Source organism: Actinia tenebrosa, unplaced genomic scaffold, assembly GCF_029948245.1.
Source record: "Actinia tenebrosa isolate PJP-AT-01 unplaced genomic scaffold, QUT_ActTen_1.0 utg5005__unscaffolded, whole genome shotgun sequence".
Classification (NCBI taxonomy): Eukaryota; Metazoa; Cnidaria; class Anthozoa; order Actiniaria; family Actiniidae; genus Actinia; species Actinia tenebrosa.
The window spans coordinates 106-144,284 of NW_028292614.1; the positions used below are offsets into that span (position 1 = coordinate 106).

The following is a 144,179-nucleotide window of genomic DNA, read 5'->3' on the forward strand; positions in this document are numbered from 1 at the left end:
TGAAGGTAATCGACGATTGGTTTTCCGATACCTAGTTTACAATGTGTGAATCTAAATAAAAGTAATCAGGAAAAGTCCTAGGCGGGGATGCAACGGCTAAATGAAATATAAATTGAGAATTGCTTTGGGTGGCCCGTTGTTAAGGGTCAATTAGATTCTAAAGGGGCTGCCTGGTCTAAGCGGAAGACTGCGCGATAACAAAGACGACGATGGACGCTAATAAAATCGGGGCGCTGAGCGGTCGGGACGCGGGTGGAGAGCTGCGGGAATAAAAACATCTCTAGCTAATAAAGAAAACACACTGAAAGCATACCGTTTTACAAGGGTGTTTAATTTGATGCATAGGAGTGGCGAAACAAAGTTAAAACTGAGAGTGCTCAGAAAATTAAGTCTCAATGCACATGCATGAAGCTAGGTTGATGCCATTCTCACCTTCTTCATTTTAAGTGCTGCTGTTTGAAGCTGATGATGGCTGGTTCTTTCTTCTTCGAGTTCAGCACGAACTTGCTTCAAAATATCGTCATAACTGTTTTTAATCTCGTCCAGTTTTTCTTTCTGTTTCTCTCGTTCTTTATCGACCGCTTCACGTTCTCTTTGAAGTGCGCTTCGGATCTGAAATACAAAAGAGAGAATATATTATTAGTCGCTCTGAGGTTGATGAAAAAACTGGGTCGAGTTTGCATAACGGTGCATTCTGGGAATATTTTAGGGGACGAATTCTAGACGCCATCCTGGAAATTTCTCTTACAACAGTCCCACGATGCAGTGCAATGTCAATTCAACCCAGTTTTCCCCCCCCCTCCCCCCCCCCAAAACAATGATTTAAGGGACGACTCTTAAAACGCATGCAGTCATGCCCTCTTAGCTTCACTTCTGAGATCGAAAAACAAAAGAAGAAATGAGAATAGCAAAACAAGCAGCTCCTGGTGATTCGAGGCTAATCCCACACAACCTGGAGTTTTAAAAGTCGTCAACTGCTGGATAGAACGAACTTCGCGTGACTGAGAAAACATGCCCTGTTGCTGTAGTCGACACGAGTATCCACATTTGTCCGTATCCAAACTAGTGAAACTGAACCAATCTCGTACCTAGAGCTCCTCGGTTTCGTTCCTTTCCGGATGAAGCTTTGGCTAATAGACTCTTCCAGAGTCTCTCGCTCGTCCGTTCCGTCTCCACGCTTAGAGACTGTAACGGTACAATGACCGAAAGGACTTATGGGTCCCGAAAACTTGGACCCAGCGTGCTTTGGGAACCAAAATACTTGTCCACAGTCTCTCTCGTTTTCGCCGCCATCTTGAAAATATTGAAAGGAGAGAGACTGTGGACAAGTATTTTGGTTCCCATAGCACGCTGGGTCCAAGTTTTCGGGACCCATAAGTCCTTTCGGTCATTGTACGAGCGGAACGGACGAGCGAGAGACTCTGGAAGAGTCTAGCTTTGCTAACAGCCGTTTTTTCCCCTCGATTTTCATTGGTCCAAATAGCCGTGCATGCCCGAACATCTCAAGTTATAAAAGCTAAAAGCTGCTTCCTTATTGGAAGTACCTGTCACATGTTCAGAACATTTTAGGTTTAGAACACTTCACGCATACAGACGGCTGACTAAATCTTCTTGTTTCCTAGGGCTCAGTTCTGCATATAATTTCAAAATGGCGGATTAGAATGCACGAGTTTGATCTTTGATCAACACTGTTGCTGTTTCAGTTTAATCTATTTTTGAAGATTTTAAAACGTCTCTGAGCTTAAATTTTTGTATTTTGAAATCAAAAACTCATAGAACGTCAGTTCCGTAATAAACTATGTGACCACGCCGAAGTACCAGACAGCTCGATATGTATCACAGGTGATTTCAACCTCAACTCTACCAACGTCCTATCACCTACACTCTTTAAACGGTTTGACTCAAATTGTTAAAGTGCTAACAAGGGGAAAACTCTTGACTGGTTAAACTCGCCAAGCGGTCAGCTTTCGGCCCAGCGCAAGAGAAGCAGTGTTAAACGTCCCATGCAAGCCCAACCAGGGGACCCTAATCAGGCGAAACACTAGGGATAGCTGTCTACGTGTATTTGGGCAATAGATAATTTAACTTTTCTCAGCTCCAACTTTTGAGAAAAAGTTTCAGATATTTCCTAGCCCTCTGTCTGATACCTTGGACAGATTTCTGCCCCTATAAGATCAACACGTATGTATAGCTTCGACTAGCAATAGACGACACCCCAGTTCAAAAAGTGCATTGCCGCACAAAACAGTTAAAATTGTGGGGCAACGAAGTTACAAAGTCAGTTGCAATATGCAAAAAAATCATGCTATAACACGACTGAAAGTGAAAAAATCTAAGATGGGCAAATGGGAAAGGGAAAAAAGTACCATCAACTGATAGATGACCAGAAGATTGTCAACATCGAGTCACTGCGCCAAAAGATTAATCAGTTACGGATGTTAATATGTTACGGATATCATTGTATCAGATATTCCTGAGGATTTACTTGTAAACCAAACATGAGGCCTAAGGATCCACTCGGTCAAGGTTAGGATGCCAAATATTATACTCAATGTATTCGAACACGCATCTCTCCTCATTAAGATGTACCATACATTATTACGTGAGGGATATCTTCCACCGATGCTCAAATGTGCTGTCGTTGATGATAGACTGTGAACAGTCCCTCTTTTCCCTCAAAATTCAGTCGAGTTCGGGTTTTTCCGGTGTTGGACGCACGCTGGGAGAAGAAAAGTAGCGTGCCGCTTCAAAGTCTCCCCCACTCCCCGCGCGTGCAATACCGGAAAAAACCGACTCGACTGAGTCTGGAGGGAAAAGAGGGACTGTTCACCAGCTATGATACCAGCTAGCCTACACTTTTTCCATACAAATCCTTATAAAATATTCGATTTTACATTTAATGCAATTTCATCTGCTATACTCCGCATTTTGAGCCCTAATAAAATATAAAAATATGAACGCGACGTTTCGACGTTATTACCATGCTTATTTCGTACCTGTTCTTGAGCTTCGGTCCTTAGTTTTTCACCCAGAAGTCTCGTTGCGTCTTCTTGTTGTCTGACCAGATCACGTAACATTTGAATCTCATCCTCCTTATTCTATTTTTTTTTACAAAGAATCAATGAGAACACATGATCATTTGAAAACATGCTATTGGTTGGTTGGTTGGTCGATGGTCCAAGATATTACCATTGGAATCGTTTTAGTTTACTTCATAGAAATGAGAAATTGAGAGAGAAAGTTACAAACAAATTACAATAAATGGGATTCTAATTTAGCAGTGTCTCAAATTGACTACCTCTTGCAACTTGTTCGATTCTTCTAGCTGGTTATGGATCTTATCCTGTAGTCTACGAGTTTCTTGTATCTTTTCGTCATAGCTCTGGGGGGAGAAACATTATTTCTGGTAAAAACTCTTTAAAGAGTTAAATTCACTCATTCTTTTACAAATTCTCTGTGAACCTTTATCCCATCTGAATAAAAACTGTTGTTTAACCATGCGTAACCTCGTCTTGAAACGCTATAATGCGAAGCCGCGCGGGGAAAATATCTTGTTCCGGCCAATATGGATGCTGTGTATAAATGTCCATGATATCGATCCTTTTGCAAAATCAGTCTTTGCATGTCATACTGTGTAAACTTTAGTTCGCGGAAATAAAATAAATGAACCTATGAAGACAAGATAAATTGTCATACTCACTTGTTCTAAAGTCCGGTTTGAAGCAGAAAGATTTGCTTCACGTTGTCTCAGTGAATCCACCTGAGCACAAAAGAAAGCAATAAGTAAGCAAGCGGCTATAGAAATTCTTTTTGAAACACGTTTTGAACATTGAACTGTTTGGAGGCAATTATGTATAGATCATGAACTAAACAACTGACAAGATTTCACCTTCATCAGATTTAGCATGGAAAGCGGTTTTCAAATGAGTGTGGAACGTTAGGTTACTCAGACTTATATGGTACGGCATACGTAACATTGGAATGACAATCTATAAGATTAAAAGGGTTTATCAATCATTATAATCACCTCTGCTTTCAGTGCCTTTGCATAGTTTTCCAGTTTACTGTTTTCTTCTTTCAAACTAATCTCGTTGTCATACGCTTTCTGCTTTTCATCTATTAACTTGGTTTTCAAAAGATCAACTTCTTGTTCCTTTTCTCGTAAAGTGGTTTCTAGCTGCGAAATACGAAATTCTCCGTCCTAAAAAGCAAGAAAAATATCTTAGAGTTAAAGACTAATATAGCCCAAAAATAAATTGCCAAAATAAAGAGTTCCAAAAATAGGGAATGTTCATTTAAGGCCCAGCTTAGAACATGGTGCTTTGCGCGCCTTTTAGCGCCTGGCAGCCAATTTACATATATGAAAAATCGTAAGTTTATCGTATAAGTTTTTTAATTTCATCTGTTTCCATCTGGCATTTCAAGCTTTTTCCATCGGTTATAACGCTTTCTTATTAGTCCTTAAACATCGATGAGCAAATTTGTATGGTTATTTTGTGAATTTCACTACTCTTTTTAGTGAAAAAACTAGCTGAAATCAGGACAGACTATGAATGAATCCTTCGCGAGGAAGGCCACGACTTTCCAGTTCAGCCAAACTCATAAGGTTGAGATCATGTGTTATTTGACTTGTGGAATCAACGAAAAGCTTCTCTTGGCTTCGACAATGCAAAAAATAGTGACTTTGCCGAGTTTCTTCTTCATTTCCCGTCAGAACAGACGTGTCGATCTGTACTGTTCAATGTAAACAAAACAAAAATAAAAAAGCGCGCAAAGCACCACGGTCTAAGCTGGGCCTTTAAACATTGCGAAAATGGCGAGCGCGTTCCGAAAGAACAGTTTCGTAGAAATCAAAGATATTTTCGAACATGCGCAGAACGTTTTTAAGATTTTTTCATTAGGACAAAGGTAGACTGATTCCATAAGTCGTAGTTTTGTTCGTTTGGATGCGAATATATTTTACCACAGGAACCCCAGTTAATTTAATTTGTTCACCTGAATTCTTCTTAGAAGACCATCCATCTCTCTTTTTGTTTTTTCTTGTATTTTTTCCAACTGCCCTTCGTTTTCCTATGAACAAAATCAAAGCAAGTTTATTAACACTAGGGCCCGGTTAAATGCAGCCTGGTTAGCGCAATTAGGCGGACAAATCCTTATCCAGTGGATAAGTTGATGCTGTTATCCAATAAATTTATCCATTGGATAAGATAGCGCTATCCAGGCTTCGTACAACCGGGACCAGGCGCTTAGTCCGGACTACTCACTTTAGGGACACTTGTCTTTTTATTTACTTGTTGCGCATTGATTATCGAAAGTCTACCTCCGCTCTAATCGTGGTACGAGCCCTGGACCCACTATCTATATTTCGTTTTTGTTGAGTTGATTCTCTTCTTTCTTGATTCGAGGAACACTCCAGTTTCGAATTCTCTTTGTTCAGTCTTAGTCTAGTTTGTACATTATGATATTCAGCTATTCAACTAAAACCCGTGGCATTTTAATCAACTCGTATTGTTCCATAGTACGTACATTCCTTACTATACAATGGACCTTAATAAAACAAAACAATACATTTGTACACAATCGAGGCTAAGACTGAGCAAAGGCGAACACGAAATGGTAGTATTTTTTTCCGCTTTTCCTCCCTCCACAAAAATCAACTTTTAAATTTTAGTACAAAAGTGACGAAGAGAAGCCAATATCAGATTTTGATTTTCATTATGAACAAACTCTACCGACATAAGCTGCCGAGTCCAGGAATCGAACCCTACACCCCAGAGGTGAGAGGCAAGTGTACTATCGCTAAACCAACCTTTAACTCCACCATACAAGCAAATATTATAAGAAAGAGCAAATGCAGTTACCCTTGTTAGACGAGTCTTGACAGCCTCGATCTCTCTTTCCTGGATTTCTTTTGATTCGTCTTGAAATTTCTGTATCGTGTGGATTCGTTCGTAGTGCGAGGAGCGGGCGTTTTCACGTTCTTCCTCAAGTTGCTAAGAAAAACAAAAACAGTAAAGTACATCTCGAACGTTAAAAACTAGGAACCTAGGGAACGGTCATTATTCATCGCGTCGGGTGGGATGGGGAGGGTTCCGAGGATTTCAGGGAGATCACATGTTTTTCAGACAAATAGGACAACACAAAGACTAGTAGCAACCGCCTACTATTGTCAACTTTAATAGCGCGATGTGTATACTCACTTTTCTTAATCTCTGAATATTTTCCTCTAAAGATCGCTGTCCGTCGCGAAACTGTTCCTGTAACATTCCAATCTTTTCCTGGTGGAGTTTGTTTTCGTTTTCAAGAGTTGATTCTGACTGTTCAAGCTTGGTTTTGAGTGTTTCTAACTCTCGTTGCAGTTTATTGTTGTCTAAAGACAACTCTAGTACTTTCCTTTCATTTTTTCTGTCTACTTTGAAAGTCTAAGAAAGAACAGAAAAGAACATAAAAGAACAAAAATTACTGAACAAGAAAAAGAAATTTGTTCTACCTGATAATTAAATTAAATTTTATCGAAAAATAATACTATTTAAGTGCTACTTGGACGAAAGTCTTTCGAAATTTAATTCACCAAAAACTTCACTGTAGTAATCTTTAAGGATTTCCCCTGATATTTTGATGGGAAGTACTTTTTACGGAGTCTGGTGTAATGCAACTCAACATTAAACATCACTTCGTATATTTCTATTCTATTCCTATGAAGCCCAAAGGTCGGCTGACATTACTCGTGAATAGAATTGTTTTTTTTGTCTCATCTTCCGTTATGAATATGAAACGTCCACCTTCAGCTGAGACTCTAGTTTCAATAGCACCTTAATTATGTGGAATTCACTACCATTAGAAATTAAGAAAGGTTCTACAATTGGCACTTTAAAAAAAACTTTTTATTATTGTGTTTGATCCCGATCGTGTAAGAACCTTCCTTCCGCAAACTATTTGTTCTAAATGTAGATCAACCAGTTCTAAACGCGCGGACAGATGGTGTAACATTGCACACAACATTGCACGCAACAAATTTGGATCGGGGTGACACACCTCGCAACGAAATCATGCAACATCGCTTGTGTCAGCCTGCTATGTTAAGATATTTGGTCAGCATTTATAAATTTGGTGCAAGCTGATTGGCTGGGAATTTCAAAATGTTGCACGCGATGTTGCAGCCATGTTCATATGATGAAATTCGTTGCGCGCAATGTTGCAAGAGTAGAGCGCGATTCAACTTCAGATTTGTTGAATGCAATGTTGCGTGCAACAAATTTCAGGAGTAGACAAACTTTGCAACAGTCGTGTTGCGCGCAATGTTGCACCGTGTGCCCGTACCTTAAGTTTTCCATTAGAACTGATTATTTGTCTATCGTCTTCCTATATTTATACACCTCTATTTCAAAAAACGTTGTCATTGCCAAAGGAAATAGGCGATAGGTCATTCCGAGACGGTCCAAAACAGCTGAAACAGCTGTCCACGGTTTCTAGTTGAGCTGGCTCATTTTTTACGCGACTTGAAGTTGTGAAAGGCCCATTGGCCCTCTTCTTCAGTCGTTTCATTCGAGGCTCGTAATTTACCTTTTATTACGCATGTTTTTATACGAGTTTATTTACAATTTTTAATTTATTTCAAACCTTTTATTTTGTCAATATTTATTAGCGTTTATCTCGAAAACAAATTCGGTGACCCCCGTCTTTTATTTCATATCTCTTACTCCAATATTATCAAGTATCGGCATGCCAAATTACATAAAATTGACATTACAACTTCATTTGCCCGCGAACGTTCTTTTAAGAGTCATATAGATGTATTCCACAACTAATATCAGCAATGCTACTAAGGGGAGGGAGTGAGAACATAATTTTTCTCTTCCGCAAATAACAAAAAGATAGAAGATTTACTGTGCGTATACTCCAACCGGGACCACTTTGATAAACTAGCGACATTTAGGTCAAATATTTTTTAACCAGCCAATCAGATAGCCCATTGATATAATAAGAGCGTGAGAACATGATAATCTGATTGGCTAACGCTGTTTTCAGTTCAATCTCTGTCTAGTTTACTATTATCTGATTGGTCAGTTTTATTAAAGTGGTCCCGGTTATAATGTGTTCTCACAGTAAGATAGCAAGAGCGCTTGCGAAGGCGCGTCCGTGCTTTTCGGTTACGAATCGGCAAGAAATCGTAAGAAATCTGACGAAAACAGTATTTAGATATCTTTTTGTATTTTTCTAGAAAAGTATGTACTTGAGATGAAATGAATTTAAATGAATGAGATTAAAGAATTTCAAATTTTCGAGCAGCAATGGGAAGGAAATTACTCGCCTAAAATTCGACATACCTCGTTTGCTTCTTGCTGTTGTTTGATTAAAATATTTTCCATTTCTTTGATGTCTTGTCGGGCTGAGTCTCGCTCGACTTCTAGATCCATTAATTCTGACCTGAACAAAAGTAGGAAAAATGAGTAGCCATCATTGTGACCTTGAGTAAACTTGACATTATAAATGTATTATCTGCAGAAAAATCTACAGATAACTTTACCTTTATCATGTCACGTTCTCGGCCAACAAGAACGAGATAGTGCTGAGTAAGATGAAGGTTTATATACTGAATCAGTTTATTTAATTTAAGAGGAAATTTTTTTCAATAACGAGCAATAATAGCAAAAAGCGCCAAAAACTAGACCTTCGTATGAGTTTTGATCCCCATTTTCGTTTTGGGTTAACACTCAAAACCTTTTTTTAACAGTTAGAAACTGATGTACTATGATAAAATGCTTGTTTGAAGGGGTATTTTCAATTGTACAAAGATGTTATGTTGCAATTGTGTTAGAATGTAGCTTTGTCAGGCTTTTTTATAGAAAACGTATGGGAAATAAGCAAATATAGGCATAAACCTTATTTTCGATTCAAATTTTTGCTTTGGGTTAACACTTTGATTCCACTTTCATCGGTCATCTCCACTTCCAAACAAGTGAAACTTTCTGAATAACAAGATTTTAGCCTTATACAACAGCCTTTCTTCAAGAAAATAGTTTTTGGCGCTCACCGCTTGAATACGGAAAGAATTCTCTCCTAACATAAAAAAATTATTTTCAACATCCATTTGAGAGAATTTGTTCAAGTGTTGAAAATTTGTAAGAGCAAGTGTTCACACACTTGCATTCTTAAGACAAAGCAAATGTCGTTAATGACAAGACAAACTTTAATTAAATTTGCTTGTTCATTTAACGCTGACCAAGTTCCTAAATATTTTGTTTGCTATAGTTAATAGTATTTTGCCTGCAACCTAAGAACTTTGCTATTAATTCAAGCGCTTTTCATGCAATATAGGAAGGAAAATCATTAAGGATTTAATTATTAAGAAAATTCTAAAAACAAAAAATGAATTAGTAAAGTGGTAGAAACTCTAGCCCTAAATCTTTTGCTTGCTTTTTTGCTCAAATTCAAAAGCTTTTCATGCAAAAAGAAAGAGCCTCATTAAGAATTTAAGAATTAAAGAAAATATTAAAACAAAAAAAACCAAAAAAAAAAAAAACCAATAAGATATGATTTTTTAAAAAAATTATAAGGAAAAGCCTGAAAAAAAGTCATCCGTTTTGGGTCGAAACAAAACAAAAAACTTATATTTTTACAGACAAACAAAAACCAAACTTCATAATTCAAATTCGTTAGTGCACTGAATTTCAAATACGTTTAATTACTGAGTTTACTTTCAAAATTGCACATTAAGCCTGAATTAAATGACTAGTTTTTCTTGTTTTTGCCGATTTTTAAAATTTTTTGCCCAAGATTGTCAGCATCTATCAGTAGTCATTTTCGTAAGATTCCTAGAAATCAGTTATTTTAAAAACCATTACCATTTGAATAATTTTCATAAGTGAATTTTCATAAGTGAATTATGTAAATTATCGGAAAGACTATCTACAGGAGTTCTGCCACAACTACTTATAAAAGAAAGTGTCTTCCAAGCTAGCGTGAGATAACTGTAGCTTATTGAGACTACGTTGTTAAATTGAGGACTAGGTCCACCGAAGAAAAACTAGTAATACTTAAAACAAACACGTTTGACTAAAGAAACTTATTTTTGGGAAAGAAGAGCAGAACAGAACAGAACCATGGCTGACCTTAACAACACTTCACTTCAACTTCGACATTTCTTCAACTCTACATCAAGATTCGAGGAATATTCTTTCTCGATGTCGTTAAGTAGTATAGGGAATGGGGGTTCTAGCGCAGTGACCACACGAGGATTTCCCGTTTAAAGTCACTAACCCGTGTTTGCGTAGCCCTCATTCCCTATGAGACCCCCAGGATTACCCGTGGGGGTAACAGCGCACTCGAAATGTTACTTTACGCCAGGATTACCCGTGAGGGCAACAGCGCACTCGAAATATGTTACTTTACGCCAGGATTACCCGTATAGGGAATGGGGGTTCCAGCGCAATCTCAACACGGGGTAAGACCCGCGTCAAAAATCCACCTACGGACGACCCCCACTCCAAGTGTGGTTGAGGGCAACAGCGCACTTAAATATGTTAGTCTATATATGGAGTGCGAAGAATGTAAGAAGTTCGTTAACGACTTTTGCATAATTTGTCTAAGACCCAAAGTTATCGTACCTAAGCCCAAGGGTTTCTGGTGTTGTGGTAAGAAAATGCAAATAGAAGACGACACGTCAGCACAGTGTTACGAATGTGGTAAGAATATTCGTAATGCCGTACCAAATGCTACCAGAGAGCAGTATTACGCCAATGGAGGTCGTAAGAAAACGCCATATAAGAGAATAAAATACTTCAGGGACTGGATGAGTCATATCCAAGGTTTACATCCGGTATATTTAGACAACGAAGTAAAGAAGAAAATCATAGACCATTTAGAAGAGCCAACCCCACAAAGTCTACGGAAAACGTTGAAAAAATTAAAACTAGGGAAATATTACAAAGCTATTCCTTATCTTTTGTCTGAAATTACCGGTAAGTCTATTCCCGAGGTTTCTGATATGACAAAAGCCGAGTGGATGTTTTGTCGGCTGAATAAGGATATTCCTTATTACCCTGACGTAATTTACGAAATATTTTACAAAATAGACCCCAACCACCCCCTATTGGGATGGATTCCGAGAAGATGATTTTACACAAGTTTTTTCACATTTGTGTAATATTTTGTGAAAACGATGCAGGCTGTGTAATATTTTGTGAAAACGATGCAGGCTGCGTAATATTTTGTGTAATATTTTGTGAAACTAATTTGCATATAAACCAGACAGCCGGCGTTCAATATGTAAATAGAATCCTGTTTTGCTTTTTTCAAAGCAGATGTTTACTGAGCAAGCTTTCTTTGAAGCTCTTCTTTTGCCTCCTGGTAGATCTTTTTGCGAGATTCCTCGGAAAGATCTTTTACGACTGTTTTTTTGTTCCTTATGTCCGACTTTAGTTTCTCGTATTTGTCTTCTTCGGTCAGAATAAGCGAGAATTCTACGTCGTCTATCTTTCTGTCACGCAAAGCCTTTGAGACAAGGTCGGTAATAGTATTTACTTTAGCCCTAGACAGAGCTATTGTCGTGTCATGCTTGGATATTTTCGTGGATAGCTTTTTCATAATACCCGTAGCAACAGCCGAGATAATACCACAGGCTGCCCCAACGCCGGCCAAAGGAACTCCAACGATTATTCCCGGCCCAGTAAGCGAAGTAGCAACGCCGGAGCCCGTTAACACAACAGATATAGACCCCAAAGTTATCGAAATCTTATGTAGCGTACTCCGGGCTCTGACGTACTTTTTTCGGACTTTTTCGTAGTGTTTTGCCTGCCCTTCCAAGTAAGCCAAGATTAAGTTTGCTTTGTTGAGCCTAAAGTTTTCACCGTTTAGTTCGTTAGGTGTAGTATAGGGAACATCTGGGTACAACTTAGGTGCTGATGGTATAACATCCATTATATATACGAATGTACGACGCTTTTGGGAATGATATACAGGAGCAGCCACATCACGACAACCGGGATTACTGGAATTGGAGAGCATTTAGGAAGATGTTTCCGCATGCAGACCCTAGTAAGTTCGAAAGAAGGCCCGATGGTATTTACTATAACGGCTCTAGGATGTACAGCAATGCGGACTTGGAGCCAAAGCATCCTAAGATTTTACAACCAAAACCCGAGCATAAAGAAAGGCAACCTAATTTTCCAGAGAATCTATTGCCGGCAACCCAGAATTACCCATTTTACGACAACAAAGGTGGAGCGGATGACTTTGCTAAGATGGTTACCTCCTTAGAAATCCCCGTGGGTCCTACGACTTTCAAGACAAAGGTCAGAGACATCTTTAGAGAAACTGCCATGAAACATACCTCAGGGAAAGAATCCAGAGAATGGTTATCAGGTCCCAACATGCGGTATTGGCCGCAGCAGTTAAACTTTGCTGTCTGGGCTGCTACTAAAGGATGTGGTATAGCCTCGGATATGTTCCATATTCCTTTCCTGCGATTTCATGTTGCTTTTACTATTCGTAGGATATTGTTTGAGTTAGGAGCGCCGCTTCCTAGTGACACTATCTTTAACCCGAAGGATAACAAATATGACAAAGTCGCATGGGAGCGATTAAGGAATGAGTTTAAGCTTACCAACCCCGATTTTCGTAACAAAGAGGGTACCGCCCATGGTTTAGGAGAGACTTACACCTATGCTTCGTATGTTGGTGCCAGCATAGAAACGCCGGGCATGGGGTATCCTAGCTCTTACGAATTCTCGGACTTAGGAGGCAGCGGAACGAAGGGTAATTTAATTTACTACATAGAAAGCAAAGAAAAGTATCCTTGGGCGCCTTTCTTTGCCGCAAAGGGCATTGGACTGAAAAACCTAGCAAGGATTAATCGAAGCATCGAAGCCTTTGTTTACTGCATTCTAGGGGCCCAGGTTAGCACTCGCAGCCCCATCGTAGATGCCTCCGGTGCGTCGCAGGAAACGCAACAAGTATTCCTTGTCCTCTTCGAAAGCGCTGTTATCGAGAATGAGATCTCTAAGTCGGTGCAGAGATATCAACTTGCAGTGCAGCAGTCTAAAGTGCGACTGGATTACGCTTTGTCGCCTGGTTGTTGGTTGATGCCAAGTAATTTGGTTATCAACGCCGATTCCGTCGTGGGATACAACAACAAGCTGCAGCGAGCAACCAAGGACATGAAGTTTGGGGTGAACGACGTGAACTCTGACACTCTTAGAAGCATCCCCCATTTCGTGGAGAAGCCTAAGAAGGAGCACGTAGAAAAGCCCGCACCAAAGAACGTAAAGAAGAAAGTTTTGCCTGCGATACCTGAGGAATATGACCATGACTTATTAAAAGCCGGCTTAGCCGCCGCGGGTGTTGGTCTGAGCTATTATATATGGCGATGAACAACCCCTACGTAGCTGGAGTAGATTGTGTCTATACGACTTACGCAGGCGAGAAAAAATACACCCAGGCATCTTGGGTTGATGTCACGGGCATGTCCGTGAATTTGAACTACTCGGGAAAGAAGTTAATCCTTTGTAGTATTTGCATTGGCACGAGTAGTCACGCCAACGTCGGCTTTAGGTTCCTGGATGAGAATGGCATACTGCAGCCTATGCGCGCGAAGACGAACAACAGGGAGCCTGCGCATTTCTCCGTAGAGCCCAACCCCGGCAGCGCCGAAAATCTATCGGTTTGGACTTTCCACATGGTCGCCGATTGCCATGGGAAGGTAAAGCTGCAAATGCGCGTAGATGACACCGGGAGCGTTTGCATAAATAGCATAGAAAATCAGAGAGATACGGTTTATAATCACAAGACCATTAGCACTCTTACGGTGCTTTAGTCTCTAGAAGGGAATTTATTCCCTGTAATATATGAACCCACACGCGAAGGAAGATTGGTTTCTACATTTTTTGGAGGAGAAGGACTACTTAGAACAGCATTGGCATGACACCGGGTTGTGGGTGAAGGTTGGGGGCCTGGGATTGATCATGTGTACCATTAGCATTTCGACGGGGTATTCGTGTAATGTCGGGTTTAGGATCGTTGATGAGAATGACCGCCCATTACTACCCTACAGAAAAAAAGATAATAATAGGAACCCAGTTCATTTCTCGTCGGAACCCCCACCGCCGACTGTAGAAGACTTAACGCCGGTAACTTTTCACATGATAGCCAATTGTCAATATGCGAAGCTTCAGGTTCTTCCCAACGACGTTGCCTACCTTCGGATAAATGCCGCCCCGGCAAAAAATCCTCCAACGGATGCTACTTGGAATCATAAGCCCATTAGCACCATGACTGCCATACCGCTAGTTCCGCATTATCAAGGCGGTGCGAATACTATCTTTACTTATCCCCAGTCGAGAACACCCCGTGCACCCGACGACGATTATAAGCCGCCAGTAATACACAAGGACAAGATTAAGCCTTCATCTTCTTCAAAAGGACCACGCCGATAGCGACGACTAATATCCAAATGTTATTCCCCACAAACTTTAGCAGTTCTCCGCCGGCCCTAAGTGCCAAGGAAACGACCGAACCCAGCAGCCCAGGAAGACCGGCTGCCATCTTTTTTCCCAAGTCCGTTAGTCCATTGCCTAATTTCTTTACGCCCGCGCCTGTAGCCTTAAGGGAGCTAAGGATGACTCCTACTACGGTACTAATAGCAACCGCAAATGCCAGTGGAACGCCATACTTCAAAAGGGCTCTTTTTACCTTTTCCTTGGTGGTAAGCCCCAGCTCCTTTTCCAGCTTTTCCTTTTCCACCCGCAACTCCGCAAGGCGTACCTCTAGATCTTCCATTTCCTTTTGAGCAGCCTCCTTTTCTTCATCAGGGCGTTCTTGATCTTCGATTATTTCCCGCTGTCGTTCTATTTCATACTCCAAGTCTTTGATGGCTTGATCTCTCTGTTGAATTTGATCTGTTTTGGCATTGATTTCAGACATTAACATTCGCCTTTCTACCAAGGAGTCAGACATTTCAGCCAGCAGGTTTTCCTTTTTTATGTCCAACGCCTGCTGGGTGAGATCAAGATCCTTTTGTAATTTATTCCTTTCACGTCGAATCTCATTCCTTTGATCTACCAGATCCCTTATGTCTTGCTCTTTGAATTCGACCTCCCTTCTATGCGCGTCGGCAAGCCGCTGGTTTTGCTTCATGTATTCCTCCTTCCTTTCTTCCAACGTTTCCCGCAGCGCTTCCGCTGAGGCGCCTGAGCCTTTAGCCTCCTCCAAGTCCCTTTGTGCTTTATCCCTTTCGCGCAAAGCTTTATCCAACTGGTTTCTCATTTCTACCATTCTTTCGTTACCGAACTTTTTTTCGGTATCGACAATTAGCTGAGTTTGCTTTGCGTATTCTTCCTCCCTTTCTTTTAACGTTTTTTGCAGTTCGATAGCGCGTTTTTCTAGCGCGACCTTTTCGTTCAGGGTCTCCAGCCGCTCTAAAGCGCTCCGGGTAGCCACTTGGAAGCCTTTTAATCTTGAGACGTCACCCCTAACGTCACCATTCTCATCAAAGAGGGGTTGTGGTTTCGTCCAGCGGTCTTTGTCAGGAAATCTCAGGTCTTGAACGCTTATGAGGACTTTGTTTCCGCGTTCTGTGAGCCTTACGTCGTCAGCATCGAAACGGGAATAACGCTGCGTTAGCTCTTGCATTGCCCACTCTACGGTTTCCCGCGCGGCTGCTTCCGGCTCGCCCATGTTTTGAAGCTCTATGTGCTCACGCGGAAACGTGTACTCGCGTGCTTTGGGATGTCTTAGGGCCTTTGCAATCCTATCCCTTAGGGAATCGTCGACTTGTTGGGTGGGAAGCAGCGGTTCTTCATCACCGTCGTTAATGTCGGCCTGACCTTCCTCAGTGGTGGGATCGAAGTCGGGGTCTGTTCCTTCTACTTCCATTATATATGATAAGCTCAAAGTTAAATCCCAACGTATTACCTAAGCAGGTTGGCGGGCTGAAAGCAGAACGCACCTTTCACCGGGTCACATTCACACCTTCTAGCGCAAAGCCAGGAGAAACCTTGTACGTGGGCGTGCCCCGCCTAACGGATAACCTAGTCTTAGTTCCTGGCACCTTGGCGTTAAGGTTCGACCTAGCGGTGCAGTCAAGCCCCACAGATGAAAGGATTATCGTTAACAACGTGGGTCGCAACATCGTTTCTAAGATGAGAATCAAGTTTGCTGGGGAATCGCTATTAGATTTGAATAGGTACGATCTGTATACCACGTACAAAGACTTATGGTTAACGGCATTTGACCGCGCGCAAAGGATAGAACAAGGAATTGGTAGTGTCATTCTACGTAAGGTACGCACACCTACGAAAACGCAACCTACTGACGGCAGCGGAGAAACCGCAGTGGCAGACGCAAAGCGAATAAAGACCGCCTATGGTAGCAAGTATGTCATACCGCTGGACTTTGAAGTGATTACGAATCACGGTGTGTATTACCCAAGACAGTTATCCGAGCTACAGTTTGAAGTAACTTTAGCAGATGCTAATAACATCATTGGTGGGCTAAGCACTGCACTTACCACAACAACCCCATACTCTATTACCAACTTAGAGCTACAGTACGAAACGGTGTACAGCGAAGAGCTGGCCCGTAGCGCTGGCATGGAATATAGCGCCGGAAAGGCATTCTTATACGACCACGTAGTGATGTATAAGACGTTCAGCTTCCTGGATAAGACGGATGAGGTTATCAACCAAAGCATTAACCTCCCCCGAAGAAGTCTTACGGGGCTAATGCTGGTGTTTGCCAAACCCTACGAGGCCGGTAAGCGCGACTCCGAAGCCTTTCACAACCCCAACATTACTAACGTCGGCGTGAATATCAACGGAGTCCCAAACAAGGTCTACTCCCAGGGGATAAAGCCCGCAGACGTGTACAGAGAGGCCATGCGCAAGTTTGGCGACCAAATTAGCCCCGAGGAATTCTTTAAGGATAAGTATGCGCTGTGGATTGACATGCGCACCATTAACGACGAAGACCTACATGGCCAGGGTTTACGTCTAGTAAATACGCAGGATGGCATAACATTGGAGATCAAGCGCACCAAGAATGCCTCCGCGGGCGACGGTGATAAAATAAACTGCTACGTCTTCGTCGTGTCTGACGCGCAACTGAGCGTAGAAATGAATCAGCTAAAGAGCGTTGCGTATTAGTGTTAAAATATTCCTTACGTATAATATGCTTCGCGTATTTGAAAACAACGACACCAAACTGCAATGCATAATGCAAGGCGAAACTTTGTACTTCAAAGCAAAGGAGGTGGCTTTGGCGTTGGGCTATGAGCGCCCTAGAGGTGCGATTAGGGCACACGTATCTGAGAAATACCAGAAAAAATGGGTTGATCTACAAGGGGCTGCGAATCACCGCTCCTTTACTACGCAACCAAATGCCGTGTTTATATCCGAACCTGGTTTGTACGAACTGATATTTAGCTCCAAACTACCCAAAGCTGTGGAGTTTCGTGATTGGGTCTTTGAGGAAGTCCTACCCGTGCTAAGGAAAACGGGTAAATATGCAATAGAAAGGCGGTTTGGCGGCCCAAACAAGTTAGTATTCAAGATCGAAAATGAAGCCGACCTACACGCGAAGGTCGTCGACTACACACGTAGGTTTTACCCCGATTTCATCATAGCGCCGGGTCTTGGCGAACTTCAAGATTCAGACAGCAAGCGAATAACCTGCTGGCGAAAAGGCTACCAAGCCGGTCAACCCGACCTTTTAATCCTAAATGCGCATAAGAAATACCGCGGGTTGTGTATTGAGTTGAAAACCCCAAAAGGAAACGGCGTCTTATCCGCGAAGCAATCTAAGAAAATCTCACAGCTTGACGTAAATGGTTACCTAACGATGGTTAGCAACGATTACGACATTATCTGCCGTGCCCTGATGGATTACGCGGATGGTATTCGTATTCCCTGTAAGGGCTGTGTAAAGCGGTTTAAGTCCTACGCCACTTTGAAAACGCACCTAAAGATATTCCATAGGTATAATGAAGCTCAGCTTGACTCACTGGCGTGATCTTGTCCACGGTAAAGCATACGAAATAAAAAATTACGTCGTCTTCGAAGACATCGACCGTTTACGGTTAGTCCTCAAAGACTTAGAAGGCAAGGAATATTCCCTTTGGGCGCCGGATTGCGTGCGGTACGTAATTCAGGGCGAGGAATTCACCCACTTACGCAGCTATGGTAAGGTAAATGGCCGATGGAAGTTTGACATTGAAAGAAGAGTTACTCCATCTCCTCTTTGTAGTTAAGCGCGTCTGCTAAAGTCCGCTGCGCTTTAGGATCCGCGGAGCACCAATGCCCCACAAAGGATCCTTCGGAGAATACCCTGTCGCAATGAAGGCAGGTGTATTTTTTACGCGGCTTACGAGGGGTAATGCAGTCGGCAGGTAGTTCGCAAGTAATACAGTCCATATATTGAAAGGGTAATTAGAATGCCTCCCAGAAAGGCAGCTGCGTAGGCTAGCATATACCTTTAAAAGGGGTCCTTATTTTTATTTATTATTATTAAATATCCTTAATTCATTATTATCGAATATTCTTAATAATAATAAATAAAAATAAGAATGGGATTTGAGACTCTTTGCACAAACCCTATCTTACTATCTTAGGTCCTTTCTAACTTCTACGGGCTTTCCTTGCGGCCTCATTGCCGGCATGCCAAGCTTCGAAGCGATCTAAGTACTCTTCAAAACCGCCTTGGCCTTCATACAAACACTGCCAAATATGCTGGTCACTTCTTTGACAGCCGCAGCGCTCACAAGTTGCCTCCCAATATTCTCTATCCTCCCACCTTACGCCTTCGACGCAGTCAAACTCCGCAAAGCGCTGGTCAATTTCCTTCTTCCGGCGCGTTAACTTCCTTTGGGTTTCCTGCGGACAACATCGTGCAGCAACGCTGCCGTGCTCCTCGCAAGCCACGCTCAGCAGGTCGTAATTACCGCGGCATCGATGTCGGTGCCATTCATCGTTCTTATCCTCCTCGCATCGCTCACATACGTTCTTTAGACAAACGCGGTTATCCACGTGGTAATCCAACATTTGCGCGCTGCTAAAGAGTCGATTACACTCCTCACAACGTCTTTCGCGTGCCTTCTTAGCGCACACCTTCTTTTCCAGGTGGTATTTTAACATTTGCTTGCTGCTGAACTCCTTGTTACACCGCTCACACTCCATATATAATAAGGATTTAATAACCCTTATATGGGATACCGCATAAAGTCCTTAATGGACTCTTTTGCCCCGGATACTATTTCAAAGAGTGTCTCAGAATGTTGACAATAAGGTTAAATCTTTGTTAAGGATGCCTGGAAACTATTTCAAAGAGTGTCTCAGAATGTTGACGTTTAGGTTAAATCTTTGTTAAGACGTGCCCTTCAAAGGGGTTCTTATTTTTATTTATTATTATTAAATATCCTTAATTATTCTTAATAATAATAAATATAAATAAAAATGGGATTTGAGACTCTTTGCACAAACCCTACTTTACTATTTTAAGCCGCCTACTAACCATTACGGGCTTTCCATATATACTTAACAAAGATTTAACCGTATTGTAAACATTCTAAGACACTTTTTAAATAGTTTCCAGGCATCCTTAACAAAGATTTAACCTTATTGTTAACATTCTGAGGCATTTTTTGGAATAGCTTATGGGCGACTTAACAAAGATTTAACCTAAACGTCAACATTCTACAGGGGATATCGCATGAAGTCCTTAACGGACTCCTTAGCCCACGTTGCCATCGTTATCAGCGCACCAAACCTTTCTGCGCGCTTCAGACCGCACATTTCATCGTACAACTCCTGCACGCGCTCTTTTAACCGGTCTATCTCCTCCCTTTGCATTTCTATGGTGTCTCTTTTATCTTTTGCGTCGCCGGCAATCCTTCTTACTGCTTCCACTGGCTCCATCGTATATATAATGGATCCGAACCATATTCCTTGTAACGCTCTGATCGTAGGACCCACCGGCTGCGGTAAAACGCAGTTCGTGGTAGAGCAGCTATTAGGACCCTTTAGATACCGCTTCGACTACATCGTACTACTTTGCCCCACCTACGTGAATAACCGCACCTGGACGGGCATAGGAGTGAAAGATGACGACTTCTTTGTAGATATCTTAGATCCTAACGAGTTATCCAGCCATCTTAAGTTCTGGCACAAGCAATTCCCTAAAGATACACAGACTTTACTCATACTGGATGACATTGCCTGCGGGGACGACGTAAAAAAGCGCACCTCCGAATTAGTGAAGCTCGCCTTTAGCGGCAGACACGACAATATCAGCGTTTGGTTGCTTTCCCAGCAGCTTACCAGTGTCTCTAAACCCTTCAGGGAAAACATAGGTTCACTTGTCGTATTTTATACTCCGAGCAAGTCAGACCTGGAAACCATCTTAAGCGACTACGGCGGTGAGATATCCAAGGAACAGTTACACGAATACATGCGGCACCTAAAAACGCACCAACATTCCAAGATGATCTTCTCTTTGAGGTTTCCCTACACGGTTGGAATCTATGATTCCTAATGTATATGGACATTGAGCAGCTCTTAGATGAAGTCCCCGCGCAGTTAGATGAAAGTAACCTCAAGGAACAACTCAACATCCTTGTGTCTTCGGGGAAGTGCAAAGAAATGATAGGCAAGGAACTTACCCATGAGCAGGTTAATAAGTTGCCAGAAGAGGAAGTCAAGAAGTTCCATAAGAGGTACGAGGCTGCCCTTGCAAGTAAGACCACGGACGCCGTAGCAGACTCCGCTATCCGACTTGCGACTAAATTGCTTGGACTTGCGCTGCCCATAGACGACGTGGAGCAACTGCGGAAGGACATAAGCGAGGACTATGTCATCGCCCAAGAACTTAAGATAACCTGCGGCTGGGTGTCTTTGAAGTGCGGTAAGTTAATGGCAGTCGCCTCTGCGGCACTTCACGTAGCTCAGCATGTCGACTTGAAGGAGGTACTAGGTTCCTTCGGAACATCTTGGAAGGACTTCAAGAAGGATAGAGAAGTCGAAAAGGTCTTCCAGGCGGCACTTGCTGAGGTACCTGATCAAGTCGCCTCAAGTACCTAGTCAAGTCGTCCTTAAGTACTTAGTCAGGTCATTCGTAAGTACTTAGTCAAGTCACCGTAAGTACTTAGTCAAATCATTCGTAAGTACTTAGTCAGGTCATTATTAAGTCGTTCTCAAGTCGTAACCAAGTTACTTGTCAAGTCCTTCAAGTCCCTTAATATAAGATGAGTGGCACCGAAGAACAACCAGAAAAGGCTCCCGTAGAAGATACCAAGATTACCAAGGCTAAATCTCCAGGCAGAGTCGCTGCCGGTAAGAAGCTCGCGGAGATGAATAAAAAGAACAAAGCCAAAAAAGAAGAAAAGGTGGAGGAAAGAGAAGAGGAATCCTTTATTAATCCTAGGTACGTCATCGGCGCGTTAGGAGTTGCTATAGCAGCAGGCAGCCTTTACTTACAATGGCGGGCTACGAAAAAGGTAGAACCACCAACATATCACGCGCCCGTGCACGCACCTGTGGAACCGGCTGTTAGAAAAAGTAAGATCCCTGAAATGGAGTAGATTTATCACCACGTGCCGTGGCGACCTAGATTTTCCTTCTCGCTCTGTAATATAATGTCAACCGCGTTATTGAAAACTGTTGAAGAAGCAGCTATTATTACTTCCATCGTTGCGGGTATTGGTTGGGTAGGTAAGAAAGTGCTCAAAGAAGACTTTACTGAAGACCCAAGCAAGAGCTTCGCTAACTTTGCCAAGATGACCGCTGCCGTAGGCGGGGCTATCATGGTAAAGGATTACCTACGGAAGGAAAAGTACCTGCCAACGACATAACTCGTGAAAATCTCTGTGATTTTCTAATATATAATGGCTAGCGCGGTCGTAGGTGGAATTGTTGCAGCTTTAGCATTCACTGGAGCTAATTATGGTGGTCAGTATTTGGATAGATTAGTTAGAGGTGATCGCAGCGGAGATTTAGCCGCTGAGAGGAAAAGGCATGATTTAGCGCTGGAGAAATATCAGCGGGACGTGGCGGCTTGGAATGAAAAAAGACAAGCTTACAGGGATTGGTTGGACAAGAACTACCAAGACAAAATGCAGGCAGACAAGAACTTCGAAAATACAGACTACGCCTTTAAACTTTATGCACAGGCACACCCCGCGGCATTAACGGGGTTAAGAAAGCCTCAGTTTAAGAATTACTATCAGCCTTCTAAGAAACAAAAAGATAGTGAGTTGGTCTTCGTAGGAGTCGCAGGGCTGGCAGGAGGCGTAGCTTTGGCGTATTTAGTCTAAGTCAGCAAGCGTAGCTTGCTTCTAGAAGGGGACTTGTCCCCTGTAATATATGATCGTCTTTTTGGAAAGCGACAAGAATAACTTTACCACTTATCTGAATCCCCCCATCCGCGCGGAAAGGGTTCGGTTGGTTAGTTGCTCTTTGTACAATTCTTGGTATAACCTGATTAGGGGCATAGTCACTGAGCATACAGGAGGATCTAACTATCAAGCCGTATTGCTGCCCGATGGACATTACACACCAATCACACTGGCCAAGGAATTAGCAAAACACGGTTATACTCTCACCACAGGATTGCCGCACGAAATGACCCTCAAACATAATATGTCAAATTATTCAATGACTTTTGGAAAGTCTGACCCATTGGGATCTTTATTATGTGCCTCGGGCAAAACAATTACCGACACAGCCATACCCGTGAAATGGAAAGTCGCATCCTCTTACGAAGTCTATTGCGATTTAGTCCATAGTTACAACAATGGAGAAAAGTCTTCTCTTATGTCCAAGTTTCTGCCCAAAGGTAATCCATTTGACCTGGTAGAATACACCCCCATTTCTTTGAGCTATGACTTGTCCAATTTGGTAGAAAGCATAAACATCACCATTAAGGTGGACGGAAAGACGGTGGATTTCAACGGACGTAAGATCAATCTCGTTTTGGAATTCATATAATGGGCCGCGTAGAGGACAAACTCAAAAGGATTTACTATGGACCTGAGGGCTATTGGAAAGGAGCGTCAGCTATCAAGAAACTCGCGACCGCGGCCAGGGTATCAGAAGAAACGGCTAAGAACTGGCTAAGAAAACAAACCATCTGGCAGGTTTATCTTCCCGTGCCTAAGTACATTCCCAGGCCCAGCTTTACCGTAAATACCCCTAATGAAGTTCATCAGGCGGATTTGCTTTTCTTACCGCACGACAAGGTGAGAAAAAAGACCTATAGGTACGCTTTGACCGTAGTTGATATCGCAAGCAGATACAAGGACGCCGAACCCATAACCAGCAAGGATTCTGGGGAAGTCGCAGAAGCCCTAGGTAGGATTTATAAGCGCGTCTTGAAATGGCCTAAGCTGCTGCAAGTGGATGCGGGAACGGAGTTCATGGGCGTGGTTACCAAAACCCTGAAAGACCACGACACTAAAATTAGAAGAGCCGAAGCAGAGTACCACAGGGGTCAGAGCATCGTCGAAAGATTCAATAAGACCCTGGCTGAGCGTCTCTTTGGGTACCAGTATTGGAAAGAGCTGGAAGATCCCTCCAAACGCAACAGGGAATGGACTCAGAGGCTCCCCCAGGTCGTCGCGGCTTTGAACAACGAGGCGGCCAGGGCTACGGGAATAAAACCCAAGGATGCCATAAAAAAGAAACACGTGGAACACAAGTCCTACGTCAGAAGTTCGAGGGCGGTCTTCCCCCATGAAAAAAAATTAGGTAATATCACAGTCCGATATCTCTACGGACCGGGTGAATTAGAAGGAGGATCCAAAAGAGCTACGGATCCTAATTGGTCTTTGGAAACTTACCAGATCCGAAGCGTAATAGCTAAGAAGGGTCAGCCCATCTTGTATTATCTTCACGATGGCCCCACACGTGGGTTCGTCATGGAAGAACTGCTTATCGTGTGATGTCCGAATGCTATCGTATGCACTCCGTCATCACACATCCATCGCTTACCGTCAAATGCAGACAGTGACACCTTCTCCTGCGTGACGTTATGTATCTGATGACCATAGCTGCGCAGGCTGTTCATCTTATGCCGCTGTTCCTTGCGTGTTCGTAATACGTTGAGGTAGGACTCGTGCGTAATGTCCTTCTTAACCACGTACTTTTTTACGCCTTTAGCTTTCTTTTCTACGCCGTCTAACTTTAGCACGCTGTACATCTTTGGTTTCAGACCCACGTACTCTACTATGGGTTTTCCTAACATTTCGTCTTTCATCTTCCCAATTACCTTCTTATTCTTCGCAGAGTAAAGGAAGTGCTCCTTCGGGTAACCGCTGGTGTCGTACTCGTCTATATCGGGGAGGCAGTCTTTGTAAACGTCTTCCGTTTGCACTTCTAGAATTAGGGAGTCGGTGTCTGTGTACAGGAGGCGACAGCGGTCTCCGTACTTTGGCTTAAGCTTATCGTAGTAGAACTCATACATAAGCAGCTTCGATAGATCCAGCACCGTAAAGCCTGTGTAAACGGGCTTGTTTAGTAAGAGGTTTACCCTTTTCATGTGAATCACGTAGAAGTTCAGCATTTCTACGTATCTAACGAAGCCTGGCTGTGACACGTATGCTTCTGCTTCCTCTTTGGTGCTGACTATTTTTACGCTTACGCGCTTGCGGATGTTCTCCATTGTCTTTCCGAACACGCTGTTGTTCATCAGTTTGAAGAGGTTTTTCTCGAAGTCATTTTTCGCTGCGGTACGCTTTTGCGTGTTAAAGTCAATGTAGGGGCGCATCCAGGGTTCCTGCGTGAATTTTAGGACTCTGTGGATCTTCTCTACGCGCATTCCGTGTCGCACGTAGAACTGCAGGTTGCGGTAATGTACCACATACTTCTTCTTATCCATCAGGTTCATAGTTAGTTTCCTGTACGGTTTGTAACCAGGGCACATTTGCTTTTGCAGCGGACTTAGCTGCTTAAATGGTATCTCTATCGCTTCTGGTGCTAAGGGGAACTCATTGTGTTCGTCGTGCAGGCGCTCTGGGTACTCCAGATCCACTTCTAAGACGTAACCCTTGTCTTCCTCCTTTCCTACCTGCATGTAGAAGTCTATCGGCTTCACTGGATCCCATTCGAAGTCTCTCACAGGTAGGTACTGTGACATTGCCCAACCATAAAGGTTATTCGCATCCAGGTAGTAAATGTATGTGGTTGGTTTCTCTGGGTCGTGCTCTACTAAGGGGTTGTTTGCGCGGGCGTAACGTCGGCTGGGTCCGCATACGCCGCCACGAATACCGTCTTCCATAAACCGATACATGTCGTACTCCGTTAGGAGATCCAACTGCGCATTTGTCTTCTTTAACAAAGCACTCCAGCTGAGCCCAGGAGCCGTGTAGAAATTAGCGGGATCCAATCCGTAATATTCTATAGCCATCTTTCTGAAGCTTTGGAAAACATCTGCAAGCAGCACTACGTCAGACCTTAGGTAGATGTCGTGGTAGTCCCCCATGTTCTCACAGGAGTACTTTTCCCACACGTCTAACGCATGCTGGTACTCCTCATCCTTTATACCGGACTCGTTTAGGGTGCTGTAGAAGCGATCTTTGGGTGGTAGGGACTCTTTGAATCGATCCCAGGAATCCATGTATTCATATGGGTAGACTCCTTTCCTTTCCGCGCCATATTGACTGGAAATGGGAAAGTTGGTGTTATACTTTACGAGGTTTGCTAAGGAGTCCGCCATAAACTGCTGCGAATCTAAGAACTTTAGCTTACCCACAGTTACGGACATGTAGCGCTCTTTGTTGTTGGGTATGCATTTGACGTCGGAGCCGTCTGTTCCTTGTAGTAGCAAATGGGAGTCGTAACCGCGGAGGTTGTGAAAGAACACCGGAATCTCCATGTCTGGATTTACTTTGAAGTTTATATTGCATTTCCAATGAGCCGCTCCTCTGTATTTACCCGTGATGTGGCAGTGATCCCTAACCTTATCCACATAGAAATCCTCAACAAATGCTTTGTGGCAGTGAATGCAGTGCGTGGAGGGCTTTCCCGGCTTCTCACCTTTCTTAGCATACTTCCCGCATTTAAAATGAGCTTCTCCTAGATACTTTCCATCTTCATCCCACGCTTTCTTGGCTCGTCTTCCAAACTGAAGAAGCGTATGTTGACAAATGTGGCATTTTTTTGCCTTGTTAAAAGCCTCCTGGTTCTCTTTGGTAAATTCCATCTTCTTTGGACGTCTTAATTGTTCTCTAATCTCCCCCTCCTCTTCTCGCAATGCTTCTAGAAACTCATTAGCTGCGTTCTTACCTCGGTAAATCACAGGAGGGTTTGCTTTACCGTCTGATCTGACTACTATGTAACCAAAGGAGCAGATCTCGTGTAATCCTACCTTATTCGTGGCACCACGTTTCTGCTCTTCCTTAGTTATCAACGCTTCGAAGTCTGCATATATCACGTAAGGCACTTGCATCTGCTTTTGATGGTCTGCGTATGAAAGCTCTTTGTTGGTGGGTATCTGGATCCGTTGCGCCACTTCTTCGACTCCGCGGCAGATCTCATCGTGTTTCTTTAGGGCTTTAACGCTGGTAAAGGATAACAAACAACAGTCGCAGAAGTATTTCTTGCCTTTGTGCTTAGTATGTCTGTAGAATAGTCTGCTAATGTGTTTAACCCATGAGTAGTGTCCGCCGTGGTAGAATAAATGTACGCGCTCTCCTTTACTTTTTGACAGAACTAACGGTACTATCGTCTGCTCTCTGACTCCGTAAACGTTAATTGCTAGATCGTTTATTTCCTCAAATATGGGGATGTCTATCAACTGCATGGGAAATTCCACACCATCCCACTCTAAATCATCTGTGGGATACTTACTTGTCCTACAGGGATCCTTCTCTGCTGGATACAGTGCAGACCTGATTGCCCACATAAAGCATCGATTGTCTTCATTCTTCACGTTTACAATAGCCTTCTTCCTTTCTACCCACGTTGGTAGCGGTACGTAACTCCCCCCTCGTATGGGTACGTACCTGGCTATACTTATCTCTATTCCTTCAACCTCCTCTACTGTCCAACCCGATCCTTCTTTCGTGTAGTTAGACAGCGACTCCATTATTGCTTCTAAGGCTTCACTGAGTGACCTATCCAGATTCGTGGATTCTAATATCACTAACGACTTTGATCGCAACATTGCTGTCGTCATTACCTCGTCTTTTGACAAACTTACTTCTGCCATTATGCTCGCTTTCAGGGCTCCTAATTCTTCTATACCTTTTCGGAGAGTCCTTTTAACCTTCCTTTCTGACTGACGCCAAAACTGTCTAACGTCAATCTCACCGTTACCGGGTATTGACACCGTGCTGAAGTTGCTTTGGGATTCCATCTATATAATAGGAAATATTTTATACCTAATACCAAGCACTTTTTAGGTCGTCGTAGTCGTACTCACAGTCCTGACAATGCCAAAACAATTTAACCTTAGTCTCAAACTTCTTACCACATCCACAATCATAACTGCTCATACACTTCGTCTTCATTTTCAAATGCTTTTTCAAATCCGCTTCTTTCTTAAAAGTTCTCTTACATTCTTCGCACTCCATATATAGACTAACATATTTAAGTGCGCTGTTGCCCTCAACCACACTTGGAGTGGGGGTCGTCCGTAGGTGGATTTTTGACGCGGGTCTTACCCCGTGTTGAGATTGCGCTGGAACCCCCATTCCCTATACGGGTAATCCTGGCGTAAAGTAACATATTTCGAGTGCGCTGTTGCCCTCACGGGTAATCCTGGCGTAAAGTAACATATTTCGAGTGCGCTGTTACCCCCACGGGTAATCCTGGGGGTCTCATAGGGAATGAGGGCTACGCAAACACGGGTTAGTGACTTTAAACGGGAAATCCTCGTGTGGTCACTGCGCTAGAACCCCCATTCCCTATACTACTCGTTACAACCTCTCACTAGAATAACCTGTGGGATTCTCCTCTGGTTTATCGTGTTGTCAGGCGTCTTTGGTAATGGTGTAGTTATCAGTGTTCTTCGACGAGAGTTGAAGCAAAACATGACCATCACTTATCTATTGATCACACATCTGTGTGTTGCAGACATCTTTGGCTGTGTTTTAGACATGCCTTTAATTCTTGCCCAGTTTGTCTTCAACGTCCAGGGCAAAATACTCCACGTAATAAGTGATATAAACTTTGTGGTCTGCTCAGCAATCAGTCTTCTTAACTGTCTGATAATCAATCTGATGTGTCTGAGTCGAAGAGACGCGTTCAATATACTCAGCGATCCTGTACTAACAGTCCCAAAGCTGAATATCATTTTGCCCGTCATTTGGACGGTTTGCGTTAGTGTCAGCGTATCAATGGGAACAGCAGCCTTACTATTCGGTCGTAAACAATGGTACCTTCAATCCCATACAGACGTTAGGAACGTAGGAAATTCTATCATCGACATCGGATCTGGGATTATTAGCGTCTTCTGTGTACTCGGCACCTTTTTAAATATGATCACATCCTTCTGTTTAGCGTTGAGAAAAATCAAGGCTCACAATGCCATGCTACAGCGAAGCATGATCCAATCTAGACTAGACTTAGAACGTAAAATGAACCTTTCTGCTTTGATCTTAACTTCAGCATTTCTTGTTAGCTGGATGCCCTGGTTGATAGTACGATCGCTTCATTTAGTGACTGCAGATGTACAAAGTGATATAGCAGCAATAGTAACAGCCATCATTGGTATTAATCACTGTATTAATCCACTGGTTTATGCTGGGACGATTTCAGAGTTGCGTAGAGAGATAGGAAAGTTTCTAAAGAATTCCTTCAAATATCCGTGCAGTTGCTGGAGAAGGGTTGTCCGGCAGACTCGGAGAACAAGTGTCGTTTCAAGCAAAAGAATGCATCCAGAAAGCACACTACACGAACTCAGCAATGTGACAACAACCAAGACGACCAAGACATTAAAATAGTTATTACAGAAACGCATTGTTAACCGTGTTACGTGACACTGTTTAAGCGCTATTCGTTGCCTTGCTTGATATAGCTATTCCTTCACCTGCTTAAGTTACTTCACTTGCTTCAGTTCCTTTACTTGCATCAGATACTTCACTTGCATCAAAAGCACTAGGTGCTCTTGTATAAATTTCAATATTAAGTCGTTTCTAACAAAATGATTTATTAACAGATAAATTTAGATAAAATTACGAGCTCAAAACAGGTCGTAAATGAACTATTTTCCACGACATTACTGAAATGTTTTGAAATGTTCGGCTTGATATTAATTCCGATTTCAGTAAAAACATGCTTTTTCGAAAGTTCCATCTTTTCAAAAAAGGTTTCCCCAATGAATTGTTTGCGTCCGCCAATTAGCGGTTCAAGATGAAAGGCAGCGCGCTGAGAGAACTCTATAGTCGAGCCACCTTAAGGCCTGGCTGAACGAGGGAACATGTTTCCAGAAATATGTTTACCGCGCCCAAGTTTCCTCGATGTTTCCCAGTTTAGCCACATGCGAAACATTGCTGCGTGCAACAAATTTTGCTTCCAAGACGCAAAAAATGTTTTTGCAGTGCGGCAGAAACATTTCATGTTTCCAAGACGCATGGAAACATTGTTTCCCGATGTTTCCTGACAGTTTTACCACCTTAGGAAACATTTAGGGAAACGTGTTTCTGGAAATAAGTTTGTTCGTTTAGCCAGGGCCTAAGACTAGCTTGATAAAACAGGAATTTTAATATACCGTAATTTGATTATCATTAATTCTAGTGTACTTTATTTTCACATGAATATCTTTAATCTTATTCTTAATAATAGAATTATAAAATTTTGAAGAGCTTGATCCATTTCGAAAACTTCGGACTTTTCGAATAATTAAAGACAGTTTATGAAGCGATATAAATAATAATGCAGATAAATGCTGATAAACACGCACAAGTCTTCAAGAGTTTGTTTTCATGGAACGTATTTTGGCAAAAATTGGTAATGTTTTATTTGCCTATTTTAAAGAAATCTATAAAAAGAAGTCCATTTTTCTGCAGTAAGTTTATAACAACTTTGAGATGTGAGACATTTTGCCTTTCCTCAGTCTTAGAACCTTCGAGAAGCTATTAGATTATATATATTTTGAATTTAGCGTAGACAATAATTTTTCTCTGTAGCAAACCACTGCCATTATTTGCGACCTGTCCCTCCTTCAGTTTCCCACACCGATTTCTTTCGGCATATTCTGGATTTTCTCCCTCCCTCTGTAAGGTCCAGCCCATTGGTCGAATATGTGGCACAAGCTGCATGAAACTTTGCCTATACTGTATCATACCCTGTTGATTCACCTACAAAGCACTTTGTGTTGTCAAGCAAAAACAAGTCAGGCAATTTTTAAGGAACATTGCCTAGTATAACACCACGCTTCATACCTGGTTTTCGTTACTTGTTGTCGGTACTGCTCGACCAGGTTTTCTGAGGTTTTGATATCCGCTCTTGTTCTTTTTAACTTATCATCGAGTACTTGTACTTCTTCAAGAGCAACCTGAAACGAGCCATCAGTTACGCCTCGTTGTTTTATACCTGATAAAACACTCCTACTCGTTTTTTAAATACTACTAAGTCACTATCACTACACTATTTAAGTCTGGTGTATAGTCTTCTGGTAGAGCAAATGGTCGTATAACAAAGCGACCACTTTTTATGTAAGTTTGTTCGAAGGGTGGTCGTCTGGTGCAAGGAAAGGTCATATAGTTATTTCAAAAACGTTTGTCACCTGAATAACCACAAAGCTGAGACCAGCAAGGATCAATGAGTAAATAAATTCAACATATTTCAAATACTAGATGTCTATTGATAGACTTGAGATCTTTTACAGTTACAATTTTATCTCCTGCTTTATCCACAAGCTTCAGTTCTTATCAAAAGCTTTACTTGTTTAATATGAAATAGGGTTTACAATGATCCTCAGCGTCCTCAACTTTGTAGATTTTGGTGACTTTAACAAATTGACATCAGTTTTTTCGGTGTCTCTCCTCTTATTGACGATAAATTGCATCATCACATTGTTAAGATAGTGTGTCCGCATACTACTAATGACGCAATTTATCGTCAATAAGCTAGAGGACAGACACATAAAAACTGATGTCTGTTGAATGATAGAACGAATGGTCGTATAATAGAGGTGACTACTACAGGTGAAAGTATGAAAGATGATCGCATGATAGAACGAATGGTCGTATGATAGAGGTGACTACTACAGGTGAAAGTATGAAGGAGGATCACATGATAGAACGAATGGTCGTATAATAGAGGCGACTACTACAGGTGAACGTATGAAGGATGATCGCATAATAGAACGAATGGTCGTATGACACAGGTGACTGCTACAGGTGGACGTATGAAGGATGATCACATGATAGAACGAATGGTCGTATAATAGAGGCGACTACTACAGGTGGACGTATGAAGGATGATCACATGATAGAACGAATGGTCGTATAATAGAGGCGACTACTACAGGTGAAAGTAGGAAGGATGATCGCACGATAGAACGAATGGTCGTATGATAGAGGTGACATAATGAACAGAGGTCCAAGGTCGTTTTATTACAGGTGCTTAATTAATAATATTACAAACCTTCTTCCTTACTAAGGCTTTATCGACTTCATTTTGAATCTCAAGTAACGTCTTGGAACTTTTATTTAGTTGATCCTCTGTTTCATGTAGCTGGTAATAAAACAAAGCAATTAGCATTTAAAACACGGGCTACCTGTGCTTGAGATCCGAAAAGACCGTTTTCACGATTCCAGAACAGGAGCATATTATGAGAATTATCATACATTTCTATGAACTTTTTTTTGATAAGAATTCATAAAATTGATTATTTTCTCTTTAAATATAAAACTGGCTTCTGAATTTTGATTAATTTGCGTTTTTCAGTTTTGTGGCCCATCAAGATTGGATGCGCACGCAACCTTGCGTACTTTTTAAGCAATAGTCAATTCTTAGCGTGCGTAAATCTATTTATGGTGCACTGGGTAGTTGGGAGAGCATTATGGTAGCGTGAGAGTTGCACGAGGCGGAGCTGTGACAGAGCAGTGACCGAGAAGTCATAGTGATCTTTGTTGGAGCTTGGCTTCATCACAATCTGAACATTTTGAACCGTATATTTTTTTTTAAAAAGAGTCAAAAGAATGCATCAGTAGCTTTACTTGGACTCCAGTAACAATCATGGTATTTTGCTGGACTGCTGTGGTGACTTGTACGGAGGATTGAGCAAGAAAAACGCTGGCCGATGAAAGGGCGAATATTATAGTGAGCCAAACTTGAGCTCAAAAAAAATAAATGTGCTATGAGCTTTTTATGGAAAGAAAATCAATAGTTATATTTTACCTAAAAATGTACAGAAAGGTAAACCAGCTAGTAGTCTTTTTAGGTTTATCAGAATGCTCGCACTTTTCACAGAATTTTCACCAATTTGGCGTCACAAGCGTTCTCCATACAAGTGCTCCAAACATTTTTTCTTTATAGATACAGAGCCAATCAGAGCGCGCGTTATATCTTAGTTATGTTATAAGTTGATGTTTACGGCCTGTCAATCAAGGCTTTTCCACGACATTCCATATGCGACGGCAAATTGTACGATTCCGTGCGCGAAAAGCACTACATAACAGTTTAAGAAACCAAACAAACGAGCAAGCAATATTATATGAAAATGAAGCAGAAGGAAAGAATTGGAAAGATGTAGCTCAAACTACCTTCTTTTCCATGTACAACTTTTTTTGGATATCAGAACTGTCAACCTATGAAAAAAAAACATGTTATCGGTCTTGTTTGAGGAATACCCGACGGTTGCGTTTAGCAGGGTCCTTGCGAAGGAGGATTTCCCACTTTTCCCACTCCAATTCAAGCCCCAAACAATATCGATGTCAACCTCCATATCATTTCCTTGTATACAACCATTCGGCTGCCTTGATAAGGCACTAGCCTTTTCTCTGGGCCTTTGGTTCGACTCCCGGTAGACTTTGCATCACTTGGGATTAGCGTTTGTTAGGTTTCTCCCTTGATTTAAGTGATTTTCTTGGGTTCTCTACTTTTTCTCCCTCCGCAAAACCGATGCCCTGATATAGATCAGACCAAGCTGAGGCTGCTTTAGGTTCAATCACTGAGTTAGCTGTGACTTTCACCAACCCTAATTGTTTCAAGGTATCGATTAAAAGTCTGAAGATTTTAATTGCGGAAATTGAGAGAAATTGTTGTTGCGAGAGATGACACATGCTTAAATTTCCTCTTGCGCCCACAATGAAATGGGAAAGGATTTCGAAAATATTACATCGTCTGCGCAAAACAAAATTTGTAAAACAAGCATTGACAGCTGAATACACCTACCTTGCTACTGATTCCAGATGACACATCTCTCTGCGCATTTTTGTGCGGAGTTGACGTGTAAAATCCATCCCATTGTGGCTCGCCCTCCACCTCGTTCAGTCTTCTCTGACCACTTTCAGAATATCGCTCAATTTTGTACCTTGATATTTAAATATTCATATTTAGAAGCCACATTCAAAGATTGGGATACCTGTGGTAGATTTTCAAGTTGGTGAAGCATGCACTCTGACCGCAATGCTTTACTATGTATTACGAAATACGAGTGATTTGCAAAGACATCAACGACCAACTAGACTTGCTCCAAGTGTCGCTCGCTAGTTGTTGTTTTTTTCACTGCAAACTCGGATTCAAATAGCGCACTTTCGATTGCGACAGTGTCCAAGGGGAATGGCGCGAAGAAAACGAAGAGGCGGGCGACACTTTTAAAACTCGGCACCTCATTAATATTCGCGGTGACGTACATTGATTTCAATAATACTGGCTTCACCCGATCCGTATTAATTAAATAAACGCCGTAGTTTGTTGTCTTATTTTTTTCTAGTTCCCTTTTATTGCCTTCCCTCCTATCATTTACTCTCTTTCCACGTCTTTTTATTGCCCATTGAATATTATCTTTGTTTATCTTTCCTTTCCTTTTCACTCGAATTAATTTGACATCTCCCGGCAATTCAAGATACAGTACTGCTTACCCGTTTGGAGCTTTTTCTGTTGAATAAGCTTGTCCACCGGGTTGGTCTGAAACACAAACACAAAATTTTCCATAACCCGTCCGTATCCGTGTTCGTCAATCAAAAAATACTAACTCAGTCTGTTTGAAATTTAATTGACGGGAACCAAAAGCCCAGAAGTCTCAAACTAGTTTATCTAGTTGTCTGGGTCACGTAATTTCAAATAACCTCTCAATACAAGAATTACATTGCTCGGCGTATAGCAAACTGCTTTACCTTCTCTTTTGTGTACATCAGCTAGGCGCTGTTTCTGCTGCACTCTTTGACATCCACTGAACAGATTTGGTTCATTTTCTCTGTAAAAATCCGAAGACCTGCAAGGTGATTGCTGTTTATATCTCTCATCGGTAACATCGCCATCATCATCGTCATCATCATAATCCATTGCTGCTCTCAAAGCACTAGTCTCTCTTACGAACCCATCATAACTAGCACTCTTGTCGTCATACCTCGCTTCTTGCTTTAATGTTGGACTGTAATTCTCTTCGTGTGCTTTCATGGGTGATCGTCGCTTGATCACATGTGGGGAATTATCGAACGAAGTACTTTCGTCTGTAGCAAAGGAGACTTTCGTTTTTCGTGGGAGGTTTTTCTTCATCTCTTCTGGTGTCTGTTGTAAGCTACCAGTGTTCATAGACGAAGTAGCACTTCCTTTACTACTAGCATTGCTGATGTTTCTTTTTTCATCTATTTGGCTTTCGCCTCTTGAAGCTTAAATAAAGATATATTTTTAAAAAGATTTAAATGTTATTCATACATTGAAAAAAAAGTATTGAAAATGATGTAATATTAAACATACACAAAACATTTTATAAGAGAGGTGTAGACCTAATTCATAATGGTGCAATGCTTTCCCTTACTGACCACATGTCATTCCCAAGAGTATAACTTCTAACTAATATTTTCGTTTAACGGTTGAGCACGAGAAGACAACTAAAAAAACGCATTCTCAAGGGAATGACACGTGGTCTGTGATGGTAAAACACAATGAATTTGGTCTTTTAAAAGTAAGCAAGTATCATAGGTGCACTATTCTGGTGGGTTCAATAGACCATTCAGGTTAGTTGTACTACTTTGCATAGGTATACTTATCACGGATAAGAGCAGATGCAAAGGGGATGGGGTAGGGTTTGATCAAATAGCAAGTACCCCATACTGTACAACTTGCACCAAAGTACTGCTGTATTGTGCAATACACCTTTCCCAAATTCGCATGGATGACCACGAAACAATGGTTTGCATTCAAGACTGGACTTGATTCTCCTATTCATCAAGTAGTCAAGCGAATTCGGGAAAGGTCTATTTTCTGTGAAATAATATTTACATATTCTCTAAATTAAGGCCCTGTTACACTGTGAAATTTGATGTGAAACTCGCAATGCTTAAAAATGTAGCATTGCTGGTTGCCAGCCTTGGTGAGGGTTATGTGTAATGCTCACCATCTCAGTCAGCAACTGTCAACAATTTGTAACTCATAATAATATTTGGCACAAGAATCAAGGTAGCAGCAAACATGGTAAACATACAATACAATACAATGGTATTGGTATCTGAAGAAGAACCAGACAATTTTCCAACACCAATAACCTTTTTATCTCCCTTAATTATAAGCAATTTTGGTCATCTTCATCTCCACCTTCTATTTCACTAAAAATCATTTGAATAGTCACTTTTAGTTCTGTAGACTGTACTGCTATCTTGAATGAGTTGAAAATGTGTGCATGCATGCACTCTTGAGAAATATGCCTTAAAATTGTGAGAATAGTTGCTGGAGGCGTGATAAACGGTGTAATGGCGTGGCCAGTTGCTGTACTCCATTGCAAAAAGTAGAACTAAGTTTTACTTCATGCAAAGCTACATGCAACAACAACAATTGTAAGAAAACCTCTGTTACACTATGCAATTCTCCAGCAACTTGTATTGCAATGGCATTGCAGGACAAGTAGCTGAGGAAATTGCAAAATATTACAGGCCTTAAAAATAATTCTCACTTTCTTGACCACTTGCAGATCCTGAATGCAGACTGAAAAAAATAAAGAACCAATTAATAATTTAATAATTAACTTTGATGATCAGATCACAAGATACAATAAAGTCATTCTGCACTGTGACCCCTTAAAACAGCACTACTTTTGACCAATAAGCGGGATGTAATGAAATGTAATGAAACCATGATAACAATCATTTTACTATGGAAATCACTAGTCTGAGAGTAGTAAAATGCCTGTTGGATGATTTACATCTTGCAGCAAAAGATTTATGTACCATGTGATTAGATTTATGTCTACCACGGGAATATAGAGAAAATGGACTTGAAACCGGATGAGCAGAAATTATAACGAATATAAGCTTGGGATAATGCAAACTTGGGATAATTTCCAAGATTACCAAGATCCACCAAGTTCATCTGACAAGAGCAGTGTTTCTTTCTATGAGTGCCACAAGCATTATGGTCACTCACACCAATAGTTCCCTGCATTCCAGAACGTGGTACACAAACATCTCATCACATTGGTACATAAATCTACCGCCTTGAGATATGCATTCCAAAGGACATTTTACCTCTAGTGATTTCCATACTATAAAATACCTTGAAGAGCTGTAATAGTTATCTACACTGCCCCCAAACAGCTTTGATAAGAGCTGTGCTCCTTCTTTTACTTTGTCATCATCTAGTTCTGAATAATAAAAAATAAAAATAAAAATCAATCATTGATTATTGACACTACATGCATGTACACATACCGTATTACACTCCTATATTCCTTTTTCTTTCCCTTCTTTTCTTATTCAATCCTTTTTTATTTCCACTTCATGTCTTACATGGCCTCCAGTGGATTGTACTTCTTCTTACCAATGCACAATTCCCAGACCTTCCCTGTCATAGCTAGGTAAGTAAATTTAAAGCCGGTGTTTGTTGATACTTTCTTGCCTCTTTTATCATTTTTTCCCCTGGTTCTCCAGTCAACAATCGATCAACTTAGATTAATTTATTGCAAAAAAAAAAAAAAAAAGAGAGAAAGTTACCTTGAGTATCAGCATCAAAGCTGACAGCAAGGTTCAATTCTTTCAGTTTTTCAATAATAGAGCCATCCAGTTCATCATCTTGCCTTAACAAATCTTCAGTTGCTTCAGAGGCAATGCTTCCAACATCTGCTTGCTCTGGGGAATCAAAGTGTTCCTCTTCTTCATATACTTCTCTGTTCCATGATTTGTCAAAGTTAACAGGAGAATTTTTATGTCTCCAGCCTTTCCTCTGCTCTAGTTGTGCTTCTGATATGACAAGTTTAGGGCCTCCTCTAGTCAAATCAACTCTTTTATCATCATAAAAAATTCTATCTTTAGATTTATCTTTGTGTTCTTCCCTTTGTTTTACATCTCCAATGATTCTTTTTCCTTCTTCTACACATGGTTTTGGTTTTCCCTGTTGTGCAATAGACTGTACTTTTGTCCTTCCTTGAGATGGCTTCCCCAAATTACTACCTTTCTTTTCTATAGCAAGATATTTTGAATCAGAAATAAATTTTTGAGTTGAAGGATATTTTTGTTTGCAGGGTTCTTTCCCATTAGGTTTTGCTGAGTATTTTGCCTTTCCTCTTTCCTGGTAACCATGTAGATCCGACTCCTGAAGCTTTTCACTAGCTGGAGCTCTTCCCTTTTCTTCCTTTCTTTGATCAAATGAATCGATCAAATACTGCCCTTTTCTGTTCTCATTTCTTATCCTAGGAGATTGTCTATTTTCATTATACATTAAAGAAGAAATCTTTTCAGCTTTTTCAAACTTGGTGCTTGGTTTTAAGTCAAACTCATCTATCTCTCTAATGGAAACATTTTGTCCTAGTAAGTACTCTGTGTCATCACTGCAGATTGATTCAGAACTCAAATTATTTTCATCCATAATAATCTTCTCTTTACTCTTAAATACTGAAAATAAATTTAAAACATAATCAGTATATATATATAAGACTAGAATTACCATATTACATTTACCAAATTTAACAAAGAAATTGTTTTAGAAAAGTTAAGTTTAAAAGCATAAAAATTCAAAAAAATTCTGTATAAACTAATATTGAAGCAATTTGTTGCAATTGATTAATAGAATATTTACTTTAAGCTTCAAGCAGAGAAAACCCCAAATTTTGAAAATTGGCAGTCATCACCTGCACATGATCCCCTCCCCTATAAAGATAGAGCTCTTTTGGTCTAAGTTATTGACTGAAAAAGGAAACACCCTTGGACATTATTATATTAAAGTAGCTAGTTATACTGATACATTTCTGATTCAAAAAATAAAAAAACAAATTGTCATAGAAACAGCTTCACTAAACTGCATTGTTATCCCATGTTATAAATGTTATGCCGCAGGGGAACAGAAAATTTACAAACATTGTAGTAGAACAAAATAAAAATATTTATTTTTCTTTTAATTATTTATAAGGATATGATTGTTACATGTGGCCAGGTAGAGGCAACACAATGATGTTTGATCAAAATTAATACTTGTTTAAATTTAATGTTGGGAAGTCTAGAAAACAAGAAAAAACTGAAATAGTTAATAATTCCACCCTGGTTTGTCAGCTTCAATTTTGTAAACACTTTGAGAGTCTTTTCAACAAGAATGGCATTGTTCTTCAATTGTAAACTACTAACTATGACATTTGGAAACGACGTCTTTGTGTGGAAGACAGTCCAAAAAATACAAAGTTTTCCACTCGATCGTAATTCATCTACAGCCAAAGGGAAAACTTGTAAGTTGAACTTTCTCTTTTTTGATTTCGTACAAGATCGGGAAATAATTTGTTTTTGTTCAAAACAAAAACAAATTTAGACTGTTGAAACTTGATACCCCATTACAGTATATATTTTCACTCATGAGTACATAGTAAAATTCTGGATTTTCACTACGAAATTACATAAAAACTTCCAAAAGAAAACCTTAAACTTTCATAACAGCACTAAATCACATGTTTAAGGCTCATTTTTAGTAAATATCGATAAAATAAATTAGTTTTGAAGGAAGAAATAAGTCCAATATACTGCCATAGTGTATCTGGAATTAGCGAGTGACCGCGAAATTTACAAAAGCCCAGATTGAATCATAATATCTAATCTATGCAATCTAGCTTTTGGACTTACCTTTAATTATGAAGGACGTTTGACGAGAGAATCGTTACCAATAAGAAGTCAATAGGATCTAATGAATTTTAGATCAAAAGAATCTTCGTTCGAGTTCGGGACGAGTTCGAGAACGCGATCTTTCCGGGATGTTCGAGTCCAGTAAAAACTTCTTGAAAAATGTTCGAAACTGTGGAAAACTGGGTGGATGGCGAAGGGAAGGGCGGATTGCTAGAGAAGCATTATAGTGATCTTGAACGTGGTGGTAATCCTACTGTCTTTTTGAGTTGATTTTCAAATAATGCTCGTTGCCCGCCAGAAACACGTCGATCGTTAGAAACCTGTCAGATGGGTAATCACACATGACAGCTGGGACGGGGAAGACTGGAAAACACAACCCGCGGGAATCTCGCGGGTCGCACTAGGCAAAGTTTGATAGAATTTGGTGTCTTAAACCGGCAAAACCTGCATTACGAGTCCATCAAAACTTTACCAACTGACCAAAATATCAAAGGCGCCGTCGAACAGGGTAGAAACTGCACTTTTTGGTCAAATGTCTCCAAACAAAAGAAATCACAGCGGGAACTATCATCGCTTGTCCTCTTACAGAAAAACAGAACCCTGATATTATCAACTAGAGCGGAATTCAATTTAAACGTATCCTTGTTAAGTTGTACTAGCTAACTAAAATCATCTTGAGGGATATTTGGATCGTTATAGTGCATTTCAAACAATCAGGATGCTTTGCGGCCAACCCGATTATTGGAATCAGAAATCAGGAATTGTACAATAGTTACTTTAGTATGTTCCTGTTTCAGAAATCAGAAAACTTACTTTTCGGCACTGCCTAGGTATATTGCATGGGCGAAAATACAAGTTTGAAGGAGAGAATGCAGGATTTTGGATTTCCGCCTCCCGAATCAGAAATCGCATTTTAGTTTTCTGAATCACGAATAAGAAATCACAATATCGCTGACATATGACAAAACACCACGTGTAGGGGAGGGGTGAACACTCGAAAATGCTCTTACTTCCGGTATCCTTATCTGCGCTCTATCACCCCACCAATACCCCCCCTCCCCCCATAGTCCAATAGTTGTCGCTGTTGTTGAAAACATGAAAATTTTATTGTTTTTCGATTTCACTTCTTAAAAATTCAAACGAAAATGGAATGAACGAAACGCCCACGGACTCAGGTGGTACACTGCCGTGATCAATGATATTAAATACATGGTAGAAAGTATTTTATATATGCAACATGCCGTTACGACCATCCTTGGGAACCCGGGGGTTATAAGATTCTGACCCCTAGGTTTCCGAGGATGCATCTCGAAGCTTATAAGGCAATTCACCATTTGAGCGCTAGCTGTCAAATCGTGTTGGATCATGTTACGGTCCCCAAGAATTTCATTTCTCTTCATTGAAGCTTTTCCTTTTGCTGTTTAAAAAGCTCAGAACTAAAGAATTCGAACTAATTTTTTTTTTAACGTCAGTCAATTTGAACTTCTTGGTGACCGTAACACAGTGTAACAGGATTTATACCCATGACCGCTAGCGCTGAAAATATATTAAGTACTAAATTGACCTTTATGATTTGGGCTTCCTGTGTATTTCTATGTAACCGTCCCTCATTAGGAATCTCTTGTTCATCACGCAGCTTCGAGGAAGAAAAACAAAATATTTCACAATCAAAACGGCCAAAAAACTACAAAAAATATAAGCTCCAACTTCGAGGTTATGTCCAACGAGAGGGACACTAATTCCATAAGTCCAGAAGAGGAAGCTCGAAACAACGAAATATCCGATATGCCTAGAGTAGCCGCTCCAGTTTTTGGGACGAACTGTCGTGCTTACTTGACTGTTGCAGTACTTGTTCTCATCAATCTGCTCAACTATATGGACAGGTTTACCATTGCAGGTAAGGTTAAATACCTAATTTACAAATCTTTTGGCTTATTACTTATCTATCTCAGAATTGGTTGGACCTGAAACCTTCCATAATTTAAGTTTACACGCCGTTCCCACGCAGTCGGGTGAAAACTGGGCTCAAATCCCCAACTTGTTATTCAAGGTCTTCAAAATTTCAAAAAGATTGTATAATTTATATGATTTATATGTAATGATAAGTATATAAAAACCCTATTTAAAAAAAGGTTTTTATAAACTATTTTGAAGCTTATTTAATTAAGAATAAATACAAATTCGTGGTGACAAGAATCCTACAAAACGACTGGTACTCCTGCCCACTTCCTGTTTTCAATAATATGACTTTTTTAGGTTAATTACTGTTATCCTGAAAATGAAATGAAGAAACAAGCACATGAAAATATGTTTTTACAATTGTTTGCATCCAAGCTTGAACACATGACACTAAAACATGTTCTAATTGGTCGCTGAAACATTTTGAAGTTGGTCAGAAAGTGCTCGTTTGGTGTGCAGCTATTTGAAATTAGAATGTTTTCTGAGATTTTAAAGAGCTGCAGGCCAAATGTGCACTTTCTAGTTGACTAACTTCCTACATTTCAGTGACCAATAATTGATAATTAATAATAATAATTATTAGAACATGTTTTAGTGTCATGTGTTCATGCTTAGATGTAAACAACTGTAAGATTATTTTTTAAATGTTGTTGATCTAATGCACCTATCAATGTCTTCCCCCAACGGGGGGAGCTGGGCATTCACTGGCTATTTGACATAAGAACCTTGCCCATTGACAGGGGCGGCCAGGCTTTTATTGACACAAGGGTCCCCCCATGGTAGGGTGTATTGACAATTTGGTCAGAGAAAGACTGGGAATGAGAGAGTTGGCCTAAGCAAAATTGTGAATTGACATGAAAGTCAGAGGTGAAAAAGCTAAGGAATTTCACTCTTATTCAACCTAAATACATGCAATTTGTTTTTTTGGGTTTTTTAGTTTTCTTTTAAAAAAGTTACAATAAGTTTCACTTTCAAATGTTGTGTCAATAAATAGCAGGAAAAAAAAGATGTCAGAAATTGTTAAACGTGTTGTATATTTCTATTTGCTTACAATTGCTGAAGAGATTAGTTAAACGTGTTGTATTCTTTTATTTACTCACAAAAGATGTTAAACATGACTTGTATTGCATGCTCTGTTTGGATTGCTGTTATTGCACAGATATCCACTCCTGAAGTCAGGCAATGATTTTCTGACTTGAAGCTCAATTTCTGTATTACCTTTCAGTTATTTTGCTTAGAAATATGAAGCTCTCTCCTGGTGTACTTTATATTATATCATGTATCTCTGCTCCTTGTGAGGGGCCTATTGTCATGCAATTTGATATATGGCTTTAAGAGGGACTCATTGACATTTTTTTTTCAAAGATGTCAATAGCCCTGGGTATGCCCAGGCTCCCCCCATTGGGGCAAGACATTGATAGGCGCATAACTGAAATAGAGTTGTTTAGTATTTCATTCATTCATACATTCAAGGGAGGGGTATTTGGTATCTACAAAATACTCCCACACCTCAACATATTTATAATTTAATGTCCTTTCCCATTGCAACAATTTCCCCAAAAAATCAAGATCAGCGATTTAGTTGATGAGACATGCTTACATTGTGAAGTAAGAAAATTCATAGAACCCAAAGAAAACCCTTGAATTATGAATTATATTACACTCATACTGCCAAGTCTCATTTTAAGGGAGGTAGGGTCAGATGACCTGTTACTGCAAGTCGTCAGTGGCATAGAGTATTTTGGCTTTTTTCCATTTATAGTAGTGTGCGTTATTCATTTCTTTCTTCAGGTATCCTTATTCAAATACAAAAATATTTCCACAAACAAGATGACAACTCTTTGACAGGACTGCTACAGACCTCCTTTATCTGTAGTTACATGATAGTTGCACCGGTTTTTGGTTACCTTGGTGACAGGCTTAAGAGGAAGTACTTGATGGCTGTTGGTGTATTGGTTTGGTCACTAGTCGTCTATTCCAGTACTCTTCTAAGTGACAATGTAAGTACAAGCCAACACCTGGCTGGCTCAGTAATGGTTGAGCATGAGACTTTCATGTGGGATATTGTGGGCTTAATCCCAGGCTGGACCAAAACTTAAGGTGTTGACACACAGGGTGCAACATTGCACACAACAGTACTGTTGCAGCTTGTCTACCCCAAACTTGTTGCATGCAACGCTGCATGCAACAAATCTGAAGTTGAATCACGCTCTACTCTCGCAACATTGCTCGCAACAAATTTCATCATGTGAGCATGGCCGCAACATTACCTGCAACATTTTGAAATTTCCAGCCAATCACCTTACACCAAATTTATAACTGCTGTGACCAAATATCTTAACATACAGTAGCAGGCTGACACAAGCAATGTTGCAAGATTTTGTTGCAATGTGTGTCACCTGATTCAAATTTGTTGCTTGCAATGTTGTGTGCAATGTTGTACCATATGTCAGCACCTTTAGAGTTTGAAATATCAAACTGAAGAATTAAAGTTTTGCCTTCATAAATTTTTCACCTACAAATTTATGGTTAATAAACGTTTGGATTTATTGACCATGTAAAATGTTAATATTGATTATTCTGAATTCTTCTTTTCTCATTACAGCATTTTTGGTGGTTTTTAGTTCTAAGAGGTGTAGTTGGTATTGGTGAAGCCAGTTATTCTACCATAGCACCAACAGTCATAGCAGATCTGTTTACAGGAGACATGAGGACAAGAATGCTTTCTATATTTTACTTTGCTATACCTGTTGGCAGGTAAATCCAAAAACTGCTCAAAAGTTTTTTCTACATTGTACATGTATATACTGATCAACCCTAACGCTAACCCTTGTTTAACATTTCTAGAATTGGTCAATATACAAATTATAGCCTTGAGAGTTATTTTACTTTACAGTCAAACCAGCTCATGCGTTCCTATAAAGGTTCAAAGATTCATTTTATCATTTGAAGTTTGATTTCCATCTTGTTTTGAATCTTGCATTAATAAAACAAACTTTGTAAATTCGAATTCTGGGCTTGGATTAAAAGTTTATTTAGTTCTTCACAGATTGGACGGTGCAAAGCTAAAATTATTTCTACAATTCTAACTACCATTTTAAAGTCATTTGTGTGGTGTAATGTTTTGTTCGAAAAGTTCTTTCGCAAATGAACGTTTTGATGTTTTAAAGTAAAGGTCTGGATTGAAATTTACAACATTCGTTTAATCAATGCAAGTTTCAAAGCAGTATGAAAATCAAACTTCCATTAAGCAACTGAATCTTTGAACCTTGATAGAAATGCATAAGCTGGTTTGAATGTGATAAAAGGACCAGTAGTTCCAGCTAACCTGCTCCTCCACCCAATTTGAATAGATATCTTTTCTTTATCTCTATCATATGGCACATGAATCGCCCAGCATTAAAAAGATGTTCCAATAGGCACTAAGTCCTTTTTGTTTATATCATTTTTCAGATATGTTGTTTGTCCACTGCAAGAAGATTTTCCACTTTTCTCCTTATCTTGTTAGATATTCATTTGCCAAACAACACTATTGTTTCCATAGTGCATAATTTTCTATTCTGCAAATATGGCCCACATATTTAAGACATTGTACATGGAAAAAGTCAGCTCTTTCTTGGTGTTGCAGGGCACACCTGAACCATGAAGACAGTGTAATGTTCAATAGTTGAGAAAAACTACAGTTTGGAGCTAATCAATACCCTGCAATACAAAGAACAGCAGCCCAGAATGCAATGCATCCTGCAACACCAAGAAAGACAGATGTTTTGTGAGTTAGTAATCACCTCCTTCCACCAATTGCTAAAGTATGATATACTTTTTATTCACAGTGGTCTTGGTTATATAGTGGGATCTGTAGTAGCAGCTGCATTTGATGAGTGGCAGTGGGGGTTAAGGGTAAGTTTTATTTCTTTCTCCATCTCCAGCCTTAAGCATCAAGAAATGAAAGATGGGTGGTACTACATGTACAGTTCAGTTCAATTCTCAGTTCCACCATCAAAATGTAGAGTTGTTTTGTTGTTTGTTTGTTCTCTCATTGAGGCAGTTTTCTGATGCTATTGATTGAATAAAAAATAACAATAATTTATATAAGTTATAGTATGACCGTAGAGTGATTAGTGATTAAATGTCCCTGAAAGCTGAGGGAGGTTTTGTTGAAGTCCAGATGCCGTAGGCGGAGGGATTCTAACTTAACCTCCCAAGGCTTGAGGGAACATTTAATCACTAATCACCATGCCAAAAGGTCATGCTTGTTTGTAACAATATGGTTACAGATCCCAAGGAGGGTAAACCAAAATATAGTCAACTTTGATTAATATAGTGAGTGGAATGAATGAATTTAAGAGTCTTGATTACCATGTACTGTCATGTACTCTAGAGAATCATGCATGAATCATCAATTGCACATGCAATTTCTTTATAATTATTGTTACTGTATATAATAGTGCTTAAGGTCTTTAGCATATTCTAGTAGTAAGAAAGTCATCATGTCTCAGTATAAGATTGATACTGGGTCAATGTTATGGTCCTAGTGATTATTTTATGAGGGAACTTGCCTGACAAATGGTGACAAGGGACATTTAGACAAATTGTTCCTCATAATTATATTCATTAGGGGCAATTTAGTGGAATCGTTCCTTATGTTTAAATTCATAAGAGTTTTTTAAACTAAATGTCCCTTCTCACTACTCATCCAGAGGGATGTTAGCGATTAAACGTCCCTCTGGAGACAACATGGATTCTGAGGTAATCATGGTATTACAATCGGTAATCGTGTACTTCATGACCAGCCGACACGTGTCGGTTGACTATCGCCTGACTGTTGGTTGATAGTTGCCTGACTATCGGCTGTATGTTGGCCAACACTTGACCGTCATTTCACCAACACTCCATTAATATTATCAAATCTTTAATATTTCATTGACTTATTATAAAAACGACTACTTGAATCTTTAAAATAATAACTTGAATTTGAAATTTAAAATAAAAGTTTTTAACGATTTTTAACCATCGACTTATTAAAATGAAGACTTGAATCCTTAAAACCAAAAATTGAATAAAAAGAATAAAAGTTTTTAATGATTTTTCCAGATTTTTCTTGAAACATGTTTTGTTAAAGTGATAAATAAAATGCTTCAAAAGAAAGTTCTTTATAAATACTTTAGAGGGTTTGCCGAACAAACAGTGAGTTGGTACAATTTAGATCCATCAATAAGATAACAGAAACCCCAAATCACGTAAAACTTTTCCCACAAACTTATTACTGCCCCATTATATTTTAATCCTGTTCTTTAAAAAATCATTATTACCGATTACTGTTCACGATTACTGTTCTTTAATAAATCATTGACACTTCACCAACACTTTACCGATAATTGGCCGACTGTTGGTCGTGCGTTGGCCATGCATCGACCGACAACAAAACCTGAAGAAGTAATAAAACTGTCGACCGTGTATTGGCCGATAGTCAGACAACACACGGCCTATAGCCAGCCAACGCTCAGCCAACTCACGGCCGATAGATGGCCGATAGACGGCCGATAGTCAGGCAACTGTCGACCAACAGTCGGGCGATAGTTTGACCGACACAAGTCGGCTGGTCATGGAGTACACGATTACCATTACAATCATCATCTTCATCATCATCATCATCTTTATCATCACCATAATAATAATAATAATAATAATAGTATTAATACATGAAATATTTACTGAAATCACTCATGACAACTGCTTCTAGTGCTGAAAATACAACAATTTTTCACTTTTTGAATTTTGGTTAACTCATGTGACCATTTGGTTTCCTACTCTTTTCTGATGATTTGAATACATGTCACATTACTACTTGAGGCCCTTCAAATGGTCACATGAGTTAACCAAAATTCAAAATGCAATGGATTGTTATTTTAGTGCTGCTAACAGCTGAATGATTTCAGTAGTAATAAAACGTTTACCCATATATAACTGGGTTTAGGAATTCTAATGATTTTGCTAAAAATGTGCTAATTAGCTGTATGCTGAACTAACAAAATTATAAGGGAAAATATGTGTGAAGAAATTTTAATTTTAAAATGTTATTTTTATTGCACTTTCTGTGAACTCTACATACATATTATACTAAATATTTTTTATAAATATATTTTTTCTAGAACATGCTTAACAAAAATGTATGACTTTTTTTATATGTACATTTGAAGCTTCCGAGTTCTAAGCTTGTGAGACAGACCTCTAACTGGTCAATAACCACTACAAACTTAATTGTTACAAGATTTTTTAAGTTTTATTCAACCAAAGGGTTTCATAAAGTACAAACCAGTGAATGTGATGATGCAGCTCACTGTGTTGCACAGTCACAATTTGACTCCATTTGTCAGCTTAGTAATTATAAGAAATAGCATTATCAAAAAATAAATAATCACAGCTAGGTTAATTTGATATAATTAAGCATTAAGTAAATTAGCATTAATTACCAAACTCATTAGAATTCCAAACCCCAGTTATGGGGAAAATGTATAGCAGAGCACTCATCAAATGGTCTGACACCAATCAAGTGCTCCACTAAGATAGTGCATATTAAATGAAGATCAGGGCTTTTCCTGAGTCAACTCATCATATGGTCCATTATAAATATTACTTTGTATACAATATTATAATCTCAGGGACATCGGCATTTAAGGCAGTTTTTATTAGATGGAAAACTTTGTACTGTTGAAGTCTGACTGGATTTTTTGATCATAAAAACCTTTATGATTATTTTGAAGCGAAAGAAGATATATAAAAAAAACTTTCTGTGTCCTTTAGGGCGCAGCCTGTTTTTATTTTTTATTTTGCATTGATTGTGCTTATGGTAAAACCCTGGTTCATCCAGGTGTTTTTCTGTGGGTTCTCAAGTTTTCTTTCCTCCAATTTATCAACTTCATTGGAAAGTTAGCACAATTTTCTTGCTCACAAAAGATCAATTAGGTTTTTGATTATTTATTTTGTTTCTTATTCTTATTTCAGATTACTCCAATGCTTGGTTCTGTTTGCTTTCTTTTATTGTTGTTTGTTGTTCATGAACCACCAAGAGGAGCGATAGAGAAGGGTGTCAATCCAAATCTAGTGTCTGCATCAAATGTTCATGTGAATACTAGTTACTGGCAGGATTTGAAGTATATTTTCCAAGTGTAAGTAGAAAAATAATAAGTGTACTTCATCTTTCATTTATTATTCATCCTTCCATTCACTACCCATCCATTGCTCCATCCATCCACCCACCTGCCAAGCAAGCTCTACCCACCCATCCACCTGAATGCTGGTCTTTTTTATCTGCAGTCCTTTCGATCTAGGTCATTTCCATCCACCCATGTACACATTTGACCCATGCATATATACATATACACATTCGCCCACCTATCCATTCCTCCATCCATCCATCCACCCACCTACCAAACAAGCTACCCATCCATCTTATTGTCTACAAACCAGGCCACCCTCTGATCTACAGATATCCATTCACCCACCATCCATGCTTTGCGCATCAAACTCATTATGCATCTGTCTTAAGCTTTTTTTGAAATATTTCCTGTCTGAACGTCGATTTTTCTCATTTTTTTGTCAAACCAAAATGACAGCTGTTCACTTATTAAAGAGTTTCTGCATCCATACTGATAAACAATAGACAGTCTGCACATCTGGGACGTAGTTCAGTATTTTTGTAATTTTTGTAGGAAAAAACAAAATGGAAATAGATAAAAATTGTTTTAACAAGCGAAGTGTTTGTAGGCTTTTGAATTGTGTGGGAATAAGGGTAACCAATCATCTTGCCCACGGAACAACTCGCCCACGCCAACTCGCCCACATATAAAATCATTGATCATGCATTTGCCTACTCGCCCATGCAAACCCGCCCACGTTTAGAATCACTTTAAGAAATATCTAACCGTATATTAAGACTATAAACTGAAGTAGTTTGTGATTTACAGTACCAACCTTACTTGACAGTTACTCAAAACTTCAAAACATGAACTTTTTATATGCCATAACTCACAAAACAACTTCTAAACGGGTACCTATAAACCAGTGCAAATATTTAGTAAGCTAACCAGTACAATTGAGTTTTATCTGCCATGAAAAATTGTTGGTGATAAATAATAGCTTAGATTGGGTTAGAGTTACTAAAATGACAAAGAGTCATTGAGATGATTTTTTCTGTTCTTTGAGGGAATTCTTTTAAAATGCCATCATTAACTCAGTAGTCAGTTGTTTGTCCGTCATAAGTTTGCACATGAAAATCTCAGTCAAATCTGATGGCCACTTTTTTGTGTTAAAATTGCCATAATCCATCTAAATCAGTTTTATCTGTACTGTACCATTCAAAACCTCAATTCCTTTCCTTCAGTCTTGTCTTTTCTACAATCAGTTTTTAAGATTTCTTTAGAGAACAAGCAGAGATTTTGACGAAACTTAAGCATGCAATTGTTTATTTTTTGCTACTCGCTATCTATCACAGGATAGATAGTGAGTACGTTAGCCAATCAGATTGCAGGATTCGTGATAGTATGCTAGTAGGTTTATGCTAGTATTACATACACATTCTTTGTTATTATGCTTCATTATTTTTTAGAAAGAGCTTCATTTGGCTTTGTGTAGGCTTCACCTGTGTGACATTCGTAACAGGAGCTCTGGCATTCTGGGCACCAAAGTTTCTGTTTTACGCATCACAAGTACAAGGAATGAAGGAAACAAAAGAAAAGTATGTAAAATAGTTATGATTATTTGCCTGAAACCCATCATGTAGATGTCTCTCACTTGGTCAAATCGAAGCTCACATTGCATCATAATTAGCATGTTAAAAATCCAAAGACCATAAATAAATTAGATTAAAATTTAAAAATCCTGCATTAGAATATATTAATTTGATTGCCAAAGATTAAACAAATGACCGTACAAGTAAATTCGGCTGCTTCAACAGCAAATTCAGTCCCACCAAAAATTAAATGTAATCACCAATAAAGCAAATTCAAAGACCACAATAAAAATACAATAAGCCATGAAATAAATGATGAGAATATTGACTGGATCGGCACCCCATAGTTTAATATTGACATCAATTTAGACCCCACTCCCCAATTTAATTATCAAGAAGAAGAGCCAACATTTAATACTACTCACATATTATCATGTAGAATTCAGGAATTGTGGCTGAGGTCTCCCCCAATGGGTGGAGTAAGCGTCTGGTCACATTGTCAGTGCTCACTTGCTATTCAGAATAGCATACCCAAACTCAGAATGTTTTATAACGTACTTTAAACTGAAACATACCAACAATCAATTACCAAGCATCTTCAGAACTAACTCACCCTTATGAAAGATTAATCTTGTTTTTCCTACTTTCCACAGAGTTAGCTTCACATTTGGCATCATAACATGCGTTGCTGGAATTGTTGGTGTATGGTTAGGAGCAGAAATTGCTCGCCGATGGAGATCTACCAACAAAAAAGCTGATGCCCTCGTGTGTGCTATAGGCCTGGTTGCCTGCACTCCATTTTTATACACAGCTCTTGTGCTAGCTCATACACATGTTTACATCGCATATGTAAGTATTGTACCACATTTATGTGATTTAAAAACAAACTGTACTACATGATGCAAGGGTAGTACAGAATGGCCAGTGGCTAACATTTAACCTGACCCTCCTTCCATCACAGGAAGCCCAAATTAGATAAAACTGAAAGGTAAAAATAATATCTGGGGAAAATTGACTTTCATTTTTTTAATTCCTATGTCGTCAATATATGTATAAATTATATAAAAAACTTGATTTTCCCCGTGATTTTCTTTTCTCAATACTTATTCTCTCAATGCTTGAGCAGCCTAAGATTATGATAACCTATATCTCATCCCAATTTCAATCAAAAATCAACCAAATTTGCTAGTATTATAGTAGTCTAGCTGTTCTTTAAAAGTAGCTATAGAGATAAGCTGCCATAGCAACAGCCTTGGTTCCAGGCCACCCCTACCTAATATTTCAAGTTTTTGAAATTTCTGCCTTTACAAGAGATGATTTTTTTGAATGAGGCTAGGTTGACATCGGTGTGCGACAAACGCCGACTGCAGACCAGATCAAAACAAAAAATCCAAATACATGAAATATATTTGAAAAAATTGTCTATAAATTCAAGAAGCATTAAATTTTAATGTCCAGGATCGCTGTCACTGACATGCTTTCAGCATAGTAAATTTGTTGTTAGTCATTAACATTATTGATGTACAGTGTCAATCGACCCGATATTGCAGTAATGTCAAATAACATGACACACAAATGTAATACAAAAACGGTAATGGAAAGAAAAAGATATAGGATGATATAATAATAATAATAATAATAATAATAATAATATTCAATACTTAAATACTTTGATTTTTGAGGAAAGTGGCTGAACCATTTGTGTTTTTTCCTTGTAGCTAGGATGATATATTTTTTGTGCAAGACTTTTTTTAACGTACACGATATACTACTTTACGCTTTTGCCTTACAAAATTATTTCATGTATTACAAATAGTTATCACAAATATAGTTAGTTCATGTATTTGGATTTTTTGTTTTGATCTGGTCTGTAGTTGGCAGTCTGCATTTGTTGCACACCGAGGTTGAAATATCTGTTATGGTCGTAGTCACAAATTTAGTCAAACCATTTTCTGCTCAAGTTATAAAATAAGAAAGCAATTGCTGAAAGGGTAAAATTGTTGCAATAGCAACCTCAGTTTATGCATGTTCCATATTTTGAATACAAGTATACTGCAAAGTTTGAATGGCATCCCTCAAAAACATACTGAAATATAATGAATACTGTATACTGATGTTGAAGGACACTGCGATTTGAGATTATGATGTCATCAACCTCCTAATTAGCATAGGATTTAACATTTGAATATCTCTCGAACCAAAAATGCTAACAAGGAATGAAAAACACCAGGTTTTCTTCTTTAATTGTAAAGTACTTTAAAGTGCCTATATCCACCTAACTTGACATTTTCAGTATTGATTCTACATAAAGTGAATTTTTCAATGGTAAAATATTTTTATATGATTAGAGTGATGCATATCGTGAAGATACAGTATTAACGTTTATACTTCCAATATGCTAATGAGCTTGATGTCATTATAGGAATTTGAGTTTATTTGTCATAATTTGTAAATTGAAGCACTGATTAGTATATATGATAACAAAAAATTTGCAATTATACCCTTTCTATAAACCCTTTGTAAGACGATGTATTATACAGGATGTTTTACTGCCCTAGAAAAGTTGTGTATATTTTAATCATGCTTATGATGATATCAAACTCATTGACATAGTAATTATTGGAAGTATAAATCTTAATATCTTCAAGATGCATCACTCAAATTGTTTAAATAAATTTTTCCATTCAAATATTCACTTCATGTAGAATCAATACTGAAAATATTGAGTTAGGCACTTAAGCACTTTAACATTAAAACATTTAAATTGGAGACATTAAATTTTCATCAAAGCTGCACTTTAAAGATTTCTTTATATAAACTATGTTTATTCAGCTTTCAGAAAATGAGTATTTTGTTTGGTATGTTATACTTACTATAAACTAAGTGAAGGTGTTATTTAAGTCCATGCACATGTACACTAAGCTTATACTTGATCATAACTAACATAACCTAATTTAATATAGAGCATATTACATGGGCGCGCGGAGATACCAATTTTATCCAATAATAAATAGAGAATAATACATGGTCACACGGAGATATGGAAATTATCTTCAAGTGTTCAATTGATATTCGCTGCGCTCACTCGTGAGATATCTAAATTTAACGCGAGAAGATAATAAAAATTCGTATCTCCAAGCTGGCCATGTAATGTTCTGTTTATTATATAGGATATCGATGAAACTTAAATAAAACAAAAGCTCAAAGCCGATTCAACAGCGATATTTTCACGTGTGAAAGATATGGTATCTTCCACTGGTGAAAGATATCAAGTTTTTGACACTAGAGAAAACCTAGTATTTCATTGATGTCTAAAGTTATATAATAATAGACATTATTACAGTATACCTCAATGTCAAATACCCTTGTCTGCATTAGCCCAGGCTAATAATTATTCAATATAATTCAGCTTGTATTCCATTACAGACAGCTATTTTCATTGGAGAAGTTCTGCTGTGCATGAACTGGGCACCAGTAGGAGATATGGTTTTGGTAAGCTGTAACATAATACCTTAATTTAACTTTGACATGACCAACCAACCATATACCTGTCAGGCAAGCAGGTGTTACTATAAACTAAGCAACGCAGTAATGAGTAAACCAAGTAACCAGATAACAAGTAACATGATTTTTTTTCATTTGTTGAAAAAGCTGATTAAGGCTTAATAATCATAAAACATTTACTTAAGGATACTTACAAATAAAGCAATTCCCCATGGATTTAAGAAATTCAAGATGGTGGACAAGAAGCCACAGAATTAGCCCAGATTTTCATCAGCAACTTCAGCTTAATTATTTTACACATTGGTCAAGAATTCTTACATGATTTTCTCTCACTGTTTACAGTTATGTTGCCTATGGCTGTATTAAGGTGGCTGACTACTTTTGAACATTCGATTTGAGCCCTTGATGTGCGCAAGCTTCAGATTTGGAATCAGCATTGAATTTCAATTCGGAAAATCGAAGTTTAAATCCTTTTCCTAAAGTAGGCAGTTACCTTAAAGATAAACAGTTGTGAGACACAAATGGCAGAAGGAATTTGTGTAAAAAGCTAAACTACTACAACCAGCAGGAGCCCATCCATAATATTATTGGCACTGTATTTTCTCAAATCAAAACGTATAAAACACAACAGAAAATACACATTATAATTAATTATTATTTATTATTATTTATTTCAAATTTTTCAATATAAAACATGTCATGTTTCCTCGTTTTCCGGTTACTCGGTTTACTCTTGTTACTGTGTTACCTGTCTTAGTAACACCCCACTGCAAACTTCACTTTGCCTTGTCAGCAAATGGCCACCATTAACTAATTGCATTGGTAGAGAACCAATAATCAGCCAGCAGTTAGACAAGTGTCAATCAACACATTTATTAACTGATCACATAATTATACCGTATATTCATTACCTCTGAAAAGGTGAAAATCACATGCCAATCTATTCATCAACTTCTTTCTCTATTTCTTTTTTTAGTACATTATAGTTTCTTCTCGTCGATCCAGTGCTGAAGCAGTGCAGATATTGGTGTCTCACTTATTTGGTGACGCAGGAAGTCCATGGCTTATTGGACAGGTAAATGACCTTGCAAAATATTGACTTATGGCTTAGTGATTGCTTTTCAAATAGACAGACACCTTTAGCTTGGGTTTAGCGTTTTCTCTTAGTAGAGTATTATGATGTTTTTGTTTCAAAATGGTTACACATGAGAAGACACACATATGTGAATATAGATACTCATGAACTCAAACAAAGAAATTATCTTATTCTCAAGATAATGACAAATTGTTTCACTGTTCAAAACGAATTTCATGTTTCATATGAAATGTTTAACTTTGCTCTATTTTATCCCAGATTTCTGATGCAATAAGAGGTAATAACTCTTCGGTGGCTGATCGCCAAACAAGCATGGAATATTCATTATTAATCACCACATTTATTTGTGTCCTTGGGGGGTTGGCCTTCATCTTATGTGCATTTTACCTGGAAAAAGATCATAACGAAGCGGACAAGTCAAACCAAACTGATGACACAACCTCACTTATGAACTCTGTATCTGGAGATCAAAATGAAGATGATGACGAATTGATTGATGATGATGATGAACTGCTTATAAGGGATCCAAGTGTATCAACTATCTCTAGCGATGAACATCTTACTATTCCCGTACATGTACACAATAATGTTTCTAAACCAGATGTAGTGCCAGATAATGTACCCCAGCTAGTCTAGATATTTCATAGGCTTTTTTCTGAGTTTGATAAATGTGATGCATTCTGGTGTAGGTTGGGTACAAAAAGCATCATACAAGGCATGATGAAAAAGGATAATTTTGTTCCCAAGATGGCTCCAGAATGCATCATGTTTGCTATGTCAGTGTATTTCTAAGCTGATAACAAGGTATACGACCCAAGACTGGTCTTACAAGTCCCGGCTTAAGTATACACCTATATTGAAATAAGTCATTAGAGCCAAAGGATATTACCAATAGCTCATTCCAAGATAGAAAAGAATGTTATGGGCATCAAACTAAACATGAATTATCTAGGCCTTTGTCTGGATATCTCAACACTAACTTGTGTTCTTGATGAAAATAATAATAAAAAAAGTCATTTCTGCCATTTCCTGTTATGTAATATTTCCGTCGGCTTTGACAACCTTTCTTTAAATAGGTGTATACAGCAGTTTATATGTTATCAGCCAATAAATTACTAATATAAGATACTAAATTCACAACCTGTCCAGTCAAGAACCAGTTTTCCTTAATAGGAACTCTTGGTGTCATTATGCAAAACTAAGAGCTTACTGTACATGATAAGGTCCTCCTCATTACATTGTTTTTATTATAAAGAATACTTATAAGGATGAGAGCTTTGGTATAAAATTATATGAAGTGCTCATCCTCATTAGTATTATTTTATAAGATATATATAAGAAATATAACACTTTCAGCTACATGTACAGTATGCCTTGTGTTCCTAAGCTTGCATCTCTTGTGCTCTGCAGCTCCCAGCGTGTTTATATTTCTTTATAAGAACACTAATAAAGAGGACTTTATCAGGTTTAAAGGTCCATGCACATGACCTGTGTGATTGCTCCAATTAGTTCAAAGGCTCATTTAATTATTCATGCATTTTTGAATTAAGATTTAAGGATGAAAATTAACTTGAAAGTTATGAGGAAAGTTGTATATAAGAAACAAATTGAAGTGATATCTATTTCATGTGGTCAAAACATTTATGATCAAAAGTTATGCACAAAAAGTCAACAATAATTGAAATGAAAATCAATAGAATTTCAAATAATATATAGAAATAATTATAATAATTGACTTTATGTTAGAGAGCATGACACATGACAGTTGCAACACCTTCTACTCAGATTCATTATCTTAAGTGCTGGTCTGGCCGGCAGCTTGAACCCATGCCCTACTGCACAATATGCTGATGCCAAACTTACTTAGCCAACCAGGATGTGACCAAAATATGAGTTAGTTTCATTACATTCTGGCAACTTTGTCCCCTTCAACTAAACAGTAGACTGTTGTTGAATGCATAAAATAATGCTGTAATTTCTTACAGTGAGACCAGGGACACTTAGACTGTGAGAAGCAACCAAATTGTAGAATAAAAACAATACATTCCAACTTTGGGCAAAGGAGCCAATCAGGAAGCAGCAGAGAACAATAGCCTTTCAACATTTTTTTATTCCCAGGAGAAAATGACAATGGCTATCCATAGTTATTTACATGTAACATCAGGGTCAAATTCTCATGCAGTCTAGGTTATTGATTGGATCCATTACCCAAAGTTGGTAATTGGTTCTCTTGTCTAAGTGGCCCTTACCTTCAATATGCTTTCTTGTATAAAGGCTAAATCTTTGATCAAAATGTTTTTATTATTTTTTTACTTAATTTGAAATTTAAGTTTGCATTTTTTCTCTTTCATTTGGTTCTGTTGTTTTTCTAAATGCCTTACATATAATTTCACAAGCAAAAATGCTCATTCAACTATCTAAAATAAAATATTAAATGTACAATGGCATGTGAATGCAATCACTTCTCATGAAAAGAACAAATCATATTAAACAATAGCGCAGCGCACTGATTCTAAAAATAGCTTAAAGATTCAGACAAACATTGCATTCTGTTTAACCACTATGAGAATCATACTAACCGATTTTATTATTTTTACTTAAAGTTACAATAATAACCCATGTAAACTAAGATCAACTGCGATGGGCTGTCAAAATTATCTGCTGAAAGTAAACTTGTAAGATTGTTTGTCCAAATTTCGCCTTTGTCTTCGTTTTTATGACGTCACGGCTGCGCTGCGCTATTGTTTTTTATCATGGTCCACTGAGGAGGAAATGATAAATAGGGGGTCATATAGCCCCCATTTTTGTTAACACTAACAAACCCAGTGCCCCTTCAATGCTAACCCTTACATGAATGGGTATGATAGCTGAAAGAATACTTTAGCTTTGCTGTAATGTTTTCCCCATTCTCTAGAGTATCATTTCTTTGTTTAACCGCTGAGCTTGAGAAAACACATAAATATGGAAACAATTCAAGCAATAATTATTTCAATAAGGGTCGGGGGTCGGAAAATGCTTTGGTAACTGAGCAAAATTCTCCAGCTTACACTAGTATACTATTAATAGCTGGTAAAATGTTCACTTGATCCCCAGGACTCTTTGGAAGTTGATTATAATGCCCTATTATTTCAAAACTTAATGAAGGCTCTCAGTGGCCTGAAATGGGAAAACATTACACAAAGCTACTAATTTATAAAGTGGTCTATTCTTTGACACTAGCAAATTGCTAGGATAAGGGGAATGGCAATGTTCCTGATATCTCAATAAGGTTGCTAATAAGCCCCAGTTTCAAGTAGGACAAATTTTATCTTTCATGTTGGCAAACTTAGTTCTTGAACCAGTTCTTGAATTGTCCTTGTAATAAGAAGAATATTTTTTGGTTCTGAGAGTCTGTGATATCCATCTTTTACCAATATTACATTCACATCCTTACTCTGCACTCCTTTAGCAACATCAAGAGAAACTTTGTAAGGAACCTCTTCATCTTTCATGCCATGAATCAATCTGATTGGGCAGTGTACGGGTGTGGAGTCACCCAATACGTGTCGACGAGCATCTTGTATCATATCCCACGTTAGAATATATGGGTTTTCACTATATGGAGTAGGCAACAGCCATTCCCCAGTAGTTTTGATTTCTTCTTTAGTTTCTTCAGGTAGGCTGTCAAATCTCCTACTCAAAAAATCAACTGCTGTTGCTATGCCAACCAAGCCTTGAATTCTATGTGGTATCTTCATGGCAACAAGGAACATAATCCAGCCACCTAGACTGGACCCCACGAGAATTTGGGGCCCTTATGAAATAAAAAAAGATAAAGAAGGCAATTGCTGGAGAAAGCTGTGAAAATTCTGCAAAATATATATTTGCAAAGTATTTTTAAATTCTGTAATCATGGTGAAAGACTGACTACTTTTGCACATTCAATTTGAGCCCATGGTATGTTAGCCTCCTTTGCAGCCGTTCTTAGGGACGTCACGCAACGTGGGGAGGGAAACTGGGCTAATGGTATGTGTGCACACAAAAACTGCTCAAAATCGCTGCCGAACAATCAAAATTTTATTGCAGAACCTTAAATGTTTTGAACTTCAACAGGGCAAAACCCCTAATTTTTGCACAGGACTCATTCCTTTTTTATTATTATTTTCTAAAACAATACATAGGTAAAAAGCAATTTTGTGTCAGAGTTTGAGAAAAATGTTTTACAGCCGTATTCTAGAATTCATAGAAAAAGTATAAGTATTTTGTTGTTATCATTAAATTTTAATTACAATTTTCAGTTCATTATGTGAAGAAAGAAATAGAAAATAAATAAAGAAATAGTCTTTGACTGTTTCACCCTCGCAATATTGAAGTTTTTCAGCTAGCTTATTTGCTTACCTTTTACCACATGAAGCAAACTAAGGACATCTTCCTTCCTTGATCCTATCGTGCATTCCTCTGGCTTACCACTCGACAAACCCATCCCTCGATGATCAAACCTAGTATAAGCTCGCCCAGTAGCCTGACAGAATTTCTCTAAAGCTAAAGCCTTGGTTCCATTCATGTTGGACATCAAACCCGGTAAAAATATCACACCAGGCAAGCTACCAGGGCTGTGATAGTATTCAATATATTTATCTTTACCTAGGTTTAGTCTCTGAGCCATTATTTGTGGCCTGTTACTGAGCAAACGGATTGAATAGTTGAAGAAATCAAGTGAGATTTTTTGATTTTTCTTCAAAACCATTCCCATGTTTTTTGATTGTGAGCCGAACCTTTAGCCTAAGGCAGGGCAGCGGTTGTGACCACAGGCAGCCCGATAGAGCCCGATATAATAAATTGATGGTACTAGGGATAATGCATTTTGTAGGAGAAAGAAAGGGGTAAACTTTTTAGCCCCCCTGTCTTCTGACTTTATAAAATGTGACCCTTCTTGAAATTTGTTCCTCCCCTTTATTTTATTGCATGAAATATTTGATGACACCCCTTTTTGACTGAGTGAGAAGTTCAATCCCTCCCCTGGATTCCTTCGGCCCACTTCCCTCCTAAAAAGTGAATATTCCCCGCTTATTATCTTTAATCTTTATTCATTGTAGAAGAGTGAATTTAAACAAACTGTTTGTAGACACCAATTCCATTGTTTTCTTTTGTTTTACTTTGACTGTTAGTGACTAAAAAATTACAACTTTCAGTTTCATTAGCCAAGTTACTGATCACTCTAAATTAGGCAAAATCAATTTGAACACACGAGTAAACGGCTATTTCATTCGTAACCCGCGATTCGCACGACCGTTCCTTGGTACGTATTTACTAAACAGTTATCTAAACTATAGATAAATTATCTAAACTATTTGACAGTTTGACTAAATGCACTCTAATTTTTTTCTTTAAAAAGGTGAACGAATAAAAAGAGAGAGATAACGGAAATGAAATTGGAACAGAAAAAAAGAAAGAAGAAAGAAAGAATACAAGGAATAAGGAAAACGTAACGAGTAAGATGGCATTGAAATCGAAGAACAAAAACATTGTATTTTTATGCTCAGAACGAACTCTTCTACTTCATAGACTAATATTTGACGATCTTTCAAATTACGATATTTTTAGGTAGAAAACTCATTAATATTTAAAACTTAGATCGAATTTTACATGGCAACCGTCGTTAGGCACTATGACGAATGTTATTTTCGATCAACGAATTCATTAACGCATTCAGAACTCAAACCTTTCGCTCAGATATAACGCCTTCAAAATTTTCTAAGCTTTTGGGTAAGTTATGATACAGTTTCTATAAAAAAAAATACAGGAATCTTATCCGTGAAATTTTTATTTGGAGGAAGTCTATAGTTCGTAACTGAGCTTAGCTGGAAACTTATTTTTAATTTCTTTTGCAGTCCAAGTTGAGAGAAACTTTCCATTTAGACTTCAACATGAAAGACATTGTTCTCGGAGAAGACTGGCTTATTACTCTCTCAGTTCTGTACGGTGTTGGAGCTATTGCTTCTATCTGGGCAACTCTATTTTCTCCGACTCTTCTAGACTGGTGGGATACTCCCGGCGGTTTGAAGAAGAAGGATCAACGAGACTGGGCGACTATTTTTCTGGTTCTTCTCCTAGTTCAACCAGTAACATTCGCTGGATCTGCGATTGGAATGTGGTGGATTGGCCCTCTGGTCTACATCCCACCGATTCATCTTGTTCTAACAGTCGTGGCTTTTCTGGCTATCGATTTTTTTCGCCCGGATACCGACCTTTCCAGTAAATATAAATACAATGTTTTGATGTGAGAGTTCCACGAAGCCGTGAAACTGGCTTATTTACATTAATCAATAATGCACCTGTTATGGCACAGACTTATTTGCATGTCCAACTCACCATCGCATAAATTATTATTATTATGCACGTAAAATTAATTTAAAAAATGAAAACTCCATATAAGTTTTCTAAATATTTAAAAGTCGTTGAAAAGTTTCAATACTTTCTTATATCACCGGCTTTTTGTGCCTTTGAAATCGTCACAGAACATTCGCGAGAACTTTCAATGGGACTTCGCATGTTTTTTATTTTTGTTATTATTTTTTCTTCTATGCATTAAACTGATTTTGTTGAGTGGATACCTGGCTGTCAAAGAAACTGCAGCTTCACAAAAGTATACAATAGATTTTAATTTTAGATAAGTACTGTTTAACAAACGCGACTAGCAAGATATCAGGTTGAGCACGAGGCATAGCCAAGTGGTTTTAGACCTGATAAAACACGATTTTCGAGTTCATTAATGGAATCAACTTCAAAAAACATGAATAATTCACAAACCTTTGGTCACACGTCGCGAACATACAGTCAATTCAAAAAACGTTGTCGTCGACCGGTTCAAGCCTACGCGACTGGACCGAAAGGAATATGGGTAAAAATCACTGGAGCGGTTTAACTATTCGTTATAAATAAATTGTTCCCGCTAGTAATAAGATAATAATGGCAAGAAACAATCCATCAAATGCATGTCTTTGGGTTTAAGGAAGCAAAAACAAAGTACTTATGATTCAGTTCACAATTTCGAATATATGAAGGCATTTAAAAAACGTCTCCTTCAACACTTCCCGCTTGCCTTACCTTGCTTACCTTGAAGGTTCGTGCTGTAAACCAGGCATAACTAGTCAGATAAAATTATGGAGTCAACTCGGCTTTAATGATTGCTACCCAGAGTTTCTTTCGGTCCAGTCGCGTAGGCTTGAGTTGGTCGACGACAACATTGACTGTATACAGTTTTATATACATACATACACTGCCATGCGCTGTGCATGGGGTTTGTACACGCACCAAGCGCAGTGACTCCCAAAAAGCTCCACAATTTGACTGAAGACAGCATCCCAAACTCAAGAAAGTGACACTAGCAACGAGATTTGTTGCCTAGTAAAGTTATCCTCATTAGTATTTTTCATATGAAGAATACTAATAAGGATAAGAACATTATATTGAACGTTCCCATCGTCATTAGGCTATAGAGGTCCATGCACGTGACTTGAGGGTCTTTCCAATATTGGATGGAAGACTGCATGAATTATATCATGAGTTTTTGACATATAAAACCCATTACCACCGTATAAGATAAACTACTCTATCAAAACAAAGAGCGCGTGCATCAATTATGACCTTGCAAAAAGCGTGCGCGATTACTTTCTATTAGTCACTAAAAAAATAAAATCGGCAAAAAATGATTTTTTCAATTAATTTGAGGTCAAGATAATGTCTTCTAAAATAAAAAAATATTTAAACAATCGACAAAATATGCCCTTTAATGATCGATCCGTGGGACAATGGCCAGTTTGAATATGCTTATCTGAGTCATTAATTATAAAATAACTGTTGAGCCAGGTTTTCACTACGACGCAAGCATAAGCCAAACACAAGCACATGTATGGCCTTATTTCATCATGAAAACTGTTGAACGCAAGCATAAGCACAAGCATAATCACAAGCACAAGAATCAATGTTTTTCCTTTTTGTTGTGCTTGCGCTCGAGCTTGAATGCAAAAGCAACGGTGGTAAATGATTAATACATGTCATGTGACCAATCACAACAGCACAGGAGAGGCAGTAGCGTCATTCCTATCCAAAATAACGGTTATTCTATTTTACAAGAGAAATAAAACATTTGCTTGCTGTGCTGTAAGGAGTTGGCCCTCGCGTGCTTTAAAACTGCTCACAGCACGCGCGGAATTATTTCTAAATAGCCGCATATTTGAGAAATGTACCTGTCTACCTTTCTTAGAGGGTGCCTATTGGGTTAGTAGTTAACTGACAATTGGCCAAAAGAGCAGTTTTAAACTGACAATTAACCGTCTTTAATCCGATAAGGGAAAGAGGGAATACTAAACAAATACCGTTTTCAACTGATTCTGTCACAGGCAGCCCAAACAAGGTTCCTGTGTATGGTTTATAAGGGAATGTATGGGAGTTATGATAAAGTTACGAAAATAAAATGTTTCACTCAACGATTTGCTTCAAAACTTGTTGCAGTCGTTGCTTTTACTTTGTTCAGTCTTCTGGCAACGTTTCAGCGCGATTTGAGGCCGTTTAGTGGGTTTTTTCAAAATCCGCTCTTCTCTACCTAAATAATGGGAAGGCTGCAGGAGACTTAGCACCCGATATCGACTACATCACGCTAGAAAATCCAAAACAAATCTGTCTCTCTTTCCTTGAACCGCAAAAAAAATGCAACATGTCAAAGAACGATAATTTCTCTATCATAACATGTATCTGAATGCCACCACGCCAAATATTTCCAGAAAAATCCTGGCTTAAAGTCGAATATTTGATTTCTTCTACAGCGTGTGATCGATGGTGTTCAAACGGCCGTTGTAAAGCGTGAGCGGGTCACGTTACATACTGCATTCTGATTGGCAACAAACCCAAGTCTGTCGGGGAAGGGGAATTTGTTTCGAGCTTGGTATCACGTTCGACCAATCAGAATGCAGTATGTATGGGCTGCCTGTGATTCTGTTTAATGTAATTGGTATTAGAACTTTTTATCAAGACTGGATGAAAAAGGGGGAGAGTAGGAGGTGGAAGAAAAATAGACTGATCCTCAAAACGTCTTTATATGTAGTATTCAGTGCAAAGTAATAATAATAATGATAATAATAATGATGATTTGATGATTATGATGATAATAATAATAAGAATAACTTTACTTCTTAAAAAAACGCATTTCTAAAACTCAATGCTATTGAGTGTGTGGTATAGGTAAGCCAAACGGTTCAATTCCAGTTGGGATGCTCTTAGTTTACAACTAGTTATGGACTTCTGGCAAGGTTGATCTCGTAACTGCAGACGTTACAAGTTCTCTGTAATTACAGCAAAACTGACAGCAATTAATGGATGGATGATTCAAATGACTCAGATGAAGAGGACCATGAAGATTAACCGATCGACAAAATCGCTAACCAGCCTTAGGTCATGCTGTTACTATCAGGATTATCTTTAGTTTTTCAAGTAGAATTAAGCAGCAAAGCGCAATAAAATAATGTCGGCCATGAAAAACTTTGTCAAAGATTTTCGTCATTCAAATACAAAACTATCTCCCTGCAGGGGGGCTAATGGAGGGTTGTTTACACGGGACAAAATCCATAAGAGTGAGAGTAGTTAGATCGAAAACACAGACTCGCGCAAAAAACTTGATGCTGTTACCCAGTAAATTTACCCATTGATTAGATTTATCCGTCAGGTAGCGCTACCCACCCTTTGTACAACCGGCCCAGACGTCTGGTCTGATTTTAAAGTTCATCTGTTGAAGGTACTATTTATTGCAGCGCAAAGCATTTATTTACATCTATGCCGGAGATTTCGGCCCGACAACGCCCAGTTTCGAGTTCTCTGTTGCTCAGGGTTAGCCTAGATTTTGTGTAGAATATTCATGTGTTCCAGTGAAGGACCGTGGAAGTTCAAAGGGATTGTTGTTCATGTTTTACGTTACCGTTGGTATTTGTGAATATTTAGACAATGATTCGAGGCTAACTCTGAGTAAACAAGTCTGTCATCAAGGAACACAGCGGTAATTTGGAACTCGAAAATGGTCTATTACAAACTAATCAGGAAGCTCGCACGATTCCTAATAAGGGAGAGGTGAATCATCCCCTAGTCCTTAGATCATTACTTTCTCGCGATGACCACAGCAGAACCGGTTAGAACCCATCCACCCATCCACCCATCCACCCATCCATCCATCCATCCATCCACCCATCCACTCATCCACCTCATTCACCATTCTTCTTTGACAGCATTCTGTTTTTATTGCCTTACAATATCATTTATATACTCATCAACAGTTATTTTTCCTGTTGACAGTATTTAACAGTAGTACAATTAATGGAACACACGATTCTGTCATTCTTCACTTGACCCATCATCGTTCAAGACGTTTTTCTCCAAGTTCAAAATGCCGTTATCGTTTTTGATCTTACACATTCGTTGTCTTCGCAAACTAATCGATCTCCTTTGCAGTTACAGTCTGAGTCGTCTACGCAAGAACTTTTGAAGATGCCACGACACTGAAAGGGAAAATATAAAGAATTGTTGGTAGATTGGTGTATTGGTGTTTCACTACCGGCCTAAAGTCTGTCCGGAGAGGGAAACACTGTACCCGAGGACTTAAACATACGGATCGAGGCCGTTAGGCCAAATAGTTCCGTTTCAAAGAATTCTGGCACAGTGTTCCCCTATCCGGACTGACTTTAGGCCGGTAAATTTCTTTTTTTTCCCATTTACTTTTCCACTTGAGTTTTTGATTTGTTTCGTTGTTTGACAATCGGTTTTCCCGTGCGCACGCGTGGATGATTAAGTCTTACGTCAGGATACCGGACGGCGGTCAGAGATCCGAAAGCATGAGTACGAGGCATGAGCGCGCGAGGTATTTCGTCCTCGTCCTTGTACTATAACTAAAAAACATTCAGGTCAACATGAACAATGATTTGATCTCTGTTCACTTTAAGGTGTGCCGAAAAACATTGTGAAAGCGCTAGAAAATGTGAACACTCCGGCTTGTTTATTAAATAGTACATAATGGAAAGGTTGAGTGATACCAATGGTTGGTTGGTTCTCATAGTACGTACCGGCTGTCTGTACCGGATATCCTCTAGCGTAGGCCGATCGCATCTTGAGAATCTGTTACAAATGAAGGTAGCTTCTGAGCATTTGCAGTTTTCATCCTTCACGCACTTATCACCTCTGATATCAGAGCACTGAAACATATATACAAGTAAGACTATGTATGAGAAATAGTCTTAGTACGTTGAGATCGAAACGACGTAATAGTGCCTCCCTCTACTGCTATCGAGCTTTTATATTATAGTTTTATTTGTCTACATTTAACAATTATTGACTGTGAGGAAAATCGTGGTCACAAGTGATGGCGATGAACTTCCTATCGAGGACCACAGCTTTTCTGAGGTTCCAGTTAATAAGTATTTTGTTATATATCAAGTGTCCAAGAACACAAAGCAATTATTTGATCTCCCGATATTTTAATTTTGGAAAAACTAGAAAATTTTGAAAAAACTTACGTTTTCATCGCTTCCGGTTTTGTATGAACGGTTAACGGGTAATAGCGAAATTTTATGACCATCACTTTGCAAATGAAGTAACGACCGTGTATAGGTACTATTACGAGTTAGGGTACATATAACGCAGGAGAAAGACTGGAGCGAGTAAAATATCCTACGATATTTGTACTCTAGGTTATTGTGTATATTATTGTGTATATTTGGGGGGAGGGGGGGGTTACTAAGCTCATTTGGATAATAAATAGCTCGCCCTATCGGGCTCGACCAAATACAGAAGACTCGGAAAAATATCCATTCGTATTCCACCCCTAAAATGTCTAATAAGATCTATATTTACCCTTAGTATTTTCAACACAAGTGAATTAATAAATTTTGGAGAGAGAGTTTTATTCCCCAAATTTTATTTATCTCTGGAAGCGGCACAAATGGACAAACACGCGTGAGCTTTTCAATATTCCATATTTAGACTTATTTAATTAGTAAAATGTATATGTTTGGATTGCTAGAAGGTGCATTTGAAAACGCTGTTTTGAATTTGCGCCATAAGAATTAATATCATCATCATTATTATTAATATTATTATTATTAATATTATTATTATTATTATTATTATTATTATTATTATTATTATGTGATTATTGTTATTATCATGCAATGTTGAAAGTTTGTCATCAGCAATTTCGTGAAAAACGTTTATAACTTTAAAGTGGTGAGGAGGAAATCCGTCATTCCGTTGAATTTGTTCGGTTTGTTGCTAAAAAAAAAAGCCCAACCTCGCTCCCAGGGCCCTCTCATGCGGAGGAGAGAAGACCCTGGCGTTGGCTAGTCACGTGACAAATCCGACACCCAGCATATGTGTCGGGTGTTTTGAAAATACCGCTGAAGAAATAACTGGAGGTATGCGGGCACATTGAATAAGCATATAACGGAATCGGTTTCTTCGATTCTTACACCTCTTGTAGTTAACACTTTGGCCGCTATTTCTTTTGTAAGTCCAGATTTACCAAAAACTCGTACGTAGTAAGTGGCGAGTTTCGACTTCATTCCCACACAGACTACAAACAGCTATGCATGATGATCTTTTTTCTTCCTGTCGGTAGTAAACTTTCTTTTGCGTTTCTCCTCCCTCCATCACTTTTGGACGTACCAGATTGCATTTAGATAAGAAATTTACATTTAAATAAGCTTTTATGAGATTTTCGTATTATTACTTCCAGTCTTGCCTACATCTTGTTTAAATCTGTCATTATATTTCTCGCTCAGACGTGCCCTGGCGCGCCAAAAAATCATAACAAAGCAACAACCAATGAAAATTCAGGATCAAGTAAACCAATGAAAACCGAGGTTGAAAAAAGCCAAGTAAGGCTAGCACGTGCCACCTACATCTGCGGGCCCGCATCTCCTGGCCCCACACGCTTCTGGTGGCCCCTTGACCATAACTCGGGAAAAAAGCAAGCTGTGGTAACGAAACTTGGTAGCATTGGTGAGACTTGTGTTGTCAATCATCAGACCACGTGACATGGCGTGACGTCACATACCACGTGACTTACGAATCAAACATCGCCGATTTTCGCTACATCAGAAAAAATCTGTTAACATTTGGTCAGCTACGATTTCAAGCTCACGCCCCCTCATGTAAGCCCATACAAATTATGTCTCAAAAACACGGTTTTTGGATCTTTTCTCAAAATAATGACCATCTAGGCAAAAAACAGAAGTCGATTCAGTTAATTCAACTATTCACGGACTGTATTATATGGTTTTGATTGAATTCTATTGAGAAAAAAAACACCGTACTTTTTAAGTAATGTACGCTATTGTGCTATTGACGTATTTTACAAGAGAAAATGCATGACATAACAGGGGTCAAGCTAGAAAATCGTCCTCTCCTTGATATAAAACAGAACCTTTCAAAAAACAGAAGTAGATTTGAAAACCCCGGGCTTTCCTGAACATTTTGGTATATAATTCATAGGAATTTGTTAAAATTTAGAACCGTATTTTTGCTGATTTTATAAGCTCCGGCATACTATCTGTTGGCCTATACATTCGCCTCTTATGGTTTCTTAGATTTCGTAGCCTCGAAAACACGCTAACTATTAGTTACTGAAAGAACAGAAGATTTACGGGTCATTTAGGATGTTTTGTAACGCAGTTTCCTTGTGCTGTATAACTTTACTTTTACTACAAACTTTTGCTTTGGAAAGAGAGGAAAGAGACCGAAAAGAGCAAATATTCCAAATGTATGGGCAATTTTTTCCAATGCTGTTATTACAATAAATGCTATAGTAACGAAACTTGGTACGTTGGGTGAGACTTGTGTTGTCAGTCATCTGACCACGTGACATGGAGTGACGTCACATATTAAGTGGGTTAACAACCAAACATTAATACCGCTTTTTGCCATTAGTTTTGACTGACGAACAATTGCATGTTATCATTTCATCAAATGAAATAATACTTATTTTAACAAAATTAATATTCACTTCCACATACCTCTCGTGGCCCCATCCTACCTACATCTGGTGGACCTGCATCTCCTGGCCCATGCACACGCATCTGGTGGCCCCTTGGCGATAACACCTTAACGAGGCATGCTATGGTAACGAAACTTGGTAGCATTGATTAGACTTGTGTTGTCAATCATCCGACATAGCGACATGGCGTGACGTCACATGTCACGTGATTAACGAACCAAACATTTCCGCCGATTTTTGCGAATACTTATTACAATGAATCCTACGGTAACGAAACTTGTTGCATTTGGTGAAACCTTGTGTTGCCAGTTATCTGACCACTTGATATGACGTGACGTCACATATCACCTGACTTGCGAATCATACATTTTCGCCGACCTTCCTCGCGCCAATAGACCTTATTCGTGGTGTGACAATGTTTTCCCAATTCAGCGTGACAAACCTCCAGAGGATTCATTTTCTTTTGTTTTTACTCTTCGAAAAATTCATGAGTATCCCAACGAGTTTCAAAACAATAGCTCTTCATTCCCCCAGAGTTTGTCACGCTGAATTGGGAAAACATTGTCACACCACGAATAAGGTCTATAGTCATTACATTGAGTGCTATGGTAAAGAAACTTTGCAGAAAGGATGACTCGTGTTGTCAATCATCTGACCACGACACATGACTGACGTCACATATTACATGACTTACAATACAATACAATACAATACAATAAGTTTATTAGGTTCCCAATATGGGATCATACCTAATTTACCATTACATTATAACTAATTACAAAAATACATGAATAAAGGAATATATATATATATATATATATATATATATATATATATATATATATATATATATATAAATATAATAAGATATATAATGAAAATGAGAAATCTAATCAAAGACTAAGTACTAAGGACTAGGAGTGTAACGAACTATTGTATGTAATCATGTCATTAAACGAAGGAATATTTACTTTAAAGAACCTTGAACCGAGTGTTGGCATTCGTTGACAGCATGGAAAGAGAGGGTGAATAGAACAAACTCATCAGCCAAAGTAAAAGAAGATTGCAAACGGCTACCAGATAAAATAGGATGGGGAGCCGGATAGCTGGTGGAGTCGTATTTGATTCTTTGTAAGGAGATTTCAAGGAAAATTTTCTCGCAAGAAGTGAGGCACCAGAGGATTTGGCGACTTCAATGAGTGAAATAGTCGAAATTACTGAAGTGGTTCCAGTCAAAGACATATTGGGCAGTTTTTACGATGCTAATTGCGATCAATCAGGCTTTGTTGATCATGACCATTCAAACATAACCTTTCGGTCCTTCGCAAACCTGCAGTTTTATATTAGTGGTACGTTTAATAAACACTTAAATTTTATTACGCGTTTACTGAAATCAACAAATGTTCCATTTTATTGAATTTTATTAAATCTATAGCGGTATTAATAGATAATTTTATCGATATTCTTCAGTTTAATTATATATGTGTAATGAAAAAAAAGAACTTTTTTCTTTAAGCTCATTTTGATAAGATCAAAAATATCACCAATCTTTCTAAATAAACGGTGAATAAGGTAAGCATCAATAAAACAATAATTTACTCTAGCTCGTTATGAGTATGACAGTAGTTTTGTTCTTCTAAGTCACGTGGTATGTGGAATGCCTTGTCACGTGTTCAGGTGATTGACAACACAAGTCTCACCAATGCTATCAAGTTTCCTTACGATAGCTTGCTTCGTTCAGGTGTTATGACCAAGGGGCCACCAGATGCATGTGCATGGGCCAGGAGATGCGAACCAGCATATGTAGGTAGGATGGAGAGGTATGTGGAAGCGAGTCCGGTTAACATAGGTTTTATGAATAATTCATGATTACATACCAAACTTGGCGATAATGTTTGGTTGTTAAGCCACGTGGTATGTGACTTCACCCCATGTCACGTGGTCAGATGACTGACAGCACAAGTCTCACCCATCGTACCAAGTTTCGTTACCATAGCATTCATTGTAATGAGTGTTCGCAAAAATCGGCGGAAATGTTTTGTTCGTAAGTCACGTGATATGTGACGTCACGCCATGCCACGTGGTCTGATGATTGACAACTCAAGTCTCACCAATGCTACCAAGTTTCCATAGCTTGCTTCGTTACCGAGTTATGGTCAAGGGGCACCAGATGCGTGTGGGGCCAGGAGATGCGGGCCAGCAGATGTAGGTGTCACGTGCTAACCCCTTCTCAAAAAAGCTGGCTTCGAGCGGATGGCGCCAGCACTGTGCTGCATGCGTTCATGAAAAAAGCACAGTCGTAGACCAATCAGAGCACGCTTACTAGATATACTTCTAATAAAAATGATACTGTGACTGGCCAGATTGCGATTTAAGTTCAATTCAGACTTATAAATATGACATGACAAAATTTTCTTGAGGACTTTGTACAAAGTTAATCCATGCACTGTTTTATCACAAAAACACGACTACAACTGACATTTCTGCATTAAGTTTGGTCGGCGTTATAAAACTCAAACAGAAGTCTGCATGGAACTAATTATAGTCTTCTGTACTCAAATGATAAAAAAATTGAGCAATACTTACAAGGACATCGTAGCTTTGTGACTTTACTAACACAACAAAAATTCCAAAGACAGCAACAAATAGGATCATGTTCGGAGTCATTGTCATTCCTGCTTTCCTAATAACAGAATAACAGAATAACAGAATAAGATAAATTAATGTTGCATTTTAATGCGTTTTGTTCCTTCATCACTGGATATTGCATTACTGCAATGTTTTTAATTTATAGTACATGCCCCGACTATCACTATCCGGTCTCCTGCTACCCGCTGTTTGTCTCATCATCCGGTCATTTTCTTCCTTGTCGCGTTTTTGCCCAACCCTTTGGAGCAAGTCTAGTGCCGCTGTGATCATGTCCATCAATAATACCAAGCCTTGCTCACATGACCACATATTCACGCCAAGGCTTAATGATGTTTTAAAGTGGTTTAACTAAACAGGTTTAGAAAACTATCTACGAACACTGCACAATATTTTGGTGAAATAATGCATGTAAACTATCCTTTGTCTTGCTCTAACAATATTTTAGAAAGTTTCATTATATTGTAGGTTTCCAGTTTCTCATTTTTTTTCCTAATGAAAACATAATTTAACTAAACACGTTTAGGTGTGAATGGGGTACTAGATTAATAACATGCCAAAGCCATGATGCATAAAATGTGCACAGGAAGGGAAAACTGCAAAATACGCATGAAATTAGAATAATTGTTTGTCTTCCCATGCTCTCCTTTGGTCTTAGCTTTGATGATGTAACCTTTTTTTGAACCCGACAACGTTTTTTTCAATTAGGTGTATACACACACATTACATAGAAACAGGTATTTTACAGTAAGTATTTACAAATATGGTGTAGATAAGGTGTATGTGGTTGATGAATTAGTGTAAACTTTCGAGTCAGCAACCACCAAAATGAACCAGAATTAACTCAGTATAGTAACACAGAATTATGTTATTGACAATAACACACAACTTTTATGTGTTAGCAAAATCACGTGATCGATTTTAAAGCTATGATTTTAACCAATCGCGCGCTTGGATCTTGGACATTAAACGAAAATTGAATAATCTCTGATAAAATAAGCCTGGAGCGCTGTAGGACACAAAGAGAGTTATAGAAAAAAGGCGAGTCGTAGGCGAGTGATTTATATAACTTTTTAAGAGTTTTGCAGCTTCAGGAGTGTTTTATCAGAGTCGTAACACAATATAGCTAAGCTTGATATATTTGTTTTACATAATAGGTTTTGAAGAGCAAAAAATAGTAAAATTTGACAGTGAGCACGCGTCTGTCTTCAAACTCAGGTAAACAAACACATAAATGGTTTTTGGCAATTGCTGAACAAGAAATGGATAGTTATTTCAAGTGCGGATTTTAGCAAAAAAAGCCATAGAAAACAACTGAAGCATTTTAACTGCTGAAAGGAGTGGATACCCAAATATGAAGCGATTGAAAAAACGTTTTCAATGTTCAAATCGTGAATTGTGTATTTAGTCTGTAAAAACACATAAGAAAACCAGCTTTTGAACACGTTGAATGCAAAAGGGGCCGAGATACTACTGAAAAAATATCTTGATCTTCGATACAGGAAGAATGCTAGCAGTACTTGGAAAAATGGTGCTTTATAAATAGTTAGACCACGAACTATAAGTGAAGACTTTGTGTCATTTATAGTAGTATTTTGTACTCGTACTTGGCTATTGGAGAACAAATTTTGGCAAAAACATTTTAAATTTACCGTATTGAGCGTAAAAATGACGATACGGTAGTTTGTAAAGTAAATATATGTTTTTATAATAGTTTTGGTCATTTTTGTCGGCTTATGAGAAATGTATCGAAATTATCCTTTAACTTATTACTCGTCGAAATGTCGTACCAATCAAATGTGCTAAATAAAGACATGGATATTTTCCTGTTTTTAGAGGAAAGACGTAGTGTTGAATAATAACATGGATGATATCATTTATGTCAATAATAATTAATTAATATATTTAAAACACTCATTAATAATTTATAAGCTTATGGTCCAAGTGGAGCCACCATACACGTCATGTGCATGAACCTTTATACCCGATAAAGTCCTCTTCATTAGTATTCAAGTGATTTTATATAAAGACACATGTGTCTTTATATAAAGACACATGTGATCTTTATATAAAGACACATGTGATCTTTATATAAAGACCACTCGAATACTATGAGGATGACTTCATCATCAGGGATGAAGTATGCATCCAAGTTTAGATGAAGATATAGAGCTTCATCAAGGTCATAGTCAACCCTAATGATCTTTGACTAACCTGCCTGTCTTTGCCTTGGCACGCAATACCCAACGTGTGGGAACTTCTATTGAATCTAGTTGCGCATGCCCGTGACGTCAAATCTCTATCGAAGTATAAAAATCCATGTTCGTAACGTGTATGGTGGCTCCAGTTGAACCAAAATCTTATAAATTGTTCATGAGTGTTTTAAGCAGTTCAAAAAACTCGTAGATCGTGTTTTATCAGGTATAAAAGCACTCGGCTACGCCTCGTGCTTTTATACCTGATAAAACACTCCTACTCGTTTTTTAAACACTACTTAAAGTGCTACTACGACGAAAATTGCTCAAACTTGGATTCAGCTGAAACTTCCTAAGAATACTCTTTAAAGGTCCAATAATCACTGTATGAAGTGTTTTCTCGATATTCAGGACGAAAGTATGATATTTTTACGATTATTTTTTGGAGTCTGTGACGTCATACACTCAACATCGAACATCGCTCCATACATTTCTTTGTAGTTTATTATCAAAATCTCAGTAGTAAAGGGAGAAAGAAATACCCAAACACCCCAAAATATAAATTATAGTCACAAGTAATGTGAAATAAGCACATTAGCCACCCTTTGGGCTTCATAGGAATAAAATAAATTAAGGATTTATATACAAAGAAATATATGTAGCAATGTTTGATGTTGAGTGTATGACGTCACAGACTCCAAAAAATAATCGTAAAAATATCATACTTTCGTACTGAATATCGAGAAAACACTTCATACAGTGAGTATTGGACCTTTATTTTTAAAGAGTATTTTTGGGAAGTTTCAGCTGAATCCAAGTTTGAGCGATTTTCGTCGTAGTAGCACTTTAAGATTTGAGATATCAAAACTCTTTAACTTGGAAAAAAATACCGAATTCCTTTGACAGCATTTCTGTGTCGTTTTTCTTTGTATCACTGAAGAAAATGTTTTTAACGTGATATCAATGTTTCTATTTAGCAATTAGACTACGAGGTCGAGTTTTCTATGAGTCAATAGATAGTCGATGAGGCGCGTAGCGCCGAATCGACTATTTGACTCATAGAAAACGAGAACGAGTAGTCTAATTGTTTTAGCATAAACCTACTAGCCAATATTATAGCATTGAAAACAAAGAATAACAATGAAAACTTTACTGTACAAAGCGATGGTCAACCGGCAACTCAGTGTTTTCATTCATATTTGCGAACTCGTCTCGAAGTATAACGTAAAGCTTAAATTTGCTCTATTTTTTATAGCTTTTTGTCTCTATTATTAATGTCAAAACTCTCTTTCCGATATTTTTTTATCTTATCAGTTCTTGGAATCATTTTTCTAATTAATGAGTGATAAACTGAAATAATTTATTTACAAATGCTTTGCTGTCAGATCATTCAAAGCCGTGCTATGTTTACAATTTGCTTAATATAAGATTCTTGTCAGTTAACTATCACTTTCTTTATTGTTTCGTCTGTTCTTACCGTTTAAAATTCTTCTTGAATACATGTGAATAAGTTGTCTTTTGGATTTTTTCTGTTTTTTGAGGGAATTCTTTTAAGATGCCTATCATTATCTTAGTAGTCAGTTGTTTGTCCGTCGTAAGTTTGCACACGAAAATCTCAGCGAAATCTGACGGCCGCTTTTTCGTGTTAGAATTGCCATAATTCTTCAGTTTTTACTTATCTGTACCGTTCAAAACCTCAATTCCTTTCCTTGATACAGTCTTGTCTTTTCTATAATCGACTTTTAAAGATTTTTTAGAGAACAAGCAAAGATTTCGTCGAAACTTGAGCATGCATTTGTTTGTTTTTCGCTACTCGTTATCTATCACAGGATAGATAGCGAGTACGTTAGCCAATCATATTGCAGAATTCGTGATAGTATGCTAGTAGGTTTATGCTAAATTATGATATAACATAGCGTGCGCGTTCGTGAAAAACTATTGTATAAATCATGATAGAAACTATCCATATCCATAAGCTAGTGACGTCTGTCTACTTAAAACGAGTCCCCTATTCTAGCATACTGTTTGCAATCGTAAAAAGTACTGAAAATTGAAATTGCTTCCCATTGTTTCTTCGTGCGTCAATGATTTATCCAACTACCAAGCATGTTAACTGATAACTGATAATTGAGGAGGTGCTGCAAATGCCTTTGCATGCCTTTTTTCCCCCTGTAAATTGTTAGACCTCCAAGTCTTCTCGGATAAGGACTTTAAAAGGTAGCCCTATCTCCCTGCAGTAAAAATGGGGTGCATAAATGGAGTTGAATTATTCGTGTAAGAGTTATATAAGGGATTGTCTCCCTGTTCAACGGCCTATCCCAATTTTGATGCATAACACTAATGTACTAACAATTCACTCATGATTGTAAGTTGCACGGCTGCTACTAGCGCCTTAATATGCAGCAGTACAGTCACTGAGACAATGCCTGAAATGCGCTATATAAATGAAAACCTCCTATTATCATTGTGAAAGTTTTCAAGCTACTTTACACAAAGGTAGGGTTCAGTACTGAGCGCTAGCTCTTTTCATTGCTTATTTGGAAAACCTAAGACAAAAGAATTGTCCTATAGGATCAGGGTCACCGCACCTTGAGGTAAACGTCTCTTCCTATTCAGTGTTCGCCATGTCCACCCTAAATGTTATTAAGTTAGACTTGCTTTCAAAAACCGCTTTAACTATCAGTTGCAAGTTATAGATAGACGTGGTTCTCTTATCTCCTCAGAGCATACTAAGAATGTTCTGGGCCAAAAGCCCTGCCGAGCTAGACACCTGCAGCCATTAGCTGATACAGCTCCTTGGATTTCGTCCATTACTGATAGCGAACAAAACAAATGATATCTATAATCCCAAGCATCTATTCTAGGACATTCGCCAAGATTAAGAACATTCCTAATCGATCTTAAAATGGTCTGTTATAGTAATAATGTCTCGTGAATTTACATAAATAATATTTCCATGCTTTTCAGTGCACTGTGTGGTGTTTTCCGACACTCCGGCACCCCGTTCCGTATTTGTTAAAGATTTCTATGAATTCCACTTGTTCAGTTGAGAAAGTCAAAGGGATTTATCGACTTCATGATTGTCCATTGAGCAGATTTAGTTCTTGAAATTTGTGCACTGCTCACAATGATTTGTGGGAAATTAAGCCGACAATTATTGCTCGCCGATTGGTTAGTGCCTGTTACGCCGGCAGGAAACGTTTAGTCGTTTTACAGAAAATGTATTAAAAACTTATTAACCCCAAAGCTATTAATATCGATTCTCTTATTTAAGAAAATCGAGTTATTCAGTTTTTCACATGTTACCTCGCTCCTTTTAGCCAAAGCCCTAGAGCTAATAGACGGAGAATCGGTTTTAAAAGCTTTGTCGGGTTTTTGTCGAGCGTCGCACTGGGGGCGGGCGCGCTGTTCCCTGAGAAGAGGTCTATCGTAAGGTTAGCGTTTTAGGCTTATCCATTGTTGTAAAATATGGACGCACAGGGTTAATTCACATTTAAAAATCTATTTAACATTCTCAGATACAATCTATAAATCATTTTATAGCAATAAAGAACAAGAAGAAGAAGAAGAAGAAATTAAGCCCTGCGATTGATGTGGCAAAAAAGAGCAAAAAGAAAAAAAGAAAAAGAAAAAAGAAAAAAGAAAAAAATAAATTTCAACACGTTTCACAAACCAATCAAAATGTTTAAAACTTGACGCTGCAATTTGTTTTCAAAGACTGCCAGTAATACCTTTTAATGCGATCAAAATGCAAACATTCATATCTAAAATCTAAACTGTCGTATGTTTTCAAGTTTTTGCATCGACTTAGGGGTTATCTAATGCTCAGAATAGTGCAAAACTTTAACAAGATGATGGATTCTCAAAAATTAGAGGTATGGAAACAGCAGGATATTGGCTTTTTATAGTCTTTGTGGGGGACGGAAAGCTGCGATACCTCACGCGACGAATAGCTTATTTAAATATGACATAAACTGCAGAATTCCATTGAAAAAAATGGTAAACACATGACGTTATTAGAGAAGATGAGAAGCTCGAAGAAGATTCCCAAACAACAATATTTCTAAAAGATTCAAACCATGCAATCCAAAACGTTTTAATAGCTGTCACTTGGCTGTGAATTAGAAGTAAGAAGCCGTGTGAATGAATTTTTGTTCAGATATCGCACTTTTTGCAGAAAAAAGTGGTTTCGTCAAATTGATGATGTCAATTAGTCTACGAGATGAGACACTGTAAAAAGCGCGCAAAAATTGTTTACGTTTGCAGAGAAGTTAAACACTGCATTAAAACTAAATTGGAAAAAAATGAGAAAAGGACGCTATTTCATTGACTATAATTTTTCAAAAATAAACAAACATTAGCTCGAAAAAAACAAAAGGCAATTCACTTTTTTTGATTACATAAATGTCGAGTATAGTTTTGCAACATTCAAAGAAGTTACTATTTACCTCAATTTAAGTTGAACTCCCCTCTAGAAAATAAAGAATTGACGGGCGCTGAGCTGTTGTACTAATGCAGTACTGCCAATGGTAATCTTGACGTTCTGATTTGTCTCCAACCCATTACAAGGGGTATAACTAGCCTTATAACGATGGTGTGGTTGATAACCGGTGCGAAGGTGTTGAAAAACATGTTAGCAGGAAACCAAGTTGATGATGAGATTCTTAAGGGAAAGATCATTGTTTTTGCGCCTACGCCGAGAAATTACAGACCTGGGTGTGTCTGACTAGAAGTCAAGAATCAATTCATACTGACCACCTTGCTTAAGCTTATCTAGACTTTCCCGAAAAACCCTGATAAATGTTTGTTTATTACGATTTTTCTGAAGCAATGGAATGAAATACGATGATTCTCAACGAGATGATTTAAAAAAGACGAAGTCCTGTGGAATTGATGTTATGAAGGGTTTTCGGCAACAGAATATTTTGTTATACATATTCACATAAAGCTGTTAAGAAAAAAACGGAATTTTCCAACACCAAAATATGGTTCAGAATGAACTTTATTTTTCATATATGCTCTGATTTAACCATCAAAAGAAGCGTTCTTTTTGGGTCGGTTGTTTCAGTTTTTATTAATCACATCATAAACATCAAACACGTCATTGTCACGAATGATAAAAGTTACCATTTCGTGTTGTATGGTGCGATGTATGATGCCATACGTCCATAACTACTTTTAATTTAATTTTCCGCTTTTGTATAATTATTCATTTTTTCATTATTTTCGTTTCTTTCGGGAAATTCGTCCGTTATAGTCCGTTTTCTAATCTTTTTCTTCTTGTCATTGTTCTGCTTTGCTTGTTTTCTAAATTGCTTTTGTTCTTTGTTTATATGTTTGTTGGTTCGTTCTTCAAGCGTACGACGAAAACGATCACGTGTTCGTAACAGACCAATCCAATTCAAGATCGATCAGTTCAAAACACTTAGTCGCCGAGAAACGAGTGACTAACTGGCTTAGTTTATATTTCAGGGCGTTTTCTCTATCCACGATATGGATATAACTAATGCCCTTGGCAGGATTCTAACCCACGTCTTCGGTATTCTAGTCCGATGTGTTAACCACTACACTACAAGGACCAACCACGCTGGTAACGCAGCCGGAATATGAAATGTAGGGTATTCGTGAGGATCCCAGAGCGATATTTACAGTTTTTGAAAAATTACTTTTCTAAGTACTTTGTTGTGCTTTAAACTGTTATCTGGTGTTTGGAAATCCTAATGAAACACGAAGCGCAGTTTTTGAAAAATTACTTTTCTAATTACTTCTCTAAATTCATCTCAGCTATAATTTATTCATTTTTTTGTGTGTGTTAAACCGACCAAATGCGAGCTTGTTTCTTATTTTTTTTAATGAAATATGACGCTATAAATTACGTAGAAGTGATAAAGATTTTAAAGATTTCTTTCCATAGAAACCCTGTCTAGTAAATCGGGGGGGGGGGGGGGGACGACACAGCGCGAAGCTTCACCGTAGCCCTCTATTTTGAGAGATGGAAAAGCAAAAATGGCGGAGAGAAATGAGAAGGCAAGTGATAGATTTCTTAGACTTTGTAGTATTTATTTGTATGCTTTTGGAATGAAATCTTGTAGGATTAAAGTGCATGTCATATTGAAGGTGTTATAAAAATTTGATTTCAAAATTTTGCTTTTGAGAATTTTTATGCTCATTCGTATTCGTGTGTTAATTTTGATATCAGTTCATTTTGTCTGAAACTGCTTGCTTTATATTTCTATCGTTTACTCTTTAAATAAATGGGATCTCGTGTTGAAACTATAACGGAAAGTAATTGAGGAAATTTCCGTTCATGTGATATGAGGGCTCCCCAGGGCTCCCCAGTACTTTTTGAGATATAGAGACTCAAAGTCATGCCTTTTTGAGGTAGTCGTCGTTGCAGCTGGCTTAGTTCTTCTATCATTTGAGATAATATCAGCTGAGGATGATTCACATACATAGTAGCTGCTGTATATTCTTATTACTTTCTTCACACTTCATCGAACCCACTCAATTCCAAATGGGCCCTTTTTCCGTTATTTTTCAACACCACTTGCAAAACGTATTTCTAAAACGATTTTCCATTGAAGTTTTTGTTTTGTTGGGAAAAAGAAAAGGTATACAGCTGTATAACAGTGACATTAGATGCAATAGAACTACTTCTTCATTTATAGATTGGCACTTTTTCACCGAAAAAGGAAGGAATTTGTCGTTAAACAAACAAATATTTCATTTTCTAATATTCTAATGTCCGTATACTCTGTCCTAATATTTTATTTAATTATGTTGAATGATTCCTTGAGAAAGCTTAAAATTTTGATTGTTTACATGAGGGTAATAATAGGTTTGAATAATCACACTCCGATTTTTTTTTGCTCGATACTCAGTGTTGACCACCAAGACAGTAGACGTTTTGCTGATCAGATAGACGAACATTTGCTTTGTATTTGATTACATTTTGAAAATACTTAAAATATACGCGAGAAATTTACATAAAAACTGTGACACTTGCAGGGCTTACAGGGTCTGACTCTCGTCTGGCTCTGCACACACAAGCGGACAAGCTAGTAGCTTCCTCAACTAAAAGAAAGGTTTTCTTTTTCGACACTCAACATCTATTATACTTTCATAGTTTCCATCTCGTCCCTATAATACGAGTTTTAGTAAACTTACATTTGCTTTCAAAGCTTCTAGTGTTTTGTACGGCTTAGTTGAAACCAATTCACTGGCTGTTTGCTAAATATTTGTTGTCTTTTATTTGATTATTTGAGTAACACATATTCTGCCAGCATTCCGTTTTCATAAGTAGTAGGATTTAGTAATACTTTCAATTCTTGTTTAAAAAAATATATAAATAGGCAAATTCCTAGCTATCATTTGAGTTGAGAATACTCATTTTCGTGTGAAAATCTTTGTACTTCGTAAAACTAGGGCACAAATAGTTAATAGCTTTACCTTTAAAATTTTATTCATTTGTTCGAGAATATGTATGTAAGATCGTAAAAAAATCTAACTAATTTTCTGTGTTTCCATAAACGTTTGACAATCTTCGCGTCCCTTTTTTGTTTACATCAAGTTTTATCTCGGGAGCTCTTCACTTCTCGACGTCCAGCCGCAAATGAAGAAGAGAGTTTTACATTTTGTCCCTTGATGCTTCGCGCGCTGAGTCCAACCCCCTGCTAGTAAATAGGAAAGACGCCCCAACCTCGCATATTTCTACTTTAAACACAAGTTTTAAAAACTAACTAATTATTTGGTTATATCTTATAGTTCTGGGGGGAATTTGGACGATCATTTTTTTCCAGTAAAATATGGCATATTCATTTGACAGCGTTCCATGTCTACATTGTTCGCGCGTTTTTAACGTAAAAAGGGTTAGCTTCCACGCATTCTGAAGGCTACAACGAAGTCAAGGACCCCCAATATAAATTCTAATTTGCTTATTTTACTTCTAGTATGATGTAGTTTCATCAGGCAAATTGTTAAAAAATCTGACGATGGGAGCTTTTGCCCACTGATGAACGTCCTTAAAAACCGACTTTAGTAAATGTCCTAGATTACATACTATGCTCAAAAAGGAACTTACTCACCTACTGCGATTACCATCAACGCTTCGGTCGGCCAAAATACGGAAAGTCGTACAGCGTTTTTTGAGCTTTTAAAAACACGCAAACTTTAGATAAAGCTGACACTTCCCGAAAATTAATCCACGAGCAACATTAATGGACTTAAATTACCGTTAAATTCATTCTCGAGCTTTTGTCGTAACCAAGATTCGAAGATATCTTTATTCAAATGTCGTTTATGCTTTATTGAGAGCGCTTTTAGCGAGAAGATTAGGTTTCTTTGGATTTTGTTAGACTTCCTGTTTCTGAAGAAACTTCGCAGTTATTTTATTTCAATCTAATGGGTTTATCACAGGCAGTCCAAAAAATACAGTTATCAGTAATGTGCGTCGTTATAACAGAATGTATTAGAATCATGATAGAAATTTAAAATAAATGATATCACTGTATAAATTGACCGGTATAAAGCACTCTTGGAGTCATAGTTTGTACGTTCATTGATCTGCTGACAAAGTTTCAGCGCGAAGTGAGGCTTCTGAAATGGTTGCCCTTTTCAAGGTACAAACTGTGACTCAAACTGAGCTATTCAGAAGAATTATAGTTATCTTAGAAATTCTATTAATACACTCCATAAAAGTCCCATACATTCTTATATAAATCTTGCACAAGAACATGGATTGTTTGGGCCGCCTTGTAGGTCAACATTCGTCTACATGTTTTGTGCGATTTAAGATTTTTAGAACAGGTCGCAAAAGTCAAATTATAATATTTCCACAATTATGACAGGGGTTGAGAACTACAAAGAACTTGATTTGTAAGTTGTTTTGAAATAAAGTTCACAGTCTTTCAAAGTTAAAAATTATAAGAATGAAGTTCGAACTCGATTGAATAATAACCGAAAAAGAAAACTTCAAAACAAATTATTGTTTATTTTGGGTAACGTGCACAAAATTGAATATCAAACAACACTGACCATGTGAACAGCAAGTGTGGTATCGTCTGCAAACACTCCGTCAGACTTAAGGACGTTCATGGGCAAAAGATTCCATCGTCAGATTTTTTGAAAGAACATGTTACTAGAAGTAAAATAAGCAAATAAAAAATGGGGAACCCCTACTTCGTTTAGCCGTCAGAATACGTGGAAATTCACCCTTTTTAAAGTAAAAACGCGCGAACAACGTAAACATGGAAAGCTGTCAAAAATAAGTAATATTTTATCGGAAAAATGAATTCGTCGTCCCCATTTTTCACCCGAAGACGAGAAAATAACCAACTAATAGGTTAGCATTTGAAATTTGGGTTAAAAATTAGAAATATGAAATGTTATTGTATAAGCGCGGACTTGAAGCCTTTGCATTACGTGAAATTCTATTCCAGTTTTACACAAAATATGTAATTTGTATATTTGATTCCATCGTAAGACATTTTTAATTTTTCCTATATTATAAGTATTACCGAGTACTTTCAAAAAACGAAATAAAAAGGGGGTGCCCGAATTCATTTTAGAGCTTTAAGAGATTTTAATCTTCAAAAAGACGTTTTTGTGAGATTTTGCTTATCAAAACATTGGAAAGACGTCATCACGATGAGTGTGCGCGCACTAAATTCATGCGTAGAAAGGATGCGCGCGAACAATGCCCATGAACGGCTACTGTAATAGCAAATCATTCTACTTCTACTTTTCGCTTTCAATATTTTTTTAAGGGAAAATCCCACCAGTTTTATATCATTTTTATTTGATACATTGAGCGTCTAAAAGATTAATTTCGAAAAAAATTAATTGCGAAAGCAATATGTCTGCATACATGCACAATATTACTATAAACAAAACTTTAGTAATAAAAGATACTGTAGAAATTATTTCATGATATTGACAACCTTTAAATTTTAATTGGAAATCATTTTTGAAGCTTTCAAATACAAATACACAAATGATAAGATTCTGCAAATTCAAACCAAAATGATTGAAACTCAAATCCTACTATAAGCTAATAGTAACTCAATATATCCGCCGAGCGAAGACATTTTGGTAATATGATTGGAAATTAGGATTTGATGCTAAAGACTTTTAAAATTCGACTTGAAAAGTTATATAGCAGAATAAAGTTCAGTTATAAAAGTATGAAAATTGGTTAGGGGAAAAGTATGCAATACTTCGCGAATAATTAGAGAATTGCTAGGCGGCTAAGCAAAAAAAAAAAAAAATAATAATAATTTAACCCGCGACGTACCTTGAAAAGTCTCTTAAAGTTGTTACAGTGGGCTTCAATTGTTGGGATAGCATGGCGAGCAATTACGACGTTAAATAATTTAGGAATTTATCTTTACTGAAATTAAATCCTAAACTCTTCTTAATGGAAAAAATGGAGACCAAAAATAAGCATCGATAATGGTTAAGGGCAAAAAAAAAAAATTGTGAAGGCCAAATATCAAAAAACGTACCTGTCTTCCAAATCGGAATTCTTTCGTTTTACGGGAAGTCCAAGTGACTAGTCGAGGCATGTTTCTATTATTTATATACATTGAGCAAAGTGACGAAAAACTCGCAATAATTATAAAAACAATAACGTTGTCAGCGGCAGCTACAAATTCTGGCCTATCAAACATTGTTTTCATAAACAGCCCATAAACAAGAATTTAGTATTCAAATAAAATTAAGATTCTAACCCTTAGAAGTCTGTAAAGATTTTGGTAGATTTGTTTAATTGATTTTCAAAATATTGAACTTTCCCCTAAACTTAAATGATTTCTATTGATTTTAATGTAAAGTTTACAGTAGCGAAAGTAAGTCGAATTGGACATTAGTTGTTTCAAAGCGAAGGTTTTAAGAAAAAGCTATCAATAATGCAGTTTCTATAGGAGATTGCGTTAAATCTCCGGAAAATAAGAAAGAAATCAAAATGTATTTCAATTGAAAGCTGAAAAATTTCGAAAACTAACATTCATCAGTTTTACTTAGCTGTAATATTCAAGTTAAATGAGATTATTAATTCTAACGAAAATGGACTTTCGCAAATTTTTAAATATCAGTCAAGAGCGAACAAAACCAACGTGGACCTCAATTTATATTAAATTAAATTTAAGCAGAAAATAGAATTTTACATAAATGTATGTGTTTTTTTTATTGATTGATTTAGGGTCTTTAAATAGAACGTGAGAAATTGTTTTATTCTATTAACTCGATCGACGCATTTAAATTTTAAAGAATCTTCAATTTATTCATTTGATAAAATCTAACAAATTAGATCACCAAAGGGACTAAATTGACCTCGTGTTTCTACAATCCTATCACTCTTTCCATATATTATCCTACAGACTTTTAAATATGGAGGAATAAGAAGCGAGTGCTCAGTTTTTTTAAAGGACTAAAATTTAAGTTAAGAAATAGTAATTTTATTTTTGGAAGCGGAAATTTTTCATTCGCCCGTTGCCAAAATTGTCCAACTGATATTCCAAATTCACGCTTTTTTTACGTTCGATTAAATATTCTCGACCAAATTCACCATTTTTCACCAGAACCTTATGTTGAACATCTTTAGTTGTAAAGTTGGAGAATAAAATTGAAAAGTTCTAACCTAGAATAAATATCACTGTCACTGTCGGCCTCTGAGATTCCAGCCTTGAAGTTTATAGAGCTACCACTTTTAATCATCCCATTATTCGAAGTTTAGCTAATCAATTTCTAAGATATTGCTGCGAGCCTTCACCATAAAGAATTGTACTGTGCATTTAGTCTGTTAGGTTAATCATCAATTTCCCCGAGTAAAATTTTAAAATAATTTTTGATTTTTGGTACCGGGTAAAAAGATTTTTAAATGGATGTGGCAAGCAAAGCGTGGGCGCGGAGTTGCGATCGCGAGACCGCATGCTGACAAAACTATTTTAACAAATAACCCTTTTTTAAAGTCATTTATCAGAAAAACCAATTAAGGGGATAAAGACGTTGGAATTTGCTATAAAGCTGTAGCACACAGGGCATTACACGAACTATATAAATAATTCTAAAGACATTTTACGCTGCTCAGAGTAGTCTTTGGAGTAATATTTAACGATATTTCTCATACTCTTTAATTATTCACGAGGAAACCAGCCAATCAATGGGCTATTTTTTGGGTCACATGATGCTACTTGAAACCTGGTAAAGTCCTGTAAAATCTAAAGCCGCAGAGGGATTTGATATCAGCAGGGAAGAGCTGGGGCTGAAGTCCAAGGACTTGAACAAATTTAATTTAGCCCTATTTGCTGAATAATATATCACGACAATATCACTCGCTTTATTTAACTTATTTTATTGAAATCATATTGGGTTACATTTTCAATTGATTAATTGTTACATTGCAGTTGCCACTAATATCAATAGGCCCATGAGATGCATAATCAGTCCAAACGTGTAGGATATTAGAAGCTGAAGCTTCTCGCAAATTGTTATCATTTAACAAAGAATCTATATCTCCTACGTCAAAAACAGGCAACTCTAGATCATCATGAACGATACTTTCATATAGTTTCATAAATCTCTTTCAAATTCTCTTTGGTATTTACGGGTGGATTCAAAATATTGGATACCTTAAGCTCTTGCTCTTTGCTACTTTTTTCATATCCTAACAATGCATTGCTAACATGGCCACTTTGGCTTCTAATAAGCTTCTCTTCCACTTTTCCAGTAAACAACTTAGTTACACAAGTTACACGAAGACTGTTACTAGTCTTTCTTTTCAACCCGATTGCCGAGCACAAATTAGGCAGAATTACATTAAGAGAATGAATTCCTACAGGGCAGTTCTTAAGGTGACTGCCTACTTTTAGAAAACAATTTTTTTTCAAATTTCGATTTTCCGAATTTCAATTTAATGATGATTTCAAATCTGGAAAGACAAATTGGGTGTCCCGAGCTTGTTTCAGAGATAATCAGCATTTAATGGAAGCCTACGCGCGAGCTTTTGGAGAAAAACTTGCGCCACCGGAAGTGAGTAGAAAAATTAAGATTCATAAGATAATAGTTATTTGCAGACTATATGATTGCACGAATGAAAGCTAGTCAATCTACAATAATACATAGATATTTTTGACAAAAAGACAAGGAGGAACATTGATTTCTCATATTTTGTAGTTTCGGTGCTCTTAAAAAGTCGAACAAAAATCCCTACAAAAATCTATTTTTTCATGTGTTAGAAATATAAACTTTTTCTAAAATGTTGATATAACCTAGATTTTAAGGAGTTTTTTCGAGTGAGTTATTATTACGTTTTCCATCGCTCAAGAAGAACTTAAGAAAATAGCTCTCAAAGCCTTGTTTAAGCTCCGTAAGGATCATTATTGGTGCCGATCACTTCAGAACAGATATAGATCTCACAATACGACTTTGCAATAGCTTAATCAAGCCAATCTTGTTATATGGTAGGTGTGGAAACAAAGAAAAATCTAAATCTAGATCCACTAGAAAAAGTGCAACTAAAATTTGGTAAAATGCTTTTAGAAGTAAGTAAAAAAGCGTCCAATAACGCATGCCGAGCAGAATTAGGGATCTTCCCAATAAGAGTTTACGCAAAATTAAGGGCAATCAAACTTTGGATAAAATACATGAACCGTGCAGATACTGATAAAGTAAAACTCTCAGATCAGACAATATCTGATAGTTTCTTAGAGAGTTCGAACAATTTGAGATGGAAAGAGAAAAAAAAATTAGCCCTTGATAAGTTAGGTCTAAGCTATTTATGGCAGCAAAATACAAGTGAGAGAATGACTGACTACCAATTAACTAAGCTGATGAAAAGCATTAGACAAAGAATTGAAGATCAAGAATGCAACCATGCGCAAGAGCGTCCTCTTTCCTTTACGTTATGCCCGCATGCCCCTTGGTATACGGATGAACTACGGTTACTGAAAAGACAGAAGCAACGAGCAGAGCGCAAGTTTTTATCGACTCGCTTTGGCGGTAAAAGTCTTTTGGCAGATATATAGGGACAAGTGTACAGAATATGCTGATGCTCTTGATGTTGCTAAATCTTGTTATTATCGTGAGAAGATCTCGACTGCTGACCAAAATCTTTTTCAGATGATATGTGGTCTTTTTCTCGTCAGACCTGTGCGTCCTTTGCCGTCACATACCTCTCTCTCCTTGTCTGGCTGAGAGTTTTAACAAGTACTTCCGTAACAAAATACACAATCTCAGGAACTCTCTTCTGAAATCAAGCCTGAGGTCTGAAGAGTTGTCAATGTCACTGTAATCCACCATTTGTTGCAGCTTATTCAGTAGCTTTTCTCCTATATCTGGGAGCTACATTAGCGATGTGATTTCACAGTCTAAACCAAAATCTATGGTTTTGGAGCTACCACGGTTGTAAAACAGTGCATTGATGAACTTGTCAACCCTTTGATAAACAATGCATCTTTGATGTGTGGGATATTTCCGAAACTACTGAAGAAGGGAGCTGTGCGTCCATTATTAAAGAATCCCAAGTTAGACCACGATCAGTACTTCAGCTACCGTCCCATTACAAATATTGCTTTTGGTGTGGTGTACCACCAATGGTCTCAGTTGCAACGCGGATAAGACTCAGGCTATCCATCTTACTTCACGCTTCCGTGCCTGTGACACAATCTCAACCTTACAGATTGGCGGTGAAATCATTTCACTTATACCACCGTCAAGGGAACTTGGGGTGATAGTTGTCAACCATCTGACCCTAGACAAGCACATTAACAGCATATGTAAATCTGCTTCTTTTGCCATTAAGAACATTGGAAGGATCAGCAGATTCCTGACGCAAGCACACTGTGAGAAGATCGTACACGCCTTTATAATATCGAGGCTAGACTATTGTAATGCTATCCTGCATGGGTTACCAGACTCGCAACTGGACAAACTACAACGCATACAGAACACGGCAGCTAGATTAGTCATTAGGTCTAGAAAACACGAACATATTACACCTGTTATTCGTAATTTGCATTGGTTACCAGTTTCTAAGAAGATTAATTTTAAGATCTTATTGATTACATTTAAGGCTCTAAATGGTCAGGCTCCTAGTTAAATTTCTGATTTAGTAGTTAAATATCAACCAGAAAGAAATCTAAGATCATCTATAGCTCTAGTTTATTAGTTGTTCCTAAACTTCTAGGTCTAAGACATATGGAGACCGATCTTTTTCCGTAGCTGCTGCTAGGTTATAGATCTCGCTACCATACAACGTTAGGACTGCTAGTACGATTTTCTCGTTTAAATCAGCGCTTAAAACTTATTTGTTCTCATCCTGATTTTTTCCCCCTCAAAAATCAATGATATTGTTTTTGTTTTTTTTTTCTCAATGATATTCTATATTCTCATTTATTGTTTTTGACTCTTAGGACACTTATGTAAGAGCATTGAGTTCTAATAATGCTCAGCAACTATTTATTATTTAGGCTTCATTTATTTATTATTAAGAATTTCAAATTTGGCTTGCAGACATACATAACGATTCGGGAAGAAAAGATTCACAGAAAAATGAATTAAGAATATATAGAACATTTAAAATAGACTATAAGCGAGAGGAATACTTAAGACAGGTAACTAACATTAAACACAGAATAAGTCTGACCAAACTAAGAATAAGTGATCATTGCTTACAAATTGAAATAGGTAGATATACAAGACCATATACCAAACCAGAAGAAAGAGTGTGTCAGATATGCAAACTTGAAGTAGAAAATGAATTTCACTTCCTACTAACATACGCAAATTATCATAATGAAAGAAAATATCTTATTGATAAGATTGAAAATAGTAACACAATTACGAATAGAAAATTGATTGAAAAACGAAGAAAAATTTGCTTTTATTATAAATCCAAAGAAATCAATACAAAAAATAGTAGCAAAATATATATATGATTGTTTCAGCAAAAGAAATAACAGCATTTGAATAAATATCTAGTTAATATAAAGAATAGAAGATGTGCCTAAGTATTTCTTATCTACACATATTCCATTTTCTTCTTTTTCTAATAATTTGATATAACTTATGAAATATTGTAAATGTATGTATGTTTTCAGCTTGTTGGTATGTGACTGAAAATCATCCTGATTTGATTTTTTTCGATGTTCTTTTACATAAATTTTTAATTTTAATGTTTAATTCGTCTTTGAAGAACACATGATACTTTAATTATTTCAACTTTTTACTGATTTTGAAGGCATTCTTCTCGTCGGGAACTAAACAGTTTTCGCTCGCATGGAAGTCACTATAACTCTGAGCAATCAGGAATCGCATGCTAAAAATAGCTCAGCCTTGCGCGCGGAGCTAAAAATAGATTTTCAAGAAATTTTCATGGTTACAGACCCATGTATGGGAGATGTGCTCTCTTTCTTCATATTCCCTTGATGTGTATGCTTGTAATGTATTAATAATTATTAGCATTAGTCTTAAATATTTATAACAGACATATAGACGCTAATGATGAAAATAAACTAAAAAAAACTAAACTAAAATATTAAAAAATAGAGAGTCTCGTGCAAAATTTGAGGGTTTTGCCCTATTAAAGCTCAAAACGCGTATGGTTCTTCAATAAAATCTTGTAGATTTTTCAGCGGTTTTTGAGCGCGCGCACATCGTGGGCTTAAATCGAACGTTCAAAAGTAGGCAGCCACCTTAAACTCCAATCTGTTACCAAGTGATTGAAATAGAATGCGTTATTCTTAGACTTGAAGTTAGATACTAGACTAAAATAGCGCTTATAAATATGAACCAAACAAGGCTTATGATCCTCGTTTTCAATAGCGTGACAAACATGTTTTACAGTGCGAGCAGTTTTCCTACGATTTGAATATCATTAAGCCTTAAATTTCTGTGTTCTTGTGAACGAATACCAAACAATTTTCCGTTATAGAAATAGATACAATTAAGCAAAGCCTTAGCGATTTGCTCATCTAGCAGTTGTTAATTGCCGCATTTGCGGTTCTTCCTCTTCTGTCATGGCTTCCTTCTCGTCTTTTTCGTTTGTAACTCCAGTAGCATGGACGCTTTTCATTTCGGCATCTAATATCCGCCTCAAACCAGCAAAACTAGAAATACAGAAAGGCACTAATTCAAAAGATCTTAAATTTTCGTATTCTGTCATCATCTGCATGCACAAATACATTTAATAAATTATTTAAAATATAAAACAGGCATATAATTTGAGAGTAAACTAAACAATCTTGTAAAGCCTAACACCTTTTTGTCTTATCCAGCATGTTCACATCAGTTCGGTGTTTGCTTTCCCTTCAAGCTTACCACTATTTGATACAGGGTCCTTGCAGGATATCTTTTGCCTATAAGTAAAATTGCAGACAAAATTATTGAAAGACTGAAACTATTCCTTTTCCTTTTCCATCAGCTTCAAGCTAACTTGTAATTCCTGTACTTTTTCACCTTTGTTCAGCAACAAGACGTATTTTTGGTTTGAATTTCATAGATATGGAAACATCAGAAAAAATCTGTTAACATTTGCTCAGCTACGATTTTAAGCTCACGCCCCCTCATATGAGCCCATACAATTAAATTATGTCTCAAAAACACGATTTGTGGATCTTTTCTCAAAATAATGACTATCTAGGCAAAAAACAGAAGTGAATTCAGTTAATTCAATTATTCACGGACTGTATTATATGGTTTTGATTGAATTCTATTGAAAAAAAAAACCACCGTACTTTTTGAGTTGAATGTACGCTATTGGATGTATTTTACAAGTCAAGCTAGAAAATCGTCTCTCCTTGAAATAAAACAGAACCTGTCAAAAAAACAAAAACAAAACAAAAAAAAAACCGAAAAAACAAAAAAACAAAAAAAACAAAACAAAAAACAAAAAACAAAACAAAACAAAACAAAACAAACCAAAACAAAAACAAAAACAAAAAAACAGAAGTGGATTTGAAAACCCCGGGCTTTCCTGAGCATTTTGGTATATAGTTCATAGGAATTTGTTAAAATTTAGAACCGTATTTTTGCTGATTTTATAAGCTCCGGCATACTATCTGTTGGCCTATACATTCGCCTCTTATGGTTTCTTAGGACAGGATCAAGAGAAAATGAACTAAGAGAAGGAATCCCCGTGCCCCATCATGTGCACACTTTGATACTATTTTTAGAATCATTGATGCTATTTTTAACTCGTTACCATGCCCGCGCGATAATCATGTTTCCCTTTAATGCCTCGTTTTAGGACACGGAAAGCGCCATATTTTGTTTACTGCAAGACTAGAAACCGCCTACCCTCAAGAAATCAACCAATTGGGTTCATCGCACAAAATGCCATCAAGCTAAAAATAGCATCAAACTGTGCACATGATGGTTTCAAGGCTATATAGGTAGGATTCCTTCTCTTAGTTCATATTCTCTTGACAGGATCCTTGTGGTACCCCCTGAGCCAATGAAAAGTTCCTAGAGTACTTTCCATTTACACAAACGCGTTGACTTCTTTCAGCAAGATATGATTTAAATCAATGTAGGGTAGTGCCAGTGATTCCAAATGGGACATTTAGGCGTCGCAGCAGCACTTCGTGGTTTATAGTGTCGAATGCCGCGCTCAGATCCATTAGCACCAATGACTTGGGTGACTTGCTGTTTATCCATCGCCGCTAAAATATTACTCTGAATCTTAATTAGTGCAGTCTAAATTGTAAATTCTAATTCGTTATTAATTTCTCTAGTTTATTAAAATAACTAAGGTGCAGTACCTGCGATATATTTACATGATTAACAATTAAAAGCATTTGGATATATATATCTGAACAAAGTGACTTCAATGCGAATTTTTTTCCCTTGTCAATTAATATGAGGAACTAAGCTAGCTGCTACGAAGATGTAGTACATGATAGGTGAGGCGGTAAGCCTTGTGGGATGGGCTCGGAAACCGTATAAGAACGTGCGTAAGCTGCTACGAAGGTTAGCTAAAACATTTTTCAATTTGAGTCTTTATATCTCAAAAACTAAGTACTGGGGAGCTGAAAGGCAATTTCCTTCTATTTTTTTGCAGCATATTTTCCACTGAGATTCTTTATATATATTTCAAGAGTAAACGACAGAAATGAGAAGTAAGTAGTTTCAGGCAAAATTACTCGAGTTCAAAATGAACACACGGCGATAAATGGGTGGCATGGTGGACGTATTGGTCTACCGCTCGCCTCTCAACCACTGTGGTCCGTGTTCGATCCCTGGCTCAGACTGGATCATACGTAAGTTGAGTTTGTTTGATGTGTTGTTCTCTCCCTTGCCACGAGGATTTTCTCCGGGATCTCCGGTTTCCTCCCTCCGTAAAAAGCAACATGTGAGTTGAGTGTATGTTGTAAATATAGAATGTAGTGGTAGTGTGTGTGGAGGGAACCTCACGGAAGAGCCCCGTTTGGGGAGTGGTCGTTGTAAAAATATAATGAATGAGGAATAAAAATACTCATAAGATTTTGAAACCAAACGCTTATAGCACCTTCCATGTGACATAACCTTTAATCCTACGAAGTTTCATTCCAAAAGCAAGCATATCATTATTATAACATCGACGAAATTTAACACTTGCCGTCTCATTTCTCTCCGCTATTTTTGTTTTTCCCTCTCTAGAAATAGAGGGTTCTGATCAATACGTAAGGGGTCCCAATATACAGCATAGGGAGCCCCCTTGATTTCAAAGCAAGTCACAGACTTTCTTCCAAAAGTTGCTGGATAAAACATAAAAAAAGAAGAGCATATTACACTAAATATTCATGCACCCTTCATTAACCAACTCAAGCCTACGCGACTGGACCGAAAGGAACTCTGGGTAGCAATCATTAAAGCAGAGTTGACTCCATTATTTTATCTGACTAGTTATGCCTGGTTTACAGCACGAACCTTCGTTGGCGAGCGGGAAGTGTTGAAGGAGACGTTTTTTAAATGCCTTCACATCTTCGAAATTGTGAACTGAATCATAACTACTTTGTTTTTCTTTCCCTAAACCCAAAGACATGCATTTGATGGCTTGTTTCTCGCCATTAATATTTTATTACTAGCGGGAACAACTTATTTACAACAAATATTTAACCGCTTTAGTGATTTTTACCCATATTTCATTCGGTCCAGTCGCGTAGGCTTGAGCAAGTCGACGCGGCAACGTTTTTGAATTGACTGTATTGCAGATCGATCGCCCTCAGTCCCGCTATTTTTGATATATCAAAAACTAATAAGCTTAGGAATTAAGTTTCTCGAAGAATAGACTAGTTAGGCTTATATGAAAAGAAAAAAAATATATATATATACTGATAAAGACTGAATTAGGATAAGATAATTATTTGGTTGTCATTCATGCCTTGCAAAGCGGTACGAAATATACAGCTCATGTAAAAACATAAAACTCTTCAACATATGGATAAACAAACATATCGTTATGTAAACTAAGTAGGCTTATTTTTAGCTCGCCTTTTTTAATTAGTTTTCAAGTCTGTTTTATAGTGCTGATTTGTCCTGAAAAATTTGGGTTTGAATGAAAAGCATCCAAGGTAAATTACAATAAATTAAAACATTGCTTTGGGTTATCTGTAGTTATCCTTCGTTCTTCTACTAAAATTAATCAGGAATTCAAAGCGTAGAAATGTCGGCCATAGAAAACTTTGTCAAAGAAACTTTCAAAACAAAAACAAAACTAGCCCCTGGGGTAGCTGGTGGTGGGTTTTGTACATGTGACAAAATAAGTGGCCAAGTGGAAGCGTGGTAAGGTCGAAAACAAAGACGCTCGCGAGCAAAACAATGTAGTGACTTCATTACATGGTATTTCTTATGGGGATATCATATCTTCATCTCGAATAAAAAAAGATTTTCCGATTATATTTCTAGCTTTTCGTTTTATCTACATTGGTTCGCAGAGACTTGCCTCATTGGGAGCTACGCTTTTAGGCAGTGCATAAATTCATATAATGATGGGAGGTTCTTAGCGTATTTCACGGTTGTCCCAATGCGCTTCACATTTATGGCTAATGTTATGACTAATTTATGGCGAACTTTACGGGCTGCATATTAAGGCACTATATATTAGCAGCCATGCAGTTTAGTAAGCAAGTTAAGGCCCAGGGCAAACGTCGGACTAATGTCGTACCGAACCTATTTAACATAGGTTCAGGGGGAATGAGTGTTTGGAAGGTGGGGGAGTGGTTGTTTTCACGGCTTTGGTGTAAGTCATGCGACTTGCATGATTGATTTACTATTTTGCATAATTTATGAATTTAGTTCAGCACGTGTTTAAAACGCCGTTTGCCGAACAGTCGCTCCAGAGTCGTAATATCCGATTTGGCTTGTCGAACTTATCTGGACTCGAACCTGTTCAATAGGGTCGTTCTCAATTGCAGCAAACGTCGTACTAGGCTTGAGCCTATTTTAAATGTAATAGGTTCGACAAAACTAAGCTCATGGTTAGTACGACGTTTGCCCTGGGACTAAGTAAGTAAAGACTTTGTTTAAAGAGGGTAACACGAAAAAGTTTACAATCATGTGTAAGTTGTTAGCAAGAGAATATGAACTAAGAGAAGGAATCCTACCTATATAGCCTTGTAACCATCATGTGCACAGTTTGATGCTATTTTTAGCTTGGAGACATTTTGAGCGAAGAACCTGATTGGTTGATTTCTTGAGGGTAGGTGGCTTCCAGTCTTGCAGTAAACAAAGCCTGTGTTTTTGTCGTGGACGTAGCGAAATATGGCGCTTTTCGTGTCCTAAAACGAGGCATTAAAGGGAAGCATGATTATCGCGCGGGCATGGTAACGAGTTAAAAATAGCATCAATGATTCTAAAAATAGCATCAAAGTGGGCACATGATGGGACACGGGGATTTCTTCTCTTACTTCATTTTCTCTTGTTGGTAGAGTATATTAGAGTTATGCCTGTAAATCGGAATAGTTTGTTGAACCGCCGGGAGACCATCCCCTACTCTTATACGAATAATTGAACCGGTTCTTTTATGTCCCCCATTTTACTGCAGGTTAGGAAGGGTTAGGATACAGGGCCTACGATTTAATGTCGTTATCCGGGAAGAACGGAAGGTCTAACCATTGCAAATGTAATTACAAGACCTCCCCGCACAATAGACCGACTGAGCTATCCGGGTGGAGGCACAATAAATATTAACGTTATGTGCGTTTGAAGTGTTAGAATCGATTTATAAGGCGCAAGGATTTTTAATGACATTTATTGTTGACTTTCACGTCTTGGTTTGACTCTCATCACACACTCCCTATCTTCACAGACATATTTTGCTTTTTTACATGGACAGTCGTCATCTGTATTGCAAAATTGCTTGAATATGTTGGCACACTGTGAAACAAAAGAGAAAGAAAGAGTAAGTTTACTGAATTTTTTTTCAGTTGTTGTTGCTTTGTTGGGGGGGGGGGGGGGGGGGGGGCATGATGCGGGGCCGAGAGATTTGTAACTCCTTTTTGACGTAGCCGCCATGTTGGTTTCTCATAACATTTTAGGTGATTACCTATTATATATATCATATATTTAATAATATGTATACATATGTGTGTATAATAATTATCGATAATTTTGCTTATCACATACAGGACAAAACTACTCGATGCTGATTGGCTAATGAAGGAGGGCTTTTTTCCGTAATTCGCAGGGCCAGATTACTAGATTATAATTGGTAGATCAGTTGCCTAGCAACGCTTGCAAATTGTAATTTTTTCCTTTTTTGCAAGCCAAAATGGCTCCATGTTTTGCATTGGCAACGAAGAGGTCACAAGAAAACTAAAAAGTTCAAGCGAAAATGAGAACACTAGAAAGAGTACAGGTATTTGGAGAAATGTTTTCCCTAAATAGGCCTCGTAAAGACCATTCAAGTAGTCCCATATGTGTAAAACTTCACCAGCTCCAAATGTGACTTTGAACGGCATGGCTGGAAATAATTCAGCACAATCACCTTGGTCTGGACTTAATCAATAAAAAAGCCACTTTAATCGGCTTCTTCCTTTGGATTCTGATTCAGATTAAGAACTTAAGAGCATATTGTTTATCTAGGGTCCGCCTCTACGCGATTTGCTGACCACAATAATACTGACAACAAGTATAGCTGTCTCTAACAAAATATAAGAAAAACATTTACAATAATAATAGTTATAATAATAATAATAATAATAATAATAATTAATAATAGCCTTTATTTATAGAGGGTAGCACCTAATAGCGTTAATAACACTAATAAACTTGTGGCCCTCAAACTATATACGATAAAATATAATATCGAATTAAATATAGCTAGTACAACTATATATATATAAATACATATAAATATAAGAACAAACTAAGGAATATAATTGTAATACAACATTAATGAAATAAAAGAAACACAAGGTAAAACATCATAATTGAAATCTATAAACTAAAAATCCATACACATATTGCCTTGGGGTCTGTTGATGCGGATTGGCGTGGCGTCAATAATACCAACTACATCAGGGAAATCCGCAATACTTCCTCGTAAACTGTTCCAAACCCGTAAACTAGGCCATCTAATGTAGAGGGGCTCATAATGAAAAAGTGTTATTAAAAGAAGGATATGGATATTTTCTGCTGCAGTTGTAGCACCCACTCCAAACATACTTCCAAGTTCTGAAAGGGTCGGATACGTGCGTAGCCAAACAAAAAGCATCAATATCCGGTCACGAGTTGTCAAAGCAAACGGCCTTGTTTGAATCTCTCTGTATCTTGGGTTTCGGGAATTGCGGATAAATCTTTCAGTATCAACTGAGATTCTCTGAACAACTCTTGTAAGGCTTGATGGTGTTTCGCCTGTCAACTCCCACATCTGAACTGGGTTTCGGGTCAAACGAGGCCATAATTCATCTCTTTGTCCAGGTAAGGTTGGAAACAGTAGTCTAATGGCAGCTCGAAGAGAAACACCCTGAACAGCTGAGAAAACTTGCAGTAACATGACTATAGAAATGCAAAGGTTGTGTGCAGGAAATAAAGGGCAGACATCCTCTTCATCTTCGAGTAATTCTATAATTACTGAAAGGAGATCTAAAGTAGCCATGCTAACTGTACCAAAAAATGCCGGGAAAGGACTTAAACGGCTCATTTTTGCAATATAATATTGATGTTTTGAGTTTTATGGTATGAGCTATAGAGCTTTTTCATTCAACACTTCTAATCCCTGTAACTCAAAATTAAAGTAGACGATTTTGCCACAACGCCTTTTTTCAAACTTTGAGCGTGGAATGTGACTTCCTTTGTTTTGTATATCACACTACGCGTGTATCGTATTATTTTTTTCCTTTTGAAGTTTGCTGCTTTAACAAAAGAATTTCACATTCCGCATAAACTTCATTGTCACCTTTTGTTTTTGTGCACGAAAAGTCAACATCCACTGCTGTATTTGCATTTGCATTCAGATCTTATTTGCAAGTGGAGAATACTTTTATTTTGATTTTGAAGTGTCTTTCATGCTGTGTAGTTTGACAGCTTGTTGTAGGTCAATGCCGAGAGAGAAAATGGATAAAGACCAACTGTTACAGGAAGAGGAGAATAGCTACAAACGTAAGTAATTTTACAGAAAGAAATTTTACAATACAGCATGTTTAAAACAGGCTTTGACAGGATAACTCAAGCGTCTCTTTCTCGTGTTTGCAAACCAAATGTGTATACGTATAGTTTATGAAGTAAAGGGGAGAAATAAATGTTTAGTTTTTATTTCTAATTTTAAGAATCTGAAACGAAATTACTAAGAAAAGACGGCATTACCGAAGAGGAAAAACTGTTGTATCTGGAGGCCACAAAGATACATAGTAATAATTGGCGTGAAATTTCCAGCTTCATTTTGAAAAATGGCAAGTCGCTTCCAAAGGCGGTGTATCAAAAGTACCAAGAAGCTAATACCAAGAAGAAAAACGAAGTAAGTGATATGTATGTATATTTTTTATGTTTGAATTAAGGACAAATAATGTCAATACCTTTTTTAGGTAAAACAAAATACGTTTACAAGTGATAGAGTAAAACCCTACAGGTGTATTACAGTTTGTTGATTGATGACTCTGCCAATTTTCCAGCTTTAATGATGTGCACGTTACTAACACGTACGTATTTTTGATTTGCATATAGGAACAGCCCTGAAGTCTCTTCTAGAGAGAAAATCCATGTTGTACGATCTGTTGCTTTTTTATCTATATGGGCCCCCGTTTAACCTTGTTTTATCCTTTGTAGATTGGAACTAAACGCCAAAAGAAGAAGTCACCAAAGAAAAGGTAATGGGAAATCAGTTCATGGGTCAGCCATAGAATCTGAGTTTTGATTCCTATACAATTTTTTCTACAATATTTTGTCATACGTTAATAATTTGCTTATAAATATAGAAAACTGTCTGTTGTTCATTTCTAGGGAACAGCCAAAGAAAAAGAAAAGAGATAGCAAAATAGAAAAGTTAATGAAAGAAGCGTCTAAGATGATGGACATTGCTGCGAAGGCTGCAAAAACACATCATCAATACATTAAGGCAATTGCAGCCAATAAAGATATTAATGTCAGCAGTTCTGATGACAGCAGCTAATTAGGTGTAAAATAAATCATTTGAGTTTATGTTCTATTGCCATTGCGAGACGTATTAAATTTCGTGTATCGTCTGCAATAAAAGATATTAAAATAATCACACAATGACCCCGCTTTGAAAACATTTTGTTTAGTTACTTGAGTAAGTGTCATTTGCAGAAAGATAAAAAGTAAAATTCTAATAATGATTAAACGCAGGAATCTGCTGTGTATTGTTAATCTAAGGGTTTAATCATTATTAGAATATTCAACTACGTCAAAAAAAATAAAAAATAAAAAAAATAAAAGAATATGCTGTTTTTGGTAAAAGCGAATAAATTTCCTTGCCTAATTTGCATGAAAAATTTCACCCTTTGAAATTTACCCTTGAAATTCAAGGGATACGGAAAAACTCTATTTGTTTAAATATAGGGCTTGAATGCTCATCAAATGAAGAAAATGTAATAATACGCGCAACTTTCTTTTGTAATAAATATAAAGGTTTTAATGTAGTTTGATAGGTATTTCCCCATGCTTTTATACCATACATTAAGAAAGGGTAAATTAAAGCATAATACAAATTATTCAAAATCCTTGAATTCACATAGTAACGAAGTTTTGATAATAGACCAATACTGCGTTTGATTTTTTTGGCAATATCTACTTGTGGTTTCCAACTTAGATTTTAGTCAATGTAAATTCCTAAATATTTAATGCGATTTGTTTGCTTAATAAAATTGTTATTAATGGTTAGATGGAAATGGTGTGTGATTTTTCTTTGGGGTGCATGGAAAAGAACAAAGTTGGATTTTTCTATGTTCAGTGATAATTTATTGGCACAGAGCCAAATGTGAACATTACTAATTTCTGAGTTAATATGAGATTATAATGTTTTGATGTCTCTATGTCTATAAAAAAGATTAGCATCATCAGCAAACAGGTGGAATTCAAAGAGATTGGAGCAAAGGTGAAAATCATTTATATAGAGTAGGAAAAGCAAAGGACCAAGGACAGATCCTTGAGGCACTCCACATGTTATATCCAGTGGGTTTGAAGTAACATTATTAACAACAGTAGTTTGATTACGATTACTAAGTTAAGATGTGAACCAGCTTTTAGCCACTCCTCTTACACCATAGCGTTCTAATTTGCTAATTAAAATTCTGTGGTCAACCGTATTAAAGGCTTTACTAAAATCCAGAAAGATTCCACAGGAAAAGTCATGCTCATCAACTGCTTTTTGAATTTTATCAACAATGCTAAGAATAGCATGATCAGTTTGAACTTTAGTATCCTGGTTGGTATGCTGAAAGTAACTGTTGCCTTTGAAATATTCAAATTGGAGATTTCTTCTTCAATTTCAGTGGAAGTGACAGGAAAAATATAAAAACTATTATATATTGGGGTTTTCATGAAGTCAAGATGTGATTTTTCTACATTTGGGACAGAATTTGCAAGATTATTTCCAATGTTAGCAAAGTAGCAATTAAAAGCATTAGCTATCTTTTTGGGATCAGTGATTTCAACATCATTTTCAATAATTTTAGATACAGTTCTCTTGTTTTCGTTATGTTTTGATGGAATTAATGATTTGTCTAATACCCTTCCAAATTCTCTTTGTGTTATCACTATTTTCAAGAAAGAAGTTATTGTAGTACATTCTTTTGCTTATGTTTATGTTTAATTTATTTCTGTACAATTTAAATTTTATGTGACAGTAAGTGGATTTTGATTTTAAATATTTACAATGTAATTTATTTTTGATATGAATAGATATTTTGATTCCTTGGGTTATCCAGGGCTTTGATTTGTATTTTATTTCTTTCCTGGACAGTTGTCTTATTGGTACATGCCTATCAACTATTACAGATAATCTATTGTGAAAACAACTGAACATTTCAGATGGATCAAGCTCAGGAGGGATTTATTGATGAAATTTCATCGATCAATGCAGACTTGTTTAGTTTAGAATAATTTCTTTTATGAACATTTCCCCTAGATTTTAGATGCACAGGCTTGTCAAAAATAATAAAATTAGGTAAATGATCTGTGAGATCATGTACTATATTACCACTTATGATATTATGTTCTATGGAATTGAAGAAAATATTGTCAATAAGTGTTGCAGAGTGGCTAGTGATTCTTGTCGGTTGCAAAATTTGTGGCTGGAAGAAGAAAGAGCCAAGTGTATTAATGAAATTCTCTGAATCTACATGTAAGTCTATTTTCAGTAAATCAATATTAAAGTCTCCCATTATTAGGCAAAGTTTATTCTCTTGGTGTATCTTTTCAACTGTGGAATTCAAGTAGTCCAAAAATTTATCAGTATTGCTGTTTGGATGTCTATATATAATCCCACACAATAGATTTGATTGATTCTTAGAGTGAATTTCAATCCAGAGAGCTTCAAACTCATGCTCTGATAGGGATATTTCTGAACCGATACTAAAATCTAGTCCATCTTTTATATAGAAAGCTACACCACCAGCATTTAAATGACTTGGTTGGGAACTGAACAAATTCATATCCGTCTATATCAGTATTAGAAAGAGGATCCTTATCAAATTTTAATTTAGTTTCAGAAAGACCAATTAGAGAAAATGAGAATTTGAAATCAAAAAGCATTTGTACAAGATTATCATAATTGGCAGCCAAACTTCTAATATTGCAATGAAGTGCAGTGAATGTTTTGTAATTTGATGAGCATTCATTGATATCATTATCACTGTGGAAATCATGAGGGCTATAGTATCTGAAGTTTGTATCAAATGGCAAATTTATATCAATATCTAAGTCTGCTAGATAAGAAAAATCTGCATTTTCAGAAGTAATGGAGAGGGTTGGTAGATTATCCACTAAATCTAATAGTTCTCCAGTTCTTAGGACAGTTCGTTAAGGTAGTAGAATTAGTTTATATCAAATATAATTACTGAGATGAAACTACTTATCTTATTAATAGTCCTTTGAGTACTTCTGTATTTTTGATGTGGATAATTCTACTATCTGTATTTTTTCGCAGATATATTTTGCCGTTTGATGTCCAGAGGAACTTGAACTTGAGATTTTTCTTCGTTTTCAATGCTTCTTTGAATAGCACCTTATTGGCTTCTGTTAAACGTTCGTTGACATAAATCGTAATTGTTGCACTATAACCAAGGTCCTCAGTGCTGTAACCTTTCAGGTCTTTCCTTGATGCGTAGAATTCTTCCTTTTTATCTCTTTTTACGAATTTCACGATTATTGAGGGGTTTGCTCTAGATCCCTTGTATATATTACTAACTGGCAACCGGTGGCTGACTGAAATGTCATCTTCTTCTACTGATACTCCAATGAGTTCACCAACTCTTACCACAATGTCATTAGTAACCTCATCTTTTGTCTGAGGAATACCATGTAATTCTTAAGGAATGGTCCATAATGAGCGTGCATATATCCAGTTCTGGAAGCACGAGAGCATCTCTAGCTGCTAGAGTGCTTCCAGAACTGGATATATGCACGCTCATTATGGACCATTGCTTTTATAACATAGATAACGACTTTAATTCTCTGAAAATGTTTTATTCGTACGATCACATGTCAAAAATCTCTTAAATGTGCGCGCGCACACTAAGGAAATTTACATTTACCGTTGACTATCAAGAAAGCTCAAAGTATGTTTTACAGCGCCTCTTCTAAAAGAAAAATACCGCGATAATCAAAAAAATCAATAAAAGCCTTCGCGGAGAAATGAGAGTCTAAAAGAAGATGAATCACAGAGGTTATGTTCATGGTCTACACCCGTTGTGATAGATCAGCGATCACTTCTCGTGAATGACCAGTTGAACGTTTTGAACTGTGCAGTTGCTAAAGATGGAGCCAAACTGGCTCACCGGATCTTGTCTTGCAACTTCTACAACCACATTGTTGTTTTTAACAGCTGTGTTCAGATGAACAGTAGCCGGGACAATCGCTTGGCTTGAGGAAGTGAGACTTTGGGACAGCACTTCAGAACAGTGGTGCAGTTGTTCGGTCGAAGGCCTCGTATTGTAGTGTGCCAAACTCTGCTCGTTTCGATGCCCAGATATGGCCATTATATGGCGATTAGGAATGCCTGCATTTGACATCACTGTGATTGATGTGGCTCGAACTGAATGGTTAGTGTATGGGCGTGATAATTTGGCCTCTTTACTAATCTCTTTCATCATTCCGTCCAGCTTATTGACGCCAGCGGGCCTGTTTTCGTACCACACGTCGTCTGTTGGGGACCAATTTCTCTTCGGATACTGGAAGAGGGATTCGCAGTTTGGATTGGTCTTTGACAAATACAAGCGCAGAGCTTTGTAGCCGTCGTTTGGATAGTCAGTTTCATACATTCGAGCTTTTTTCTCTGAGGAGTTTACATCATTTATACCGCCCGGGTGGTTCTTGGTCGATTCGTCGTGCGCCATTGTAGCGTAGGGTCGCCCGCTTGCACAACTTCAAACTTCAAGCTTGATGTCTTTAGCTCTCGCTGGCCTTCTCTTCCTCTCCGGCAGAAAAACAAGATCAAATGGAACCAGACATTCCTTAACATACTCCATGGATCATTAAGGGAGAGAGCCTTGGAAGTTTTCAACTTCAATAGATCTTGGTTTTCTATGACTGGTTTATGTTGTGTGTCCTTGTTTTTTCGCTTCATTTGAACTAGCTGGGCATCAAGCATCTCATATGAACGGTTAAACCTTGGGTCAGTTGAGAGCTTCAAACCACGGTTTAAAGGAGGCTGATTCATATTGTAATAAGTCAGAGCGATTCAAGATGGCGAGCTCTGTCCTGCTTTAATACCACAGGGATCCCGTGCACACAGGTATCCCATGACATCTCCCCCTTTTGGTTACAAACAACATAATCTCGAAATACCCTATAAGGCTATGGCTACCATACAATCTACATGTGGTTAGCATGCTCGAAACGCAAAGGTAATAAACGTTTTAACAGTGTCCAATTGTCTTTATCTCGCAACAAAAACGGATAAGTGTTTGTGGCTAAATGTCAAGTTTAACTGGGGGCTTAACAAGCCTTCCAGATCTTGTCCTTGTTTCTTCAGGTGTGGAGTTAGGTTGGCTTTCATCAGCGACGACTGTGGGTTTTTTAACAGCTTCTTGGGAACCCTCTTCTAGGACTGGTTGTTCGATCTTCTGTAGATGCTTTCTGTTTCTGCGAACTATTCCTCTTTGGGTCTTGATGTTGTAGGACCTTGGTGTTTCTGCCTCCCCAACCACTACTGCGGGTTCACTCCACTCATCGTCCTTCTCAGTCTTAATTCTCACGGTGTCACCATCACGAAGACATGGTAGTGGGACACAACCATGTCTTCGGTTGTAGTAGTATGCATTATTCTGCTGAGACTGTAGATGCCTCTCCTTTAGTTTAACCTCGTCGTAATCTCTTTGCTCCTGTCTAGGAAGACTCGGAAGCATGGTTCTCATCGGTCTCTTGAACACGACTTCTGCTGGGCTCACGCCTGTCGAGGACTGGGGTGTTGATCTGTATGCCATCAAGGCTAAGAATGGATCTTTTTGTTTCAAGATCTCCTTTGCTCTCTTGACAGCGCCTTCTGCTAGCCCGTTAGACTGCGGATAGTATGGACTCGAAGTTGTGTGCTTGAACCCATACTCCTTCGCAAAACTTGCAAAGTGTTCTGCTGCAAACTGTGGACCATTGTCGCTGACTAGCTCTTTCGGTATACCCCACCTGGCGAACATGCACTTTAACTTGGCGACCACGACTTTGGATGTCGTACTGGGTAAGTGCACAAGCTCTATGTACCGCGAATAGTAATCCATCACGACTAGGAATTCTTTTCCATCAAACGTTAGTAGATCAGCTCCAACTCGGCTCCATGGACTGTCTGGCAAAGGCGATGTTATCAACGGCTCTCTCTTCTGAGAAGGTTTCTTTTGCTGACAGAGATGACAACGGCTTACCTTGTCTTTTATGTCTGAGTTTATGCCAAACCACCATACAGATGTGCTTGCTCTCTCTTTACACTTGGAGATACCCTGATGGCCTTGGTGGATTAACTCGAGAATCCTTGGTTGCATTGCTTTAGGCACGACAATTCTCCCATCAAATATTAGCAGTCTGTCGGCCACGGACAAGTGGGATTGGACGGAGAACAAGTCGTGCAGGTGGTTTGGGATCTCTCTTCCGTGTGTCGGCCATCCATTGATCGTGAGTTTAATTGCTTCGTGCAATGTGGTGTCGGCTTCAGTGGCTCGTCTAAATTCCTCTAAGCGGTCTTGTGACACAGGCCAGGTGCTAGTCACTGTGTTAACATATACGTTGACTTCTTCATGATCTTTAGTATCTGATTCGCTTGGACAGTTGACTGGATGTCTAGACAACGTGTCCGCTATGACGAGTTCCTTTCCTGGCACGTGCTGTGCTCGAGGGTTGTAACGCATCATTCTCATCAAAAGTCTTTGACATCTGACTGGTACAGCACTCAGGTCAGACCCATTGATAAGTGGTACCAACGGTTTGTGGTCTGTAAACAATCTGAACTCCTGTAGACCTCTGATGTATCTGTCGAACTTTTCACACGCCCACACTGATGCCAGACATTCTTTCTCAATCTGCGCATACTTTGTTTCAGCAGGCAGCAGCGAGCGAGAAGCAAATGCTATAGGCTTGAGAACGTTGTCTTCTTCCTGAAGTAATACGGCACCCAGCCCATAGCTACTTGCGTCCGCCGAGACGACGGTAGGCTTTGAAGGGTCGTAGAATGTCAACGTTGTGGCTTTGGTGAGGGCTTCTTTGACTTCCTTCAGTGCCTTCTTTTGTGGCGGGCCCCAAGACCAGTGAACATCTTGCTTTAGTAGGTCGTTGAGTGGTTTCATCATTGCTGACAGATTTGGGACGAACATTCCAACGAAGTTTATCATCCCTCGGATTCTCTGCAGTTCCGTGACGTTACTGGGATCTGGCATGTCAATGATTGCTGCAATTGTCCTTGGGTCTGGCCTTACCCCGTCCTTGATAAAACGGTGACCAAGGAATGTTACTTCTGGCTGTCTCCATACACATTTCTTTGTGTTTAGCTTGAGTCCGGCTTCGTTTACGACTCGTAGGACTTTCTCAAGCTTTTCATCATGCTCTTCCATGCTGCTTCCTGCAACTAAGATGTCATCTTGTGACGCCTCCACGCCATCGACATCTTCAAGCAGTTCGGTCATCTTACGTTGAAATATCTCACTAGCTGATGAAATTCCAAACGGCAAACGTTTGAAACAGTACCTTCCAAACGGCGTGATGAATGTGGTCAATCTGGTGCTGTCAGGATGCAGTTTGAGATGGTAATACCCAGATGTCAGGTCCAGATGCGTGAATACTTTTGCTCCGCTGATCTTGGCAGCCATGTCCTCAAGCGTCGGGAGAACATATCTTTCTCGCTTGACTTCTCTGTTGAGTCGTCGTAGGTCTACGCATAGCCTGACGTCTCCATTTGCTTTCGGGACGACGACAATTGGCGAACACCAATCTGTAGGTTCCGTGACTTTCTCAATTACCTCTGCTTCCTCCATTCTCTGTAGCTCTGCTTTGACTTTTGGCTTTAGAGGTATCGGTATTCGGCGTGCAGTGTTGCAATGAAAGGGGGCGGCCGAATCTCTCAGTTGGATCTTAACTGGATCCCCTTTCATTAGTCCAATACTATCTTTGCCTTTGATTTCTTTGACGTTAAGAGTGATCAAGTTTAACTCTTCGGCAGTGGTTCTTCCTAGTAAGTCGCTTTCGGTGTCAGCAACATATACTTCAAACTCGCAGGCAATTCCGTTGTAACTCGTGTGACCTGTGAATGTCCCTTTACACTCCAAAGTACCGTCGACACCCTTCAGGATGTGAGTTGTTGCCTTCAAGGCGGGTCTTCGCGGCATGCTCTTGTACGTCTTGTATGACATAAGCGATACATCAGCACCCGAGTCAATTTTGAACAGCACGGGGTGACTATTTACAGGCAGTTTTATTTGCCATCCTTTATTGCTGTTTGATGCACTCGTGATGACTCCCACGAAGAATTCTTCTTCTGCGCTCGTGTCGTCTGCATCTCCATCACAAGACTCCTTCGTTTGGCTCACTTCTGTGACTCGTTTGACTCTGCAACATCTAGCATAGTGGCCTACTTTATGGCATTTGTTGCATTCAGCATTCTTCGCTGGGCATTGTGTTAAATGTTGCAGCCCACACCGGTGACACTTTTGGGTTTTGTCGGTCTCGTTACTCTCGTTGCGACTCTGGCTCGAAGGCCTTCTTGCAAACTTAGGTTTTTGCTTAACTCGGACTTCCTCCAGTGACTTTGGCGCCTCCTTTTGTGTAGAAACCTGGGACTTCACACTTTCTGCTTGACGAATCATCTTAACAGCTTCACTCAGTACTAGTTTTTCTTTCAGTTGCAAACGTTTGGATAACTCTTTATCCATTATTTCGACCACCAATCTATCTCGGATGCAATCATCTTTTGTGGCTCCAAAATCACATGTTTCGGCCATCTCGTACAGACTACGAATAAACGATTCGGCTGACTCACCACTTTGTTGTGATCTCTGATGAAACATGGCTCTCTCGTGAATGACATTTCTTCTAGGGGCAAAGTGCTCGTCCAACTTTTCGATGACCAGTTTGTAATCCTTTTCTTCGTCTTCGGACAAGCCAAGTTGAGAAATAATGTGCTCACTTTCAGAACCAAGGGAGTAGACTAGCGTGTTTACTTGTATTTCACCTGACTCTTTGAATAGTTTCGAGGCGATTCGGTACCTTTCGAAGCGTTTTTTCCAGTCTGGCCATTGTAATTCTGCTTTCATAAAATCGAGTGATTTTGGCGGTTTTATCTGTGACATCTTTTCGAAACATACGTTCAAAAAGATTCTTTTAGATGTGAGGTACCTAGTTTTCAGCAATATCTGTCTCCATTCGTCAGGATGGCTAAGATATTTTGAGATTTGGCTGCCACCATGTAATAAGTCAGAGCGATTCAAGATGGCGAGCTCTGTCCTGCTTTAATACCACAGGGATCCCGTGCACACAGGTATCCCATGACACATCTATCTCTCAATGGCATGTCGAAAGCCCAGGAGTGTTTTCTTGCTGTACATCTCGCCGGTTGTCTTTCGTGCTTCGGGATAAAACCTGCGGAGATTTGCATCCAGTTGACCAAGCGTCATCTTCTCAAGAGGTGTCTGAATGTGCTTCTCTTTGCACCATGCTAAAAAAATAAAGGTTTGAAAAAGGTTAAGAACAATTAATTTGTATTTCTTACCTATTATCGAGCAATTATTTTTTGTTTCTCTTAGTTGCAGTGCGAGCACTCAACAAGCTGTTGTGCAAAACCGATTGAAAACACAATGTTTTATTTCATTACTTAGTGAATTAGTAGGAGATTTTTGCCGATAGATCGATTCAATGCTTTAAAAATATGTAAACAGTTTGCTAGCAATAAAAATAAAGCAGAAATACGAAAAGATTGTTGTTTAATATTTCATAATTTTCGTTGAGAGTGATAGCTGTCTACAACACAACTTACGGAAGCCACGTTAGTGTTTATTGTCTGTGTTGACATCTTCGCGAAAAATATTTTTCATGAAAACTAGTTTCTATATTTTTAACTAAGTCAAAAGGTCATGCCATTTTATCTCATAAAAGCTATTTATTAATTTTCCTTACCTTTAAACGTGGAAACACACCAGTTTGTGGTTTTTTTGGTCTTGGCAGACTGCTTAATCAGCGAGGATATCTTGCAACTCGTTTTCGTTGAAGTTAGCAAATCTTTGTGAATTTTTTTCTGGTTTTTGTTGTTTATTAATTGGGGGTTCAATGTTTTGCTCAAACTCAAAATCAAAATTAGGAAGCTCATAATCTTTGTTAGATGGAAAAGAAGCCATATTTCTAGTTTTAAGTCACGAAACACTTTGCTATTTGCTACAGCTAGCGAACCAACGGTGAATTTTTCGCCGCTTCACCGTAAAAACATTTTCTATGTGATATCTCTATGGGATATCCATTTTTTTCACATAGCAAATTAGCCAATCAGAGCACGCGTTATATCTTGCCTATGTTATAATAAGCAATCTCTTCTGCCATATTGCTCGAGATCGTTGAGCTTGTCACTTACGTTTGCTAGCTTTTGTTCGATCTGATGCATTGTCGATTTCAGGATTTTGCTTTCGTTGATGGTTTCATTTAATGTTGTCTCATTATTATTCATTGAATTTGCTGCACTTTCATATTTGATATTTGCAAATTTTGCAAATCGATGTACTTCGTCAACTTTCTGTTTGAGTTCATCTATTTATTTTACAAGAGGATCAAGTTTTTCTTTCAAAATTTCTTCTATTTGCTGACGAATTTCATAAGACATGATGAGGATGAGAAATAAATATACGAATATACATTCATAAAGGAAGTTTGTCGTGGTTAAGTAGTAAATTAAATTCAAATTTACATCCAAACTTCAAGAGCGCGGGAAAGCACCTCCATCTTGTTCCGCGACCGCTGACCAGAATAGAAGGTAAACAGCTAGGTCATGCGAATCAAAAGTAAGCTGGTATTTCTAAACTACTAACTTCATTCAGGGACATCTTCATAGTGGAGATGGGGCAAAAAACATCCAAATAAAGCCAATTTTGTTCGACAAGCTTTGCTTTCTCCGTTAAATGTCCCTAAACTATATGTGAGACAATCTCCAATCCCGTCTCCAGAGCCTGCGTTTCTTCTGGGCTGCGGCGAAGAACGAGGGCTTTGGCATAATCCATTTTCTTGGTGCATGCGCAATGCTCCGGATGTGAAATATAATCAATGAAAATCGCGCTTTAAAAAAGATTTCCGAGTTTACTTCCGACCAAAAATCGGGAACATTTAAAACAAATTTTTGGCACGTCTTTGAACGCATGCGCTCTTAGACCGGAAGTCCAAGAGATCTTGGCTTAAATGAAGAAATTATGCCAGAGTCCTCGTTCTTCGCCGCAGGCCAGAAGTAACGCAGGCTCTGAGTATGATATCAAGACAATCTCGTACCCAGAGCCTTTATTTCTTACTGCGTATGCTCAACGAAATAAAGATTAAGAAATAAAGGCTCTGAGGCGAAATCGAGATTTTTCCGGGCATACAACGCAGGGATCCCAACCGTCAAGATTAGTGTCGCTGCTCGTTTCGCTCGCAGCAATAAGGACATTCATTAGAAGAAGGCGGTTCATTGAAAACAAAGAAACGTCGACGACCTTGGAAGGGCAAACTCACACACAAAGTTTGAAAGAAATCTGTTTTTATACCCAAAATGGTTATGAGGTTCTTACAGAGACAGTCTCTTAAGAGATGGCAAGGTTGACTGAGAACCGAAGGACAACTGAAACTAAGCACAACTCCTATTTATAATGCTGACACAATTAATTTCAAATTATGTGCTCTTGACTGCAGGTCTTTGCGTAAACACATTGATGATTCTTTAGAAATGATTATAATTTTTCTGCCACTGACATCAGCATCTTCTTTGAAACACGATTTAGTATAACTGACAATGATTCTATGTATACAATATGTGATTACAATTTATTCAGAAATGATGCAACATCAACAACAAATGTGACACCATATGGTGGTACTGCTATCTATACTATTAACCTTGATTACTGTCCTGGTTATCCACAAATATATATAATATTGAAATTACAACAGCAAGATTTATGATTCTTCCCCTTGTTACAATTGTAGCATCGCCAACTATTCCGGTCATGCGCCCGCGTACAAATGCAGCGGTGTCGCTTGAAAGTGTTAGGCGAGTTAAGTCAGATTTTACAAAGAAATTTATAGAGAGTCAAGCCTGGGTAGAAGAACAATATCTAACATTAAAGCATTTGATTTTTACCAACCATACTTTAATTTGTTTGGAAAAACCTTTTCGTCTCGATAGTTAGATTTTAACACGCTTCTTGCCATATGTGCTTTGTTAAATTGCAAGAAAAACACAAAAGGTCAAATATTATAAACAACATTTCTCAAAATCAGAACTAGTTACCTCATTTGCCGGGGTCGATCCTTAAAACACACACATTCTAAATTACTGATGTCGAATCTGTGGTCGATTGAACGAATTTATATATACTTTTCGTTTTTTACTTTCAAAAAGCTCCGAATTGAGACGAGTATTTGTGAGATCCTTTCTTCCTTTCTTCAAGAATTAGGAACTTTGTTAGGTAAGGACATTGAAAATTACTTGAAAATACAGGCATGTTTGGTACCAAAATAAAGTTTGAATCCTCAGCTCTCGTTTGCCATCATTTGTAAAAGGATATCTATTAAAGCACAGGAATACCGTAGCAAAAAGTTGTGTTTCTCTAAGTCCGGGCCTGAGAGAGCTTGGGCCTCCTGTGGTTTTTATTTCATACATGATATCCGCTGACTTGCCGAGCGGCGCATGGCCGGAATAGTTGGCGATGGCGTTTTATACAAACCTCCCAGAATATCTTATAGCCAATTATGTACAACTTTGAGACAAGAAATAGAATTATTATCATTTCCATATGCAATATTTATTGGTGATTTTAACGTCAATTGGTTTAATGAAACTCAAAAATTGCCACTGTACGATTTGTTTGTTAAAGATAACAGATACAGACAGCTTGTATATCATATTCTACCACAGATAACAAGACGTGCATAGATCACACATATATACTAATCTACCCGAAATCTACCCCATTCCAAAGTTTCATCCAATATTTTGGAAACATACTTCTCAGATCATAAATCTGTCTATGCACTCACAAGAGAATATGAAGTAAGAGAGCACATCCCTGTGCCCCATTAAAGGTTTTTGAAAATCTATTTTTTAAATCAAGACGATGGTCGCTCGCTCGAATCTCGTTTTTTGGACTCGATTGCAGTTATTCATGAGACTGTAAGTTTATATTCCACAAGTTTCCACCTAAATTGAAATACGGTGAATATTGCTGCTCCCAAGAACACATACTTCTGACTTGAACTTCAATGCTATGAAAATGACAAGTTATCTAATGGACATCTAAAATGAAGGTAGATTGATTTGAACAAACTTGTTGACTTCACGAGTCAAAAGTTTAAAAAACTTTAAGCTTGAAAGAAAATTTAGCATTTACTGTTGGAATCAATTGTTTACCAGTAAAAAGAAGAGGTTTTAAGTTAGCTGAAAACAGTCAAGCTGCTCGGAATTGAACATAACGGCACAAATACGCCGAACTGAGCATCTGGCGGGAAAAAATCGCAAGTAAAATGCCCTTCAAGCAGGTAAAATGATCTCTTTTTTATTAGTTTGAATCCTCAAATACCAAGTTTGATTCGCTTTTTGTATTTGGCCGATATTGTGATTGTATTTCTATTGTCTGTTGGGGACTTTAGAAGTTGTAAAGTTATGAAAAAAAATACCTGAACATTGAGGCGGAGCAAAAATTCATGGTGCAAAATATGAAAGAAAGTTCTAGTTTTAATAGTCAAACTTTTTAATTAATTCACCTTTTCTCAATGGGCAATGTCTTTGCATAAAGTGACATACTGTATTTTAGCTTGCATGCATATTAAATAATTGTGAAAAATCATTTCAGTTCACTTAGTGAAGTTTTTTCCTCTGTGATAAGAGAATTTTTTCTTCGGCACATTTCGGTGCAAAAAGGTTTGTTCTGATTCGTGTGTGAAACAAAACACTGGTCTTGTTTATCATCTTCTTAGTCACTTGTACTCAAACTTTATTTACTATCGAAAACGCTAGGATAAATGCTTTTTTCGCTGTCTTCACTGTAGGTTCTTCGCTATTTTCATCGCATTTTTTACATGATAGTTTTTTTTTTTTAACTTTTTACTGATTTTGTGGACATTTTCTCGTCGGAAACTAAACATTTTTCTCTCACTACAACTGTGAAGAATCGCATGCTAAAAATAGCTCAGCCTTGCGCGCGGAGCTAAAAATGGATTTTCAAGAAACTTTCATGGTTACAGACCCATGTATGGGAGATGTGCTCTCTTACTTCTCTTTCTCTTGGCACTCATTAATTGCTTCCATTAATGAAACCACATTCACAGTACCCATGTTAAACCTATAATGTACATTGTAATGCATAAACAAGATCAACACAAGAGTAACAAAAAGGATCAAAACAATATCACATGTCAGATGTCAGTCATTCAAAGTAGTAGGCACATGCGCTTCAAAAGCGTCTTTTTTTAAATTACTCACCGGTCGCTGTCTTCTCATGATATCTATAATCGATATTCGGTTGCATTTATTCTTGTAGTTACAAACAAACGTGCGTGGGCCTGAACATGCGCACTCTGCATTTGAAGTACAACTTGTCTCCAAGATAGATGAGCACTACGTAGCAAAGGCTGGATTAATATTCATTATGCCAAATTGGAGGGGAGGGGGTGGTAATAATTTTCGATACTCGTAAAATTCAAATGTTTAATGCTCTACCCTTCTCCCCTCGGGCATACATATGTAGACTAATGCCATGACATTTGAAGTTCTATGATCAACACTTGGAAATGTTTAAATTGCCCACCCGAATGATAAGCTATTGTTATTTTAATTAGTCATTAGTATTCGTATGATTATTTTCAATTTCCCGCCTCATGTTGATCATGAGTTCTGTTGTTTACGTTAATGAAATAAGAGATTAACGAAGGAGCCATTGTTTCCCAGATTGCATTCCAAAAGATTGATACAATTTGAAGGTCAAAACCGGCAATTCATGTTTAGGTGAGGCATTTTACACTAAGTAAGTTTAAGTATTTTTATTTCCTTCCATGTGTCAGTTGTTTCAAATACCGAAGAGGCCTCTGGAATCTGAAAAAAAATGGCGGTCACCATGCATCTAAGCGAGATAATTAACGTTAAACACTAATGACGTAAGCATGTTGTGCTCGTTATAAATGTATGTGATTTACAATAATAATAGATAATTTTTGTATCTCATAGGAAATACTGAAAGAAAAATGGAGATTTCAAGCCCTCAAAGCATTAAAAAACTTATTCAATTCAAAGAACGATAATTAATACGTCTCCCCTTACACACACACACACACACTCACATACACACACACACTCACATACACACACACACACACCACACACACACACATACACCCACACACACACACACACACTACACTACACACACACACACACACACACACACTCACACACACACACCACACATACACACACACACTTTTTAGGGTGGTCCGCGGTCCTTGATATAAGCAAATAATCAGCTCGACCTCAAAAAATGCAATGCAATGAAATGCAATGAAATGCAATGAAATGCAATGAAATGCAATGAAATGCAATGAAATGCAATGAAATGCAATGAAATGCAATGAAATGCAATGCAATGCAATGCAATGCAAGGAAATGCAAGGAAATGCAAGGAATGAATGCAATGCAATGCAATGCAATGCAATGCAATGCAATGAAATGCAATGAAATGCAATGAAATGCAATGAAATGCAATGAAATGCAATGAAATGCAATGAAATGCAATGAAATGCAATGAAATGCAATGAAATGCAATGAAATGCAATGAAATGCAATGAAATGCAATGAAATGCAATGAAATGCAATGAAATGCAATGAAATGCAATGAAATGAAGTGAAATGCAATGAAATGAAATGAAATAGATGAAATGAATGAATGAATGAATGAATGAATAAATAATTAAAATAAACTAAAAAAAGAGAGTTAGGAATTCAAAACACAATATTTTCTTTGTTATTCATTGGTTTTGCGAATACTCTTGAATATTTGTTTTAGTTTATTAATTGTAAACCTTTATAAGTTTTCAAAATCAATCAGTATTCCCTCAATAACACATTGACAAAATCACTTCTGGATAAGGTCATTTTGTGTCATTATTCTAGCAGGTAAAAGTAAATAATAAATGACAAAAAATTGGAGTACTATGAATTCCTTTTCGACTTTCATTCGATTTAAAACAAAATTATCTACGAAAAACTATGAAAATGTTTAAGTGCCACTACGATAACATTTCTGGCTTGCTTTTTTTGCTTGGATTGAAAGACTTTTGATAGTGAAGTGAAATTTCACTTCCCTTTTTCAAATATCTCGTTTCCTTCAAAAAGATATTGGAGTTTTAAATACGCGCGGCTGTTTCAAATCGGAATTTTAATCCGCTGACTAAAAGTATGGCTTACGCTATTCTTGCGTAAAACTATATATCATATTACGAGAAGCGTGTTTTCGAAATTCGACTTCTTCCAAACAAGAAGGGATCGCTGATCGTGAGGAAATTATTTACTTTATTCGTGGATGATATCAAATGCATGGTATTTGTGTCTAAATGATCCAGAAAATAAAGGAATGACAAGGTCTATAAATCGAAGACCTCATTGGAAACAGTGACAGCGACGAAACTCTCGATTATGAGAGCGAATAATTATATATTTAACTTTAAAAAAATAAATAAAAACTTTAACTTCTATTAACAAATCAGTTTATATATCACACGATTATTTTTCTATTTCTTAAGTGTATCATATCATTAACTTGAATTTTATTTAAATATAAACATGTACTAGTACATAAGATGATTGTGAATGAGCGATAATATCCCGTAAAGTATATATACCGGGCGCAACAAGTTTGAGAAATTGATGACACATCTATTCGTACAATCTGTTCAGATCTTTTCAAAAAGACCTTTTCTATGGGTTAAAGTTCTTGTTTTCTAAGATAAGCTTTCGCTAGAAGCAAAACACGGCATTAAAATTTGAAAAACATTGCACATATTGGCACTACACGGGCTTACCCATAAAATCCCTTCTCGATACTGGGAGTTCTAAGGAGCATGGAAAAAAATCTCCATGTTAGCCCACAGAACGATTTTTCAACTTCAATCTACGACCCCTCTAGTAAATGTAGTTCTTCTAGTTCATGCGAACTCGATGCGCCCGATCTCCTTCTCGATTCAACAAGGCTTAAATCACTTCTATGAAATTTGATCGGCTTTAATATTAAATTATTTACCATATATGGTAAATAGTTTAATATTAACTCGCAACAATCTTCGCGCATGACATCTAGCATACATTGCTAATTCGGGCATTTGAAACAGTCCGTGAACAGCAGTTAAAGGAAACTTTGAGTTGAGAATATGACGTCATTAACCACCTAATTAGCATAAATTTAAAACTTGTATATCTCTCGGACCAAAAATACTTACAAGAAATTGGAAAATACTTTAATACGGCTGTATGAAACATTATGCATTGCATGCGAGTTCGCCTTTTGAAATCCCGCGGGAAGTATGCGCAGTAAGTGTGCGCGCTAGAATTAATGGCCTCTGTCCTTAAAGGTGATGTTACACGCGACGATTTTCAGCGTCAATTTTCGCGTTGCGTTGCCAACTGCTAATACATGTTACATCACGAGCCGTTTTTTTGCGCAACATTCCTACGAATTGAACATGTTACACACGACAATTTTTTGCGATTTTTAAATGGCAATTTCGATCCCAGCTCCCCAGCCGCACAGTGTAACGAATCAAAACAAACAGTGTGTTCAAATTGAAACACTTCCACGACCTCTTTTAAAGCTTGTTTTTCTATATCTTTTGTTTGCTTGTCATGTGGAGACCACAGACAAGGCTATGCTTCGATGAACGATATTAAATTCAGACGTGCTGCATTATCTAAGCGGCTCTGGTCAACTAACAATTCATCGACATCTCACAAATTTTCGTCTTCTTCAATTACCGCCGCCATCTTGTTTGTTGACATCAGCCCTGTCCTTGAACTGCATTCTGGGTAGGTGTTGTACGAAAAATTGTCGACGAAGCTGTTACAGGCATAAACTTGGAGAAAATTCGTCTTTTCTTGTTGTGAGTTTTTGAAGGAGAATCAAAAACTCGCAACGTGTTGCCGTATCCGAAAATCTAGGTGTGCGGTGTGTTAAACGCATCATTTTTTTGCGTAACGGCGTATCGCGAAAAACCGACGCGAAAAATCGTCGCGTGTAACATCACTTTAAGGTGGCTGGACCCCCTCACGCTTGACCGCTACCTTCCACTTTTGGAACGCTGGTGCATAAACGTGTTTTATCCGATTGCAAATCTTTTTTGCACATAAGTCACATAAAGATTGAATTAATGTTTGATGAAATTTTTAAGGAGATCGGACGTCATAACACGTGATTATGATGAAATATTTGTTTTCGTTTAGAAAATAATTTTAGCCTTGCAGAGCGTTCAACACTAAAATGCTTCGTACCACATAATTATATACTAGATGCCTCCATTTGTAGGGATTTTAGAAAAAATCTATCTAGCTAATTATGAGATATTTGAGATACACAGTTTTTTTATTCAAACGTGGAACGTTTGTCACAGCTGTGTATTACCATGCTTCGGGAGTAAGTTTAACTTAACTGAGAAATAATCTTATAAGAAAAAAATGTATTCGTTGTTTCTCTTTTTTTTTTTCGATTAAATATTTCTCCTGTTATGACTTCCCTTATATGTTTACTCCACTTTCAAAACCATTCTTTAAAAAAAGGTAAAAATACAAATTGATTCTCACCTTTGGTTGTGCTTGTGCTAAGATGGACTGTAAAGCGACAGCTACTACAAATGTGACCAGCAAGACCCTAGATCTACACATTTTATATTTACTCCTATTTTAAATGACACTTGTGAACCTAGAAAAGTAAAACGAGAAAAATTAATTAACCTACAAAATTGGCATCCAGAAAATTGTTTTGGTATGGGCATGTTTCCATATGCATTTGATTAATTTATTTACGCATGCGCCAGATTCAGTTCGGCTGCTTAACTCTGAGCTTCGTCATTTCATAGTTAATAGAGGGAAACAGGGGCGCCGAAACCGGGGGGGGGCTGGGGGGCTTTTTTCACCATGCACAATCCTTTGTATTACCATTGTATTACCATTGTTGGCAATGGCTGAGTGAACAGACAAAAATCTTTCTTTTGACTGCTAGTTCAAAGTACTTAAAGATTCGTAAGAGATATCAATCAACAATCCAATACACAAGGTTGATGTTTACTTATTTTGCAATTTCGGATAAGCATAAATCAAACATTGTGCATGGTCAAGACCGGTTCAACATCAAAAGCGAACAGAGACCCATAACAATAGGTTTCCTAACCATTTCCCTCTATTAACTATGGTCATTTCTGTATTTGTTTAGTCTTTTTTAGTTTCATTAGTTTTATAGTTTTATAGATTTTATATTCATTTTATATTTGACGAAATATTGTAGTCTCCCTTTCTTGGTTCAACAAAATGTTTAATTCATAAATTCTGGCAGAAAGAGTTATCACATCTAGGAAAACTTCAACTTGTCTCAAGGCTAGGATCTCAATACTACTCTGAAATGAAGTCGGGGACGTGGCGCTGGTCTTCGTTGTTTTAATTCGTCTACTGAATCGAATTACAAGTTTCTATTTTCTTTGCAACTGGATAACTCACTAAATATTCAAGAAAGTACTTCAATATCGTCAACAATAACACAAGTCTACGAACCAAATAACTCAACAACAATGCTGAATAATGAATCCATTCATAAGATCTGTACCATTTTGCGTTTGTCATCTTAGTCGCCGGGTATGTGCTTGCGAGGATGCCTATCTTTCCAGTTAGGAAGCGAGTTAGGAAGCGAGTTAGGAAGCGAGTTAGGAAGCGAGTTAGGAAGCGAATTAGGAAGCGAGTTAGGAAGCGAATTAGGAAGCGAGTTAGGAAGCGAATTAGGAAGCGAGTTAGGAAGCGAGTTAGGAAGCGAATGATATTTTATTACAGAATATTTACAGAATATTTACAGAATATTTACAGAATATTTAAAAAAAGAAATCGCAAGTAAAACGTCTGCATCAGCCGGTAATTATTAATTCTATGGGTGTAACGCGACTGTTTCTCGTTCGCTGACAACATGTTTGCTGGCTCAACAACGGATCTGTCTGCTTCTCAACACGATGTCCGAAGACGAAAGCTGGTAAGTAATACATTATTCATAATCCTTCATTTATCATGCTAAATTATTCCATCCTTGAAAGATCAACATAGCATGTCGAAGTAAGACAATTCCTGGTTACATTCGAACACGACAGCCATGGCAATCGTCGCATTTCCACCGAAGGAAACCGTTATTACCACTGTCAGTGGGAATGCTTGCGGGCAAGGCATGGTTACATAACGTCTTCTTTAATTAAGCAGGACCCTGGCTTAATTTTAGATGACTTCCAGATCGGTAGCTTACGGCAGCTGTTAAACATCGACATCTAAGTTACCTTTTGCTCTGATTAGGATAAGGACAGTGCCTACTATTTCTAAGGTGTGTTTTGTTTTTCAAATTGTATTGGGTCATCATGCATATAAGACGTCGAACTTTTGCCGCGTCCATTGTGCTTGCCTGTTTACCTTGAACCTAGTAGAAGTATGTATGCCAAACTTATTACATTCCGTCTCCTGCCGCCAAGCAAAGGAGCTGATGTCTTATGTAGTAGTTCTTGGCGTTTTCTTAGCCATTGGACTCAAAGACAATTAGATGCGATGCGGAATTAGTAGTCCTTAAAGCTTCATATCACTGAAATCTTGCAACCTAGACAGTTCTGCTAGTGTTAAATTTATTTCGGTTCTGATAAAAAGTGCAATTCTTAAGTGCTTGTAATTTATTAAGGATATTTTATTACTTTAAACCTTATTATTACGATGTTGATATTGTTATTATTTAAATTTTAATAAACGTTTTATTGTTACCGTTCATTCAATTGGTATCCACGAAGGTAATTCTGGCTACTCGAACATCAAGTTCCCAAGAAATTGAAATTCAAAATAAATTGAAAAGCTGGTGTTTGGTGTGTGATGATGTTTAGCACGGAGCATACGCACACACGGACATAGCTTTACTTAAATCAAAAGAATCAAGGACAGATGCAGGATGAAGTAAAATAATAAACTACTCGTACTATGAGTCAAATGCTCATTTGAAGTAAGTGAGCCGAAATCGTAAACAAGTTCAACTTTGCAATTCTTAGAGTGGTCGCACTAAACCATGAAACAAATACTTACTCTTAGTACCAAATATTACTAAATAGTAAGATATAACTAGCTAAAAACTAGTGTGAGCTGCGTCGGTGTTTCTAATGAAACGGTAATGATAAAAAGGTAAATTATACACCGTGAAAAAGATGAAAAAACTTACTGACGTTTGGGACGCTAGTCCTTCGTCGGAGTAAAAAGGAAAAAGGTAAAAAGGCTTTTTACTCCGACGAAGGACTAGCGTCCGAAACGTCAGTAAGTTTTTTCATCTTTTTCACTGTGTATAATTTACCTTTTTAGTAATGGTTATAGTGGTTATTAGACAATGGGATCCTGGGGGGTTGTAGTCGACCCGGTTCTGGATAGAGATGTGCCGCCAGAGGTTACAAAAACCTGTGCCTATTCTTAAAAGACACTAGAGAGTAAAAAATTCATACCCTATTCAAAGCAAGTCGGAAAAAGAATGGAAAAAAAAGCGTTTTAATGTCCTCATTTGATTGCGATTTTGGTTCATCTAGCTAACAACATGCTGGAATTTGAGCTTATTTTTAAACTTTCAGATATTTTTAGTTAGTTCTTAGAAAATAGTGTTTAAAGTAGATGTAGAGTTTTTAATTTGTGAGTTATGAATTGTTTTGTGAAAAGGTTGATTTCCGCAGGCAATTTTCTTTTCAAAACCTGTCAAGATAGCCGTATTCAAAATTCATTATCTTGAAAACAAGCTCAGGACAGCCAATTTTTCTTTTCATTTTTGAAATCAGCGTTAAACTCTCTATAAAATATCTTTCTAAGAAAATTTTGTAATGATTTCTTGATAAAGTAGCTAGTCACCTTAAGACAATCTTGGCTAGAATGTATGATTTCCTAATTCGCTTCCTAACTCGCTTCCTAACTCGCTTCCTAACTCGCTTCCTAACTCGCTTCCTAACTCGCTTCCTAACTCGCTTCCTAACTCGCTTCCTAACTCGCTTCCTGACTTGCTAGTTAGTTTGTCTCCGATGTTCTAATACTCAATTAATCGCATATCCGTTTAAATAAAGTTATCAAATTAAATATCCACTACTTAGCACTATTTTGCATCAAGTAACAGCCCTTATGGTCAATGGCCAGATTTTGCCATTTGGTTCTCAGATTTTTTGGTAGTCAGAAAACAAACAATCCTTTGTTCGCGAGTGTTGTCAGTGAAGCTAACGTAGCCCCCAACTAGTTTTATCGTTATAAATGGCAAAGACTTCACTGTACAAGTATCATAGAAATCGAAAGTCTACACAGAGTAGATGTAGGAAATCACCAACTGCAAGAAAATCCACACCAAACGCACAGGGGGCAGAGCGGGCCCACTTATCTTTCATTGATTACGAAAATGTCTTTTCGCTCCGCCATCTTGTTTTATATTATTTACCGCTGTACATAATATGAGTAGGCTTGAGTCCGCGCGCTGTGCGTAATATTATTGAAAGGGAAGAAACTTTAGTCACGTGATGTTTCAATGTGCACTGCAAGTCACTGGTAACACCGGAAACGGAAAGTGAAATTGTACTGTCGAAACAATTCTTCACCCTTACCCGCAAAATTGAAACATTCGCCTTAGCATTGCGTTTCTCAACCAATCCATTTTTCGAGCAATAATCAACTGTAAGTCCTGTAAGCTAAGCCCTCAGCACAGCGCGCGGTATCTGACGGGCTCAAGCTTACTCATATTATATATAGCGGTAAATAATATAATACTTTTATAATACTTTCTCCATGAAATGTTCGCACAACGACGGTCAGATGCAAATGAAGCGTAATGAAACTTTTAACTAACAATAGTCCACGCGCCTTGACCACCCTCCTCTGTGTTCCTAATAAACACCGATTGCGCATTGACGTCACGGGGGAAACCGCTGACCTGTTGCAGATTTAGAAGAGCGTCCAAGATGGCAAAACTTAACCTATCAAGATAACCTCGTAAAGACCGGAAAAATAGAACCAAGACATGATGGAAATAGGAATACTACGAGCAAGAATAGCAAGAACCGAGGATTTCTCTGTAAATGTCGAATACTGAAAGCAAACAAAGCCAAGCGCGTATGCCAAGAGACAAGTCTTGCTGGAACATCATGTCCACTTGCTCTTTTTTTAATAATTTCAATTGTAATCGACTAGTAAATTGATTTGCTTTCAGCGTATTTGAAATAAGATTAAGATCGTAGGAATCATTGTCTATCCTGTTTTTTTAAAGTGCCGGACATCCACTGAACCAATTCTCTATCCATCTGCATCCATCTAGCCAAGTTCTGAACCTCGGTGAGAACTAAGTTCCGAACTTCGGCGGGAAGTTCAGAAGTTCATAACAAACTTTACTTTGAAGTTCCGAAGCTGGCGCCGACCTTCGAAATTTCCGAACATATCATAGTTTGGAACGCGATCCGATAAAGTAATGTGAAACCCACTTCAAGGCAGCTGGGAATTATGCAGACGCTGGCTAAAAGATCGCAGGGCCGCATCTGATAGTTGGAGGGAATACTCGGAATTCGTCAAACATGAGAAAGAGTGGAGAAGTTTTTAAAGATCCTTTTTGCTTATATATATCTTGTGCAAGTTTTAAGTCCAAATTATGTCGCTTTAAAGTCTCTCAAAGCAACAACAAGTAGTTTTTTGAGACCGGCTATCTTCATGGATTGAAGAAAATTCAACTTGTACAGTCCTTGTATTCACTCGGTAAATAATTCGAAATTTATGGATCTACGTACGTACAAATTCATAGAAGGAGCTTCATTTTTCGAAGAAGCAAGATGACGAGTGGCCACGCAGAACGGGGGCTCCGTAAAATATTTTTAATTTTATATATATTTTTTATATTTTACGCTCTTTTTAATTGTTCATTCCATGGTAAATATCCTGTGAAGCATTTTTCTACTGGAATTGTTCTGGAGAAGAGTGCTTTGTACGACATTATTGGTAGTACAAGTACAACACGTGTCGTATCAACTCGTCGACATCATAACACTCCGTCTTTACCGATACTTATTTTGGCTTCCTCTCAACTCGTAAGGCAATCTGGCATAGCTTTGTTTCTACTATACTTAGCTGGTGATTTGGAACTCAACCCTGGCCCAGTTAATGGTGTTCAAGCTACTTCTGGTCGCTCACTGAGACCAAGGTGTTCAAAGTGCAAGATTGTTTTAAAGAAGAACCTTGGCTATGTAAATTGCTCAATGTGTGGCAATCCTTTTCATCTTAAATGTATTGGTCCTCAATTTGAGGTATCAAAATCATGTGCAAATTGTACTACTCTTCCTGCTGATGTTGACGAAGAAAGTTCACTGGAGTATGCCATTCCTGAGCTGAAGAACTTATCAAGTAAACGGGGTCTTAAATTTATTCATCTGAACATTTGTTCTCTTCTACCTAAAATGGATGAAATACGCTTAATATTGGAACATCATAACAAAATTGATGTATTTGCAATCACGGAAACCCACTTGAAGTCGACAGTCTCAGATAATGAAATTAAAGTAGATGGTTTTACTACTTATCGAAGGGATCGTCAAGCTAAAGGTGGTGGAGTTGTTGTTTTTGTACGGGACACTCTATCAGTTCTTAGAAGAGGGGACCTAGAGTCCACTTCTGTCGAAGGTATTTGGCTTGAAATTCTTATAAACAACTCAAAGAATATTTTATTTGGGGCAATTTATCGACCTCCTGTTGGTTCCCAATATTTAAGTGACAATTTTAATTCTGAACTGGAAGAATCCCTTACTATAGGCGCCACAACTGAGAAAAAGGAAATATTGCTAATTGGCGATCTGAATGCAAATTTTCTTCCTCGCCAAAGAGAAGTTGGCACCTCAAGGGAGTTAATAATAATAATAATAATAATAATAATAATAATAATAATAATAATTACATGTTTTACCAGGGTAAGCTCGTCAGCAAACAGCTGTTATCAAGGAGCGCCCTGGGGGCAACAAAAATTATCAACAAAATAATAAGATAATTAAATATATATATACTGTAAAATACTAAAATGTTAGTAAAAATCAATACAATTCATTAAAACATTTAAAAAATATCTTTGAGATTAGACTTAAATAATAATAAAGAATTAATCTCTTTAAGAGAGCTAGGTAGACTATTGTAAATGATAGCTCCAGAATAATAAAACGTTTTCTTGGCTGATTCAGTCCTAACTTTTGGTATGATAATATTTAAACCATTTTGTCTAGTATTATAGCCATGTGAGACATAATTAAAGTAACCATTAAAAATCTCAGGTGCAATGCCATTTAAGCACTTAAAAATAAAAATAAGCTTATGAATTGAACATCTATTTCGAAGACTCTTCCAGCCCAATTTATCTATCACCTTATCATGGTCTAAGCTACAATCCTTTAAAATTATTCGGCCAGCTTTCGTTTGTAAATGATCTAAAGAGACATTAATAGAAGCAGCCAAATTGATATTCCATGTAAAATCACAATAATCTAATTTTGGTAAAACCATAGTGGTATAGATTTTGTTAGCTGCATACGTAGTGAGACTATTTCTCAATCTACTCAGTAAGCCAAGCTGACTTGAAACTTTCTTTATAAGTCTGTGGACATGTTCTTTAAAGGATAGCGATTGGTCTAGGTATACTCCTAAATACTTATAAAAGCTCTTACGTTCAAGAATATCGTTATCTAAATAAACATCAAAGTTTAAATTAGAGTCAATTTGATTAAGTTTCATATGAGTTCCAAATACCACATATTTGGTTTTCTTGGGGTGGATGTAGAGATCATTTAACTTTGACCAATCAGCAAGGTTTTTAAGCTCGTTGTTTAGCTTTTGAGTTAACTGAGCCATGTTTGGGGCAGAGCAGTAAATAACGGTATCATCAGCATACATCAGTATTTTAGTGTTTTGTAAACAATTCGGAAGATCTGAAACATAAAGAGAAAACAACAAAGGGCCTAATACGGATCCTTGTGGTACTCCAGAAACCATAACTTGAGGATCTGACAATGAACCACCAAGAAATACTGACTGGGTACGATTTTTAAGATATTCGGCCATCCAACGTTGCTCTTTATCACAGATACCAAGTAGCTTCAGTTTTTCTAGTAAGGTAGCATGCTCAATAGTGTCAAACGCCTTTCGATAATCTACAAATACCGCACCTGTCAATAATCCCTCATCCATATTCTTTCTAATGGAGTCTGTAACGAAATTTATTGCTGCTTGCGTGGAGTACTTGCGGCGAAAACCACATTGGTATTTTGACATAAGATTGTGTTCATTAAGATACTCAATTAATTGTACTTGAACTGCCTTCTCTAGGATTTTTGATAGCACTGGTAGAATGGAAATTGGACGGTAGTTGTCCATTTCGTCTCTCCCTCCTTCCTTGAATAACGGTATAATCTTTGCATGTTTCCAGTCAAGAGGAATTTGTTGTGTTCTGATGGAAAGATTTATAATAGACGTTACAGCTGCACTAATGTACACAGCTCCATCTTTTAACAATCGTGATGGAAGACCATCAAGCCCAGTCGCTTTGTTTGTCTTTAACTGCAAGAGTTGTTTACAGACAAAGCCGATATTAACTTCACTCAAGTGGAACTTGTGATTAGTAGATCTGCTAAGGGGAAAGAAGATTGTTGACGAATGATTTCTATTCACGCCTGATATCCGAGCTTTTACATCTGTGAAAAATTTACAAAAACTGTTAGAGATGCATTCTTTATCCGTGATAGTTTGACCATTGATCTTTAGTTGATTGATTGCATCTGCTTTTGGAGATTTACTCGGGAGGATTTTTTTAACTGCTTTCCAAAAGTTTCTCGGAGAGTCCATATTTTCTTCAATAAAGTTCCTATTATAGTCAGATTTTACACGCCTTATTGCAGCAGTAACTCGATTACGACATGAGCGATAAATGAACCAATCTTCGTCTTTCCCAGAAAGCTTTGCTTTACGTAAATGATAGTCTCTAGTGTGTATTAAGCATGAAATTTCTGGCGTCATCCAAGGATTAGAACAACCACGAACCTTTCTTGTTTTCACAGGAGCATGTAAATCACAAATTTTGGTAAAAATGCTTTTAAAATTATTCCAAGCATCATTAACACTATTAGAATAAGACACTGAGTCCCACGAAGCATTCTTTAGATCGTTCACAAAGGAATCTTTGTTGTATTTACTATAAGTACGGCCCGAAACCATGCGAGCTTGGAACTTTAAAGAATTCATTTTTCGTACACAACCAACCATGAAGTGATCACTCAGACCAATAGGAACAATAGATGTAAATGGAATGTTATGTGGGTGTGATGAAAGTATAACATCTATCAATGAGTTAGAGTTTCTTGTTGTCCGTGTTGAATCCCTAATAAGTTGTGACATGGCCAGACCATTGAGAATATTTTTTAACATTTCCATTCTACCAGTGCTATCAAAAATCCTAGAGAAGGCAGTTCAAGTACAATTAATTGAGTATCTTAATGAACACAATCTTATGTCAAAATACCAATGTGGTTTTCGCCGCAAGTACTCCACGCAAGCAGCAATAAATTTCGTTACAGACTCCATTAGAAAGAATATGGATGAGGGATTATTGACAGGTGCGGTATTTGTAGATTATCGAAAGGCGTTTGACACTATTGAGCATGCTACCTTACTAGAAAAACTGAAGCTACTTGGTATCTGTGATAAAGAGCAACGTTGGATGGCCGAATATCTTAAAAATCGTACCCAGTCAGTATTTCTTGGTGGTTCATTGTCAGATCCTCAAGTTATGGTTTCTGGAGTACCACAAGGATCCGTATTAGGCCCTTTGTTGTTTTCTCTTTATGTTTCAGATCTTCCGAATTGTTTACAAAACACTAAAATACTGATGTATGCTGATGATACCGTTATTTACTGCTCTGCCCCAAACATGGCTCAGTTAACTCAAAAGCTAAACAACGAGCTTAAAAACCTTGCTGATTGGTCAAAGTTAAATGATCTCTACATCCACCCCAAGAAAACCAAATATGTGGTATTTGGAACTCATATGAAACTTAATCAAATTGACTCTAATTTAAACTTTGATGTTTATTTAGATAACGATATTCTTGAACGTAAGAGCTTTTATAAGTATTTAGGAGTATACCTAGACCAATCGCTATCCTTTAAAGAACATGTCCACAGACTTATAAAGAAAGTTTCAAGTCAGCTTGGCTTACTGAGTAGATTGAGAAATAGTCTCACTACGTATGCAGCTAACAAAATCTATACCACTATGGTTTTACCAAAATTAGATTATTGTGATTTTACATGGAATATCAATTTGGCTGCTTCTATTAATGTCTCTTTAGATCATTTACAAACGAAAGCTGGCCGAATAATTTTAAAGGATTGTAGCTTAGACCATGATAAGGTGATAGATAAATTGGGCTGGAAGAGTCTTCGAAATAGATGTTCAATTCATAAGCTTATTTTTATTTTTAAGTGCTTAAATGGCATTGCACCTGAGATTTTTAATGGTTACTTTAATTATGTCTCACATGGCTATAATACTAGACAAAATGGTTTAAATATTATCATACCAAAAGTTAGGACTGAATCAGCCAAGAAAACGTTTTATTATTCTGGAGCTATCATTTACAATAGTCTACCTAGCTCTCTTAAAGAGATTAATTCTTTATTATTATTTAAGTCTAATCTCAAAGATATTTTTTAAATGTTTTAATGAATTGTATTGATTTTTACTAACATTTTAGTATTTTACAGTATATATATATTTAATTATCTTATTATTTTGTTGATAATTTTTGTTGCCCCCAGGGCGCTCCTTGATAACAGCTGTTTGCTGACGAGCTTACCCTGGTAAAACATGTAATTATTATTATTATTATTATTATCATCAAATGCGACTTGCATACTCCTTTTGGCTAATTTTGGTTGGAAAATCATGTATTACTCGACTTTTTCTTAGCTTTACTATTTTTCTTGTGATGTGGTACATTTATGAGGATGTCTACTGAAAGTAAAGCTGTACGTGAACTGTGTTTGTCATGCTCTTTTAAAAAAGTGAATTGTAGAAAAAGTGAATGTTTTGAAAAGCATTCAATGCTTCTTGAAAAAGCAAACAACTGTCAAACTAAAATTCTCTACCAGAAGCCTACAGCCGTAGAGAATACCTAAAATTCTTTGGAATCCAAGAAGATAGTCCGAATGAAGATAGTTATCAAACTGCAGAGGTGATATAGGATTTTCTAGAAGAAAAGTTGGGTTTGTACGATGCAAGACAAATAGAATTCCAGAGGATTCACAGATTATGAAGGAAAAATGCTGAACACCCAGAAGGAAGACCGATCATAGCAAGATTTCTGCGCTATGAATACAGAGAGTACGTATTTAACAGCGCTAGACGGCTGAAGGGCACGCGCGAAAGTATAGAATATGCGAAGACTTTCCTGCGGAAATTTTCCAAAGTAGGCGAAAGCAAATGGATAAACTCTATGCAGCAAAGAAGGAACAAGAGAGTATACTTCAGCAAGTCAGAACCGGATAAATTGTTTATCAATAGCATTTTCCAGCCTTTTTTCGCGGGAATCTAATTCATTTATCTTAATATAGACCTAAATCTAATTTTTCTTGTTACTATATCCTTTTTGCTTATTACGAAATATATTTCTATATGTACTTTAGCCATTTTATGCATAATGAATTACTTAAATAGGAGCCACTTTACCAGTCTACCAATAGCCTATTGTTCTCGCTATCGTTCTAAACGGCATCGTTACTTAAGCATCGTTTAGGCTATTTCATACCTATGGACAGGTTCAGAAAATCATCGATTATATGAATAGGAATATTTTGGACATTCCGCTTACCTTCTCACGATGAATGGGAATAATTTAAACTTTAAACTTTTATCTTTAAATGTTCGTGGGATTAGCTCCTTTGAAAAATTACGCAAAACAATATTTACCTGGCTGGCCAAACAAAAATTAGATCAATAATATTTTTACAAGAAAAGTACAGCACTAAAGAAATTGAATCCATCTGAAAAAAAACAATGGCACGGAGAAATATTTTTGAGTCATGGTACGCGAACATAGCAGGGGCACCGCAGTTCTCATAAGGAAAGATTTGGACTATGATATGAATTCAATTATCGAGAGCGACTGTGGGCGTTACATTATTCTGGATGCCACTATTCAAGAAAGTTCATTCCTTTTTGTAAATATTTACGCCCCAAATAGACAAAGTGAACAACTTCTCTTTTTTGAAGTAAAGACTACAAATCGATAAATTTTCTACTGACACTGAACGCAAAATTATCTTAGGGGAGATTTTAATACAATTTTAGATATTGAGATAGATTGCTATGGGGGTAACCCCAAATGGAAGAAAACAGTACCAGTAAGTGAGGTTCTAATGAGCACAAACGATCTCGTTGATATTTGGAGAATACGTAATCCCAAAAACAAACGCTTTACATGGAGACAAAAAAAACCCTCTAATACAAAGAAGACTCGATTTTTGGCTTGTAAACGACTCTATTCAAGAGGATATAGTATCTACAGATATAATAACTGCGGTCAAGACTCTTTTACCACTCAGCAATAGTACTCTCCATCAATGGACTAGAAAACTACAAAAGAGGCCTGCTTTTTGGAAATTTAATTAAAACTTACTAGATGATAAAAACTGCGTCGAACTTATTCACAAACAATTCCGTGAGTGGCTCGACGAATTCAAGGACGCAACAGACAACCGCTTGTTGTGAGATCTAATTTATATAAAATAAGACAAGCATCAATAAATTATATAAGAGTAAAGCCCGCCATAGAAGAGAGAAATTAAGAAAGCTCGAAATAGATCTTAAACATAGTGAGGAAAACTGTGCAACAAATCCTTCAGTGGAAAACAGAGAGCATCTAGATCATTTAAAAACTGAGTATGAACTTGCATATAGCTACATTACCCATGGAAGAAATACTAGGTCACGCATTAATTGGTACGAAAAAGGAGAGAAAAATAGTCTATTCTCATTTAAATGAGTTGTTTCGAAGCAGTTTATGATACGAGTGAAAGAATAATTCAAATTAATGAAATTAATTTAATTTTAGGAAATAGAATCTCACCCTTTCCACAGCTTGTGCAAAACCGATCTTTCTCTTTTAATTGATGGATTGCAGGCATTCCCAAGAGAGTTAAAAGACAAAAGCATGGATGCCATTGTTTTGCCGTTAACTGAATGGATACTAATAAGAAATCTTTTGTTAAATGGCACCAACAACATTGGGTTCCCTGTGTTACTCTGAAAGGATTCAATTCTGTGTTGTGCCGCGGCTTCTTACTTGGGCTTCTGCAGGAACCCGAGTCTAAAAATGCAGTCCGTTCTTTTTCGTCGTACTTGGTCGCCAAAATGAGGGTCATGGTCCAAGGCGTTCCTAGCTGAGTGGCTGGGAACTGGGGATGAGAATCTCCCGCTTCCTTCGTTCCTTCTGCTTCGGTTCGTGGGATTATAAAGTTGTTGCGTAAAGAAATGTTTGGAAAGTGCTATACCTACACTAAAAAAGATGTAGAGCTTTTTCGGAACGGGTCGGTCCAGAATCGTATAGCTTGAAGGCGTTGAAATCTTTGAAAACATGTAAGCTTACTAGCCAAATTCATACTAGTCCTCACGAGGTAACATATGAACTATATTCGAGCACAAACCTCGAAAAGACTGCCAAAACTATGACTAGCGATTCAACAGATAACTATGACGCTGAAATGAACACCTCAGATGTTGAAATAACAGAAAATCTCCTTGAGCAGAATTCAAAGGTAAAGCAAACAACAATGAAGTAAATCTCCTTATTTTATACATACTGAGATTTTCTTATGAAATTTTCCTGTGTGAAAAACAAGTTCGCGACTTTTTTTAGCCAATCAGAGAAGCGAAACGATTTGTCACGCGTGAAAAAAGCGTTTCGTCCAATCGCAAACCACTGTCAAGGCGAATCGTGTTTTCGCGGTCGTCGCGAGTAGCTTTGTCGAGCAGCTTTCAAATATTTTCAGTGTATTCTAGTTGTTTTTAGTTCAAATTAAACTTATCTAATCAAGAGCTAGGAGATATTTGTGAGGATGGCTGAACAACCAAGAAGATTTGTGTCTCTAGACAAGCCTATCATACAAGTTTATCGAAGACCAAAAAAAAAAACAAAAAAACAAAAACAAAACAGAAACACTCTTTCAAAACACGAAGATATGTAAGTTTGCTGACTGAGTTTCTCAACTCCAAAGAGTCGAGAAAATTCCGCCAGAAGAGCTTAATGGATATATCAGTGAATTGCAGTACTATATCTCAAACGAACAACAGAAAAACATGTCTTTGATTCTGAGTGGAAATACTACAAGTACGTCTATAGAAAAAAGGCCAGTTTACAAAGTGCAGTGGGCACCGAGTGTCGCCGGTTAATCTTCATTCATGAAAAGTTCTAGTTTCCCTGCAGCAGGTCCATTCAGTGGAGCAGTTTTTTAATGAGGACAGTTTAACATAACAATAAAAACTTTAAACAAGTCGCCGACTTTCACCGATAACTCATTCAAATCAACAGAGTCAACATGTAGCTTCAAACGCATCAAGCGTGTGTTTAAGTCGTCGAGACGAAGACAGCCCTCCTCTTTGACAAACTAAGTTTATAAGACTTCATTGACCTACTGAGTTTGGTTGCTTATTTCGTTATTTTCTAAAGAACAGTTTCATATTTAGTTTAGAATTTAAACGTTTTGCTATTTACTTTGTACCAGATATGTTTTTTTTGATTTTAATAGTGATATTTTTACATGTAACAAGCTTTTAGCTTTTCGGAGGAGAATTTTAAAATACAGCAGTTTTGTATTTTTTTAGAGAACCCATTAAAGGTGAATAAATAAAAACAACAAAATCTCAGTATGTATGTATAAAATAAATAAATTACAGCATGGAAAGCGCTTTGTACGGGATTTTCCCACTCGTTAGTTTTGTATCTGAAATCTCACTCGTTCGCTGGGCTCACTCGTTCGATTTCACCAACGATACTTCACCAACTCGTGCGAAAATCCCGTATGCGCGCGCTTTCCATGAAGTAATCTCTATATATTGGATAAAGAATATAGTCAGCGAAGCAACTTGAACAGTAAATATCTAAGTCTAACTTTCTTGTTAAAAATCCTGATTCATTTGTTTGTTTTTGCTGTATTAGAGTTTTTCTAAATCTTCTGTATTTCACAGCTTAAAACACATGGGTCTGTTTTTTTATATGCTAATGACATGTTTCTATAGTTACGCTAATTATGAGTACATTTCCCCGTGCGAACCAGAGCTGACAGTATTTAGCATATTCAGTACAGACTAGACACGCGCCAAGTTCAAAACGTTCAGGCAATAGTCGTTTGCTCTACTCAAGTGTAAAATGAATGTGGAAAAATCTACCATAGATAAAAAGTCACCTAAATATTTGAGTAAATTGTTAGTTATGATAACGTTTCTAGTAAAAAAAATTAATGATTTACCGCGAATTTTCTTTTTCTTTCATTATAGAACTAAGAACTCAAAGCTGCAGTGGAAATGGAGCACATGCTAGAAAAGACGCCATATCAGATGCGGATAGAATCTTATATCGACAGGCTATTGCGGCAATTGGGAATAATTGGAGAAAGATTTTAGGCTTCTTTGTAAAGCACAAGGAATTGTTAAATCTGAAGATGTCAAACAGAAGTACGCAACTGCGTTTAAAAACATCGACAACAAAGATGCTGTCAAGTCCATCGGAAACCGTCTGTCAAACATAGAATATACTTTTATTTAAACAGGGTTATCCTATCAGTAAAATACAATAAATTTACTGTTATCAACAGGAGCCCTAACTAAAGAAAAATAAAACAAAAGAAATAGACTAAAATATTTAAGATATGAAATTAAGCTAAAAACAAACACTAATAATAATATCAATAAACTATACAATATATATACTAAATTTATATACATACATACATATAAACATGCAGAGTAGGATGTACACAAGCAGACACATACATAGAACACACTCTTGCATGCATATATGTAGGTATCATAATATTGTAATATGTAGGTATATAAAATACGACCATTAAAAATCTAAATATCTATCAAATACATTATTTAACGATTTCATTAAAAACTATACAGCCATGATAGTAAAAGGCTTTTTTAGCACATTCCGTCCTAACTCTGGGCAAATGAAGCAAACCACTCTGCAAACATTGGTAGAAAAGTAAGAGATGCACCAGAAATACGCTGAACGAGAGGAACGAAACGCCAAAAGCATGAACAACGTGACTGCCGAAGATATAATCGTGAGAATGAAGAATGTTCAAGCACAGGACAAAGACGACCCTCTATGTAACTCATCGAGGTGTGATAGCGAAGCGGCAGATCAGCTGCATCAACCTGGAACAAGTTACAATACTCTCTCGTGTGACTATGAAATATTTGGTCAATCATCAGAATCAGGAGATAGAGCAGAAAGTACCGACACACTAGATGATGCCTAGATGCATATAATGACTAAGAAAGCAGGCGAAAAGAAAAAGAAGAAGGGCAAAAAACCAGCTTAAAGATTGAAGAAAGGTGAAAAGGCCAAAACCTTAACCAAGAAAGCCGATGAACTTATGTACGTAGGTTTGAAGGCCGCAAAGCTTCATATGAAATACCTCCTAAAGAGCGCACAGGCACGAGAAATGGATATGAGTTCCAGCAGCTCGGAGTCAAGTGCCAATTAAATTCAGAGACAAGTGGGTCAATAATGCTATGTTTTTGGTTTTTGTTGGTTTGATACCTTGTAATCAAACATGTCATACAAAAATCTAGTACTAAAAGCGAGCTTACTTTGTGTAGTATTTGTTAATAAACGATTGTTATCATCATTTTAGTTAGTCTATTGTCGAGGGAAAGAGATAGGTGCGTCCATAGAGAATTATATGATAGGGTGGTTTCATCAACCCGTGAAATCTGTTTTATTTCCATCTTGATTCATTCAATTAGACAATTGAGAAAAATTCTGATTCAAACTTGAATATGACTTTTAGATTGTTCATTTAATTCACGTATAAAGTAAAACATCCAATTTGTACAAAGAATGGAATAAACCATGAAATTAAATGAGAATTGAATAGCATGCAAATAAGCCTCGTTTATTACTATTTGTATCACGGGTTTAGTGCATGCGCTTTAACTCAACAGCTGATAGAGTGTAATTATTACACTTCAACTAGACTCCTACTTTTTTTTTTTCACGGGCCGTTTAATGATAGTCATCTCCGGTCATGCATATGACGTGTCCTTACAGTGAGTCTATGAGCATTTCTCTCATGCGTGCAATAAGGTGCCTTCTTCTATTTGTAAATGCGATAACGACGTCAGTGACCAAAGGACTGAGGTATCTCCTCTGACGAAATCGCCCTGACGTCCAGGTACACTACGGTAGATGCGGACATCTCCTATACGGTGCTCTACATGTACTCTGATGCGTCTGTGGTCACGGCTTGCTTGTGCTTGCAAAGCGTTGTAACGCCCCCTTATCCTACGGAAAGGTGTGATGAGAAGATATCTTGAAGGGTAGCCACCGTCGGCCCTAAGGAAAGTATTTGGCGCATGTTGAGTTGAAGATTATGTCCAATTTGGGGTAGTCATCTATATGTGTCGGCATCTGTTGAATGACCCGAGAAACCACGACACCTAAAACGAATATATCCATCATTGTCAACAATAGCATGACTGTTGAGGAAGTGAAAACCACGATCACGTCTGTAATAAAGTCGCTGATGTGGTCCTTGTGGTCTACTTATTTGTACAGCAAAAGCATCTATGGCTCCAATTGCATTAGGGACTTGTTGATGCCTGTTGCGGTGTACGTTCCACTCCCTTTCACTTGGCCAGGATACGTAGCGATCAAAATAATGTTCATGTAAGATTGGCAGAATGAGATAAATGTTGTCCGAAACACACGACGGCCACACACCAAAACGTGCTGCAAGAACTTCCAGTGTAGGATATTGTCTAAGCCATATAAATACCATCAATACCCTATCGTGAATACAAAGATTGTTCGGCCGGGTCTGTCTGACCCGGTTCCTGACTCTCCACGGATTTCGAAGTCTTCTATAAGCCTTTTCATAGTTTAAGAATCGATTCCACTGCGCATGCGATTTTATCCCGAATTTCTCACCTTCTTTTGTTTAATTAAGAACAAAAGAAGGTTTAGACAAAAGAAGGTTTAGACAAAAGAAGGTTTAGACAAAAGAAGGTTTAGACAAAAGAAGGTTTAGACAAAAGAAGATGAGAAATTCGGGATAAAATCGCATGCGCAGTGGAATCGATCCATAAACTATGAAAAGGCTTATTAATATCGATGTACACTGTATTCACTACACGAAGTAAACTGTGCGGAGTTTCTCCAGTTTGTAGCCAGAAATCTTCTGGTGTTTGGGCCACATCGTTCCAAACTCTAGAGTTAATATTCAGGGCGCCAACCCTCGGGTAATATCTTCGAATTAGCACATGTGGTTTACAGTCCAAGACTTGTGTAGTTGCATTAAAATTTAGTATAAATTGCACAATTGCATTCAAATAAATAGGCGGAGGAGCTACATTTCCTTGTAAAACTTTGATATATTCAAGCAGAAAAGCAACAATGCAAAATAAAAACGTTGGGCATGGTTGAAACGGCATTATCGATAAATACACAAACACAGCAAGTGACAGAAAGAATTCACATCTATTTTCAAGAAATTACCCGTGCATGCCTGAAAAACATTCTCACACCTCGTATGTTAATAATTGTATTGTTATGTTGATACGTTTGAAATACAGAGGCCTGTGAAAAACAGAAGATTTAGAAAAACTCTATTCAATAGTCGTAAAATACGATTTGAATTTGCACGAATAATCATGTGTTATCGTACAAGTGATTGCGAACATTGGTTTGAATTACGCATGGATTGCACGTGCTTATTAGTAGAAGACGTGGTAAAGTTACCCATTTTACAAATGTACATTAACATAATGATGTTTTAGTGTCAATAGAGCGAATTCGTATATCACACTTTAGCATGCTAATGAGGTCTGCTAATATTCAAATACAAAAACAATAATTAAAAAAGACACGAATTGGAAAGACTGCACAACTTTATGACGTTATAGGGAAATTAGAGCATTTTATATCTATTATTTTATTAACAAAACATGAAAGTTTCAATTCATTCAAATAAGTCATTCTACATTTTTTCGACGAATTTCTACAGTTTTTACTTGAAAAGTCTCTCTGTTTAGGGTTTTGTTCCGTTCTGATCACTGATGTATTTGTCTACTTTCAGAAAAAGCTGATTGACATTCTCCATCGTGCTCATAGCTTTTTCGCACACCTTTGCATGTGCGAGGTTAGCTTCTTTCGCTTTGTCTACTTTCCTCTTCTTCTTAGCAGAAGCGGTATCTCAGATATGGAGACACCCACGTTGGTTGCAGCCTATCTGTGTTGAATTTACAACATTTTTGGCTGAAAGACGCATACGGTTGTTCCTAAGACTGCACTGAGAACTGCCCATATCCTCTGCACGGTAAAAGTGAAACAAAAGTGTTGATGATAGTGAAAGGAAACTTGAATCAGTTGCAGCAAACTTTGTTCTACTCAACAAGCATGTAGTTTAAAACGGGTTGACTTTAATTTGCTTAGTAAATGTTTGAAGGACAAACAACGCCTGTTATGTTTCTATTGTACTGAGCTGAAATTAGGCACATAAATTGTGTTAATTTGAAAATATCTAAAGAGATTATTTAACAAATCGATAATTAAAACACTTATTTTGTTAGCATATACATTTATATGATATTTGGGGTTTGGAATGGTTACGTTTTGTGGGAGTATTTGCAAGGATATATTTGGTTCGTTAACAGCTCATTTGAATATTAGCAAAATTCATTAGCATGTAAAAGTGCGATATACGAATTCGCTCTGATAAAGGTACTGTATTCTTTAGAAATTTATCTAAAGAAAAAAAACAGCAAGCAGAAGTCACGCATGTTTGAATATTAACTATAACAAGATCACGTAACGCCATCACTGCGCGGCGTTACTTTGTTATTCTCTACTTGCACAGCCCAATAATATTTTGCGTCTTTGGGGGATAACCAAAAGGTAAAAACCCACTTATTTTGCTGAAGCAGCTGCTCAGACAATGTTGACAATACCTTGTTTGGTAACCAAAAATAGAATGAAGTAAAAAACAGAAAAAGATAGAAGCTTGATAGAAGTTTAAGGTAAATTTTAAACATTTTTTCTTAAGTCAATACATTTTCTGTAAGACCAAAACTCTTGATGATCTGCACACGCAGAAATAACTTGGAATGAACTGATGAAGAATTAGAAAACGCGCGCGCGTGCTGTGTGCTGTCAAAAAGCACGCGGGGGTTGGCAGAACACGAGAGATGTGTTAGGGTAAGCACGACGCGTAGCGGAGTGCTTCTCGACACTTCTCGAGTGTTCTGCCAACCCCCAAGTGCTTTATGACTGCACACAGCACAGCAAGTACATTTTTTATTTCTTTTATAAAATACAAATTACAATGATAGATAGTAATGACGCAACGGAAAGTGCGCGCGCGTGCAATGTGCTCTCATAAAGCACGCGCTCCAAACCAATCAGAACACGACATTCATAACAGTTATTTTATAATAATCAGTATTGCACAGATAAAAGCAGGTGAAGTATAAAATTCAATTAAGAAACCTTTGAATTTGGGACAGCTTTTTGATTGATTACTCCCCAAAGACGCAAGGCATTATGGGGATGTGAAAGTAGAGAATGCAAGAAATACTCAAGTGCTTTTGCAGCATCTCTTGTAATTGTATCTATGCGTACAAATGACATACTCAGTCGTTTTCGCGCCGTTCTTCCTCAACGAAGCCCGAGTAAACACTGCAATAGTGTCTAGTTGTAATTTTCTGTGAGTGAAATTGTGTAGTGCCGCGGAAATATGTTATTTTGCCGTGAAAAATTGCGTAGTGCCGCAAAGATTGGATATTTTGCCGTGAAATATTGTGTAGTGACATGACAGTTGGTCATTTTGATATGCCGTGACAGTTATGGGCCACCGTAAGCCAACATATCTCCAATTTCCAAGAGAGGCTCAAAGCATCGCAAAGAAAATTATTGTCCAATTAATTTCTCTGACAAGCATCATTTGTTATATGGGGGGGATCGTCTGTAACACAATTCTACGCTTCTGGCACGATATCAACTTATTCAAAGATAACCAATTTGCATATCTAGTAGGCCGATCTACTGCTTCTCAACTGCTGAGCAAAATACACGATTGGACCTTTCTAGAAACTGCCGCCAACCCTGCAGATATTTCTCGACCTAGCCAAGGCTTTGACAGTGTCCCTTCATGAAAGGCTCCTATTGAAGCTGTACTTTAATGGCATTAATGGTTGCCTCCTTAATTGGTTCAGGCACTTCCTTATGGGTCGGAAACAAAGAGTGGTACTAGTCTGAGGAACGCATTCTGGGTGGTCACCGGTAACATGAAGAACGCCACAAGGAACAATTCTCGGCCCCAATCTTGTTTCTTCTGTACATACGATATAAATATAACCGGCAATATCTCTTCAACGACGAACCTCTATGCTGATGGCACCAAAATCTACAAAGCCATTCAAGATCAGACCATTGACATACCTGTCTTGCAAACGGACCTTAAAAACTTTAATTGGGCTAACACGTGGCAGCTAAGATTCAACGCTGATAAATGCGAAGCTATAAGAATTACTTACTCGCGAGATAAATCTGCAACAAACTATGCCTTCGGTTCAACCCTACTGAAAGATCACAAATCGTTCAAAGATCTTGGAGTCACTGTTACAATATATATATATATATATATATATAGTGGGACGTCTATTGAGGCTTAATTAAATACACAAAATTGAAATAGTTCAAAGAAACAGTATTTAAAAAGCATTATCCTTTTACTCATGGTTTACATGAAAGCTATATTAAATTTGTATTTTCAAAATGGCCAGTATTTAGTATTACTAGTTACAACAAAAACATTCAAATACCTTACCTGACGTCACCATAATTAACATATTGGAAATATAAACCTTCATAACTTAGAGACGCATCGCTCCAATCAATATTTTACCATTCAACTATTTACTTCATGTAGAATCAGTACTGAAATTATTGTCAAAGAGTTTATTTGCACTTTAATATTACATCGTTGTTTTTGCTTCGTTGGTATGTTTGCATTTAGGGCTAATCTCTAAACTTCCTTTCGGGGTGCTTATTTATTTCCTATTTTTTGCTGCGTGTTAGTTTTTGTTTCCGCTGTTAATGTTTTATTGTATGTTACTGATTATTTGCGTCCTGAATAAAATACTATTGTATTGTATTGTAAAGTCCGTTTTGAGAAACGCATGCGCAGACGAAATTATCAGCTGTTTAATCTACCATGCATTTTATTAATGGTTTGTCACAAAGCACAAGCGTTTAGATCCGTGCCCGGCGGCTTGTGTGTGTGTGAGTTTCGTTGTCGTATTAGCTTAAATTCAGATTGGAATTTACTGTCAGCGGTTTACGTTACAAGTTTCGTGTAGAATATAGTGACATGGGATGAAACTTTCAGAATATCTTGTAATATCTGTGCTTCGAGTAAAAGAGGAACGGAAATCGGGGAAAAATATTGAGAGAAACAATGATCGGATTAATGACGTCCTTTGGGACTATTTTTGTGCGAAAAGCTTATCAAATGTGAACTAAATTTGTTAAAGACCTCGAATGGCGGCATTAAGCCTATACATGTGGCTTGATGTCTCCGTTTTCGGTATTTAGCTCTTACTTTACCTGTCGCGACTGTTGTCTTGATCAGGGCGTAGCAATTAAATCAAAATAAAGTACCTTGTAATATATTTTTCACGCCTTTTAGTAAAAGTGGTTTGGCACTTACTTCAAAGCTATTCGTACCTACGCATTTTGATAATCTGCGATGACAAAACAATATTAATGTATATTTTTGTTCTTTTTTAATTTAACAGAGTACATTTTCGCAAGTAAACTGAAATAGTTCCTACAAACAAAATGATAGGTTTCACCACGCAGTTCTTAGTTGGGGGCCAGAAATCTTAATTATCGGATCAGATTTAAATAACCGACTCAAAAATTCAATCAAAAGGTTTACCCAAAAATCAGCTAAAGTCTTATAGTACTTCGTGATAATACTATAACAGATGGTGAAATATTGAGTAAAGCTGAAAACCCTTGAGAAATGGGAACTATATATTTTCGTTCATCGTACATATTTCAACAAACCAATTGAAAATTTTATAATTTCATCTCATAATTTCTTCATCAAGTGCTATTCACTTAAAAGAAAAGAAAAGAAAAAAAAAGAAAAAAAAGAAATCAGGCGACCGTGTTTACAAACTTACAATAACAGCTATCAAAAACTTATAATAACAATGAAATAAAAAACATTAATTTTAGAAGTTTATAGGAAACCAATCCAGGAATTACAGTATAACGATAATATTATTTTGATGTTTTTTAATCCAAAATATTAGTATTTTAATGGTTTTTCGTTAATGTGGTTAGTCATATTTCTTTGATTAGGGAATACAGTAACTTTTTGAGACAAAACTGGGCGTTCGTTTTTAGCATTCTAATTACACAAAATCTGATATATATTTCTTTTAACCAGTAAGAAAGTAATGCAGAAATACAATATGGAAAACCGACTATTGGATGAAACAACATGATGAATATGAATGATTGGGTTTAACTTTTTTCTGAATTTTCACGACAACGGATTGTGTCGAAATTTAAATTCAAGCCAGTTTTTTTCTGTATAATGGCGTTAGCAATTTGGTTGGAATTGTTTCTAAAATCATAACTTCAGGTTTTTTTATTGTTGTTAGACCACATGGGAAGGTCATACTAATTATTTTTTAATTTGTCCTACCCGTGTAATCACTTTGATTTTCTTATCAACACATGGGAGATAATAAAACGGAAATTTCGCGTATGAGATATTATTCCTCCATAATAAACATATTATCGTAAGGGTGAAAAACAACATCTGTTAAGGTGGTTTATTTAGTTATATTTAAACCAAATTAAGGAAGTGAATATCAATCATTTTAGACTACCAAAAAAATTATTATTCAAGCCAAAGTCGGAGCTAAAATCAATAAATGACTAAAACCAGACATCTTAAAAAGATTTCGTTAAAATTTATTATATGGAAATTTCCCTTCTATATATGTTAGAAATGAGAACGTACCTTTGTCGCAAGTTAAAGTGGGCTTTTTATAATTGTTCGTGTTCAAATTCTGACGTCATACGTCCGGGGCAAACATTATTTACTTTTTATGTTGAATCTCGATCAGTTCCTATTGGAGAGTTCCGCGAAAGAAATAACACTTTTAAGAACAATAAAAACCAGAAGGGAAAATTTCTCATTCGTACTTACTTGCATTTGGCTTGAAGAAAGACAAGAAAACTAAAATGTTCAATCGGAATCTTTCCAGAAATTCACATTGTATATAGAAGAACTTAATAAGATAAAATAAGAGGAAATACATATATACGAGATTCGTAATACTGAGTGAAGTTAAGGCCAATATGAATATTGGAAAAAACCTTGTTTGATCTAAAAACAGTATTTTTTCAGATGTCTCCTTAATCAGCTAAGAGAATATGTTTAAGAGGTGCGTTCACTTCAATGTTATCAATCAAGTAAAAATTAACATGTTTCTAGTTATACTAGATATTTGAGGTTTGCCTTGATCACAATTTCCCTTACGTACCTTTTTAATTCTGGACTGACCGATCCCCTCTTTAAACTGTAAGGATAAAAGAATAGCTTTCCCCGTTATGTGAGGCTTTTATACGATTCGCCTACCAATTTCACAGAATCTTAATTAGAAAGCGTTGGCGCATCTCCAATTGTCAAGCTCTCAAATAGCCTCGTTTTGTGCGTGTCTTTGAACATCAAGCAGTTTTACACGCACTTATCGTACGTATAGATTAATTGGTCGATTCGTGAAATTGAAGTTCCGGGACTCGTGGTCTTGGACAATCATCTTGTTTCCTTTACCAGGTGGGATTTATTTTCAGTGTCAAGCGGCGTAATTTACGTTTAATGCCAGCGTAAGGATGTGAAGCCACGACATGGTACTTATGTCCTAAGGCCGTTCTCTGGCTGCGCAAACAAATCATTAATAAAAACGTTTTTCATTTATTATATGGCTCTATTTACATATCGACCATTAGAAATACGAGAAAACAATTCCTGCTTAAAGTTCAAAATTTTACGCAATTTTTTCAAGGGAAATCGGAAATTTTCAATTTCCACGTGCGCTTTCTTTCTTCCCTTTGACCTCTTTTAGCAACATTTCCTCTCCTCAAAAAGTTCCGGAAGTCACTTAGAGAAACAAATATTGATATGAAAACGTCCATTTCCACATTTCATTTTCTTAATGAATTTCAAGTTTCGTCCAAAACACATTTGTTCACGTCAAACGAGGACAATTTTTCGGTGAAAATATTCAACTCTTTATTTCTTTCTATCTTTTTCTCTCCTTTTCTTTACTTTTGTTTATCGAAATAAATCAACCAAACCAAAACCCGAGTCTCCATTTTGGAAGAAAATAACAACTGGCAATTAAACTTAGGCTTAAACAAAGAGTAACTCAAAGGATATACTTTTTACACATATTATTATGTGTAAATTATGTGTAGATTATACATTTATAAATATACTTTATAAATGTTGAAGTTAAGTTTTATAAGTGAATCCGGCATGTTTACACACTCACGATGGCGTGAGCAACGTCGAAACATGTCTGAGATAAACCTTTAAGGTTAAAACTCTATAATGTTGTCTTGCTTTTAAAATTACCATCCGGCATGTGTCAAAACTCCGACTCCTCGTTTTCATTCTTAAAGTGGTTACTCAATTCGAAGGAACTCGAATAATTCGAGTAAAAAATATCGTTAATTAAGCTCTTTTATCCTCTACTTTTACAATTTAGTTAATCCGTATACTAATTTGCTCGACATTAATTCCTAAGACTTTCATTTTACAATAAAATCAAGCCTAAATGAACAACAGCAACAACATTATCAACAACACAAACTGCAGCAAAAATTGGTCTTTTATCCAGGACATTTTTCATTCTCGCCATCTCATGTTGTTTAGTATTTTCATTGTCTTATTTTCAGTGTTTTCCCTGTAGAAGTTTATTAAGACAATAAGAACAAAAATAGAAATACATGGTTTCTAAAGAATTCGTGCTGTGAATCGAAATCAGAAAAAAACTTGAATAAATAATAAAAAACTACCAAAATGTTATATTTCTAAACCTAAAGTATTGGTTTTTATTATTATTATTATTATTATTATTATTAGTATTAGTATTATTATTATTATTTTCTTCTTCTTCTTCTTCTTACTATTATTATTATCTTCGTTTATTAAACTTTCAGTATGCGTAATACTTTAAGGATGAAGCGGAACTTTTATAGTTCTAGGCTATATCCTTAGTGTGTCACTAACAAATAGCCTGCGTGCAGCCGGCCTCTAACTGCACTGACTGTTAAGTCCGTCTGCGAACCAGCGACAGCTTTCTTGTTCCGTTACCCCCAGCAGCGTACCTGCATTTCAGTACGCGTTCTGATTGGCTCTTACTTATAAGTTTGCTGATTGGCTATAATTTTCAGTCTATACTCAAATTTCAGGCTAGTTTGTTTATATGATTTCACATGTGTTGGTTCTTGCCGGGAATAAAGCTCGAATTTATGTCTCGTTTATTGCTGGTAATAATCATAATTTGTATTTTATGTCATCGAAAGTTATCAATGCACCATGTTTGTTATCTTGTAGAAGGGAAGTCAAAGTTAAACGTGAAGTGTGAGTTCGAGATTTATTTTCAATCGAAAGAGCGAGTATATATGCAAGTCGCGCTTTCAAACATTGTCGAAGAGACGAAGTTTAATCCCACTGCAACAGAAACTTGAAAACGAATTGCGTGACATACATAAAAAAATACGTTGCCTGTTGAGACAAATGAGCTAAAGAGAGGATCAGCAAAGGATATGAAAAGTGTAATCCCTAAAAAGAGTCGTATCAAAAGGAACTAGCGAAGGTAATACATTCTGGCTTTCAAGTTCGACTCCTTTTCGCACATGCACAAGACCAATTCACGTTGTTCCTCCTTATT

At 37.5% G+C, this 144,179-nt stretch overlaps 6 protein-coding genes, 2 long non-coding RNA genes and 1 pseudogene across 12 annotated transcripts; 3 read left to right on the forward strand and 6 right to left on the reverse strand.

Annotated features, from left to right (window-relative positions):
- Positions 1-432: 432 nt before the first annotated feature.
- LOC148904246 (uncharacterized) lies at positions 433-39,501 on the reverse strand (the record flags this gene model as incomplete). The annotated part of the gene is made up of 19 exons (XM_089025530.1): positions 39,188-39,501; positions 37,079-37,975; positions 36,642-36,729; positions 36,043-36,074; positions 34,268-34,762; positions 34,013-34,058; positions 33,324-33,462; positions 32,693-32,737; positions 31,572-31,661; positions 30,365-30,477; positions 8,328-8,427; positions 6,201-6,422; positions 5,862-5,993; positions 4,996-5,070; positions 4,028-4,201; positions 3,701-3,760; positions 3,299-3,382; positions 2,997-3,098; positions 433-612 (listed from the first exon to the last, which is right to left on the reverse strand). Coding segments are annotated over exons 2-19 (3,048 nt in total), but the record flags the coding sequence as incomplete, so codon positions are not given.
- Positions 39,502-40,716: 1,215 nt separating this feature from the next.
- On the forward strand, positions 40,717-55,959 carry LOC116303551 (protein spinster homolog 3). Its single transcript, XM_031713109.2, has 10 exons — positions 40,717-41,084; positions 42,938-43,146; positions 43,752-43,903; positions 44,977-45,043; positions 48,149-48,312; positions 49,752-49,880; positions 50,528-50,723; positions 53,301-53,366; positions 54,355-54,453; positions 54,733-55,959. The coding sequence occupies exons 1-10, from the start codon at positions 40,904-40,906 to the stop codon at positions 55,108-55,110; spliced, it is 1,641 nt and encodes a 546-aa protein (XP_031568969.1). The 5' UTR covers positions 40,717-40,903; the 3' UTR covers positions 55,111-55,959.
- On the reverse strand, positions 43,901-53,348 carry LOC116303552 (uncharacterized). Its single transcript, XR_004197973.2, has 3 exons — positions 53,223-53,348; positions 50,300-50,438; positions 43,901-45,201 (listed from the first exon to the last, which is right to left on the reverse strand). It is a non-coding gene; the product is annotated as an uncharacterized LOC116303552 (long non-coding RNA).
- LOC116303550 (palmitoyl-protein thioesterase ABHD10, mitochondrial-like) lies at positions 54,795-59,228 on the reverse strand. Its single transcript, XM_031713108.2, has 2 exons — positions 58,852-59,228; positions 54,795-58,267 (listed from the first exon to the last, which is right to left on the reverse strand). The coding sequence occupies exons 1-2, from the start codon at positions 59,204-59,206 to the stop codon at positions 57,786-57,788; spliced, it is 837 nt and encodes a 278-aa protein (XP_031568968.1). The 5' UTR covers positions 59,207-59,228; the 3' UTR covers positions 54,795-57,785.
- Positions 59,229-60,117: 889 nt separating this feature from the next.
- Positions 60,118-62,957, forward strand: LOC148904247 (uncharacterized). Its single transcript, XR_016118976.1, has 2 exons — positions 60,118-60,219; positions 60,345-62,957. It is a non-coding gene; the product is annotated as an uncharacterized LOC148904247 (long non-coding RNA).
- Positions 62,958-64,713: 1,756 nt separating this feature from the next.
- Positions 64,714-83,882, reverse strand: LOC116303555 (uncharacterized). Of its 5 annotated transcripts, XR_016118975.1 has the most exons (5): positions 83,829-83,862; positions 82,360-82,462; positions 71,072-71,168; positions 65,559-65,687; positions 64,714-64,997 (listed from the first exon to the last, which is right to left on the reverse strand). XR_016118975.1 is itself a non-coding variant. In XM_031713113.2 (4 exons), the coding sequence occupies exons 2-4, from the start codon at positions 71,156-71,158 to the stop codon at positions 64,881-64,883; spliced, it is 333 nt and encodes a 110-aa protein (XP_031568973.1). In that variant the 5' UTR covers positions 71,159-71,168; positions 83,829-83,882; the 3' UTR covers positions 64,714-64,880. The 5 variants fall into 5 exon arrangements, 4 of the variants coding, with proteins under 4 accessions (XP_031568973.1, XP_088881659.1, XP_088881658.1 ...); XM_031713113.2 differs by lacking the exon at positions 82,360-82,462 and having other exon boundaries at positions 83,829-83,882; XM_089025533.1 differs by lacking the exons at positions 82,360-82,462; positions 83,829-83,862 and adding an exon at positions 81,411-81,523.
- An 11,653-nt stretch (positions 83,883-95,535) lies between these two features.
- On the reverse strand, positions 95,536-117,580 carry LOC116303554 (uncharacterized). Its single transcript, XM_089025531.1, has 3 exons — positions 117,461-117,580; positions 113,102-113,236; positions 95,536-95,676 (listed from the first exon to the last, which is right to left on the reverse strand). Exons 1-3 carry the CDS (start codon positions 117,539-117,541, stop codon positions 95,551-95,553), a joined length of 342 nt encoding a protein of 113 aa, XP_088881657.1. The 5' UTR covers positions 117,542-117,580; the 3' UTR covers positions 95,536-95,550.
- Positions 97,842-98,908, forward strand: LOC148904248 (uncharacterized). The gene is made up of 4 exons (XM_089025536.1): positions 97,842-97,902; positions 98,070-98,257; positions 98,566-98,606; positions 98,740-98,908. The coding sequence occupies exons 1-4, from the start codon at positions 97,842-97,844 to the stop codon at positions 98,906-98,908; spliced, it is 459 nt and encodes a 152-aa protein (XP_088881662.1).
- Positions 102,360-108,219, reverse strand: LOC148904249 (uncharacterized; annotated as a pseudogene).
- Positions 117,581-144,179: the final 26,599 nt, after the last annotated feature.

Coding starts and splice junctions, on each gene's coding strand:
- LOC116303551 (XM_031713109.2), top strand. CDS start 40,904: ATGTCCAACGAGAGGGACACTAATTCCATAAGTCCAGAAGAGGAAGCT. Junction 45,044..48,148: donor AGTGGCAGTGGGGGTTAAGG/GTAAGTTTTATT, acceptor TTCTTATTTCAG/ATTACTCCAATGCTTGGTTC. Junction 54,454..54,732: donor GTCCATGGCTTATTGGACAG/GTAAATGACCTT, acceptor ATTTTATCCCAG/ATTTCTGATGCAATAAGAGG.
- LOC116303550 (XM_031713108.2), bottom strand. CDS start 59,206: ATGGGAATGGTTTTGAAGAAAAATCAAAAAATCTCACTTGATTTCTTC. Junction 58,268..58,851: donor TTTGCTTCATGTGGTAAAAG/GTAAGCAAATAA, acceptor TTATTTCATAAG/GGCCCCAAATTCTCGTGGGG.
- LOC116303555 (XM_031713113.2), bottom strand. CDS start 71,158: ATGACAATGACTCCGAACATGATCCTATTTGTTGCTGTCTTTGGAATT. Junction 65,688..71,071: donor CACAAAGCTACGATGTCCTT/GTAAGTATTGCT, acceptor TATATGTTTCAG/TGCTCTGATATCAGAGGTGA. Junction 64,998..65,558: donor ATATCCGGTACAGACAGCCG/GTACGTACTATG, acceptor TTTCCCTTTCAG/TGTCGTGGCATCTTCAAAAG.
- LOC148904248 (XM_089025536.1), top strand. CDS start 97,842: ATGCCGAGAGAGAAAATGGATAAAGACCAACTGTTACAGGAAGAGGAG. Junction 97,903..98,069: donor AGAGGAGAATAGCTACAAAC/GTAAGTAATTTT, acceptor TCTAATTTTAAG/AATCTGAAACGAAATTACTA. Junction 98,258..98,565: donor ATACCAAGAAGAAAAACGAA/GTAAGTGATATG, acceptor TATCCTTTGTAG/ATTGGAACTAAACGCCAAAA.
- LOC116303554 (XM_089025531.1), bottom strand. CDS start 117,541: ATGTGTAGATCTAGGGTCTTGCTGGTCACATTTGTAGTAGCTGTCGCT. Junction 113,237..117,460: donor TAGCACAAGCACAACCAAAG/GTGAGAATCAAT, acceptor TTTGCTACGTAG/TGCTCATCTATCTTGGAGAC. Junction 95,677..113,101: donor TCATGAGAAGACAGCGACCG/GTGAGTAATTTA, acceptor TTTGTTTCACAG/TGTGCCAACATATTCAAGCA.